Source organism: Hirundo rustica, chromosome 5 (assembly GCF_015227805.2).
Source record: "Hirundo rustica isolate bHirRus1 chromosome 5, bHirRus1.pri.v3, whole genome shotgun sequence".
NCBI lineage: Eukaryota > Metazoa > Chordata > Aves > Passeriformes > Hirundinidae > Hirundo > Hirundo rustica.
Genome location: NC_053454.1, coordinates 823,734 through 946,930, shown reverse-complemented (window position 1 = coordinate 946,930; position 123,197 = coordinate 823,734). Strand labels below are relative to the sequence as shown.

Here is a 123,197-nt window from a genome sequence, read left to right as displayed (position 1 = left end):
CCCTGTCAGGCGGGAACACAAGTTCCCCCCTCACTTGAGGTCTCTCCTCATGGAGGGAGGAGGCATCGCCCACTGCCCTGCGCACCCAAAACCGGCCCCATTTCCCCCAAAAAAGCCTTCAAAAAACACTGCTGTGGCCACTCTGCCCTTGCTACCGCCTGCTTGGGGGGTCTGCAAAGCCTTAAAGTGCACGGAAATGCGTGTTTGGCTGTATTTATTAATTCACAGCGCTGCGGCTCAGCCCCGCTCCTCGCTGGCCAGGCGGCGGGAGCGGGGCTGGGAATTCGGGACGATGCCGTACTCGGGGCTTTGGGGAGCGATTTTGGTGTCACTAGATGTCACTGTCGGCTCGTGCCGGGGACACGACACCGGGTGACGAGGATGGAGCTGCCGCCTCCATGGCCGGGGCAGCAGCTGGAGCCCGGCCTCAGGACTGGCCACTGACCCACAGGGATGGCCACTGTCCCACAGGGATGGCCACTGACCCGCAGGACTGGCCACTGTCCCACAGGGATGGCCACTGACCCGCAGGGATGGCCACTGACCCTCAGGGATGGCCACTGTCCTGCAGGGATGGCCACTGACCCTCAGTGCTGGCCAATGACCCACAGGGATGGCCACTGACCCGCAGGGATGGCCACTGACCCGCAGGACTGGCCAGTGTCCTGCAGGGATAGCCACTGACCCACAGGGCTGGCCACTGACCCGCGGGGATGGCCACTGACCCGCAGGGCTGGTCACTGACCCTCAGGGATGGCCACTGACCCACAGGGATGGCCACTGTCCTGCAGAGATGGCCACTGACCCGCGGGGATGGCCACTGCTCCGGCCACCGGCCAGGGACCAGCGGGCTGCCAGGGCCACCCTCCCAGGCCGGGCTGCGGGATGCAGCGCAGGCTGTGCCCCATCGCACGGTGCCCACGGCACGGACAGCGAGGATGAGGCACAGGTGGGACAATGCTGCCGTGACTCCTGTTGCCGTTACATCCTCAGCGATTCGTGGAATATTTATGTGGGAAAAGCCCTCTTAAGACTAAGGAGTCCAATGACCCCTGGCACTGCCAAGGCCACAGCTGAGCCACGTCCCCTGGTGCCACATCCACACGGGTTTTAAATCCCTCCAGGGATGGGGTTTCCACCACTGCCCTGTGCCAGGGCTGCACAGCCCCTCCTGTGCATGAATTTTCCCCGACGTCCAATATAAACCTCCCCTGTCACAACCTGAGGCCATTTCCTCAGGGATTTCTTCATGGAGAGAGGTGGATGGGCATTGGCAGGGGCTGCCCAGGGAGGCTGGGAGTGCCCATCCCTGGAGGTGCCCGAGGAATTCCTGGAGGTGGCACTCAGGGCTCTGGGCTGGGGATGAGGGAGGATTGAGCACAGCTGGGACTGGATGGGCTGGGAGGGATTTTCCAGCCTCAATGATTCTGTGGTTCCCTCTCCTCCTGTCCCTGTTCCCTGGGAGCAGATCCCAAATTCCCCCCGGCTGTCCCCTCCTGTCAGGGACTGGTGCAGAGCCACAAGGTCCCACTGAGCCTCCTTTTCTCCAGGCTCAGCCCCTTCCCAGCTCCCTCAGGAATTCTCCAGCCCCTTCCCAGCTCCCTCAGGAATTCTCCAGCCCCTTCCCAGCTCCCTCAGGAATTCTCCAGCCCTTTCCCAGCTCCCTCAGGAATTCTCCAGCCCTTTCCCAGCTCCCTCAGGAACTCTCCAGCCTTTCCCAGCTCCCTCAGGAACTCTCCAGCCTTTCCCAGCTCCCTCAGGAATTCTCCAGCCATTCCCAACTCCCTCAGGAATTCTCCAGCCCTTTCCCAGCTCCCTCAGGAATTCTCCAGCCCCTTCCCAGCTCCCTCAGGAAATCTCCAGCCTTTCCCCGCTCCCTCAGGAATTCTCCAGCCCTTTCCCAGCTCCCTCAGGAATTCTCCAGCCCTTTCCCAGGTCCCTTCCCTTCCTTGGACACGTTCCAGCCCCTCAGGCTGGCAGAGCAGGAGGTGCAGAGAAGTTTTGGCCACATCCACCTGCAGACACAGGTTCTTGTTCTCCAGGAGCCTGAGCACCCCACACTCACCAGGCATGACAGCTCTTACCGAAAATGTAGTTTTATCTCTGCAAGAACCAGCCCAGAGACAGTAATTCCCTTCATCTACTTTGATACGGGGTCATCAATCAATTTAAAAAAAAACTTTAGTATATATTTTGTCCAGAATAGTTTATTAAGGAAAAAAAAAAAAAAAAACCTTAAACTCTCAGGAGAAGAATGAAAATACTATTTTTTTTTTTTCTTGTTACAAATTTTGATTGAAAATTAAAGTGAGCACTTGGAAATTTTTCCGTTTTGTTTTTTTTTTTTACTCATTCCATCTCTCTTTTTAAAACTAACTCGATTTTTATCAACAGACAAAGCAAATAAATAAGTGACACGTATTAAGGCAAAAAAAAAAAAAAAAAAAACAAAAACAACCCGACTTATTTCTATAAATAACAATATAACAGTAAAGTGATATACAGTGTTCTAGGTCAGAAAGAGACTGAATAAATTATCCTGAGCTGATGGGCCGTGGTGGCTGCTGCCCTGGGGTGCCGTAGGAAGGCAAGGTGACAGCCTGAGTCCTTAGTCCTGGCCCCCCAAAGCCCTCCCTACCCCCCAAAATCCAGCTGTTAACTGCATCGGGCTGCTACAGCTGTGCTCCGAGCGCTGCAGGTGCCGCGTCCCAGGGCACGTGCAGGGATAACGAGGAGAGAAGGGAGCAGCTGCCGTCTGTGCCGCAGTGGCACATCTGGCACATCTGGCCGCGGGGCAGGGGGCCGTCTGAGGCTGCAGAGGTGTTGGGAGCTGGTTTTTGCGGCAGCCTCCAGCCCTGCGCCTCGGGCAGCACAGCTTCCCTGCAGCGGCAAGGACAGCAGCGCCAGGGGACAGAGACCCAGAGACCCAGAGACCCAGAGACCGCCGGGGGCTGGACCCAGAAACCGTGAAAAAGGCACAGATTCGCTAAGGCACTGACAGGAGGAGGCACTTCTGCTCCAGGGCAGGACAGGAGCAAAGGGCTTCCCCCGTGGGGGTATTCTGGTTGTGGTTGATCTGAACGTCAAACATGGGAGGCAAGAAGAAAAAGCCATCAGGGAGATTCTCCTCCTTGGAGCACGCAGCCACACGTAACAGAAGTGACACCCTGGTTTTAAATGCCCTGGTGCTCAGAGCCATCAGAGACAGCATCCCATTGCCTGCTCAGCATCAGACTGATTGTCACCCCAGCATCAGTCACCCTCTGATTGTCACCCCAGCAGCAGAGAAACCAGCAGATTGTCACCCCAACACCAGAATCACTCTCTGATGGTCACCCCAGCAGCAGAGCAACCAGCAGATTGTCACCCCAACATCAGAACCACTCTCTGACTGTCACCCCAGCACCAGAGAAACCAGCAGATTGGCACCCCAGCATCAGAGTAACCCTCTGATTGTCACCCCACACCAGAGAAACCAGTAGATTGTCACCCCAACATCAGAGTAACCCTCTGATTGTCACCCCACACCAGAGAAACCAGCAGATTGTCACCCCAACACCAGAATCACTCTCTGATTGTCACCCCAGCATCAGAATCACTCTCCGATTCTCACCCCAGCACCAGAGACACCCTGATTGTCACCCCAGCCTCTCTGCTGGAAACTGTTTGTGTGTCCTGGTGCTTCATGAGCAAACAGAAGATCACCTGCCATCAAGTGATGAGGCCCCAGGAATTACAGCACTTGGCTACCAAACAGCAGCCAACGAAATCCAGGGGGTTCCTTTCAGCCAGCTGCAGTTTAGTGCTGTAGCTCCAGCTCTCAGATACGTCCCCAGGCATCAAAAACCAGCCCAGTCTCCTCGGCCGTTCAAAGCTCCACGTCCACGGTGTCCTCCTGGTGGTCCTTGCTGTCCGTGGAGTCAGCGCTGGCCGGCTGGATCACCCCGAACTGCGACAGCTTTGCCGCCTTCTGCTCCATGCTCTGCTTCCTCCACTTGATCCTGCGGTTCTGGAACCAGACTTTGACCTGGATGGGAACACAACAGCTTAATCCAAGGGCCCTGGGAGCCCTTTTCCAAGGACACATGCTTCCGAGGTGGATATCCCTGAAAAACAGAGTTCCTTAAAGTGGGGACGTGCGTTATTCCCTCAGGGAGCAGTGAATGAGAACAGGGGGAGGCGAAACTCTGGAGGGCAGAGCGGTGGTGGGAAAGGATCAGGGGAGAGCGGGATGCAGCTGCACTGAGAAGGGTCTGGCCGGGGAAGTGAAGGAAGCAGCTCCCTAAGGAGCCCTTGAACCCATCCCCAGGGCTGCAGTTGCCACAGGGCATGACAAGAGCCCCGATAATTATCCCTTGTCCCCCTCAGAACTGGCCTTGTTTTGCTCTCCCTGTTTCCCAGCTGAATTATTTAGATCCCACTGCGGAGGATCACCTGGCTCTTTTTTTCTGCACTAAACAAGCAGTTTGCTGTGGCAGGAGCAGGAACTCAGGTGACAGAGCAGGGAAATAATTATATCCAGTGTCATAAAAGGACACTTGAAACAGTCTCCAGAGGATCGTAACAATGCAGACACAGCAACCAACACGGCTCGAACTCTAAAGCACAGCAGGGCTGTGCTCCTGAATGCTTTTTGTTCCACTTCACGGGTTCAGAAATCCAACCCAGAAACCACCCACGCTTCAGGCACATCTCCTCAATGTCACCTGGCAGCTGGGCATCCCACGGGTCACTTTGCGCCGTGTCCTCCTCCCACCACGCTTCCCCCAGTGGGAGCATCAGCCCCAGGATCGGCTCCGGCAGCTCAGCTCCCGCATCCCTTCCTTACCTGTGTCTCCGTGAGATGCAGGGTTGCAGCCAGGTCCACCCTCTCGGTGCCCACCATGTACTGCTGCTTGAGGAACTCCTGCTCCAGCCGCTCCAGCTGCTCTGGTTTGAAGACCGTGCGGACTCTCTTCATCTTGCAGGGCCCCCCCGACCTCCAAGGCCCGCTGGGACCCAACGAGTTGGTCCCGACACAGTGAGACAGCTCCAGACCTGCAGAAAGCAGCAAAGATTGAAGGGGTCTGCACTAAAGGAGCTGGGAGAAAGTAGCACCAAAGCCAGCAGAGATGTCCCTGCCCTGTCCCTACCCAGCTAATCTCATCTAGGCTCCTTTTCCCATGAAAAGCTGGAGCAGAAGGACTTTAGAGAGCCCGTCCTATGGTTTTCAGCTCAGGGTCCGCCTGGACATGCAGCCAGACCCAAAGCAATCAGCACTCAGTGAGGTGGGCAGGATTTGACCTTTACCTGCACAGGACCTTTGTAACAGGATAACAAATTGCATCAGGAGCTGCGGGACGCAAAAATCCCACCTCTGTCCCTAGAACCCCCGAATCAGAAACGTTCAAAGTTTGGGGGAGTTCACCCCAGACTGGCCCCTGGTTTTCCCCTTCCCTTGGCACACGGGCTCCGTGTCCAGGATCCACATCCTGCACCTCTGTTCCCCGCAGAGTTCCCGGGGGGTGCTGAGGATTTAGCAGGACTAACAAGTGTATCTGAGCTGTCTCCTCTCCAGCTGCGGCCTGAGGATAGCCGTAATTAGCATAAATTAACATACAATCCAACACCAGCGCTGCCCCTGGCACCTGACTGAGAGCAGGTCTGCCTCAATCCCTCATCCTCCCTGATCCAGCTGATGTCCCTGCTCGCTGCAGGTCCTTGAAAATCCCTTCCCAGCCCAACCATTCTGTGATTCCGTGCCCAGGTGGTTGCACTGGAGAACTCCAGAGCTCAGTGTGAAGGGTTTAGGAGCCAGGGAAGGCCGGCACTGATGGCGCCTCGGCTTCTGCGAGCACCAGATTCACTTTAAAATAACCCACTCGTTACAACCGGTGGGATTTTCCATGGGGAAAGCACCGAATGCACTGGCCATTGGTGGTCCCCATCTCCGCTGTTCCAAAATATTGTGGCAAGCCAATATTTCTCTAGCTTTTATGGAAATACTGCACATAATGATCCCCATTCACACCCGCTACTTATCTCTTCTTTAACGACTGATCTTGTCACGTTCTCCAGGCACAAACCTGCACCTTGACCTACTTATTTTCATTAATTGGGTGTAAGTTTTGCGTGTGTTTAAGGATTTGTGGGACTGAGACCTGACAGCTTAACAGCTGTAATTGCACTTAAAACTATTTTCATCATTAAAATCTTTTCACCCGTCACTTTTTGTTTCTATTTTAACACCGGCATAATAGCAAGTGCAATATTCAAAGTGAAATGCTGGGTGGAAGTCGCTGTGCAAATTATTTAACTGTGTTTTCATACCTGGATGTTTGATATAACATAGAGATTAACACAATTCTGAGGATGCTGTCTCGTGAAAGAAATAATATATATAAAATAGTTGTGCTAAGTACTTAATAAAAGATCAGAAAATACTTGTGGTGTCTGAATATTGTAGCATCGGGATCAAATCTGGAGTTCCTCATACACATGGAATATGGGCCTGGCTGCAGGTTTGGCCTGGACAAGAGCAAGGTCACAGCATTAGCTCTGAATGCTAAAACGGAATACATAATTTCAAGAAAAATACTCTGAATAGAGATATTTTCTTAAAATCACTTGGTCGTTGTCCTTATAAAGTTCCAGTGAAAACAGAGCCTGACACATCAGGCAGTATCATCCATCACCACGGTGTAAGTTTTACCCAGATCAACAAAAACATTTTTCCTTAGATGCTTCTGCACTAAAAAGATGAAGTTTTGAAGGCCAGGTGCCAGAAAACACTTGGCAGTTTCACTTCTGCGAGTGAAAAATAGCAGAGAAAGCAAAATTAGAGAGGGACGAGGGCAAAATTGGGAGAAGAGGGACCCACACTGCAGCAGAGGTGAAGAAATCAAATTTGGGAGCGAGGCTTTGGGAAATTGCAGCAAGTTTTTGATTAAAACTCTGGCAGTGAAGTGGTTTCCTGATATATGAAAGGAGAAATAAATGCCAGTGTGTGTAAAGTCACCCGTAAAATCTCATAGAATCAGACTGCTTTGGGTTGGAAAGCTCCTTAAAGATGATCCAGTCCCAAACTCTGACACCTTCCACTAGCCCTGGAATACTCTCCTTAGCTCTGTCACTTCACTGTTAAATCTATTCCAAGTTTTTGGCTCCATCTCAAATGCAAACAGCGAGTTCGGAAATCCTGCGCCAGGCTCTGATTTAAATCCCGTAGCATCTTTAGGAATCAACCACTGGCACTTTATCAAAGCGTTTGGAGACATCAGGTGTGTTATAAACCGCCTCACAATATTAAAACGAAAAAGCAAAACCCACATAAAACGTTAATTTCTAGTCTCACTATATCGATCACTTAACAGAGCGTAAGCACAGGAGAAAAAAAAAAAAAAAACAACACAAACTCAAAGGAAAGTTTTGGATCTCCCTCGTCCCTGTCCCACAGCCGCGGCCCGACGCCTCAGAGCTCGGGGCTGCAGGAACGAAACCACGCGGGCAGCGCCGAGAGTTTGGGGTGACCCCGAGGCCGGAATTCCCCGCGGGCCGGTCCCGCAGCCCGCATCCCACATCCTGCGTCCCGCAGCCCGCAGCCCGCATCCCGCATCCCGCGTCCCGCGTTCCGCATCCCGCATCCCGCGTCCCGCATCCCGCATCCCGCGTCCCGCGTCCCGCATCCCGCAGCCCGCAGCCCGCATTCCGCAGCCCGCATTCCGCAGCCCGCAGCCCGCAGCCCGCGTCCCGCATCCCGCATCCCGCGTCCCACATCCCGCATCCCGCATCCCGCGTCCCACATCCCGCATCCCGCATCCCGCTTCCCGCGTCCCGCATCCCGCGTCCCGCGTCCCGCATCCCGCCCCCGTGCGCGGCGCCCCCGCTCCCCGCGCCGCCGGACCCCGCTCACCTGCCCCGGGCCAGGGCCAGGGCCAGCCCCAGGCGCCGGGCAGCGGCCCCAGCCCCGGGCCCGGCCCCGGGGGCGCAGCCGGAGCCGGGGGTGCGGATCCCGCCGGGGACCAGCGCGGAGCCGCCGGCCCGGGGCTGGCGGAGGCGTCGGGGCCGCGGCGAGGCGGCTCCCGGGCGAGCAGCGCTTCGATGTGGAACGGGGTCTTGGGGGGCGGCGGCCCGGGCCGGGGGAGAGCCGGGCTCTGCAGCATGGCCGGGCCGGTACGGCCGCAGCCGCCCCGGCCGCTTATATGGAGGGCGGGGGGCCGGGGACAGCTTCTATGCAAAGCGGCGGCGGGGGGGCGGAGGGGGCTGCACACACCCCGCTGGCTGCCGGCAGCACCCCCACCGACACCCCTGCTTCCCTACAGACACCCCTGGTCCCCTACAGACACCCCTGCTTCTCTACAGACACCCCACCGACACCCCTGGTCCCTACAGACACCCCTGATTCCCTACAGACACCCCTGGTCCCCTACAGACACCCCTGCTTCCCTACAGACACCCCTGCTTCTCTAGAGACACCCCACTGACACCCCTGGTCCCCTACAGACACCCCTGGTTCCCTACAGAAACCCCTGCTTCTCTAGAGACACCCCACTGACACCCCTGGTACTGTACCAACACCCCTGGTTCCCTACAGACACCCCTACTTCTCTATAGACACCCCTACTTCTCTATAGACACCCCACAGACACCCCTGGTCCCCTACAGACACCCCTGGTTCCCTACAGACGCCCCACCAATGCCCCTGGTCCCCTACCAATACCCCACTGACACCCCTGGTCCCCCACCGACACCCCTGCTTCCCCATCAACATCCCTGCTTCCCTGTCAACATCCCCAGTTTCCACACAGACACCTCTCCTGCCCCACCGACACTCCCGTGGAAACCCTCCAAACTCAAGAGGCTCCGTGATCACCCCTCCTTCCACCTGAGCCCCACTGATCCCCCATTGCACACTGACAGCCCCAGTGATCCCCCATTCCAGCCCCAGTGATCCCATTGCACACTGACAGCCCCACTGATCCCCCATTCCAGCCCCACTGATCCCATTGCACACTCACAGCCCCACTGATCCCCCATTCCAGCCCCACTGATCCCCCATTGCACACTGACAGCCCCACTGATCCTCATTCCAGCCCCACTGATCCCCATTGCACACTGACAGCCCCACTGATCCCCCATTCCAGCCCCACTGATCCCCCATTGCACACTGACAGCCCCACTGATCCTCATTGCACACTGACAGCCCCACTGATCCTCATTCCAGCCCCACTGATCCCCCATTGCACACTGACAGCCCCACTGATCCTCATTCCAGCCCCACTGATCCTCATTGCACACTGACAGCCCCACTGATCCCCCATTCCAGCCCCACTGATCCCTGTTCCACACTGACAGCCCCACTGATCCCCATTCCAGCCCCACTGATCCCCACTGCACACTGCCAACCCCACTGATTCCCCTTTGCACACTGACAGCCCCACTGATCCCCATTGCACACTGACAGCCCCACTGATCCCACTGCACACTGACAGCCCCACTGATCCCCATTCCAGCCCCACTGATCCCACTGCACACTGACAGCCCCACTGATCCCCATTCCAGCCCCACTGATCCCCATTGCACACTGACAGCCCCACTGATCCCCTATTCCAGCCCCACTGATGCCCACTGCACAGTGACAGCCCCACTGATCCCTGTTCCACACTGACAGCCCCACTGATCCCCCGTTCCAGCCCCACTGATCCCATTGCACACTGACAGCCCCACGGATCTCCCGGTCCCCTCAGACAGCCCCACAGTCACCCCACATTCCATGTCAGCCCCCCACAAGCACTGTTCCCTGCACCCTGCCCCCCTGGATCCCCCCTTTCCCTGCTGTCCCCTCCAGAGTCACCTGCCCTGCATCTCCCCTGCAATGCCCCGTGCCCTTTGCCCCCGGAGCACCGCCCTGACACTCCCTGCTCCCCCAAGGCTGCCCCATGGATCACGCTTCCTTCCCTACACCAACACCCGTTCCTTCCTCAGGCATCCCAAACAACTCCTAAACTCCTTCCCCACGGACACCCCCACCAATCCCTCGGTGCCGTTCCCAAAGTGCCCCTGCCATCCCCAGGAGGATCCCAGGAGCTCCCTCCCTCTCCGGGCACGGCTGCGGACCCCAGGAGGGGCTGTGCCAGCACACTGTGCCCCTGTGCCGAGGGGAACGCCTCTGTACCTGTCCAGGTGTGCCGGAGCGTGTCGGAATATTTGGGGTACGGGACAAGCACCTCCGGAGCTTGCACAGGATCCCCGGTGACCGTGCTCTGGCATTGGAGCTGGCGCCGGCCCTGTGTGACACCCTGGGAGCTCAGCACGGCCACGTGTGCTGATGGGGGGCCGTGGATGGCACAGACACCTCTCCCGGGCGGGATTCCTGCTCAAATCCCACCAAATTCTCACTGGGAATTCACTCCGGTGTGTGCAAACACAGAGAAATGCCGGAGGCTCCAGGTTAATAAACACGGAGCAAAAATCCCCTGAGGTTTAATAACCCGGCATTAACCATCCCTGCATGCGCAGGCTCGGGGGCCGTATCCAGTAAATCCTGCCTTTAACAGGGATTCGTGCCATTTAAAGTTTCTTTTCCCTGCACCATCCATAGAAATAATTATAGAAATCTCCGTGTTTTGGGGCATTTCAAAGCTGATGGGAATGCACCGGCAGGATTATCCTGCTCACGAGGAAGCACCCTGGTGATGCTCAGGGAGGAGGATGCCCGCAGGAGACAAAAGAGTCCCTGAAGTTTGCCTTTAAGACACGTTTTTCTTTTTTTTTCCTGCCTTTTAGCATCCTGTCTTCCCCAGCAGCTTCCAAATAAGTGAATAAATACAGCTGCTGCTTTATTGCTCCTTATCCAAACAGGCAGCTCTGATCCCGCTGCCGTGGAGCCACGGCCTTAATTGGAATCACACGTTCAAAGCTGAAGCCTCTCCCCAAAAAAAGTCACCTTGGGACATAAAAGCATCCCTGGAGATTCACAGCTGCTGGCTTTGCTGGCACAGAGGGTGTGTGGCGTTGAACACGGGTGTCATCAGACGAGGTTTAGGGTTAATAAAAGGTCATTAAATCAATCCGTGGTTTGTGCTCGTTGGAACAAGTCCTGACTGGCGCTGTGATTCCCAGGGAAAGCGATGTGGGAGCGGCTGCAGTTATTAAAGGATCTGTGCCGACGCTGTTGGGATGGGAGAGCTGCAGGCAGGGCAGGGGTGCTGATGGATCCCCCCGGCAGGATGGGTGGACAGACAGATGGACAGGGAGTCATTGGGACGGACAGATGGATGGACAGGCAGCTGCAGGGATGGACAGGGAGCTGCAGGGATGGACAGACAGATGGACAGGGAGCTGCAGGGATGGACAGATGCATGGACAGGGAGCTGCTGGGATAGACAGGGAGCTGCTGGGATGGACAGGGAGTCATTGGGATGGACAGATGGATGGACAGAGAGCTGCAGGGATGGACAGGGAGCTGCTGGGATGGACAGATGGATGGACAGGGAGCTGCAGGGATGGACAGATGGATGGACAGGGGGTCATTGGGATGGACAGGGAGCTGCTGGGATGGACAGACAGATGGACAGGGAGCTGCAGGGATGGACAGGGAGCTGCTGGGATGGACAGATGGATGGACAGGGGGTCATTGGGATGGACAAGGAGCTGCAGGGATGGACAGACAGATGGACAGGGAACTGCAGGGATGCACAAGGAGCTGCAGGGATGGACAGAGAGCCACTGGGATGGACAGGGAGCTGCAGGGATGGACAGATGGATGGACAGGGAGTCATTGGGATGGACAGGGAGTCATTGGGATGGACAGGGAGCCGCTGGGATGCACAAGGAGCTGCAGGGATGGACAGGGAGCCACTGGGATGGACAGACAGATGGACAGGGAGCTGCAGGGATAGAGAGGGAGCCATTGGGATGGACAGACAGATGGACAGGGAGCTGCAGGGATGCACAGGGAGCTGCAGGGATGGACAGATGGATGGACAGGGGATCATTGGGATGGACAGGGAGCTGCAGGGATGGACAGGGAGCCGCTGGGATGCACAAGGAGCTGCAGGGATGGACAGATGGATGGACAGGGGGTCATTGGGATGCACAGGGAGCCGCTGGGATGGACAGACGGACGCACCAGCAGCCAAACCCCGCTGATTTTCCCTTCTGCAGCCGTGCCTAATGACGCGTCCTGTTTCCCATTAGCGCTGTGTGCTCAGCTAATGCATTGCGGCGGCAAAGCTGGAAATTTTCACCCGCCGGTAACGACTTGGGAAATGTAGCACCCAGCAGCCAGGCGGGGCGGGGGGCTCCGGCCGGGACCCCCCACCTCCCCTGCCCACACCAGCTCCAACCACTGCCCCCAGACCCTCCAGAGAGGGGACGTGAGAGGATGGGATCGGATCCTCCTCGGTTTTCTGCCGGCGGTCATTTTATTTATTTTACCCTCTATCTCCTGTTTGTTATATTTTATTCCTGTTTTGTTTTTTGAGAGTGTGGAAAATAAAAGGGGAAAGGGGTGGGGGGGAGATCTCAGGGGGAGTTTCTTAGGGAAGGGGTAAAAAAAAAAAATCCCAACAACAAAACAACAACCCAAAAAGCCCCCCCCAAAAGCCCCCAGCCCTTTGTAAACATCCCCCCTGAGCAAAGGGAAGGAGGTGAAAAGCATTTCCTGATAACTCCATTAAAGAATGAGGCTGCATTAACATTCCAAGTCCCTCGACAAGAGATGAAAGTGGGGAACTCGAGTTCAGCCTCTCCTGCTCCAGATGTTATTATGGGCTCCCTGAAAGGTTTTTTTATTTCTTTTTTTGCAAAGAGACAAAGATGTTGCCTACTTCAAACGGGGCTAATTGATGCTAATGACTATCAGATAGAGGGGGGGCCCTTTTCCCCCCTGCCAAGGGGAAAGAGAGAGCGCATTTTACAATCCCCCCATAGAAAACGCCCCACTCTTCAATCCAGGTTGGAGCTTTAGGGATTTTTGTTCCTCCCTGGCCGCTGCTTTCTCTCCTCCTCCTCATTCCCCCCCCCCCTTCCCCGCTTCATCTTTTCTGTCCCCCTTCTTCTGGGCACCCCGCAGCTCTCACTTGTTTGCCCATGAGAAATTTCACACCTCGCCTCTGGCTGAGGAGAGCCCGGCTCCATTTCCATCCCTCTCCCTGCCGCAAACCCGTCCCAGCGGGGAGAAAGGGGTGGCGGAAATTTCCCCGAAGCCACGGCAAGCACACGCAAAGACGTGACGGGGATTGGGTGTAATCGAGGCGTGAGTCCTGCTGCCGGTGGGGAAACGTCGCCTGGATCCTGATCCCGGCAGTGAGGGAGGGGATGGATCCCAGGCTCCCGGTGCTCCTGCTCCTTGGGATAACTGAAATCCTGAGCTCGTGTCTTTTAGTGAAAACGGCCTTAAAAACGGGATTCTGAGCACCAGGTTTTGGCTTTATGTCAGATTTGTGCAAATCCGAAGTGACAGTAAATAATAGTCCAGGAGCCTGTAATGGGCAATTCGGAATGTTCTCGACCCCCACGGCTCCTCGAGCTGGTGCTTTGCCCCTTTCCAAACTGGATCCTCCAGGAGAAGGGAGTGGGGATCCCTCTTGGCAGCGGGAAGAGGAGCACAGGTTTTCCCCGAGGAGGACAATAATGGATGTGTTCCTATTCCTCCACTGTAATTTTCTCCAAGAAAAGATAAATTCCTCTGGCTGGCACGAGCTGTGGGTGCCCTGTGCACCGGGAGCCCCTGGAAGCAGGTGCCAAGGAGCCGCCCTGCCTCAGCCAGGCCCCGGGAGCTGCAGAACGCCCTGCTCCCGGGAAATCCTGACGTAAATCCTGTCCCTCCTGACGCAGGAGGATCCGAGTCTCCTTCTGGATCCCCAGCACCTCACAACAGCCCCAGACTGGGCGAGGACAGGAGCGAGGGGAGCGCGGTGACGAGGGCGAGGCCACCCCGCGGCGCCCTGCCGGAGCGCGGTGTCGGTACGGCGTGGGGCGGGCGGGACAGGCTGGGGACACGCCACTTTCGTAGAAAAGTGTCATCCCAAGCGCTGGCCTGGAGAGGGGTCCGTGCCCTTCTCTCCATCCTTGTCACCTCATTGTGTCTCCTGCCTGTCCAACCTCCCCAGGAGCCGACTCAACGCGTCCAAGGGCGGCTCGGACGGGGTTTGGGGCACCCTCAGATAATCGGCAGCGGGTGGAACGGGGTGGTGGAAGGGGATGGTGGAAGGGGATGGTGGAAGGGGATGGTGGAAGGGGGTGGTGGAAGGGGATGGTGGAAGGGGGTGGTGGAGTGGGTGGTGGAACGGGGTGGTGGAAGGGGGTGGTGGAAGGGGATGGTGTCTCAGAAGGGGATGGTGGAACTGGATGATGGTGGAACAGGGTGATGGAAGGGGGTGGTGGAAAGGGATGGTGGAAGGGGGTGGTGGAAGGAGATGGTGGAAGGGGCTGGTGGAATGGGGTGGTGGAAGGAGATTGTGGAAGGGGGTAGTGGAAGGAGATGGTGGAAGGGGATGGTGGAATGGGGTGGTGGAACCGGGTGGTGGAAGGGGGTGGTGGAAGGGGCTGGTGGAAGGGGGTGTGGGAACGGAGTGGCATTCAGGGTCCCTTCCAGCCCAAACCGTTCCATGATTCTGTGTTCGTGCCACGGCAAATTCCCCCTGCAAACCCCGAGGCGCTGGCGTTGTGCTCCGGGGGGGAGGCAGAGGACAGCAGCCCCCCGTCCCCCGCCCAGACGGCCAATACACACCCGAGCCGCCCTTCAGACACCGCTCCCCGGCTTCATTGTCAGGTTAATTTGGGATAATGGCCTGCAAAGCACCTCGGCCCCATCCAGGCCTCATTAGCACTTGATAATATCGAGCATCCTGAGGAATTAGGGCTTTTCCCCCTCCTCCTCCCGGGGGCCGGTTCATCCCCCACGCACCCGGGCATGTCCAGGCAGGAGCCCAGGGCAGCCCCCGGAGCCCGGCCTGGAATCTGCCCGGCTTTCCCTTGGGGAGATGTCCCTGGTCCAGCGGGCTCGCTCCTGCCTGTGGCACTGCTCCGTGCCACATCTGGCCCCAGATCTCAGGCAGATGTGGAACAGGGCGCGGGACGTGCCGCGAGTGTCACTCGTGTCCGCGATGTGGCCGGGCTCGGTCACCTTCGGAAGTCTCTTCCAGGCTTAGAATTCCATGATTCCGCGGGGCTACATCCAGCAAAGCCTGGGAGAACCCCCCGAAAACCAATCCGTGCTCAGGATGCTCCGTGCTCCTCCCGTCACGCACACGGGGGTTTGCGATTCCAGGTGTCGAGAGCATCCCAAACCTGCGCGTTTAAAATTAATTGGGAATTATAAACAAACGAAGCCTTGGGGCAGCGCTGGGCCGGGCCTGAGTGCACCATCAGCCCGCTGCTCCCTTCAATTATCTTTTCTTTTTTTTTTTCCCCCGCATTGTTCTCTCCTAATGAGGAGACTAATGACCAAAGGATGGTTCATAAGTGGTTCCCAGACTCTCCTTGCCCAGGGCAAACACCGTCCACAATAGGATCACAAATTGTAGGGAGAAGCCCCGGCTGATCACATCAGAAACGGTGCGGGGATTTATCTCCCGGCCTTAACAATAACAGTATGTTCTTAATCGCCACTCCAAAGGGACAACTGGCGGGGGATCTGCCCGGCCTCATCATTAAAAGCTGGCAGCATCTTTGCTGGCGCTGCCCCTTTGTTCATCTTTCATTATCCCAATGCTCCGGCCCCGTTAATTCCCCTCCATCTTATTAAATCAATAGAGATGGAGTGGGGGAAGGACGGGGCAGAGCCCGGGCTCGGATCCGGCTCGGATCCCCGCGGGGGTGCGGGCTGGGAGCGGGGTCAGCGCTCACCCAGCTCCTGCGGGGAGGGGAAACTGAGGCACGGCAGCTTCACAGCCCGAATAAAGCCCAGGGCGAGGTTCTAGCAGAGTTGGGAAGCGCTTTATCCCCGTGCTCATCCCGCAGCATCAGGCCTCACTTATTTAAGCATTTCATCGGGTTTTACGTTAAAATCACTCCGTGCGAAGGGTGCCAAGGTCCCCCATATCCACCCCACGGCGGCAGAGATCGCTTGTTTAATGATTTAATCAGCTTTTACAGTAAAGTCACACCAGGCAGAGGCGGTCTGGGAAATCCCCAGGGAAGTCCTGGCTCGTCCATGCTGGGGCCACATGGATGTCCCTGGGTGCCACAGGGACAGGGGGGTTATTATTTTATTTTATTTTATTTTATTTTATTTTATTTTATTTTATTTTATCTTATCTTATTTTATGTTGCCACAGTCTGCAGAGAGGGAGATTGTGAAATTTTATTATTATTATTTCCCGCCCCTCTTTTTCATGACAGCTCCTTTCACCAGAAACTCGTTCGAGCCCAGGATTTTTCAACCCGAAGATTTTGGTCGCGGCAATGCTCAGCGCACAGAGGCTTTACCGCTTCCCCCGCTGCATTTCCAGGCAGGTCACTCCGTCTCATCCTTATTTTCCTGTCTGCAGGAGAGTTTAGTGTAAAAACGCCATGCCTTTGCTCCCTGTGCAGGGCAGCTTGGGGTAAATCCGTCCCAGACAGTCTGGAAAACACGGGATGTACTGGGATTTCCTCCCATTGCTCGTGGTGCCTTTTCCCAATTCCCACTGAAAGCCGGCAGAGCCGCCCGGCAGCCTCGGGAAACTCATTTGATGTTTCAATCGGGAATTAGCGGGGAGGGAGAAGCAGGGGAAATGCTCCCTGACCATTTAACGAGATTACACCAGGGGATGGAGCCCGGAACGCGCACGGCCGCCCCCGGCCCGGCTCGGGCTTTGCCTTGAACCTCCTCCCGCGGCTCCCGCTCCCTCCCGGCACCCCGGCCCCGGCTGGGGACGCGCTGATCCCATGGATCCCCGCCTCCAACCCGGGGATGGGACGAGCCGGGGCACAGGACCGGGGTGCGGGGGTCCTGCGAACAGCAAACCGCTCCCATGTGAGCAGCAGGATTCATCCCGGCGGGGAGGGGCACCCCGCGGGCCTGGGCGCTCCTCCCCACCCGGTTATCCCATCTCCCCATCCCGATCCCGTTTAGCCAGCCCAACATCGGCGCCTCCTCAGCAGCGCCCTGCACCGATCCCGGTCACGCAGCCACCCCCTGATCCGCATGCGGGGGTCCCCTCCGTGCCCAGCCCCCCGCCACCCCCGCGGTTCCCTCTTCTCTCTGGAGCCCAGCGGAGATGTGCCGGGAAGGGCTCAGCGCCGCATCCTCGGCAGAGAACCTTTATCCCCTTAATAAAGCTGCTTAATTCTCACTTCCTTTTAATTATCTGGCGCTGAAAGCCACGCCGGGTTTTGCGGCCGGGTGAAAAACCAGCGTCTTCCTGGGAGCCGTGGGTCGGGAAGGGACTGGCAGGGTCTGGGATGTGGGGGCGATTTGGGTGAGGACAGCTCTTGATCGTTCTTTATTCTTGCTCTTTGATACACAGATTTCCCGGGGGACGAGAGGACCGAGGCTCAGCCCCAAGTGGATCCATCCAGCCCAAACACTTCTCTCTCCTCTTTTCCACAGCGCCCAGATTCGATCCCAACCCACGTGCTGGGCTGCGCTGCCGACAGCGGGATTGCAGAGGAAGGAAGCTGCACTCCTGCCCAGCCTGGCAGGGGTTTAGCAGGACAGAAAAGGACCGGGATGGATCCAGCTTTTCGGCAACGCCGTCCCATAATCGGGGACCGACCTGGGGGCGTTGGCTCTTCTCATCCCCGCTTTGTCCCACAAAGTCCCTTCCCCACCCTAAAGGAGCTGCGAACGGGTCAATCGCTGCCCGGGAGGAGGACGGGGATGACATTCCGTGTGACTCAGCTGTCCCCAGGGAACGGAGCCACCCCCGCGCCCCCCGGGACAAAAACCTCCCGGACAAATCCCTCGGGGCCGGAGGAATGTGATCTAATCCGTCTCCTACACAAGTGAATTTTACAAACCCGATCGAGCCCAGCAGTTTTAATTAAATCATTCCCGGCTCGGACGTTCCCCGCCGAGGGGGGGCCGGGCCGGGCAGACCCTGCGGGAACATCCCCGGAGCGGGGTCGGGTCCCCCACGGCTCCCGGGAGGAGCCCGGTCCTGCCCGGGGCCGAGCTCCCAGGGGATTAAAGGTGTCCTGAGAACAAGGAAACTGCCGCAATCAGCTCAGCCCCCGGCCGGGCGGGATTGAAGCAGCCCCGTGAGCCCTCTTGTCTCGGGGCTGATTGTAATGAGCCACCGGCGTGCGAGATTAGCGCGTTAAACCCGCGCCCAGGCCGGGCTGCCGGCAGACATGTGAAGACATTAGCGCAGTTTGGGCTCTTTGAGGTGTGCCGGCTAATCCCGGCACCAGCCGGGACAAAGGGCATCAGCATCCCCTTCTCCTTGCACTGTCCTTTTCCCCGTGTCACCCCCTCCCCTTCTCGCTGCGCTGTCCCTTCTCGTGTTGTCCCCTTCTCCTTGCACTGTCCTTTTCCCCGTGTCACCCCCTCCCCTTCTCGCTGCGCTGTCCCTTCTCCTGCAGCATCCCCTTCTCCTTGCACTGTCCTTTTCCCCGTGTCACCCCCTCCCCTTCTCGCTGCGCTGTCCCTTCTCGTGTTGTCCCCTTCTCCTTGCCCTGTCCTTTTCCCCGTGTCACCCCCTCCCCTTCTCGCTGCGCTGTCCCTTCTCGTGTTGTCCCCTTCTCCTGCAGCATCCCCTTCTCCTGTTATTGTCCTCTGTCCTGACATCATCTCCCTCTCCTGCCATCATCCCCCTTCTCTTTGCACCCCCCCCTGAGCTGTCCCCCCTTTCCCGGGCTGTTTTCCCTGTCCTTGCCCCAGGTTTCACCTGCCCAAATAAATCCTCCAGCTGAGGCTCTCCTTCCCCCAGCTCCAAAGCCAGACAGGAACAGCGCAGCTCCCAGGAGCTGGCACTGCCCAGGTGAACACCCACTGTCCCCAGTGCTGCTCTTATCTGGGACATCCCAGGTGCTCCCTTGCTTTGCACCCCTCGGGGAGCCCTCCCCAGCTTCCCGTGGATCCCACCTTTGGATCGTCCCCTGCTCGGTGTCCACCTCAAACCTGCTGCATTTGAAAGCAAAGGAAATGAAGCCCTGGCTACTCCAGGCCCAGCTGAGTTGTCACCCCAGGAGCTCAGGACACAGCTGCCCCAGCTCTGCCTCCAGGTGCGTTTTCCCTCCCGTGTCCTGGCTCTGAAATCTCGGAGAGGAAGCCAGCACTGGGTGAGGTTTATGAGCTGAGGGCAGAGCAGGGTGTTGAGGTGAACAAATCCTCTGCAGGGTTCTGGGGTCTCTGAAGGTCCTGAGCTGGGAGATTTCCAAGCTCCCAACACCTCTGGGATGAGCTGAGGCTGCAGGTGGCGGCTCCCACTCCCCCAGGAACAAAACCCTGCAAGGAACCGGGGTTATTCCTGCAAAGATGAGCCCAAGAGTCGCATAAATAATTTATTTCACCCCCAAAGCCCAGGGGCGCCCTGTACATCCCGTATATATTAGATATTGCCAGCTATGGTACATCCTATAATACACCCAGACGGCCCCGCTGCTCTCGGTCACAGTCTGTGCGGCGCTGTCCCCGAGCCAGGGGACGAGGACGCGTCCTCCCGGCCGTCCCCTGGCTCTGCTGGGAAGTCCTCGTCCTCCTCGTGGTGGCTCTGCGAGTCCGGGCTCCTCTGCGGGGTGCCCAAACCCATTTTGGCCAGTTTGGCTTGTTGCTGCTCCAGGCTTTGCTTCCTCCACTTGATCCTCCGGTTCTGGAACCAGACCTTCACCTTGGAACCGCAGAAGCACGGGGTCGGCTTTGGAAAGGTCACGGAGCCCACCGCTACCCCGGCACCACCCCGCTCACCACGAACCCTGCCCCCGGGCGCCACCCCCGCGTGGTTTGGAGCGCTTCCAAGGGCGCTGATTCCACCAAATCCCTGGCACGCTCCCGCTTAGGAGAGGGCAAAGCTTGGCTTTCCAACCTGCCTGCTCCACGGCCCCAGGGCTCAGTGTCCAGCCCAGCCCTGACAAGACGGAAAACCGCTCCAGCAGCCGCACCTGCAGGTGGAGGAGCCTGAGGGGGGACACAAGTCCCTGGCTGTTGGAGTCCAGGGAATTCCTCTGGCTGCCCTGGAGGGTCAGGGACCTGGGCAGGGGGGTCTGGGACCCCAGCCCAGAGCTCAGAGGGACACTGGCTTTGATTTCAGTCCATGGGAAAAACTTCCTACACTGAGAGAAGGTTCACAGGCCACAAGAGTGTGAAAAATGGTAGTTTTAGGTTCCTAGCATTGAAGTGAATGGGGACAAGATGGAGGATTTGGGGCGTTGTCTCCTTCTTCTTCTCCTTCTCCTTCCCTCACTCCATTGCTGCAGTGACGTTGGCACAAAGTAGTTAGTGAGGATTGGGTCAGAGTAAAGATGACCTTTTTAGTAATAGTGATGGACATTGGTAAGAAATAGTAAACAAGAAATACGTAGTAATTAGTATAAAAGATAAGGACAGCCCAGCTCAAGGGGAGACGTGAGGAATCCATGCAGCTGCGAACATCTTGTCGGACTCCGAGAAAATTGTAAGATAAGAAACAATAAACGAAGTATGCAACATTGAAAAATCTAAACCTGAGAACTCTGTCTCTTCCTTCGGCTCGGAGCTGTGCAGGGGAGCAAGGACCCTGAAACCACCTCAATGTCGGGGAAAGCCCCCGACGCCCGGCTCTCAGACATCCACCCCGTGCCTCAGTTTCCCCAGCCGTGACCCACCACCCTTTTTTACGGAAACTCTGCCGTCGGCACCGCGGGGCCGCCGTGCCCGGCTGAGGGACAGGCGCCAGCTCCCTGGGGAAGCTCCCTGGAGCTCACCTGCTCCTCGGTGAGGCGCAGGGAGGAGGCGAGCAGGCAGCGCTCCTGCCCCACCAGGTACTGCTGCCGCGAGAACTCCTGCTCCAGCCGCGCCAGCTGCTCGCTGCTGAAGATGGTCCGGACGCGCTTGGCTTTGCCGGGCTTGGCTTTGAGGAGAGGGAAGCAGCACTTGGAGATCAGGAAGCCTGGAGGTGACACAGAGAGGGGTCAGGGTGGAGAGGAGCACCCCCCTTGGGAGTTTCTGTCCTAGGGAGGCAGAAGGAATTTCCCTGTTTGGAGGTGTTCCCTTTGAAGGGTTGTTTTTTTTTAAGAGGGCATTCCCTGAGGATTTCCTTGGAGAGGTGGACACAATTCCCTCATGGAAAAACAAAAACCTATATAGAGGTGGAAGGAGCTGTCCCACATTTGGAGATATCCCTTTTGGGGTGTCCCAAGAGAGATGGGCATGGATTCTCCTGGAAAAGATCCCTTTGGAGGGATTCCCCCTTGGGGAGGTGAAAGGAGATCCCCATTTGCTGATGTCCCCATAGGAGAGGGGGGTTCAGGCCCTCACTCGGAGACATTCCCGTGGGAGAAGCGGGCAGGAGCCTCCCTGGAGGAAACCCCCTTGAGAGGGGGAGAGGCAGTCAAGGGTCTGCCCTGGAAGAGGAGGGAGGTCCCCCATTTGGGGACATTCCCACTGGAGAGGGGGCTGTGGATCCCTCTGGAAGAGACCCCCCAGGAATGGGATCCCCAATTTGGAGAGGTGGCAAAAGGGGGAGGGGTGTCCCCATTTGGGGGTGTCTCCCTGGGAGAGATGGGCCAGTGTCCCCCTGGGGAGGATGGTCCCCATTGCAGGGTGTCCCCTGGGGCAGCAGGGTGTGGGATCCCCTGGGGGAGCAGGGTGTGGGGATCCCCTGGGGGAGCAGGGTGTGGGGATCCCCTGGGGGAACAGAAGCAGTCCCCACAGCGAGGTGTCCCCTGGGGAAGCAAGGTGTGGGTCCCTGCGGGAGCAAGGTGTGGGATCCCCTGGGGGAGCAGGAATGAGGTCCCCATTGCAGGGTGTCCCCTGGGGGAGCAGGGTGCGGGTCCCCACAGCTGTGTGTCCCCCGGGGGAGCAGGGTGCGGGTCCCTGGGGGAGCAGGGTGCAGGTCCCCACAGCTGTGTGTCCCCTGGGGGAGCAGGAATGAGGTCCCCATTGCAGGGTGTCCCCTGGGGGAGCAGGGTGCGGGTCCCTGGGGGAGCAGGGTGCAGGTCCCCACAGCTGTGTGTCCCCTGGGGGAGCAGGGTGCGGGTCCCCACAGCTGTGTGTCCCCCGGGGGAGCAGGGTGCGGGTCCGCACAGCTGTGTGTCCCCCAGGGGAGCAGGGTGCGGGTCCGCACAGCTGTGTGTCCCCCAGGGGAGCAGGGTGCGGGTCCCCACAGCTGTGTGTCCCGGAGCAGCGGAGGGTCGCGGTGCGGGTTCGGGGATGCGGTCGGTACCTGTAGCCCCGAGCCGGGCGGCCCAGGCCGGGGGGATCCCGCAGCCGGGGGCGCAGAGCGGCGGCGGCAGCGGGGCCGGGCCCGGGGCGCAGCCCCAGAGCGGGGCCGGGGCCGGCGGGGGGGGCGAGGAGCGGCCCAGCAGCGCCGCGATGGTGAAGGAGCGGCCGGGGGGCTCCGGGGCCGGGGGCGGCATCGCGGGGCCGCGGGGCGGCTCCGCCCGTGCCTTTATAGAGCCCGGGGGCACCGGGGCGGGACCGCCCTGCCCTCGCTCCGTGTCCCCTCCTTGTCCCTCTGCCCGCCCTGGCCGTGCCCCTGCTCTCCGGAGGGTGTCCTGTCCGTGTCCCCTCCCTGTCCCCCAGCCCTCAGTAGGGGTGTCACACCGCACTGTCCCCCAGCTCTTGACGGCAATGTCCTCCCCCCGTGTCCCCCTGCCCCTGGCCGGCTGTCCCCCCGTGTCGCCGTACCCTCGATGGGAAGATCCCCCCATGCCCCCATCCCCATTTGAGATGTTGTCCCGTGTCCCCCTGCCCCTGGCCGGCTGTCCCCTCGTGTCCCCCTGCCATCACCCCGTGTCCCCCTGCCCTTGGCCGGCTGTCCCCCCCGTGTCCCCTGTCCCTGGCCGGCTGTCCCCCGTGTCCCCCTGCCATCACCCCGTGTCCCCCTGCCCCTGGCCGGCTGTCCCCCCGTGTCCCCTGCCCCCGTTGGGGTGTCCCCCCCGTGTCCCCCCCGTGTCCCCCCCGTGTCCTCCCGCAGGGTGACGTTGGCCCTGAATCGCTCAGGCAGGAGGATCCGGGTGCCCAGGGGACCCCAGAATCACCCCAAGGCCACCAAATTCCCGGGGGAGGGACTTGGGGTCCCCCTCGGCACCCTGAGCTCTGTCCCCGGCCTTTTTGGGGGTTCAGCACAGCCCAGGGACAGCGAGGGGAGGGGACAGGCCCGGGGGGGGGCTCCAAGTGCACCCCCAGCTCGCCCCGCTCGCTCGGCTGATGGGATTCAGATGGTCATTAGCGTCTGAGATTCTTAAAAATCCCGCAGCTTTTCCTAACGAGCTGGGAAAAGTCACACCTCTGCCCAAGCGGCGAGGGGCGGCCGGGGCCAGAGCCTCCCCCGGGGCTCGGGGCTTTATGGGGGAGGAAATGGGGCCCGGGGGAGCCGGGCCGGGGCCGCAGCTGCGCCGCAGCAGCTCCTGCCTTGGGCTTTCCCGAGGGACAAACCCTAAACTGCAGCGCTCCGAGCCGGGAACAGCCCCGGAGCTGGGAAATTCATCAGGGGCTGTGCGCCGGGCATCCTCTGCCCGGCACCTCGGGGTGCAGGTGGGCACGGGCACCCCCAGATCCGCCCTGCTGGGGCTCCCCCCCGCCCTGGAGCCTGCAGGTGGAAACTCTCCGGGGGGCGTCTGGAAATCCAAAAATCCCTAAAATCCCGTGGTGGGCACGGTGCCACGTTCCCTGGGGCAGCACAGGGACGCCTCCCGCCGCGCCGGGGGCAAATAAAGGCCCTGGGGAGAGGGCGGAGATGAAAGGGTGGCAGATTTGGTGTTACCGAGTCGTAATTACGGCCTTGGAAAGATGAAACGGCAGCAGGCCCTCGGTGGGCTCGGCTGTGTTTGGATAGGAGGCGCTTTCCCCTTTTTTATTCCCTTTTCCCTCCCCTCTGTTTGATGGAGCTCAGCAAACAGCCCTGGAACCCTCGCACAGCCGGGTGGTCCCAGGACCCAGGGGGTGCTCAGCGCCCGTGGGATTGGGATCTGGGGGATCCGGGGCCGAAATGGGGATCCTGGGACCCCGTGGTGCTTTTGGGATTCACTGGGATTGGAGTCAGGTGATCTGGAGCCAAAATTGGGATATTGGGACCCCGTGGTGCTTTTGGGATTCACTGGGATTGGAGTCAGGTGATCTGGAACTGAAATGGGGATACTGGGACCCAGTGGTGCTTTTGGGATCTGCAGGGATTGGATTCACATGATCTGGAACTGAAATGGGGATCCCGGGACCCAGTGGTGCTTTGGGATTCACAGGGATTGGATTAATGTGATCTGGAGCTGAAATGGGGATATTGGGAGCCCGTGGTGCTTTTGGGATTCACAGGGATCGGATTCAGGTGATCTGGAGCTGAAATGGGGATATTGGGATCCGCGGGGTCGGGATCCAAACGATTTGGGGCAAAATGGAGTTTGAGGTACCCAGCGGCTGTCTGGAACTCTCCTTGTCCCGGTGGGAGAATCCTGTCCGGCGGAGATGGAAGGGAGGAGGCGGAAATTCGGGGCGGCGCTGCTGTGCGGACCAGGAGCAGGGAGAGCTGAGGGTCTCTGCCCTCAGTCCCAGTGCCTCCTTTCGGCAGGTCCGGGATGCGAATCCAGGGACGGCTCGTGCCTAATTTTGAGGATTAATTGCCGAAGGCTCGGGCTCCTGAGCTAATTAATGACAAAGCTGCTCGTTCGCCCTGGGCCAGGCTGTCTGGCGGGGTGTGGATTGCAGGGGGATGGAGCCTCCGGCACCCCTGGAGGGGCTCAGGGTGGTCCCGGACCCCAGGACCCGCCTCGGCTTTGTGTCCGTGCCCTGTCCTGCAGCGTCCCTCTGTCCGTGTGTCCATCCCAGCTCCTGGAGCCTTTCACCCACAAAATCCCTCCGCAGGGACACCCAAACAAAGCCGGGGAAGGGACATTTCCCACCAACCCGGCCGAAATTACTGGGAAAAAGGGGAAGTGTTTGGACACCCACTGCCATCAAGTGGCTGAGGAGGGTCCAGACCTGACCCTGCTCCTCGGCGGGATCGTTTTATCGGAATTCCACGTGCGCCCCCAAGAAAATCCTCTCTTCCTTCCAGTTACGAAAGGTCTCACACCCGCATTTGGGATGCAGAGCGAAGCCTCCCTTAAGCATCCTAAGATATGCGGCTCCACTGCTCCTCTCCAAAGACCTGACCCAGCTCCAGGGAGGTTTTCCCAAGCAGGGCTTGGACGTGCACAGGTCACCCCGGCTGTTTGAGGGTGAAAACGCAGGAAAAATAAAGAAAAAAGAAATATTTTTAAACCCTGGCAGATTTCCCTGACCTGAGAAACTCCTCGCACAGGAGCTTTTGAAAGCTGGGAGCTCCATCCGAGGAATTTCTGCAAATGCTGCCATCCATAGCTGAATGAAATGGGATGGAATGTGCCCCAAACCCCAAACTGGGGCTGTCCTGCAGCTGAGCTGGGAAGGGGAGCCTGGGGACTGGGATGGATCCCCCAGGAATGGGATGGATCCTTCAGGAACTGAGGCAGCAGGGGTGTGTAATGTTCAAAGCTTCTTCCATGCGCCTGAAGGGAAAATGAAGATTTTGGGGTTTTTTCTCCATAATCTTCCTTATTTCTGTTCTGGGGCTTTCGGAACCGTGGTTCTCCTGGAGTTCCTGTCCTGCCTTTCCCACTCTGCTTTGTCCTGCTCCGTACCCAAACTCCTTTGGATGCTGGCGGTGCCAAAGGAGCCACTTCCAGGAAAAACAAAATCGCTTTTTGGGGCATCTGGGTCCAGTTTCCAAAGGCACCTGAAGTGCTGAGCATCTCTGATCCACAGGGATCCAGGACACCCCAGTTAGCGGGGATCCCAGTTATAAGGGATCCCAGTTAGTGACAATCCCCCTTAGGGAACATCCCAGATGTCACAGCTGTAGCCAGCTGCCACCTCCTGTCACCAACCATCCCAATTAACAGGCTGCTAATTACTGGGGGTGCCAGCCAGGGCTGATCCTATGAGTGTATCCAGAGATCCCAGTTATTGGGACCCCAGTTGTCAGGATCCCAGTTAAGAAACATCCCAGGCAGTGGATTCCAGAGGATCCCAGCTGGGAGGTGCTGCAGAGTCCCAGTAAGGTCCCAGTGAGATCCAAGTGATGTCTCAGTATTATCCCAATATGATCCCAGTAATGTCCCAGTATTATCCCAGTAATGTCCCAGAGATATCCCAGTATGATCCTAGTAATGTCCCGGGTTTATCCCAGTAAGATCCCAATAATGCCCCAGTATTATTCCAGTAATGTCCCAGTATTATCCCTGTAATGTCCCGGTGTTATCCCAGTAAGGTCCCAGTATTACCCCTGTAATGTCCCAGGTTTATCCCAGTAAGATCCCAGTGTTATCCCAGTAAGATCCCAGTATTATCCCTGTAATGTCCCGGTGTTATCCCAGTAAGGTCCCAGTATTACCCCTGTAATGTCCCAGGTTTATCCCAGTAAGATCCCAGTGTTATCCCAGTAAGATCCCAGTATTATCCCTGTAATGTCCCAGTGTTATCCCAGTGTAATCCCAGTATTATCCCGGTGGGGTCCCCGCGGAGCAGTTCCCGCAGTGGCCGCCAGAGGGCGATGCCAGACCGCGCTGGGCCCCGGCGGCACCGGGAGGGGACAGGAAAGGGGACAGGGGAACGGGGACAGGGGAACGGGACAGGGGAACGGGACAGCGGGATGGGGACAGGAAAGGGGACAGGGGAATGGGGACAGGAAAGGGGACAGGGGAACGGGAACAGGGGAACGGGACAGGAAAGGGGACAGGGGAACGGGACAGGGGAATGGGGACAGGGGAACGGGACAGGAAAGGGGACAGGGGAACGGGACAGGGGAATGGGGACAGGAAAGGGGACAGGGGAATGGGGACAGGGGAATGGGGACAGGAAAGGGGACAGGGGAATGGGGAAAGGGGAACGGGACAGCGGGATGGGGACAGGAATGGGGACAGGAAAGGGGACAGGGGAATGGGGAAAGGGGAACGGGACAGCGGGATGGGGACAGGGGAATGGGGACAGGGGAACTGGACAATGGGATGGGGACAGGAATGGGGACAGGGGAACGGGACAGCGGGATGGGGACAGTGGGATGGGGACAGGGGAACTGGACAATGGGATGGGAACACTGGAATGAGACAGCAGGGAGGGGGCAAAGGGGTGGATAGAGGAATGGGGACACTGAAATGGGACAGCGGGATGGGACAGCGGGATGGGGACAGCGGGATGGGGACAGTTGGATGGGACAGTGGGATGGGGACAGCAGGATGGGGACAGTGGGATGGGACAGTGGGATGGGACAGCGGGATGGGGACAGTTGGATGGGACAGTGGGATGGGACAGTGGGATGGGACAGCGGGATGGGACAGCGGGATGGGACAGTGGGATGGGGACAGCGGGATGGGGACAGTGGGATGGGGACAGCGGGATGGGGAGAGCGGGATGGGGACAGTGGGATGGGGACAGCGGGATGGGGACAGCGGGATGGGGACAATGGGATGGGACAGTGGGATGGGACAGCGGCATGGGACAGCGGGATGGGACAGTGGGATGGGGACAGTTGGATGGGGACAGTGCAGGGAGCCACACCAGAATAGGACAAACCAGAGTGGGACACACTGGGCTGGCAGAGTGGGCTGGGGGCCACCAGGCTGGGACACACCGGGATGGGAGACCCGGGATGGAAACACCTGGAAGGGACAGGAGGGCTGGGACACACCGGGGTGGGACAATGGGATGGGACAATGGGATGGGACACACCAGGATGGGACAATGGGATGGGACATCAGGCTGGGACATACCGGGATGGGAGACCCAGGGTGGGACACACCGAAATGGGACAATGGGATGGGACACACCGGGATGGGACACACCATGATGGGACACACCGGGATAGGACACACCAGGATGGGACACACCAGGATAAGACACACTGGGATGGGACAATGGGATGGGACACACCAGGATGGGACACACCGGGATGGGACACACCGGGATAAGACACACCAGGATGGGACGCCCCAGTGCCAGGAGGTTTTTCCCCGGATGTTTATCCCGGAGGTTTATCCCCATGGATAAAGGGGGGTTCTGAGCTGTCCCCCTCCATGTTTTGGTGCCATCCAGCCCTGGCTGAGCCTTTGGGTGTCGATGTGGGACGTGTCCCCACCACCCCAAGGGACAGCAGCGGCGGGGACCACGGCAGGGGGGAGATTTGTCCTTCACACGCTCATTTTGGGACAGCAGGACCAAACTCCTCCGACCTTCCCCTGGATCCCGCTGCGGGGGGTTGCAGCGGCCCCGGGGCCACCAGCCCCTCGGTGGGTCCCCCCTTTCCTCGCCATCTGCCCCCCAGGCGTGGGAGGGGTCAGCGCCCCTCCATCTGCCCGGCGGGAATGTCACACGGCGTGTCACCGCCAAATCCGGAGGCGCCGGCGGAATTGATGGCGCCGGATTTCCACCCCGGTTTGTCAACAAGGCTCCTCGGCCCCACCCGGAGCCCCCTTAATCCCGCTGACGATTGCAGTTGGCCGTGCAAACAGCGCCGGGGGGGCTCCGCGCCAGCCCCGCGTCCTTCGGGGGGCCGGGAGCGAATCCCGGCATCGCTAACGCGGGATTGAGGGGCCGCGGCCGGCGCCCTGCGCTCACCCCAATCCCCCCGGGAACAGCGGGGCCGCTCCTGCCCGCTCTTCCCACCTTATTATCCATCGATTGACTCCCGGCAAGGGAAATAACACCGAGGCATTGACGCCCTGAATCCCGGCCGGAGATCAAACGGAGCGCGTTTTCCGCGCCGGATCCTCCGGATAAAGCCCGGAGCGTCGATTTTGGCCCCTGGAAGGGCGGGCGAAGGGGACGCGGGGAGCAAGGAGAAGGGAGAGGGCAGGGAGGAGCCTCCAGCCCTCCCCGCTCCGCCGAACAATCAGAATAAAAGCAAATTATTTCTCCCATTTCCCCTGCCGAGATGAGCGATAAAGTGTCCATCCCGAAAAGCGCCTGATAACGCTTTAATTTCACTGCAAGGCCTAAAAATGCCATTTCTACGCAAAGCAGGGCCCCGCTCTCCTCCGCGGCCAGCTCTTGATAAATGTTGGGTGATTTTTTTTTTCCCCTCCCCCTTTATTTTATTTTTTTTGTTGTTTTTGCCCATTCCCCGTTCGGTTAGCACAGGGGGGGGAAGGAAAATGCCCCCGGAGCTACGAGCGCCGCGCAATAAAGCAAAATCATATTTTAGTCAAAATAGGCAGACGGCGCTCGCAGCCAACTTCCAAATTAGCATTTTGAGGGCAAATATGCAGCAATTTGAGATAATGAGGCCTGATTATTCAATCCAATGAATGTTAAATAGGCAGCGAGGGCGCCCGCGCCTTATCTCCCCCGCTTTCCATTTATTTGACTTTACTTTAGTTTTAATCGTTTCCCATTTGAACTCTTTATTTGTCCTGGCTCAGGCCCCTTCCCCCACAGCCCCAGAGCCCCCTCCGCTCCCTCCTTCCATTCCCGGGCATCCCTGCGCTTCCAGCTGGGATCCGGCGCTGGGGAGCGCCGGCCGCGGCCTCCAGCCCCTTCCCAAGGGATCGGAGCGACTTCTGCTGCTCCTGTTCCGAGGAATTGGGGCTGGGGGAGCTTCGGCTGTTGCTGTCAGTCCCGGTCCGTGTGTCCAGGCCTGGGGCTGTTTTGGTGGCGCTGGGAATGTTTGCAGGGATGTGCATCCTTGGGGAAGAGATTCCAGGGAGCCGTGGAATGGTTTGGGATGGGAGGGACCTCAAAGCTCATCCAGTGCCATGGCAGGGACATTTCCACTGTCCCCGCTGTGCTCCGAACCCCAGTGTCCAACCCGGCCTTGGACACTGCCAGGGATCCAGGGACAGCCGCAGCAAATCTGGGAATTCCGTTCCAGGCAGGAATTCCTGCCCAAGATCCCAGCCCAATCTCCCCTTTCCCACTGGAAGCCATTCCCTGTGTCCTGTCCCTCCAGCCCTTGTCCCCAGCCCCTCTCCAGCTCTCCTGGAGCCCCTTCAGGGACTCTGAGGATTCCCTGGATTTTTCCCTTCTCCAGGGGAACATTCCCAGCTCTCCCAGAGCAGAGGGGCTCCAGATTCCTGGAAGCATTTCCATGACCTCCTCTGGCCTCTCTCCAGCAGCTCCACGTCCTTCTGCTGCTGGCCCCAGGGCTGGGGCAGCTCTGCAGGTGGGCTCTCACCTCAGGGGCACAGGGACACAATTCCCACCTTTCCTCTGGCACCAGCCCAGGCCTGGGGGCTCTGGGGTCATTCCCGGCCTCTCCCACCTTCGAGGTGCTGCATTCCCAGCTCTGCCTCTTCCGGCCCCCTTCCCTTCCCTTCCCTGCAGGGCTGCTCCCGCCCTGGAGCTCGGCTCCGCCACAGAACGGATCCAAAGACGCAACGAGCCCGGGGAATGGGATCCCAAGGCTGGGAATGGGATCCCAATGCTGGGAATGGGATCCCAGCCCTGGGAATGGGATCCCAACCCTGGGAATGGGATCCTAATGCTGGGAATGGGATCCCAATGCTGGGAATGGGATTCCAGCCCTGGGAATGGGATCCCAACCCTGGGAATGGGATCCCAATGCTGGGAATGGGATCCCAATGCTGGGAATGGGATCCCAACCCTGGGAATGGGATCCCAATGCTGGGAATGGGATTCCAGCCCTGGGAATGGGATCCCAAAGCTGGGAATGGGATTCCAGCCCTGGGAATGGGATCCCAACGCTGGGAATGGGATCCCAATGCTGGGAATGGGATCCCAATGCTGGGAATGGGATCCCAGCCCTGGGAATGGGATCCCAACGCTGGGAATGGGATCCCAAGGCTGGGAAAGGGATCCCAAGGCTGGGAATGGGATCCCAACGCTGGGAATGGGATCCCAAGGCTGGGAAAGGGATCCCAAGGCTGGGAATGGGATCCCAACCCTGGGAATGGGATCCCAATGCTGGGAATGGGATCCCAGCCCTGGGAATGGGATCCCAACCCTGGGAATGGGATCCCAGCCCTGGGAATGGGGTCCCAACCCTGGGAATGGGATTCCAGCCCTGGGAATGTGATCCCAGATGTATGCATGGGATCCCAACCCTGGAAATGGGATTCTAACCCTGGGAATGGGATTCCAGCCCTGTGCATGATATCCCAACCCTGGGAATGGGATCCCAACCCTGGGAATGGGGTCCCAACACTGGGAATGGGGTCCCAACACTGGGAATGGGATCCCAATGCTGGGAATGAGATTCCAGCCCTGGGAATGGGATCCCAATGCTGGGAATGGGATCCCAGCCCTGGGAATGGGATCCCAACCCTGGGAATGGGATCCCAGCCCTGGGAATGGGATCCCAACGCTGGGAATGGGATCCCAAGGCTGGGAATGGGGTCCCAACACTGGGTATGGGATCCCAATGCTGGGAATGGGATCCCAATGCTGGGAATGGGATCCCAAGGCTGGGAATGGGATTCCAGCCCTGGAAATGGGATTCCAGCCCTGGAAATGGGATCCCAACCCTGGGAATGGGGTCCCAGCCCTGGGACTGCGATCCCAGCCCTGGGAATGTGACCCCAGCCTCCCCAAGCAAAGCCTGGCTCAGCATTCCCAACCCCACATCCCATCGTGCGGCTCCCGACGTTTTCCTGCAGCGCTTTCCTTCGCTCCCATGAAATTCCCGTTTCTCTGCAGCCCCAGCAAGGAGCTTCTCCCGTCCCCAGGGAGGAAGGCTGGGAAGCTCCCGGGGTGAGCAGCTGCTGGTCCCGTTGGGATGGAGAGAGGGATTTTGGACCAAAAGTAGGGAAAAAGAGGGGAAAAAAAAAAAAAAAAAAAGTCGTTGTATTTACTTTATTTGTAAATTGCATTTACTTTACTTCATTTACTGTATTTGTGTTGTTTTCCAGCTTCTTCCCAAGGTGGGAGCTGGGTTTTTGTTGGGAGCCCACATCCAGTGTTTTAGGGGAGCAGCCAGGTGAGCTGGAGGAGGGAGATTCCATGGAGGAGGAGGAGGAAGGAAAAATGAAGTTAATCAAAAATTGAAGGAAAGGTTAAAGTTGAGGGAGAAATGAAATGAAAAAATCAAATTAAGGTTGAAGGAAAAAGATAAATTTACAGCAGAAATTAAAGCCAAAGCAAAAAATTGATGTTAAAACCAAAAATTAAAGTCGAAGGAAAATTTAAAGGGAAAAAAAATATTTAAAGTTGGAGCAAGAATTAAAGGGAAATTTCACTCAGCTCGGGCTCGCTGAGGAAGCTGCAAAGGTTCCCTGTGTTCCCTTTGATTCCAGAGTGGAATAAAAAATACAGTAATTGATTTCAGGGGTAATTAAAACCCCCCCTTATGCATCAAACGCAGAGGTGAGCGTGAAATCGAAGAGATGAATAAACACGAGATAAATAAATGGGAGCAGGGCAGGGAAGGTGAAGGGAGACGGGGAAGAAAAAAAATCCCAGTTACGGAGGTGAAAGATGGGAAGTGGCGGAGAGGAGGAGGTGTGGTGAGAGCAGAGATAATCAGGGCATAAAAAACGGGGGGAAAACAATCAAAAGAAGGGAAAATCAAAAGCAGATGCTGAGGAGGGATAAGGGGCGGCCGGTGCAGCGGGAGCAGGCCCTGGACTGGAGGGATAATTGGATTTTGGTTCATCTCGGGGGCGATAAGAGATTCCCGGCGCAGGGTTTTTATTCCCGTATGAAGCATATTTTAATGGGATATTTGAATACGGCCGGGGCAGCGCACCCCGAAGGAGGAAATGCAGGATTTTCTGCCGTGAGGCTTTTTGGGGTGAAACGTGGCTCCTCCTGCGCTCAGCAGCTCCAGCCTCGACAGCAGGGCTCGGGGCAAGCAGGAGCCCCAAAAGCAGGGAAAGGGACACGGGAATCATGGAATGATGGGGCTGGAAGTGACCTCAGAGCCCCTGGGTGTCCCCAAAAGCAGGGAAAGGGACACAGGAATTATGGAATGATGGGGCTGGAATGGGAGCCCCTGGGTGTCCCCAAAAGCAGGGAAAGGGACACGGGACCATGGAATGACGGGGCTGAAAATGGAGCCTGGCGGGTGTCCCCAAAATCAGGGAAAGGGACACGGGAACCATGGAATGCCGGTGCTGGAAATGGAGCCCCGTGGGTGTCCCCAAAAACAGGGAAAGGGACACAGGAATTATGGAATGATGGGGCTGGAATGGGAGCCCCTGGGTGTCCCCAAAAACAGGGAAAGGGACACAGGAACCATGGAATGATGGGGCTGGAATGGGAGCCCCTGAGTGTCCCTAAAATCAGGGAAAGGGACACGGGAACCATGGAATGATGGGGTTGGAATGGGAGCCCCTGAGTGTCCCTAAAATCAGGGAAAGGGACACGGGAACCATGGAATGATGGGGTTGGAATGGGAGCCTCTGAGTGTCCCCAAAAGCAGGGAAAGGGACACGGGAACCATGGAATGCCGGTGCTGGAAATGGAGCCCGGCGGGTGTCCCCAAAAGCAGGGAAAGGGACACGGGAACCATGGAATGCCGGTGCTGGAAATGGAGCCCGGCGGGTGTCCCCGCGCTGGAGCGGAACGGGCGCGCCGGGAGCGGAGCGGAGATGGCCGCGATAGCGCAGCGCTGACCCCGAGCCCGCCGCTCCTTATCGCGGCCGCATCGCCCCCGCCGCCGCCCCGCGACCTTGCCCCGGGCACGGAACGGCGGCGGAGCGCCTTTAACGCGACATTGGCGTCGGGGCCGCCCCCTCACCCGGCCCCGGGAGGGAGGGAGGGGAGCTGGGGTGGGGAAGGGTGAGCGTGGCTCGGAGCCAGCCGGGATAACACCGGGGACACCGGGAATCTGCTCCCGTGGGTGCGGGAGAACGGGAGAACGGCCCCGGGGCTCCGTGGTACACACGGGGTGCGGGTGTGGGGTGTGGGCACACCTGGGAATGGGGATACCTGGGTATGGATACACCTGGGCATGGGCGCACCTGGGAATAGATACATCTGAGAATGGGGATACCTGGGTATGGACACACCTGTGTATGATGGGCACACCTGGGCATGGATACACCTGGGTATGGACACACCTGGGAATGATGGACACACGTGGGCATGGACGCTCCTGTGTATGGACACACCTGGGTATGGATACACCTGGGAATGGGCACACCTGGGTATGATGGGCACACCTGGGCATGGGTGCACCTGGGTATGACAGACACACCTGGGTATGGGCACACCTGGTTATGTACACACCTGGGCATGGGTGCACCTGGGTATGGGCACACCTGGGCATGGGCACATCTGGATATGGGCACACCTGGTTATGTACACACCTGGGCATGGGTGCACCTGGGTATGATGGGCACACCTGGGCATGGACACACCTGGGTATGATGGGCACACACCCCTGTGCAGGGACACACCTGGGTGTGGGCACACACCCCTGTGCAGGGACACACCTGTGCACAGCGCGCCCGTGGCGGGCTCTGGGCGTGGACAGACAGGCAGAGAGAGTCACACCGGGGCTGCGGTGCCGGGGCTGCGGTGGGGGGTGTGTGTCACGAGTGGGTGTGTGTCACGAGTGGGGTGTGTGTGTGTCACGAGTGGGGTGTGTGTGTGTGTGTGTGTGTCACGAGTGGGGTGTGTGTGTGTGTGTGTGTGTGTCACGAGTGGGGTGTGTGTGTGTGTGTGTCACGAGTGGGGTGTGTGTGTGTGTGTGTGTGTGTGTGTGTGTCACGAGTGGGGTGTGTGTGTGTGTGTCTGTGTGTGTCTGTGTCTGTGTGTCACGAGTGGTGTGTGTGTGTGTGTGTGTCACGAGTGGGGGGTGTGTGTGTGTGTGTGTGTGTGTGTCTGTGTGTCACGAGTGGGGTGTGTGTCTGTGTGTGTGTCTGTGTGTGTGTGTGTCTGTGTGTGTGCCTGTGCGTGTCGCGGGTGTGACCGCAGGGGTGTGGCCGCACCGGGGCTGGGCGTCACCCGGCCCCGCCCCCTCCCCTCTGCCGGGCGGGGCCGGTCGGGAGGGGGCGGAGTCAGTGCGGGTGGGGCGGGGTGGGGCCGTTCATGGGGCGCGGCGAACAGCAGGGGCGGGGCTGGGGCCGGGCAGGGGCGGGGCCGGGCAGCGCTGTGGGCGTGGTCAGAGCGGCACCGGGGCGTGGTCAGAGTGACATGAGGCGTGTCCTAAGCGTTGTGGGCGTGGTCAGAGCTGCACTGGGGCGTGGTCAGAGTGACACGAGGCGTGTCCTGAGCCTTGTGGGCGTGGTCAGAGCCGCACCGGGGCGTGGTCAGAGTGACATGAGGCGTGTCCTGAGCGTCGTGGGCGTGGCCATAGCGACACTGGGGCGCGGTCAGAGCTGCACCGGGGCGTGTCCCGCGCGTTGTGGGCGTGTCCCGCGCGTTGTGGGCGGGGCCGGCGCGGCCGGTGTCGCTGGCGCTGCGGCAGCGGCGGCTCCGAGCGGGGCCCGGCCCGGCCCGGCCGCTTCTCCCCGGCCCCGCCCGGCCCCGCCCGGCCCGGCCATGGCGCTGCTGCGGGCGGCCGCGCTCCCCGCCGAGGGCTGCCCGGCCTGGCTGCCCACGCACGTCCAGGTGACGGTGGTGCGGGCCCGCGGGCTGCGCTGCAAGGGCGGCGGCGGCGGCAAAGGCAAAGCGGGCGGCAGCGACGCCTACACCGTGATCCAGCTGGGCCGCGAGAAGTACAGCACCTCGGTGGCCGAGAAGAGCGGCGGCAGCCCCGAGTGGAGGGAGGAATGCGCCTTCGAGCTGCCCCCCGAGCCCGGGGCCTGCGGCGGGCTGGTGCTCACCGTGATGCACCGGGCGCTGGTGGGCATGGACCGGTTCCTGGGCCAGGCCCTGGTGCCCCTGGAGCCCGCCCGGCAGCGCGGCCGCGAGCCCGACGAGCGGTGAGTGCGGGGCGCGGCGCTGGCAGCGGCTGGCCCTGGGGGGGGCACGTGGAGCACCCCCGTGTGCCCTGGGGTGGGTGACGGTGGGGTGACTGTGTGCCCCAGGGTGGGCACTGCGGGGTCCCCAGTGCTCAGGTGTGGCTGGCACTGTGTCACTGTGTGCCCCAGGGTGGGCACATGGAGTCCCCAATGCCCTGGAGTGGCTGGCACTGTGTCACCGTGTGCCCCAGGCGTGGCTGGCACTGGGTCACTGTGCCCCAGGGTGGGCACATGGAGTCCCCAATGCCCTGGAGTGGCTGGCACTGTGTCATTGTGTGCCCCAGGGTGGGCACATGGAGTCCCCCAGTGCCGTGGAGTGGCTGGCACTGTGTCACTGTGTGCCCCAGGCATGGCTGGCACTGTGTCACTGTGTACCCGGGTGGGCACTGCGGGGTCCCCCAGTGCCCTGGAGTGGCTGGCACTGTGTCACTGTGTGCCCCAGGCGTGGCTGGCACTGGGTCACTGTGTGCCCCAGGGTGGGCACATGGAGTCCCCAATGCCCTGGTGTGGCTGGCACTGTGTCACTGTGTGCCCCAGGTGTGGCTGGCACTGTGTCACTGTGTGCCCCAGGGTGGGCACTGCGGGGTTCCTGCGTACCCAGGACGATGCTGAAGGACATCACGGCCTCCACGGGCACCCTAGGGCCGTGCCAGGGGATGGGGCTGTGGCCGTGTCCCGGGAAGGCCTTTCCCCCTTTCCGGGGGCTCTCCCAGCGCCCGGCGGCCGTGCCCGCAGCAGGCAGGGTGCCAGGGGCCCGTGGGTGCCAGGGGGAGGTGTCCCGAGGGTGTCCCCGGAAGGACGCGGGGGCTCCGGGAAGGAAGGACGGACACGCCGGGCGGGTGGGACCGGGCCCCTCCATCCCCCTGCGCGGGAATCCTGCGGGACAAGGCACCGGAGCCTCGGGGGTCCCGGGGGCTCCGTGGGCCGAGGTCCCGCTGCATCTGCCCGTCCTGGGGAGCCGTGGCTCGGCTGCACCTCCCGGTTTGTCCCCTGCCGGCTGCGGTGGCTTTGGAGCCCCCCCGTTGTCGCCTGGTTTGGGAACAGGGTGTCCCCAGTTTTTTGGGGAGCTGATGCTCCTCCTTCCCCAGAAGCGTTTAAAACAGCTCGCAATGTTTTCCAGCCTCCGGCGAGCACGGGAATGCAGGAACGCGGCTGAAATCCCTCCGGCGCTGGGGGTTTTGTTCCGCTCAGACCTGGCCGGGCTGGCGGTGTCCCCCCACCCCGCTCCCCGGCCCCCCGAATCCCTGGAATTCTGCTGGCTTGCTGCCCGAAGCTGCGGGCTGGGAGAGGAACCTCCCTCGCCCTCCTCCCCAGGGCAGCGCAGGGATCGGCGTGAAAAGGGATCGGCAAAACTTTTCCCGTGGAGAAAAGGCAGCTCCCCGGGGCTGGAATGGGAGCGTGGGCAGGGAGCGAGGAGGAGCAACCCCGCAGATTCCTCCTGGGAGTTTCCCCCCCGGCGTTTATTTGGATTTTCTTAAGGAAATGCTGGCGCTTGCGGAGGAGCTGGGTCGGGATTCTTGGGGCCTGATTGAAAGCAGCGCCGGCCGCGGGGGATGTGGAACAGCTCCAGGGTTTGGGGAAGGAGCTGGGGCTCCGGGAGAGCCCTGGCCCTGGGGGAGAGGGGTTTGTGGAGCCCCGAGGGGCCCCACCAGGGCTGGGTCTCATCTCAAAGGTCTCGTCAGGGGCCGTTAATCCCACGGGAGCAACGTCCAGCCCGGCTGGACACGGTGTCACGTCTGCGGTCACCCCGTGACACCAGTCCTGCAGCCAGGGGCGAGCCGGGCTGCGAGGCTGGAGGTCCCCAGGGCTTTGGAGAAGGGTTCAGGGAGAACTTCCAGCACCTTCCAGAGCCCAAAGGGGCTCCAGGAGAGCTGGAGAGGGACTGGGGACAAGGGCTGGAGGGACAGGACACAGGGAATGGCTTCCACTGGGAAAGGGGAGATTGGGCTGGGATCTTGGGAATTGGGAATTCCTGGCTGGGAGGGTGGGGAGGGGCTGGGAATTCTGGAATTCCCAGATTTGCTGTGGCTGCCCCTGGATGCCTGGCAGTGCCCAAGGCCAGGTTGGACATTGGGGCTTGGATCCACCTGGGACAGTGGAGTTGTCCCTGCCCGTGGATGGGATGAGCTCCGAGATCCCTCCCATCCCAAACCATTCCACGATTCTCTCATTTGCTCTCTGTCTCCCTCCCTTCCTGGAGCTTTGCTTGCATAAGGAGAATTCACTTCCCCTTGTGGCCTTCAGGATCACGAGAGCTTTTAGAACTCCGCGTTTTCAGCCGTGGGCCCCCCGAGGATGGCAGCGAGCGCGGAAAACACGACGGAAGCTCTCACCCTGCGCCCCCAGCACCCGCAGCCGGCAGCGTCCCCGGGGTGGGTGGCAGCTCTGCAGCCTGGAGGGGCCACGCCGATTTTTGGAGGGCAATCCCAGGGGCTGGAGCTCGTCCAGCCAGGTGGGAGAAGGATCCTGGGGAGCTCGGGGGCGGTTCTGGCTCTTTGGGAGCTTCCAGCCGGCTCCGAGGTCTGGAAACAACTTTGCTCAGGAGGAAAACTTGGAGCCTCAGATTAAAAAGAGCAAAACAAACAGAGGCTGCCGCCCCTGGGGCCGGCCCTGCTGAGGCCACCCAGGCCTGTGGTGGGCAGATAACAGGGGCACTCCTGGGATCCCATCCTCGCCCCAGCCCCGCTGCCAGCTGGAGCGGGAGCCTGCTTCGGCCAGGGATCCACTGTCGCTGTGCTGACCTCGCTTCCCTTTTCCCTTTTCCTTTCCCAGTTTTTACTGCACAGAGGCTTCACCAGTGATAATGGTTATCCTTGTGCTGGGCTCGATGGAAAATGTTCCGTCCAACTTGGCCGGTTCTCCGGGAAGGAGCCGCCGCGGGTGTTTACGAGCTGCCTCAGTCTGGCTCATCTCAGCGCTTTGCTGGGGGAAAATCAACTCCTGGAGCTGCACAGGAGCAGCCTGAGAGCTCTCCTGGCCTCTTTGGGCATCCCGGGCTCTGTCCCAGGCTCAGGCAGCTCCAGGGATTGGGCAAAGAGAGCTCCGAGAGTCGTTCCCCCTTTGCACTCGTGCGTCCGGAGAGCCCTGGGCAGGATCTGCTGGTCCTCACCTCCCTCCCCTGACCTCATCCTGCAGTTCCCTGTGCTCTGCTCAGTCCCTGCCAATCCAAGATCCAGCCCAGGAAAAGAGGGATTTTTTGGGAAGTCACAAGGCAGCTGTTGCTTCTGCTTCCCAACATCCAGGAAATGCCCTTGGAGTGCCCGTGGGGGCTCCTCCTGTGGGGTGGCAGCGAGCCAGGGGCTGTCCCCTCAGCCCATCACAGGCACCTGGGCGAGCTGGGGGTGAGCCAGGGGCTTCCATCCAACACACCCCGGGCTGGGTTTGCATGGAATCAGAGAACCATGGCATGGCTTGGGTTGGAAGGGACTGTAAAAGTCACCCAGTCCCACCATCCATCCTGGCCTTGGACACAGCCAGGGATCCAGGAGCAGCCACAGCAAACCTGGGAATTCCAGAATTCCAGCCCCTCCCCACCCTCCCAGCCAGGAATTCCTGCCCAAGATCCCAGCCCAATCTCCCCTTTCCCAGTGGAAGCCATTCCCTGTGTCCTGTCCCTCCAGCCCCTGTCCCCAGCCCCTCTCCAGTGCACTTGGAGACCTTTCCCTTGGCCAAGGTGTAGCATCCCTTGGGTGAGCAGCATGGGAGGGGCCAGGAACCCAAAATATCCTCGATTTTGCTGTGTGGGGGTGAGGCTGATGGCAGGAGGAAGCAGCAAAGGTCCTGGGGTGGGCAAAGCATCCCTTAGCTGCCATTCCCTGGTCCCTCGCTCTCCAAAGCACCATTTCCCTTCTGTCCCAAAGATCTCCCGGCCCCTCGGAGGTGGGGAAGGTTAAAGGTGCAAACACCTTAAACCTGCCGGGGCTGCAAAGCCCTGGGATCTGTTTGAGGGACAGGGAAAGCAGCAGGAATCGGGGTTGCAGTGACTTGCAGCTGCTCTCTGGTCGCTGTCTGGGCTGGGGGGGACGGGGAACTCGTCTGGGGGAGTTGTTCCCTCTGCAGAATTAGCTCAGCTCCGACTTCCCCAAAGCGCTTCCGTGCTGCACTTCCCTCTTCTCGTTCCTGTTCTGCCCAGCTGTGTGGGGGCAGCTGCTGCTGCCAGGGCTCTGGGCTCCTGTGGGGCTGCAGAATGCTCACCCTGGCGGAGGGTGGGACTCTCCTCCCTCCCCATCGGCAGAGGAAATGCCAAACTTTGCCAGCCAAGGTCCCTGAGGCCACCAGGGCTCCCGTGGAAAAGGAATTCCGTGGGTTTGGGGGAGATGGAGCCAGAGAGAGCAGAGGAGGGGGTTGTGAGCCCCAGCACGGGCAGGGAGGCTGGGAGAGGGAAAGGGCTGATCCAGAGGCTCTCCAAAGGGACCCATCCTGCCCAGGGATGGGTGCTGCCCCTCTGCTCAGTGTGTTGGGACCTTGCAGGGGTGAGAGGCTCCCTCGGAGCCAAGGGTGGTCCCAAATCCCCAAATCCCTGCCAGGGCTCCCTCACTGAGCACTCGTCCCTTCCCCTCACCGGTGGCGCCCGTCCCGTGCCCTCCTTGCTGAGGGAAATGCTTTCCCTGGCACCATCTTCGTGTTCCCCCTGGAACAGACCCGCTCTCATCTCCTCCTCCAGCCCCTCTGGACCTCTGTCAGCCCCTCCCTCAATTAATTAGGATCAGGAGCTCGTTAGCGGTGGAATGAGGCTGTGGCATCTCCCTGGACCATGGTGCTCCCTTTCGTGTTTTCATTCCCAGCGTGGCCTTGGCTCCTGGTGCCTCTCCCAGGGGAGATTCCCACACCCAGGCTCGGAGCTCTCTCTGTTCCCACTGGGGCCTGAGCCGAGGCCAAATCCCTGCAGCTCTGTCCTTGGCACGTCTGTCCTCAGGAGAGGGAGAGACCTTGCGGTGGGGCGGGGAGGGGATGGCTGGAAGGGATAGATTTGGGATGGGGAGTTTGAATCCAAGGACAAAGAGCGCTTTTCCCATGCTGGCAGTGCCCAGCAAGGCTGCTGAGGGGCGGCCAGGAGCACCAGGGAGCTCCTTGGATCAGCTGGGAGGGTTTGGGGCTGGAAATGCAGCTCTGAGGTGGTGTTGTGTCTGAGGCAGGAAACGCCCTGGAGTGGTGAAATGCTGCAGGGGAGGAGCGGCTGGAGCTGCCAAAATCCGGGACAGGATGATCAGCTGGGGGGGCACGGAGGGCAGGCAGGGCTGGGATGGCACCAGAGGTGACCAGGGTGGGATAACAGCAGTGGTGAGCACGGTGGGATAACGTCCATGGTGAACAGGGTGGGATAATGTCCACGGTGACCAGAATGGGACGACACCCACAGTGACCAGGGTGGGATAACACCCACAGTGAGCAGGGTGGGATAACGTCCACGGTGACCAGGATGGGATAATGTCCATGGTGAGCAGGGTGGGGTAACACCCACAGTGACTAGGGTGGGATAACACCCACGGTGAGCAGGGTGGGATAATGTCCATGGTGAGCAGGGTGGGATAATGTCCACGGTGAGCAGGGTGGGATAATGTCCATGGTGACCAGGGTGGGATAACACCCATGGTGAGCAGGGTGGGATGACACCCACAGTGACCAGGGTGGGATAACACCCACGGTGACCAGGATGGGATAATGTCCATGGTGACCAGGGTGGGATGACACCCACAGTGACCAGGGTGGGATAACACCCACGGTGACCAGGATGGGATAATGTCCATGGTGACCAGGGTGGGATAACACCCACAGTGACCAGGATGGGATAATGTCCATGGTGACCAGGGTGGGATAACACCCACGGTGACCAGGATGGGATAATGTCCATGGTGACCAGGGTGGGATAACGTCCACAGTGACCAGGGTGGGATAATGTCCATGGTGACCAGGGTGGGATAACGTCCATGGTGAGCAGGATGGGATAACACCCACAGTGACCAGGGTGGGATAATTTCCATGGTGACCAGGGTGGGATGACACCCACGGTGAGCAGGGTGGGATAATGTCCATGGTGACCAGGGTGGGATAACACCCACGGTGACCAGGGTGGGATAACACCCACGGTGACCAGGGTGGGATAACACCCATGGTGAGCAGGATGGGATAACACCCACGGTGAGCAGGGTGGGATAATGTCCATGGTGAGCAGGGTGGGATAACACCCACGGTGACCAGGGTGGGATAACACCCACGGTGACCAGGATGGGATAATGTCCATGGTGAGCAGGGTGGGATAACGTCCATGGTGACCAGGGTGGGATAACGTCCACGGTGACCAGGGTGGGATAATGTCCATGGTGACCAGGGTGGGATAATGTCCATGGTGAGCAGGGTGGGATAATGTCCATGGTGAGCAGGGTGGGATAACACCTACAGTGACCAGGGTGGGATAACACCCACGGTGACCAGGGTGGGATAACGTCCATGGTGAGCAGGGTGGGATAACACCTACAGTGACCAGGATGGGATAATGTCCATGGTGAGCAGGGTGGGATAACACCCATGGTGAGCAGGATGGGATAACACCCACGGTGACCAGGGTGGGATAATGTCCACGGTGAGCAGGGTGGGATAACATCCACAGTGACCAGGACTGTGTTACCACCCGTGGTGGCCAGCTGACCCCAGGCAAGCGTTTGCCCCGAGCTGAGAGCCCAGGCCAGAGGGCCCTGGTGCTCCCCAGGGTGTAATTTTGCTCCTTCCTGCCCAGTGAGCCCCATTTTCACCCAGCTGCCATTTCTGGTTTAAGGAGTTTAAGGCCCTTGCTCTGCTCTCCTGCAGGAAAACTCTGCTTTTCTTGGTTTTGAAGATATTTGAGTGGTCTGATCCCAGTTTTGCAGATCTGGCACGTTGTGTCTGGTGTGTCCGTGGCTGAGAGCGCTGGCCCATCGCCCTCCATCATCTTACAACCCAAAAAAGCTGCAGACTCAGGCTTCTCTCTGTTTCACACCGATTTCTCAGATTGCCTGCAGCTGCAGAAAAACCTGCAGCAGCTCAGAAAACCCCTCGGTCCTGTTGGTACAGAGCTCCAGACGTGTGGGGAGCGGGTGCTGTCGCCTGTGCCGAGTTCAGCTGTGCTCAGCCCCTGCTCCAGGAGCCTCCTGGGCTCCTCCCTCCCATTCCCCTGAACTTTCCTGAGCCCTCCCTGGCAGCCTTTGGCCAGCAGGAGGGATGGGGGGCCCTGCTGCCCCTCCTCTTGGGGGATGCTCTTTGGGATTCCTGGAGGAGTCTGCTCGGGGCAGGAATGCGCCCCGCACACCCAGCAGGTGTTTCCGTAGGGGGAAAGGTTTAACACTCACCCCTCGTTGTTCTAATAAGGTAAAAGGACCCAGAAACTTCTTTGCTCTCCTGCTCAAAGCCAAGACAAAAACCCTGATGGTGTGTTTAGCTGTTCCTCAGGAACGTAGCTATTCTCTATTGGGCTGTTTGCCAAAATCCTTCCAAAAATCCTACCTGAGTCCTTCAATCCTGAAGGGAGAGCACGAGGCTTCTCAGTGCATCCTCAGGGTGTTGCAGCAGGTGTGTGGCACCTGTCCCTGCACTGTGGACAGCTTTGGTCTTTTGGTTTTGCATTCTTTTCTTCTTTTATTAAAACCTTTTTTTGCTTTTCCGAGACGCACTCGGCCACGCCGTCTCTCAAGGTTATTTGAGCCATTTTCTGTGAGGTGCTGGACACTCTCAGAGGTGCTGAACCCTCACGGAGCTGATCACACCTGGCCCTTGGAGGAATTCAGTCGAGGGGTCCAAGGAGAGCCTGGCATCCTGTGCAGTGCCAGGTGGGAATGGCCTCTGAGCCCCTGCTGTGCCCCTGTCTCTGTCAGAGCCTGTGCCTGGCTGAGCCGTGCTCAGACCTGCCATGGAATTCACCTGTTCCCTCAGAATCCTGCCTGGGGCGTGGGCTTTGGCTTCCCAGCCCAGGCTGGGGGCTTGGGAACCCTGGAGCAGCATCCTGGGGGCTCCTGGCCAGCTCTGTATTTCCAGGGGGTCTCCTCACTGACAAATCCTCCGAGGACAAAGGAGTGGAACCCGCTGCTGCCGGGCTCAGGATTCATTCCCTTTTCCCTTTTCCCCTTTTTTCCATGTTTGACTCACTCCTGAGCATGGCTTGATGTGATGGATGAGCAATCCGTGTGTGACCTGTTCCCAGCGCGGGTGGAGCCGGTGTTTTGGGCTGTGTGGAGCTGTGGGGCTTGGTGTCCCCTCCCTGGGGCTGGTGTCCCCTCCCTGGGGCTGGTGTCCCCTCCCTGGGGCTGGTGTCCCCTCCCTGGGGCTGGTGTCAATTCCTTGGGGCTGGTGTCCCCTCCCTGGGGCTGGTGTCCCCTCCTTGGGGCTGGTGTCCCTTTCCTGTTCTTGGTGTCCCTTCCCTGGGCTTGGTGTCACTTCCCTGGGGCTGGTGTCCCCTCCTTGGGGCTGGTGTCCCTTCCCTGGGCTTGGTGTCCCCTCCCTGGGGCTGGTGTCCCCTCCTTGGGGCTGGTGTCCCTTCCCTGGGCTTGGTGTCACTTCCCTGGGGCTGGTGTCCCTTCCCTGGGCTTGGTGTCCCCTCCCTGGGGCTGGTGTCCCTTCCCTGGGCTTGGTGTCACTTCCCTGGGGCTGGTGTCCCCTCCCTGGGTTTGCTGTCCCTTCCCTGGGCTTGGTGTCCCCTCCCTGGTGTTGGTGTCCCCTCCCTGGTCTCGGTGTCCTTTCCCCGGGCTCGGTGTCCCTTTGGAACAGGCGTTCCCACTCCTCTGGGTGCTGGCTCTGTGTGCATGCTGCTTCTCCCAGCTGGAAGTGGAAGGATTTGCACTGAAGGCCGTTTCTCCTGCGCTCCCTGTGCCCGTGGAGGGGCTGCCAGGAGCGGCTGCCCCGGGGCAGCCCGTGCTGCAGCTCCTGGGGCTCTGCAATCTCGCAGAGCCAGCTCAGGGCTCGCCGTGGTTTCGCTTTGGATCCCTGTGCCCGGGGCAGGGCATCGCCGGCGGTGCCAGCGTCACGCAGGGACCTCGACCCCTGTCCCGTGCTGTGTGGGCAGCTCAGGGTGAGCTTGTGGGTGACCACGAGGGTGGTCATTGGCAGCTGGGGGGACACCCGTGGGTGCTGTGGAGCGTGAGCGGGTAAATCCGGCTGAGGCGATCACGTCCCGACTCCTGCTCTTTGCTGTCCCCACTCGTAAATGTCTCCTGCCGTTTTACACCTCCTTAAATCTTCCCTGCTTCCCTCTTCCCACCCGTCCATCCTGTGCTGGACAAAAGCCTCAGGTTTTCTTAGCCCAGAGTGATCTGAGATGAAGCCGCTGCCCGTGCTCTCATCCCAGCGCCGTCCTGGTGCCTCGGGGCTTTTCTCCATCCCTGGTCCCCCTGCTGTCTCCCTGCGTCCCATCGCCCTGCTTGCCTCTGACCTTGCCAGGACGGGCCCCGTCCCATCCCCAGGGCACAGGGATGTCCCACATCCTGCTGGGACACCAGCAGGGCTGGGTTTGCCCTGCTTTCCAGGCTGTCCCTGTCACCGAGCCCCACCGGAGCGACGATCTCTCTGTTCCTGGCCTGCGCGTCCTGGGACGAACGCGTGCTGGGATTCTCTCTCCTGCCTTCCAGGCGGTGCCACTGGAGCAGCAGCACCGTGCCCAGGGCTCCCTGCCCTTCCCCACGGCTGCTGCTGCTCCTTCCCGCCCCGCAGCCCCTCTGCAGCTGCTCCCAGAACATCTGCAGAGGTGAACATCCCGCCTCAGCTGTTTCCAGCCGCTGTTTGTTTCCCGTCGGTGCTTTTTAGCAGCTGGCTGGGATCACCTGGCAGGATCAGCCATCCAAAAAACCAACACGGGAACCGGCGCTGCGGAAAAGCCAGGGCAGGGGCACAAAAAGCGCCGAACTCCCCGGGGCTGGCTTGTTTTCCACCCTGTGCTTCCCCTTCCTCCTGGCCCGGCCGCCTCAGCTCCAGGCTCAGGGAGCTGTCCTGAGCTGGGCTCTCAGGGGCTGTGCCAGCAGGAGCTGGCCTCAGTGTTCTCCCTGGATTGGCTCCTCCTCGCCCTGCCTTGCTCTGGCACTGTAGCAGCACCAGGGATCCTTGATTTAAGGCTTGGGGCTGACCTGGTTGCAGGGATGAATCAGCAGTAAATTCCAGCCTGGAGCTGTCTGGGAAGAGCCTCTGGCTCGGGATGTGTCTGTGTCTGACTGCAGCTCCGAGCTGTGCGGGGCAGGAGAGTTTCTGCTGGGTTTGAGGTGAACGTTGCCTGCCCTGACGGTGCCCAGTGCTTTTGGGAAGCACCTGGAACGGAAGCTCTCCAGAAATGCTCCAGCTGTGCCTCCTTCCCTGTGCATCCCTGAACCCCAGGAGTCACCAAGGGATTTCGCTCCCTGAGGAAACTCCCTGAACTCCCTGCTGGCAAAGCACTGGGACCAGTCTGAGAGGGAAACTGGAGGTCCTGGTGCCCGGGGGGCGGTGAGCAGGGCTGGTGGGGCACAGCTGAGCTGGAGCTTGGAGCGGAATCTTGGGGACCCCAACCAGAGCCATCCAAGGGCAAAGGTGATCCTCCATGGAATAACCCTTATCCTCCTGGGAATAACCTTTATCCTCCATGGAATACCCCATGTCCTCTCTGGAATAACCCTTATCCTCTCTGGAATAACCCTTATCCTCTATGGAATAACCCATCTCCTCCCTGAATTCCCCATGCCCTCCCTGGGATAATCCATGTCCTCCATGGGATAATCCATGTCTTCGCTGGGATAATCCATGCCCTCCCTGGGATAATCCATGTCCTCCCTGAATTCCCCATGTGCTCCCTGGGATAATCCATGTCCTCCCTGAATTCCCCATGTGCTCCCTGGGATAATCCATCTCCTCCCTGAATTCCCCGTGCCCTCCATGGGATAATCCATGTCCTCCCTGAATTCCCCACGCCCTCCCTGGGATAATCCATGTCCTCCCTGAATTCCCCATGTCCTCCCTGGAATAATCCATGTCCTCCCTGAATTCCCCATGTCCTCCCTGGCATAATCCATGTCCTCCCTGAATTCCCCGTGCCCTCCCTGGGATAATCCATGTCCTCCCTGAATTCCCTGTGCCCTCCCTGGGATAATCCATGTCCTCCCTGGGATAATCCATGTCCTCCCTGAATTCCCTGTGTCCTCCCTGGGATAATCCATGTCCTCCCTGAATTCCCCATGCCCTCCCTGGGATAATCCATGTCCTCCCTGAATTCCCTGTGCCCTCCCTGGGATAATCCATGTCCTCCCTGAATTCCCCATGCCCTCCCTGGGATAATCCATGTCCTGGCTGGAAGTGGAGCAGGGTGCTGCCCCTGGCAGCTCTGAGCCGTGCTGCCTTGCTCTCCCGATCTCACCCCAGTGTCCAGTGGAAATCCCAAACCAGTGGGATGAGCTTGGATCACCCCGGGGCTCTGGGATGCCGACCTGGGGAGCTGCTGAAGGGCTGGAGGCTTTGGCCGAAGGAAGGAGGGGACGCGGAAGGGACAAGGGGATGGAAAAGCTCGGCTCAGGGTGGTGATCTCTTCCTGCTGGGGCTGGCTCTGTGTCCTGCTCGTCCCAGCAGGATTCCTGCGCCAGCCCGGCGCTCCCGATCCCGGAGAGGTTTCTCACTGACGGGATGAGCGGTGCCCAAGCGTTCTCCCTGTGACTCTGAGAGAGCCACGGGAATGTTTCTGGGGGCAGGGGGGTCCCTGTGCCCCCCGGCCTGTCCCCAGCTGCCCAGGGGAGGACGAAGCACAGAGGAAAAGGGAAGGTGTTCGCCCTGAGCGAATCCATCAATCCTCACCCTTTGCGGGGTCTCTTTCCCTCCTTCACCACATTCCCGTGCTCCTGTTTCCACGCCAGTGTTTGTCCCCCCCCGGCCCGGGATGCTGCAGGAGGATGAGGGCAGCTGTTTTTGGGAGCCTGGAGCTCCAGCAGCTCCGTGTCTGCTCTCGGTGCCTCCCACTGATCCTGGCAACAGCAGATGTAAAAATAGAGCCCGGGCGCTGCCTCCCGGAGCTGCCTTTGGCTCTGCTCCCTTGGCCTCGCCGAGGGGAGAGGGGAGAGGGGAGGGATTCAGGGGGTGTCTGGGAGAGCTGGGCTGTGCTCATTAACCGCCCTGACCTAAATGAGTGTGCACAGCCCCACACTGGGGGCCACCCGTGGCTGCTCCCGATGCGTGTGACAGGGAACGGGAGCCGCACAGCCCGGAGCTCCGGGGCCCCAGCAGCTTCCCCTTTCCGGGGACTTCTCCAGATGAGGTTTCCTCTCTGCCCAGCTGGGGCGGGTGGCTGCTTCCTTCCCCCTCAGCCAGGGCGGGCTGCTCTCCTGAGCCTTCCCTGAGCATGGATAACAGATCTGGGATCCCTCATTTGGGATGCACACCCAGAGAACAGATCTGGGATCCCTCATTTGGGGATGCACACCCAGATAACAGATCTGGGACCCCTCATTTGAGATCCAACCAGAGAACAGATCTGGGATCCCTGATTTGGGATCCGACCAGATAACAGATCTGGGATCCCTCCTTTGGGATCCGACCAGAGAACAGATCTGGGATCCCTCATTTGGGATCTGACCAGAGAACAGATCTGGGATCCCTCATTTGGGATCTGACCAGAGAACAGATCTGGGATCCCTGATTTGGGATCTGACCAGATAACAGATCTGGGACCCCTCATTTGGGATCCGACCAGATAACAGATCTGGGACCCCTCATTTGGGGATGCACACCCAGATAACAGATCTGGGATCCCTCATTTGGGATCTGACCACATAACAGATCTGGGACCCCTCATTTGGGATCCGACCAGATAACAGATCTGGGACCCCTCATTTGGGGATGCACACCCAGATAACAGATCTGGGATCCCTCATTTGGGATCTGACCACATAACAGATCTGGGACCCCTCATTTGGGATCTGACCAGAGAACAGATCTGGGATCCCTGATTTGGGATGCACACCCAGATAACAGATCTGGGATCCCTCCTTTGGGATCCGACCAGATAACAGATCTGGGATCCCTGATTTGGGATCCAACCAGAGAACAGATCTGGGATCCCTCATTTGGGGATACACACCCAGATAACAGATCTGGGAGCCCTCCTTTGGGATCCGACCAGAGAACAGATCTGGGATCCCTGATTTGGGATCCAACCAGAGAACAGATCTGGGATCCCTCATTTGGGGATACACACCCAGATAACAGATCTGGGAGCCCTCCTTTGGGATGCACACCCAGATAACGGATCTGGGATCCCTCATTTGGGATCTGACCAGATAACAGATCTGGGACCCCTCATTTGGGATCCGACCAGATAACAGATCTGGGATCCCTGATTTGGGATGCACACCCAGATAACAGATCTGGGATCCCTCATTTGTGATCCGACCAGATAACAGATCTGGGACCCCTCATTTGGGATCCGACCAGATAACAGATCTGGGATCCCTCATTTGGGATGCACACCCAGAGAACAGATCTGGGATCCCTCATTTGGAATGCACACCCAGAGAACAGATCTGGGATCCCTCATTTGGGATGCACACCCAGATAACGGATCTGGGATCCCTCATTTGGGATCCAACCAGAGAACAGATCTGGGATCCCTCATTTGGGATGCACACCCAGCACTGCTCGATCCATGGAGTGGCACAGGGAAGAATGAACATTTTTTAGCAAAAGTGAACTTCCCCAGCCTGAGGCTTGTGCTTGTCTGGCTGGAGCTGCATTCCCTGGGTGTGTCATCCTGTGCTCTCCATTCCTTTGAGGTGTCCCATGGATGTGTCACCCTGGAGGTGTCCCTGTGCTCTCCATTCCCTGGAGGTGTCACCCTGGATGTGTCCCATGGATGTATCACCCTGGAGGTGTCCCTGTGCTCTCCATTCCTTTGAGGTGTCCCATAGATGTGTCACCCTGGAGGTGTCCCTGTGCTCCCCATTCTCTGGATGTGTCACCCTGGAGGTGTCCTTGTGCTCTCCATTCCCATGGATGTGTCACCCTGGAGGTGTCCCATGGATGTGTCACCCTGGAGGTGTCCCTGTGCTCCCCATTCCCTGGATGTGTCACCCTGGAAGTGTCCCCATGCTCTCTGTGTGTAGCAGGACGTCCCCTGGCAGGGCAGGGGGCAGGAGCAGCTCCCCACGGAGCAGAGGATGCCCATCCCGCAGGTTCCATCCTCTGGGAAGCACATTCCAGCTGCAGAGAGTGAGGGCAGGAGCACAGAGCGCGGCACATCTCCTCAGCAGGGAGCAGTCCCGCTCCTGATCCCCACAGCTCTGGCTCTGGCGCAGTTGAACTTCATTTTAATTTCAGTTTTGTAACCAGCCGAGGCCGAGTGGGGCTGGGACCCCTCCGAACCTCGGCAGGATCCCTCAGAGCAGGTGGCTGGAGTTGAGTGGCTTCTTCTGGCTGTCCTGTGCAGCGAGGAGCTGCACCCCAGCCTGTGGCCTCCAAAACACCGGCGGGAAGCAGATCCTCGTGGATCCCTGGGGCTGGATGTGCTTGGCACAGCTCCCTCCATCGCCCTACGCTCCAGAGTCTGACTGACGTAACCCACTTCTGCTCCTCCAGGCCCGCAAAAGGGATTTCATGTTTGTTTTCCAGGTGTCTTGTCTATTCCCATAAAAAAACATCGTGTCCCTCTCCAAGATGTGACCTTGGGTGGCCCCAGTCCAGAAAATCCCCCCCCAGGATCCCCCCGAGGGCAGCTCCTGGAAGAAATTTGGGAAACCGAGGGCTGTGGGATGGGGTTCATGGGGAAAAGCTGCTGTGAGAGTTTGTGTGTTGCTGTTTGGGACTTGATCCCTCCCCGATCCCGCTCTCCTGCTGCATCCCAGGAGTTTGCACCTCCTGTTTCCACTGATTCATAAAAAATCCCGACACGGAACAGCTGAATCCTCCCAAAGCCTCGTCCTGTGCCATAAACTGAGAGCTCAGCCTAAAAATAGCCCCGCTGCCTGCTGGAGGTGTAGCCCCGACTGTTGATGAGGTCTTGGGAGCCAGAAATAGCTCCTGAATCCCGGCAGAGCAGAGGTTTTGCCTTGAGCAGCTGCATTTTGGAGCAGCTCAGGCTCAGCACCCGAATTGCCTTTGGTGCTCACAGGGCTGGAAGTGATTGGAGACGTTTGGGGGCACGTCCAGGCTGTTCCACCTCCTCCCGAGGAGCTCCTGCCTTGCCTTGTGTTAATCCACCCAGATTCTCCCTGGTTTTTTCCATGGGATGATGTAAGGTACAAAAACTCCTTTCAAGAGTTCTTTGTTTTTCCCGTGCAGTGACTCAGCCTCCCCCCAGCCTCTCCTTCCCTCCTGAGCTGCTTCCAGCTCCTGCATTCAAGTGAACGATGCCCTGTGGGATGTTCCAGACAGCCTTTTCCCGTGCATTCCTTCGGGAAATGTCCTCCTGGTGCACCTGCTCCTGCTCCCTGGCAGCGGCTCTCCCTCTTCTGGGCTGTTTTTGTTGCTGGTGCCTTGCTCTAAAGGGTTAATGCTGCCTTTTTCCAGGGATTTTAGGGATTTTTTTTTTTTTTTTCCCTGCCTGGCAACCTGAGCGCTGAAAATTTTGCAGTGGGCATCGGATGGGGTGGGATGAGTGGTGGGAACAGGGGCGGATTCACCGGGATTTAATGCCATGCCTGCGCCCAGCAAAGTCCCAGGCGCCGCCCCTCCTGCACTCCGTGTGCTGAAGGACCTGGGTGCTTCCATAAAAATTATCCTCTGATAATATTTCTCAGGGAATGAGGGGATTTCGTGCCCCCTTCATAGGATCCCGGACTGGTTTGGGCTGGAAGGGACCTTGAAACCCCTCCAGTCCCAGGGGCAGGGACACTTCCCACCATCCCAGTTCCTCCAAGCCCTGTCCAGCCTGCCTTTGGACACTCCTGGCTGTGGCATTCCCAGGCTTCCCAGCTCGTCCCTTCATCCAGGCTGTGATAACTTCCCTGGCAGCAATTCAGGAACTCCTGGAGGACGCAGTTCCAGTTTTTTCCCTCACCCTGGTGATTCCAGCGTGGTCACACCCTCCTCCATCCCATCCCTTTTTCCTTCCCTATTTTGTTTTTCTTCTCGGTGACTTCACTCTCTGAGTAGATGTAAGACACCACCGGGATTTTTATTTTCTGGGAAATTGTCAATGCCTCTCAGAAGTGTCTTCACCTCCCGCTGCTCCCAGGAAGCACAACGTGGAGAAATAGGATCTGTCCGGAGCCTGCAGATTTCCCTGTGCCTTGTTAAGGGGAATTTTAATCAGAAATTCGTTGAATACTTGGATCTGGGTGGGATCCGGGCTGTGCTGGGTTCCTGCTCATCCTGCTGCCGCTGCCCCGGGACATGGTGCCTGGACTGGCAGGGAGCTGGGGCATCCTGTGGGGAGAAGGGAGGGATTTTTGGGAAGGAACCCTTCCCTCGTGGCCTGTGTTTGGTGCTGCCCCATTGGAATGTGGAAATGGAGAACCAGAGGGTGGCTCTGGGCTCTGCTTTGGTGTCCCCAGTCCCACCATTCCTCCCTGCTGGCAGGAATCCAGACCCCCATCCCATCCCACCCCATCCCATCCCATCCCATCCCACCCCATCCCATCCCATCCCATTATCCCATCCCATCCCATCCCATTATCCCATCCCATCCCATCCCATCCCATCCCATCCCATCCCATCCCATCCCATCCCATCCCACCCCATCCCATCCCATCCCATCCCATCCCATCCCATGGATCCCACCCCATCCCATCCCATCCCATCCCATCCCATCCCATCCCATCCCATCCCATCCCATCCCATCCCATCCCATCCCATCCCATCCCATCCCATCCCATTATCCCACCCCATCCCACCCCATCCCAGAGGCTGCTCCATGCCCTGCCAGCCCCCAGGCCATTCCCTGCAGAAGCACCAGGACCTGAAGGGAGCCTGGGGGTATTTTTGCCTTGTGCAGTGAACGGTTTGGAGGCTTTTCCACTGCTCTTCCACTTCGGTGGGCAGCTTTGGAGCAAAGTCTGTGACGGGTTCTGTGTGGGGTGGGACAGCAGGAGGCATTCCCAGTAATCCTCTGGAATCAGTGGGAGCTTTGTGCCGGATATGGCCAATGGCTCCTCCTGGGGCTGTCACCGTGAGCCTGCGGTGGGAATGTGGGAATTGTCCCCGGATCAGCAGCCTGGGGAGGGTGGGGTTGTGTTGGGTGGGGTTGGAGCTGCACAGCAGCTGCTGCTTCTCCCAGAGAAGCCCTGGGATGCACCATCCTTTAAAGTACCTGATGCAAGGACGCTTCCAGGCAAACCTGAGCGTCTTTACCGGAGTGAGGCACAGCAGGTCTGGCAGAACGCTGATTTCATGGACGCTGCTGAGTTCCTTTGCCATTCCGGGCCAGCCTCTGCTGAGAGCATCCCTTGAGTCCCCGGCTCTGGGATATTTAAATCCCGAGCACAGAACGCCGGAGGGCTTTGTGTCCTTCTAAACACAGCTGCCAGCTTTCCCTGGAGAATCACAGTGGTGTCTGACAGGGTCAGTGAGGTGGGGTTTGTCAGGTTACTCAGCGGAACCCCAGAGTTTGGGGGTGAGGACAGGGATGGAGATGGAGCTGCAGGTGCATCAGGGAGGGGTCAGGTCCCGTGTGCCGCCTCCGGGTGTGGTGTTTGTGTCTCTGATTTGGGGTTCAGGTGATACCTGGGACGCTCGGGTGAGAATCCCAGCCTCGCTGAGGTTGGAAAAGCCTTCCTGGATCACTGAGTCCAACCTGTGCCACCATGTGCCCAGCCCAGAGCACTGAGTGCCACATTCCTTGGGCACCTCTAGGGATGGAGACTCCAAACCTCCCTGGGCAATTCCAGCATTTTCCAACCCTTTCCCTGGAGAAACTCGTGCTGGACCGCTCTGGTGCTTCCTCCCAGCCAGCAGCATCTTCTCCAAAGCTCTCGTGGCTCTGGGGGATGACAGAGCCCCTTCCCTTTCCTCTCCCCTCTGGCTGCAGGTGGCACAAGCTGCACTCCAAGGCTGGGAAGAAGGAGAAGGAGCGCGGTGAGATCCTGGTGAGCATCCAGTTCACGCGGAACAGCCTCACCGCCAGCATGTTCGACCTGTCCATGAAGGACAAGCCGCGCTCGCCCTTCGGGAAGCTCAAGGACAAGGTGACAGGCAAGAAGAAGTACGACCTGGAGTCGGCCTCTGCCATCATCCCCAGCAGCCTGGGGGCCCTGGACGTGGAGGATGACTTCGAGCTCGGGGGCAAGAAGTCCAAAGTCAAGGGCTTCTTCCTGAAGAACAAGCTGCGCAAATCGTCGCTGACGCAGTCCAACACCTCCCTGGGCTCCGACAGCACCGTCTCCTCTGCCAGCCTGAGCCTGGCAGCCAATGCCCCCGAGGGGACCAAATCCCCCAGCAGACACGGCAGTCTGACCACCGAGCGCTCTGGTAAGAGGATCAGGGATAATCCTCCCTCCGTTTTCCCCCTTCCTTTCTTTGCGAGGCGCTGGTGAGACTTCCTTGTAACTCTGTTAACTGATTGCTAACCCGGCCACGGAATCTGGGAATCGTGGAGTTGGTGGGGTTGGAAAAGTGCTCCGGGATCGTGGAGTTCAGCTGTTCCCCCGGCACTGCCACCGCTGACCGTGTCCCCAAGTGCCACATGCACAGGGCTCTGAAATCCCTGCAGGGAGGGGGACTCCAGCCCTGCCCTTTCCAGGAAGGGAATTCCCAAAATCCACCCTGAGCCTCCCCTGGCCCAGCCTGAGGCCGTTCCCTGTGTCCTGTCCCTGTTCCCTGGGGGCACAGCCCGACCCCCCCCGGCTGTCCCCTCCTGTCAGGGACTGGTGCAGAGCCACAAGGTCCCACTGAGCCTCCTTTTGCTCCAGGATGTCACCAAGAGGTGACATCCAGCACAAACCCTCCGAGACCTTCTGCGTGCTGGCACTGTTTACCAGAACGGGAGGAATCCCAGATTTTGCTTTTCCCTGCCTGCACCATGAGCTCCCAGGATCCGAGGGTTCTTCAGGGCTGTTCCTTCTCAGTCCCTGTGATCTGTCCCTGCCAGGACAAGCCCGGCTGGGCTGGGCTGGCAGCTGCTGGCCCTGTCCTGGGTCACTGCTGTCTCTAATGAGCCGCCTCCGGCTTGCGGGCAAAGCCCAAACGGGCCCAGCTCCGGTGATTAAAACCATCTGAGCTCTTGGCACTCCCAGGGCAGCGATTTACAAACAAAAAAGGCCCTTGTAGGGAATTAATTCTCCCTTGGAAACAAATCTATAATTAAATGGTTGAATTGGCCGCAGACAGCACGTTGCCAGGTTGGGTGGGAGTCCCCGGGGAGGCCGTGTGGCTTCTGCTGGGTGACATTCCTGTGCTGGGGCCATCATCCTTGGGATGAGCCTTCCAGCTACTGGGAGCTTCCCTTCCCATGGCAGGGGGGTGGAACTGGGGGATCTTTAAGGTCGCTTCCAGTCTGAAGCACTCTGTGAAGGAAGCAGCCTCTCCGGCTGGGAGGGGCGAGCAGCTGTGTCAGTTGTTTTCCTCGGGTTCTCCACGAATTTTACTCCCAAAAACTGGCAGTAGGCACAAGGTCATAGAACCGCGGAATCGTTAAGGTTGGAAAAGTTTTTTAAGATGATCGAGTCCGAGCCTGGAGGCAGTGGGAGGGGGATGCGGGCACTGGAGCCTCCTGGCTGGTCACACCAAGGAGTGGCCTGGAGCTCACGGCCTCATCATCTCCTGCGCAGTGCAAACTCCTGAGTCACATGGAAGCTTTAAAACCCTTTGAGGAGCTTCTGGGGAGTTCCTTGCGTTTACTGCCAACCTCAGATCCTGTGAGATGCTCTCGGACCATGGGTTTGTCACCTTACAGAGCCTCCTCTCAGGGTCCTCCCCTGCTGTGCTCGGGGACAGGTCTGTGTCTCCTGTGAGCTCACACCTGTGAGCTGTGCTTTGCATCGCCAAGAATTCCGTCAGAATCCCGTGGAGCCCGGCAGGGACAAGGCCGGGGTGATCTCCAGATCTCTTTGGTGTTTATAGGTGGAAGATAACAATGATGTACCCATGGCCTCCCTCACTTGTTGTGTGTTTGTTTCCCTCCGTGAGAGATCTGCTGCCCTCCCCGAAGCTGACCTCTCACCTGTTGTGTGTTTATCTCCCTTAGTGAGAGATCTACTGCCCTCCCAAAAGCTGATCCCCCTCACTTGCTGTGTGTTTGTTTCCCTCAGTGAGAGATCTACTGACCTCTCAAAAGCTGATCCCCCTCACTTGCTGTGTGTTTGTTTCCCTCAGTGAGAGACCTGCTGCCCTCCGCAAAGCTGACCCCTCACCTCTTGTATTTCTTTCCCTCAATGACAGATCTGCTGCCCTCCTCACTTGCTGTGTGTTTATTTCCCTCAGTGAGAAATCTGCTGTCTTCCCAAAGCTGACTCCTCACCTGTTGTGTTTTCCCCCCTCAGTGAGAGACCTGCTGCCCTCTCCAAAGCTCACCCCTCACTTGCTGTGTATTTATTTCCCTCAGTGAGAGACCTGCTGCCGTCTCCAAAGCTCACCCCTCACTTTCTGTCTATTTTCCCCCCTCAGTGAGAGATCTGCTGCCCGCCTCACTTTCTGTCTATTTTCCCCCCTCAGTGAGAGACCTGCTGCCCTCTCTGAAGCTGACTCCTCACTTGCTGTGTATTTATTTCCCTCAGTGAGAGACCTGCTGCCCTCTCCGAAGCTGACCCCTCACTTGTTGTCTATTTTCCCCCCTCAGTGAGAGATCTGCTGCCCTCCTCACTTTCTGTCTATTTTCCCCCCTCAGTGAGAGACCTGCTGCCCTCTCTGAAGCTGACTCCTCACTTGCTGTGTATTTATTTCCCTCAGTGAGAGACCTGCTGCCCTCTCTGAAGCTGACTCCTCACTTGCTGTCTATTTTCTCCCCTCAGTGAGAGACCTGCTGCCCTCCCCGAAGCTGACCCACAAGCGAGCCTTCAGCGACGACGTGTCCCAGGCCAGCCCGGTGCCGGAGGCCAAGGCCGCGCCGAGCCCCGGCCCGAAGCAGGAGCCCGCGTCCCGCTCCTCGCTGTGCATCAACGGCAGCCACGTGTACGGGGAGGAGCCGGCCCTCAGGAACCCCGCCGGCTCGGCCCCCGTGCCCGTGCCCGTGCCCGCCCTGCCCCGCAGGCACGACGAGGCGTTCGGCTTCGCCCCCCTGCACCCCGACCCTCAGGACGCGCCCCGGGGGCTGGGCGGCCTGGAGAGGGCCCAGCAGAGGGACGAGCCCCGCTTCATCCCGTCCCCTCCCAGCCTGGCCCTGCAGGAGGAGCTCAAGGTGTCCACCAAGGCCGTGACCCTCAGCAACCACCTGGGCCGGGCCAGGATGGAGGAGAGCAATCGCCTGGAGAGCAAAGCCGGCCAGGCCGCGCCTCCGCCGGGCTTCCCCGCGGAGCCCAAGGACGGAGCGCCCCAGGACAGCGCCAAGGAGGACAAGAGAGCCAAGGGAGGCTTCTTCCACCACGGGGGCACCAGGAGTGACGCGGGGGACAGAGGGACCCCCGTCCACGCCTCGGCTGCGGGGGATGAGAGGAGTAAGAGCAGCGGCTGGTTTGGGTCCAAGGAGGCCAGAGAGTCCCCTCAGAAACCCAGGTCAGTTTCAGCGAGGGGGTGTGGAGCTCCAGCCTGGTGGTTCCTGCCCCAAATCCCCGTCTCCAGAGCTCCTGGATGCTCCCCGGGAGTGCTCGGGCAAGGTCAGAGCAGGGAAAATGCTTCCTTGCTCTTAGGTGTCTCAAAGGGAAGGGGATTTTCCTGGATCCACTCCTGGCTTCTGCCACAAACCACCTCTGCTGGATGTGGGGTGTGTTTTCCTCTCAGGGGAGGGAGGGATCCCCTCCACGGAGAGGTTTCCCTCAGCAGAGGTGAGGCTCCGTGTGGTCACACCAAGTGGTTCTGTGGCCTCAAAATATGGATTCATTACCCTTTAACGAGCTAAAAAAAGCTTCCCTGGCAGTCAGGGCTGGGATGTGGGATACTGGGATTTGTAATCACATTCTGGTTATGAACCCCACATCTCCTGTAGGGTCTGGTCAGGGTGCAGCACTTTGGTTACATGAGGCATCATTAATATTCCCAAAGTAACTGGTCCCAACCCTGCTGTTTCCTTTTCCCATCCCACCCAGCCTTCCCTTCTCCCAGTTATGAATCTCTAACTGTTCTCGCTGTGTGTGATGATTTCATCCCTCCAGATCCTTGGGGTTTGTGGTGTTTGTGCTGTTCCTGTGAGGAATTTATCATCCGTGTCCGCTCCTGGAGCTGAGCTGGCAGTCCAGAGGTCGAGGGTGTTGTCAGAGAGAGGCAGGAAATGGGGTTAAAATCAGCCAGAAAAAAAACACCCAGCCCTGGGAGCCGGTTCAGTCTGCAGGCTCGGTTTATTAGAGGGATTTTCTAATCTGGGCTGACTTTAACCTAATTTATTAAGCAGAAGGATTTGAGTTCAGTCTGAGCCTCCTTTAACGAGGAGAGCACTCCTGGTTTATCCCGCATAACCTGGCTCCCACATGGCTTAAACTTGGGAAGGGATGAGCGCATCCCTGAGACTGGCTCCAGAACCAGCCCCAAAATTCCTCCTTCCCACAGGTTGGGGACCCTGGGCCAGGCAGGAGCTGCTCCCCTGGGCCGGGAATATCGGGAATATCCCACCCCACAGCTGTGGCCCACAAAGCCCATCCTCGGGAAGGACCAGGCAGGGTGTGGGAGCTCTGTGCGATTCCAGCAGCAGGAGAGACGAGCGTGAGGGGTGGGGGCTGCTGTGGTGCATCCCTGTGGATGGATCTGGCATTCCCTGTCCCTGGAAGTGCCCAAGGCCGGGCTGGATGGCGCTTGGAGCACCCTGGGGTGGTGGAAGATCCCTGCCCATGGCAGGAGTGGAATGGGACGGGCTGTAAGGTCCCTTCCAACCCAAACCATGCTGCGATTCTGCGATTCCCAGGAGACTCAAAGCCCTGGCTGTGCTTTGGTGTCACATCCCAGGGCAGGATTTGTGATGAGCCTGAAGGATTCCGGTCTCTGCACCCTGTCCTTGAGGAAGGACAGAGTATTCCCACTCAAGATCATTCTTTTGATTTTTTTCTTTCTAATTTTGGGATAAGGAACCTGCTGGTTAAGGCCTAGAATAAAAAATCAAGGCTTAAAAATCCTGCAGTATCCAGGCAGTGACTCCAAAAGTGCCTGAGTCAGCCAGGGAAGATGGGACGGGATGGGACGGGATGGGACGGGATGGGACGGGATGGGATGGGATGGGATGGAGCTGCCCTCAGTATCTCTCTCTGGGGCCTTTTCCTTGGGAAATGGGTAAGAAACCAGCAGGTTTTCCCCTTTTGGAGTCCTGGGAAGGAGGCAGGCAGGGCCATGCCTGCCCAGATCCTCTGATTTCGAGGCAGGGCTGTCTGATCCAGCTGGATTCAGTTCCTTGCCCATCCAACCCAGTGGATAATCACCTAAATACTGCTGGTTTCTGACAGCTCCCTGCCTTCCTGGACTCATTCCCAGCATTGCTCCTTTCCCAGAGGGTTTCCACTCCGTGCGTTTTTTTAAATCCACTTCAGCGCTCACAGTTTAATCTCAAGCTCAGCCAGAGCCGAGCTTTGCTTGGAGCCGAGCTTTGCCGAGGAATTTGTGTGTCCTGTGAGGAGAGACTTGGATGAGCTGAGTGGCAGCAGCTCCTCTGGCTGGGATTTTCTCTCCCAAAAATAAGAGTGGATTCCAAGCAGCACGAGCTGGAGGGAGAGAATTCACAGAACCCCTTTGGGGAACATCTGAGTGGGCTTTAAGTGCAGTTTGCAATTGAGAATGGGAAACAACGAGCTTAAACTGGAGCAGGGGGCATTGAGAGTAGGAGCTGGGAGAAGTGGCTCCTGGAGGATGGGGAAATGATGGAGCTGCCTGGCTGGGAAGGGATTTCTCTCTCCCAGTGTCCAGGGATTTGGGATGATTGAGAACCTTTGGGGAGCATTGCAGGAATCAGTTGGTGACTGAGGGATTTGCTGCAGAAAGGCTCTGTCCATCGTCACAAGGACAGGGTTTGTCCCTGCCCTGGTTTGCCCAGTGCTTCAGCTTTTCTGGCCATTCATTAGGACATCGTTACTCATTTTAATTATACACAACCGACTTCTCTGATTTTATTTTGCTTCCTTACACTGAACGACATCGTGGGCCAAGCTGGTGATTCAGGTCAAAGCTGTGGAAGAGCTTTTAGGTCTTGGTGGCTTCAAAGTGCCAGAGAGCAGGGATGGATGGGATCTTGGGCAGGAATTCCTGGCTGGGAGGGTGGGGAGGGGCTGGGAATTCTGGAATTCCCAGGTTTGCTGTGGCTGCCCCTGGATCCCTGGCAGTGTCCAAGGCCAGGCTGGACACTGGATCCACCTGGGATAGTGGGAAGTGTCCCTGCCATGGCAGGGGTGGCACTGGAGGGGATTTAAGGTCCCTTCCATCCCCAACCATTGCAGATTCTCTGATCTCTGGGGGTTCTCTGGTGCCCATCTGCGGCACTTCAGTACCAGTGTCACTTCTAGAGCTGGATTAACCCTTGCTCTGGAGAGAAGCAGCCTCTGAACTGAGCAGTTTTTAGTCTTGGCTTATTTGCAGGAAGGAGTTTTTCCCTCCTGCCCCCCTGACTCTGGAAAGTTCAGCTTTGTGGCTGCTGCCAGCAGCCCCTTCTCACCTGTTTGCCCACCTTGGATAGGCCAAGTTTAACCCAGAGCTGAACGTGGCGAGAAAGCATCAAAATCAGTGACTTGGCGAGCCCAGAAGCCTCAGCCTGTAATTAGTTAAAAGGTCTGTAATTAGAAGGGTGGTTTGAGTTTGCCTGCAGCGAAGCCCAGCCTGGCACAGCTCATCTTTCCCCACTCGCTCTGCCAAGCACACCCTTCCCAGAATCGGGGGCTGCTGCCTTTGGTCTGGGTTTAACTGCACCTTTATAAGAAGGGATTTGTTGAGTGCTGGGTGGGTTTTGCTGAGCCACAGTGTGGGAGCTGCCTCTGCAAACCTGTCCGTGCTCTCACTGGGGACAGAACTGGGCATTCAGCCCTTATTTACACCCCGTTTTCCCTGATTCTTCCCAGGGAAGCAGGTCCCAAAGGCTCTGCTCGTCATCCCTGGCTTTGCTAATCCCTGGCAGCTCCGGGCTTTGATTCTGGAGGGGATGGCAGCGGTGGGAAGATGCTGTTTGCTCTTTGGAGGCTGAATCAAAGCCTGGTTGGGGGTTGTTGCTTTGAAGGTCAGTGGTTGAGGGTTGTATGTAAGGAAGAAGCTCAGCAGGTTTATTTGAGGCAAAGCCTGGGGCTGAAACAATCCTTTAAATGTTTCCAGGGTTTCCTCCAATGTTATCAGAGCTCTGCAGCTCCTGCTTCCTGTGGAGAATCCTGATGATAAAATGGGGCTGCACCTTAGGCCTGGCAACAGGAGAAAAGGGAAACTGTGCTCTGTCCTATAAAAACAAGGGCATCAGTTCCATTTTCAGGTTCAAGCCCCTTCCCTGAGCCCATACCCTTGGATCCAGCAGTGAGGCCAAATATTGACTCAGTTCCTCCTCAAAAAGTTTCTTTCCTGAGTGCTGGGAATGGGAGGAGGGTTTGGAATGCTTGGAGCAGAGTCCCTGGCCGGGCTGGCAGTGGTGGGATGGAGCATGGATGTTGTGGCAGGTCTCCAAAGCCAGCAGGACTAGAGCGGAGCCTGGGAAGCTGCAGAGTTTGAGGAAGAGGGAGATGAAGGCCCAGATTTCTCCTATTTTTTAAAATTCCCATGTTCTTCCCACTCCTCAAAGTGGGAATTGGGGGTTGAAGTTTGCATCTCGCTGGGTTCCTACTGCCCAGATTTCTCCCATGTTTTAAAATTCCCATGTTTTTCCCACTCCTCAAAGTGGGAATTGGGGGTTGAAGTTTGCATCTCGCTGGGTTCCTACTGCCCAGATTTCTCCCATGTTTTAAAATTCCCATGTTTTTCCCACTGCTAAAAGTGGGAATTGGGGGTTGAAGTTTGCATCTCGCTGGGTTCCTACTGCCCAGATTTCTCCTGTTTTCTAAAATTCCCATGTTTTTCCAACTCCTCAAAGTGGGAATTGGGGGTTGAAGTTTGTATCTCCCGGGGTTCCTACTGCCCAGATTTCTCCTGTTTTTTTTAAATTCCCATGTTTTTGAGGGCAGATGTCTGTAAAGGAAGATTTGTCCATTTGATTGGGGATGATGGACAGGTGAGGCCCAAGGGAAGTGCAAAATGGTTATTGCACAGAAAATTATTATAGATAATTTATAGTTTTTGCTAGGTGATTTATTAGAGAGAAATCCAGTCCTTCCACCTCTGGAATTCCTCTTTAAAATATATTCCCTGCCTCCCTCCCTCTGGTGCTCCCACCCTGTACAAAAATGTCCTGGGCTGCTGTTCCCATCTCTTCCCAACCCCTTCCTGCACAATTCCTGCTGTGCCAGCCCTGCTCATGCCGGAAATTCCTGATCCCTGCCAGGTCTGAGGCTGCTGCAGGATGCTCCAGCACCTGGATCCTGCTGGTTTTCCCTGGTTTTCCACCCAAGGGAGCCCTGACTGTGAGAAAAGGGGCCAAAAGCAGGTTGGGAGCGGCAGCGCACGGCACATCCCCGGATCCAGCCCTCCTAGGAGGGATTTTCCACTTGAGCTTCAGCACAGCTCTTCCCCTCAGCACATCAGGCCTGGATTCATCCCTGCCCTTCCCAAACTCCTGCTTTTCCAGCGCGTGTGCTGTTTTCTCCACCCTCCTGCAGCCGGGCTGGGCTCTGCAGAGCTTTGCCCTCAGCCTGAAATCCAGCCTGGGATCCCTCGGGAGAAATCTCCCCGCCTTGAACAAGCTGTTTCCAACAGACTTTTTCCATCAAGGGGGAGGTTGCTCAGCAATATTTTATTTCCTTTTTTTTTTTTTTTTTTTTTTAATTATTATTTTCTTTATTGCTGCGAGGCTCAAAGGCGCCTGTGAAGTGCTGCCAAACAAATAAATGAGGGCAGGAAGGTACCCGGGATTTATTTTGGCTGGCGGAGCCGTGTGCTGGGAATGGGAGGAGAAGGAGGAGGGTGAGGAGAGTGAGTCAGCGTTTCGCTGCTGCAAAGAGCTGCTTCCATCGGCCTGCTGCAAGTGTAGGTTTCCCTCTAGAGGAATCCACCGTGCTCAGCTCCCGCTTTCACCCAGCACCTGCAGCATCCTCCCTCAGGGAGAGCTTCCTCCCCCAGGGAGGGTGGGAAAGGGGTTTTTTTGGGGGCAGAGCGAGGCTCCAGGCTGGTGCCCAAAGCAGGGATTTCGTCCCAAGGAATGGGGTTTGAAATCCCAGTGGAAAGTCACAAGATCCTCAAACAGCCTCAGGCTGTGCCAGGGGAGGCTCAGGTTGGGAAATATTGGGAAAAATTGCTGCCTGTAAAGGTTTGTCCAGCCCTGGCACAGGGCAGGGGTGGAGTTCTCATCCCTGGAGGGTTTTAAAAGCCCTGTGGATGTGACACTTGGGGACGTGGGTTAGTGGTGGCCTTGGCAGTGCTGGGAATGGTTGGACCACGGTCTAAGAGGGCTTTTCCAACCTAAACATTCCATGATTCTTCTGTCTGGAATTTGCAGCCAAGAGCCCCTGAACAAACTCCAGTGGGTCCCAGGAATGGGTCTGAGAAGCAGAAAGGAAATTTCCACAGTGGAGCTGAAGGAAGAAAATGGGAATCCAATCCAAAATGAGAAAGATGGATTCAATTTCTGTCTTTATGTATTTAGCCAATACCAGCAGGTCCAGCACCCTGTGAGCCCCAAAAGGACTTTACAAGGCCTGGAGGGACAGGACACAGGGAATGGCTTCCACTGGGAAAGGGGAGATTGGGCTGGGAGCTTGGGCAGGAATTCCTGGCTGGGAGGGTGGGGAGGGGCTGGGAATTCTGGAATTCCCAGATTTGCTGTGGCTGCCCCTGGATCCCTGGCAGTGCCCAAGGCCGGATTGGATCCACCTGGGCTGATGGGAAGTGTCCCTGCCATGGCAGGGGCGGGATGGGATGATCCTTAAGCCCCCTTCCAACCCAAACTATTCCATGATGATTTGGGGAATGAAGCCAGGATCATCTCAGGGGGTTGAGGAGGCCTTGAAGCTGTTCCTGCACCTGTGCAGGTGGGGATTGGTGCAATTCCAGGTTCCTGGGCAGGGGGCTGCTCCTGCATCAGCCACCCCTGAGGAGAGAACTTCACCCACTCAGCTTCTGGCAGCTGGGATGGTCATTAGCAGCCAGCGCTCGTTAGGAGCCCGCAGCTGATTAATGCTCTGCAGCCTTTTAGAGCTGGAGCCCAGCAGAGCTGGATCAGGCCCTGGCTGCTCTTACTCAGCACAAAGGATGTTCAGGCAGAGCACAAAGGACACACCTCGGTCTGGAGCAAAACGTGGGAGCAGTGCCAGCAGGACGGGCAGAGGTGGGGCAGGGCCGTGTGCCCCTTGCAGCCACCCTGAGATCCTGCTGGTTGGACCTTGTCACCTTCCCTCGTCACCTTCCCTCGTCACCTTCCCTGCCCAGCTGGGAAGGAAAATTTGCCGCGGTTTGCCCTGTTAAAATCTAATTGTGGACGTTGTGCACTCATCCAGCTGAGTGGGCACATACTGAGCAGCTCTTCTCCTCTCCTGGGAGCTTAAATTCAGGGGGATTAGGGAAAAAGCTCCAACCCTCTGCTGATCTCTGGGCTGGGAATGCCAGGAGAGGTTTCCCTCCACGCTGAGAGCTGCTGCCAGTCTGGAGTGGTTTGTGCCTCAGGGTCCATCAGCTTCTCCCAAAACTTGTGGAGACTTTGTGTGCTCACCCAGAGCCCCAAACCCCTGGGAGGAGCTGTGGGGAGCGTTCCTGGCTGTTCCCTCCTGCAGAAGCAGAAGAGGACACAGAGCAGGGCGGGGACCGGGCTGGGCAAGGCCACCACCGCTGCTTTGTGACAGCAGGAGAGGGCACCCACGAGCCGTGTGTGCCCCGAAGGCAGCTGCAGCTCTGCGGGACGATGAAAGGCTCGAGGCTTTTCTCTGTCCCTGCGTTGCCGGGTCCCTTCGGTGGTGTCTGGGTGGGGTCCCGTGGGTGCTGGAGCGGAGCCGGCTGCGCTCAGCCGCTCGCCGGGAGTGTTCCCTGCCCTCAAACTGGGCTGGGGGACTTTGGTGGCATGGGTGAGATGGCTTCAGTGGGCACCTCTCCAGGGAGGTGTGGGGAGCGGCTGTGGAGCTGCCAGGAGTGGGAGCAGGGCATCCCCATGGTGGGGACATCACCTGGGCCCGGGTGGTGCCAGTCCCTGCTTTGGGACCGACCAGCTGCACCATCCCCAGCGTCAGCTTTGGCCTCAAGATGGCATTTCGTGCTTTAAAATGTGACTGAGGCGCTTGGTGGATGCACAAGGACGTGGAAATAGTTGTCCAAGCAACTTTGTGACCTTGCAGTGCCACCTGCGATCCCTCCCAGCAGCTGGAGAGGGAAATCCCGGGGTGTAGATCCAGGGCTGGATCTACCCTGGGCACCCTGGCAAAGCAATTTATTCCTTCCTCTGCATCCTTGGTGTTCCCAGAGCTGGCTGATCCATGCCCATGTTTCTCCCCAGGAAAGAGGGGAACTCTCTGGAGCTCGGCTGGTGCAGGAGGCACCAAATCCCATGGGATCTGTGATGGGGCAGGGCCGGGTGCCCCTGTCCTGGGGATGGGCCCAGGAGGAGGGAGCGTGGCAGTCGGAGCACCAGCTGGACGTGGGGTGCCCACACCACCCCCCCTTTGTGATGTGAAAACCTCTGAGCCTGGTGAGCCTCCTCGGGGCGCTGACTCCACATTGCCGGAGTTGTTCCCAAAGGAAGACCAAGGAAATCCCAAAGAGAGGTCCCTCAGTCCTGCCCGAACAGGCAGCAGGGTGCTGTCAGCCTCACTTGGGGTGAGGTTCTGAATTCCCAAAGTGCTGAATCCCTTCCATCTTGGGATCCCCCGTGGGGTTTCGGGAATCTCGGGCAGAAGTGATGTGACAAGGGGATTGTGAGGAGAGGTGGGGCAGAGTCCAGAGCGGGGACAGGGCCCTGTCCTGGCCACGTGCTCCTTCCTGCTGGGCTCTCGTTCCTCGGCCTCCCAGGCCTGTCCCTCCCTCCCGTGCAAGCGCCCCGTGTGCTCCCGTGCTGGTCGTGCTGGCAAAGCAGTGAGGAGGCGCTGGGGTGAGCTGGGAAAGGCTCCTCCGTGTGTCCGGAGCGGTTCAGTGACCCTGACACGAGAGAGAGCCCGGGCGGCTCCTCGCGCTCCGCCTGCCCTGGGTGCCACCAGCACCGAGCGAGTCCTCGGGCTGCGGGAGGTGGGGAAACCTCTCTGGCTCCTGGGCTTCCTGAGGCAGACGGGGGAGCATGGAGGGGTGTCCTGGGAGCAGGGCTGCCCCTTCCCGTGTGTCGTGCATGCCCTTCCCCTGACCCCATAATCATTGCTCTGCCTAACAAGAGCCAGGCATGGGTTTGGTCATTGCGCTGCTCGGAGCGGAGCGTTTGTGGTGTGAGTGGTGTGTGCTTGCAGCTCTGTCACAGCATTAACCAGGAGGACTGTTCTGTCTTCCCTCCACAGCCTGGAAGTGTCTCCTCAGGTAGAAACCAGCTCAGACGCTCCTTGTCATTCTGCTCCCCGCTCCCCTGCCCCGCGCCCTGCCGCCCTCCTCGCTAGCATGCCGAGCTCTAACCTCCCTGCCGCTCCTGGAGACAGCCAGGCCGGATGCTTGTCCCCCACCAACCCATTCCTCAACTCCCTGCAGAGCAATCCCTTCTTTGAGGAGCTCCTCGCTGACCAGGTACTAAATTCTCCTTCACCTACTCACTTTCTCTCTAGTTTCCCGCCTGGGCCGCGTGCTGCACCAGAGGTCGCTGGGAGCTTTTATTCCTCTGAGGATTGCAGTCCCTCTGCCTCCCCAAGGCAGGCAGACCCCGAGAGGGAGCCTCCAGCCCAAAGCGTTGGCGTCCCCGTGCCAGAAACCACTCCCCCAGCACCGGGAGAGCTCCCTCCTGCCGCCAGCGACCCCGCCGTCCCCCCGCTGCCCTCGGAGTGGGACGAGACCTTCGATGCCTTTGCCACCAGCAGGCTCAAACCCGAGCGGAAGAAGGAGGACTTCTTTGCCTCGGTGGCAGCGGAGGGCATGGCTTTCATTGATGACCCCGACAGAGCCAGCCCGACCGAGCGCTCTGCCCAGCCGCCCTGCCGGAAGGGCTCCAAAGCGTTCGAAGAGGCCGAGTCGCCCATGGGCGCTGAAATCCCCGCAGCTCTCCGCTCTTGGACAAATTTCTCCAGTCTAGACGTGGGGGCCAACCTGGTGAGCACCACCCAGGAGGCCACGGTGATCGAGGATGTGCTGAGCCCCGTGTCCGCCGGCTCCGTGGCCGGGAGGAGGAAAAGCAGCACGCCCACGGTCTGGACAGCCGCGTTTGCCTCGGGCAACCCCGGGGACAAAGAGGCGCCACCAGCTCTGAGCGCTGAAAATCGCGCCAGGGAGGAAGGGGACAGCGGTGAGGAGGAGTCCTGCAGCGCAGGGACCAACGGCTGGATGACCATAGCCACGGAAACCGCCGCTGACCCCTCTGAGAGCGCCCCGAGCGCGGCCGAGGAGCGCGAGGGCGCCTTCGGCCCGCGCCCGCCCTTCCTGGCCGAGGGCGCCTTCGAAGCCCCTTCATCCTGTGCTGCCACCCGCGTGTTTCCCAGGAGCTCGCTGCCCCCCCGAGGCCCCGGCCGGCAGCACCGCGGCGGCCGTGTCCCCGCGGGCGCTCGGGGACGTGGCAGCGCGGAGCTTCCCCGAGGCGGGCGCGGAGCCCGGCGGCGGCCGGGAGGACGCCTCGGACATCCGCAGCTCGGTGTTCCGGCTGCAGGCCAGCATGAGGCTGCGGGCCAGCGACGGCCTCCTGCAGCTCGGCTCCGACATCGCTGAGCGGCGCGCGGTGCCGTCCCCGTCCCCGTCCCCGTGGGAGGCACACCGGGGCCGCCAGGAGCCGGCCGCGCCGCCCCCCAAACCCCCCAGGTGGTTCGCGGCCGCCCTGGGGGATGGCGAGGAGGGAGAGCCCGGTGGCACCCAGCGAGGCACGCAGGGGCGGTGGGAGGACTCAGAGGGCCCTGGAGCGGAGATGGGATCGCCAAAGCGCCGTGGGAGCAGCGAGCCCTCGGTGCCGGCGCCTCCCAGCCTGCCCGCACCGCGAGCGGACGCCGCTGAAGCCGAGAGTGAGTTCCCAGTGCCCGAGGGGGCCGGGGCTGCCGGTGTGGACTCGGCAGCTGCCTTGGAGACAGGAGCCAGCGAGCTGGGGACAGGGGACGCCTCTGTGGGGGAGCACCCGTCAGAGGTGAACGAGATGGACGTGGCCGAGCAGTTTGAGAGCTGCACATCCAAGTTCTCCCTGGATGGACTGGAGCAGTCGGGTGCTGAGGAGAGCTGGAGCCAGCCCCGTTTATCCCCTCGGATGCAGGGGGCCGCAGACAGTGCCAGGTGGGAAACAGCCTGCAAACAGGAGCTGTTCCCTGAGGAGCTCAGTATTTCGGGACTTGACCCACCTTCCAAGCTAGCCCCGGGCCAGCCGGCCAGCTGGACGGCTCTGGAAGAGCAGGAGGCAGCCGGGCGTCCACACCCACGGCCCCAAAGGTCAGAACATGGGGAGAGCCCATCCCAGCTGGAGCTGGCATGCCAGGATGGCGAGGGGCCAGCAGGAGAGCAGCCCGAGGCCTGCGCCCCTCCCGAGGAGGCAGAGCAGGGCAGTGCCCCCGCCAGCGAGGAGCCCCAGGGGCACTCGGCAGAGAGCAGGATAGACTTCAAGAAAGCCGATTTCTGGAAACCAGATAGGGCAGAGGAGAGGCACGCACAGGGAGCCCTGAGGAATCCCTTCACCCTGGCGCTGAGCCCCAATTCCCCGAGCAATCCCTTCGTGGAGAAGCCCCCAGCCCCTCTCCCCATCCGAGCTGTGCTGCCCGAAAAGCTTGAGCAGGGCGACTTCAGCTTCCTCAGCCTGCAGGAGGAAGCCCCCGGGCACGGCTTGCAGCCCACTAACGCTACCCCCCTGCATGCCAGCCCGCCCCTGGCCTTCTCCACCCCTTTCCTCGTGGCTGCCACTAACCCTGAGCCCTGTGGCCGCCCCCGGAGCCCCGCGGGGGTCCCCGCCAGCCCCGCCGCCGCCCGGCCGCGCCCGCAGCGCGGGGACGCACAAGCTTCAGCGCTCCTGGTTCTGCCCAGGGAGACACGGCCGGCTGAGAAGCCCCTGTGCCAGCAGACGTCCAGGTGAGCACTGCGGGGAAGGCGAAGGGCGTGTGTGGTGTGGGAGAGGTGAGCCCCGGCCCCGCTCTGCTCTCAGCGGGGCTCCACCCAGCGGGGCTGGCTCCCAGGAGGCTGCAGCTCCTCTTTCCCTCCCCTTCCCCTGGTCGCAGAGAGCCCAGGCTCCCAGCAGCTCGGGCCGGGCTCTCTGGGATCCTGGGGAATGGCCACTGGTGTGCGGTGTGTCCCCTGCGCGCCCGCGGCCCGCCCCAGCTGGGAATGCAGAACTGCACCCGCATTTCCCTCGGTGCTGGTTTTGGCTCCATCACCTTCCCCGTGCTTGCAGGAGAAATGCCTTCCCCATGCCTGCCGGGAGAGCTTGTGGCTGTTCCTGCTCTCCTGAGCTCCCTCCTGGCATGTGCACAGCTGCTGCCCCTGCCCTTGCCATCCATTCAGCTTTGGTTGCTTTCCTTTCAAGTGCCCGTTGGGTACTGAAAACCTTCTTCTCTCCATAGCCAAAAAAAAGAGTTTTTTCACCAGGGCAAAACGCCCCTCTCCCCTCCCTCCTGCCGAGATGCCCACTGGTGATGAAGCAATCAGATTTAGCCTCGAGGCTGATGGGAATGGGAAGGGTGGAAAGAAGGGGCTGTTCCTCCTCCCAGGTCGATCGTGGGTCTGTACAAATGCCGTGAAGCAAAGCTGGTGAGTTCAGGGCGTGGAGTCTTGCTCTGTGTCCTTCGGTTCTTCTCATTTTCCTGCTGCTCCTTCCCCTGGTCTGCCTGGGCTCTGCCTGAGGACCGAGCTCTCCCAGTGATTTGCCAAGCTCCAGCAGGGATTTATGGAGCTTCCCGGGGGCACTGAAGTGGTAAAATCCCACCTGCCCCCAAGGGCAGGAGCGGTTGTGGCCCTGGGGAGAGGAGGGGAGGGAGGATGGGGCCAGCAGAACTCACTGGGCTCCAGTCCTTCCACTGAGGAGCCCTCCTTGGGCTGGGCATGAGGTGCAGAGTGATCTCAGGAGCAAAGCCCAACATCTGGCTGGGTCTGTCAGATGATATTTTTTTCTTATTATTTAGGCCAGGTCCTCCAATCATTTTTAATTGGATTATTCATCCTCCGGCACCAGCAGGTATCCTCCTTCAAAATTTGCAGAGATGCTGTGCAGAAACATGAATCTTGTTATGTTTCATGGAAAGAGAAGTGTCCTGCGATCCCAAAGGGATAACTGAGGCAGTGAGGGGATCGGGAATCTCTGTGCCGGTAGTGCCTGCTCATGGTCATTCCTGTGCATCCATCCAGGCTCCCGGGATGGAATGGGATCCAGGAGCTGGATATCCTGGATATCAGTGCTGCCTTCTGTCGTGGCCAGGAGGTCCTGGAACTTCCCTGCTCGGGTTCCTCCAGCACATTTTGGACACTTGCTGTGACTGAAGAACCTCTGAAGAGCTCCCGAGGCCTCTCAGGAAGGCTCTGATGTGCTTTGTAGGACTGGGCAGATGTGATAACTGTCCCAGGGTGAGGGAGGAAGGCTGGAAGGGATCTTTTCCCAATCCCCATGGCCATGCTTCCCTTCCCAGGATCGTCTCCTGTTGGAATGGCCAGAGGAACATTGATGAGGGAAAGACGGTAGAGAAAAGGTGGAAGGAGAAAGGAAAGATCCAGACTTGGAATGGGCATTGAGTCCTGGCTGGGACAAAAGTGCAGGTGAAGGGGAGCGGAAGGGATGGTGAGAGTTTGGGGTGAGGGGGCTCAGTGCCTGCTCAGGGAGCTGGAAACTGGGACTGGGGTCCCGTGGCCCCTTCCCAAGTGGCCAGAGGCTCTTTGGTCATCTCGTGTGGCTGCTGGGGCAAGGGAGCATCAGCTGTGTGTGGAGGGGCCTGCGCTGCTCTCGGGGACACGGCAGGATGGTGCCCTCACTGCTGGGAAGGTGACACATCCCCGGGACAGGAGGGACCCCAGGGACAGCCTGGGACCGTGCCTTGGGAGCACCACTGGCAGCTGGGCAGCTCCTGCCCATCCCATGGAATCCAGCAGCTGCACAGCGCCTGCACTGGAATCCAGCAGCTGGGCAGCTCCTGTCCATCCCATGGAATCCAGCAGCTGTGCAGCTCCTGTCCATCCCATGGAATCCAGCAGCTGTGCAGCTCCTGTCCATCCCATGGAATCCAGCAGCTGTGCAGCTCCTGTCCATCCCATGGAATCCAGCAGCTGTGCAGCTCCTGTCCATCCCATGGAATCCAGCAGCTGGGCAGCTCCTGCTCATCCCATGGAATCCAGCAGCTGGGCAGCGCCTGCACTGGAATCCAGCAGCTGGGCAGCTCCTGCCCATCCCATGGAATCCAGCAGCTGGGCAGCTCCTGTCCATCCCTTGAGGTTGGCCCAGCCTCTTGTGGCACTTGCAGGTGACAGGACTGGGGTGTCACAGGTGACAGGATTGGGGTGTCACAGGTGACAGGACTGGGGTGTCACAGGTGACAGGACTGGGGTGTCACAGGTGACAGGATTGGGGTGTCACCGGTGACAGGACTGGGGGTGTCACAGGTGACAGGATTGGGGGTGTCACAGGTGACAGGATTGGGATGTTGCAGGTGACCGGACTGGGGGTGTCACAGGTGACAGGACTGGGGGTGTCACCGGTGACAGGATTGGGATGTTGCAGGTGACCGGACTGGGGGTGTCACAGGTGGCAGGACTGGGGTGTCACAGGTGACAGGACTGGGGGTGTCACAGGTGACAGGACTGGGGATGTCACAGGTGACAGGACTGGGGATGTCACAGGTGGCAGGATTGGGGATGTTGGAGGTGACAGGATTGGGATGTTGCAGGTGGCAGGACTGGGGGTGTCACAGGTGACAGGATTGGGGTGTCACAGGTGACAGGATTGGGGGTGTCACAGGTGACAGGATTGGGGGTGTCACAGGTGACAGGATTGGGGTGTCACAGGTGGCAGGACTGGGGTGTCACAGGTGACAGGACTGGGGGTGTCACAGGTGGCAGGATTGGGGGTGTCACAGGTGACAGGACTGGGGATGTAGCAGGTGACAGGACTGGGGGTGTCACAGGTGACAGGACTGGGGGTGTCACCGGTGACAGGACTGGGGGTGTCACCGGTGACAGGATTGGGATGTTGCAGGTGACAGGATTAGGATGTCGCAGGTGGCAGGACTGGGGGTGTCACAGGTGACAGGCCTGGGGTGTCACAGATGACAGGACTGGGGGTGTCACAGGTACCAAGGTGTGGCACAGGCTGTGCCCCCTCATGTCAGGAGTGCAGGGAATCGCTGCATCCTGAAAACGAGGTGTCAGGTTAGGTCACCTCACCCTGGTGATCCTGGTGGAGCCCCTGGAACTCGGAGCGAGGCTCGGCACACCCAGGGCCAGGCCTGGGAGAGCTGATCCCAGGCCCAGCCATTCCCGTCCCTCCTCTGGAGCCTTTCTCCATGGAGAGCTGGCCCGTGGCTGCTGTGTGTGCTCTGTGGGCGTGCAATTCCCTTGGATTTGTCTCTGCTGTCTGGTTCTCTGTGAGGAGCATTTCACGAGCACTTCCAGGCTTCCTCTGGGAGTTGCTGAGGTTTTTCCCGGTGCTCTGCAGTGCCCTTGGGAGCGCTGGTGAAAGCTGGGACAGGGCTGGGCCCGTGTCACCCTGAGATGTTCCACCTGGGCCTTAAGAGCCATCATAACTCAGATCCACTGGGGATGCAGCTCTGGAGCCCGAGCAGCTGACTGGCATCTGTTTGGATGTTCCCATCCCAAGGATGGATGTTTAGATGTTCCCATCCCAATGGATGGATGTTTGGATGTTCCCATCCCAGTGGATGGATGTTTGGATGTTCCCATGCCGAGGATGGAAGTTTGGATGTTCCCATCCCGAGGATGGAAGTTTGGATGTTCCCATCCCAAGGATGGATGTTTGGATGTTCCCATCCCAAGGATGGATGTTTGGATGTTCCCATCCCGATGATGGAAGTTTGGATGTTCCCATCCCAATGGATGGATGTTTGGATGTTCCCATCCCAAGGATGGATGTTTGGGTGTTCCCATCCCAATGGATGGATGTTTGGATGTTCCCATCCCAGTGACTGGATCAATGTTTGGATGTTCCCATCCCAATGGATGCATGTTTGGATGTTCCCATCCCAATGGATGGATGTTTGGATGTTCCCATCCCAAGGATGGATGTTTGGATGTTCCCATCCCGATGATGGAAGTTTGGATGTTCCCATCCCAAGGATGGATGTTTGGATGTTCCCATCCCAATGGATGGATGTTTGGATGTTCCCGTCCCAGTGAGTGGATGGATGTTTGGATGTTCCTATCCCAATGGATGGAAGTTTGGATGTTCCCATCCCAGTGAGTGGATGGATGTTTGGATGTTCTGATCCCGAGGATGGAAGTTTGGATGTTCCCATCCCATGGATGTTTGGATGTTCCCATCCCAATGGATGGATGTTTGGATGTTCCTATCCCAAGGATGGAAGTTTGGATGTTCTGATCCCGAGGATGGATGTTTGGATGTTCTCATCCCATGGATGTTTGGATGTTCCCATCCCAATGGATGGATGTTTGGATGTTCTGATCCCGAGGATGGAAGTTTGGATGTTCCCATCCCAGTGAGTGGATGGATGTTTGGATGTTCCTATCCCAAGGATGGAAGTTTGGATGTTCTGATCCTGAGGATGGATGTTTGGATGTTCCCATCGCGAGGATGGATCTTTGGATGTTCTGATCCCGAGGATGGATGTTTGGATGTTCCCATCCCAGTAGGTGGATGGATGTTTGGATGTTCCCATCCAATGGATGGATGTTTGGATGTTCCCATCCCAAGGATGGATGTTTGGATGTTCCCATCCCAAGAATGGAAGTTTGGATGTTCCCATCCCAGTGAGTGGATGGATGTTTGGATGTTCCCATCCCAGTAGGTGGATGGATGTTTGGATGTTCCCATCCCGAGGATGGATGTTTGGATGTTCCCATCCCAAGGATGGATCTTTGGATGTTCCCATCCCAGTGAGTGGATGGATGTTTGGATGTTCCCATCCCGAGGATGGATCTTTGGATGTTCTGATCCCGAGGATGGAAGTTTGGATGTTCCCATCCCAGTGAGTGGATGGATGTTTGGATGTTCCCATCCAATGGATGTTTGGATGTTCCCATCCCGAGGATGGTGCACAGCTGTGCCTGCTCCTTGCAGGGCGGGACCATCAGGTCACTTCTCTTTCCATCATGCTGGGAAGGAGCTGGACTTTGTTCAAGCCCAGAAAGAACCTTTTGGGTCAAATTGAGGCAAAAAGAAAGGAAAAACGAATTCCCCTTAACTGGCTCCTTGCCCTCCTTTTGGCCTCGCGGAGGGGACAAATCCTGTGGTGGCTTTCAGGCAGGTGACACTCGCCTCTTGTGCTGGAGCACCGGTGGTGAGCCCAGACTGACCCGGGGGTCCCTGGGCAGCAGAGAGCTGCTCCGGGCAGTGGATGCAGCAGCCTCTGCTCACACTGGGGCTGGGTTTGAACCCCCTGGAGCCGGGAGTCGTGACCCACAGCGTTCCCAGCGAGGATGGGCGGTGCGGGATCTCAGCCAGGCACGTCCTTATCTCCTGGCTCCACAGCTCTGCCCTGCCCTGCTGGCCCTCCTCAGAGCAGGAGAGCTTTGGGCAGCACCGCTGGGACACTCTGCTCTGGGGCTGTCACCCGTGGCAGGCTTTGCAGAGCTCCCAGCTGGATCCCAGTGGATGAAAGTTTGGATGTTCCCATCCCCGAACATCAGGGTTCATTCTCCTGGGCGGTGCCATCCCTGTGGGTGCTGATTGTCCCCCCGTTTTTCCCCGCAGCCCCCACCCCGTGAAGCCCCTGAGTGCTGTGCAGGAGGGCTCCAGCGAGAGGAAGCAGCAGCACAGGGCCAGCCTGAGCTCGGCGCTGAGCAATGGCCTGGAGAGGCTGAAGATGGTGACCACGAGCAACGTCCAGCCCGTGGCCCCGGCCTCCCACCCGGACAAATCCGACCCCAAGTTAAAGGTAGGAGCCTGGCCCGAGGGGAGGCCGTGCCAGAGCTGCTCCAGGTGTGCTGGGGACAGGGAGCTGCTGTGGGGGGAGGCAGAGCAGGGCCCTGCCGTGGGTGCATGCGCATCCAGGCCTCCGGTTGTGCTTCTCCCGTGAACCCACAGGCTCTGCTCCTCCTCACCCCATCGTTCCCCCATTGTCTGCTTTGGGGTCTGAGTGATTCCCTGTTTTTAGGAATGGGTTGGGGTGGAAGGACCTCAGAGCCCTCCCCTGCCATGGCAGGGACTCCTCCCACTGTCCCAGGCTGCTCCAAGCCCCAGTGTCCAACCCGGACTCCACGAGATATGGAAGGTGGGAGGTGTGGTAGCCCCTGGCCGATGCTCTGAAGGATTCCTAATCCTGGCAGGGGGAAGGTCCTTGCTGCAGCTTTGCTGAGCTGGCTCTACTCCAGACTGGTGTGTTGGGGCCAGCAGAGCACCTGTGACCCCTCTGAGGACACAGAGGTGTTCTGAGGGTGACTCCTCCGTCCCTTTGTCCGCTCCCACTCTCTCTGCCTCCCCAGTGTCGCATGGAAAACGCTGCTGGGGTTCACCCGAGTGAAGGAGCCCTGAGGGTGCTGCAGGGAGTTCAGCTGGTTCACGATGAGCACCCTGCGCTGCTCCTGCCTCTCCAGTTTGGAAGGACAGGCACGGAAAGCACGAGCACTCTGGCTGTTGCTGCACCCTGCGAACGTTACCGGAAGCAGAGGTGTTAATTCCAGTCCTGAATGTCCCCCTTGGTTCCCAGCAGGACCCCGCCCAGCCCGACCAGTCGGCCAAGTATTACCACCTGACCCACCACGAGCTGATCCAGCTGCTGCTGCAGAAGGAGGCCGAGCTGAGCAAGAAGGAGGAGCACATCCGGGAGCTGGAGAACTACATCGACCAGCTGCTGGTGCGCATCATGGAGCAGTCCCCCACGCTGCTGCAGATCCCCCTGGGCGGGGGCCAGGCCCCCTGAGCCTGCCGGGGCCGCAGAGCCGCGCCCCGCTCGCCGCGCTGCCGCCGTCCCGCGCTCCCTCCCCTCACCCGGGCCCTCCCGTGGCTTCTGTCCCCCGAGAACAGAGGGTTCTCTGCTCCTTCCCGGCCTGAGCGTGCCCCAGCTCGGCTCCAGGGAGCCGTAGGGTGCTGGGCTGGCAGCGCCCTATGGGGAGGAGCGGAGCCCTCCGCACGGGGCAGGCGCCTCAGCGAGTGCCACCTCCTGCCAGAGCTTTAAGTGACCCGTGGACATCTGAGAGCTGGAAACCATCTCCCCGTCACTTCCTCCTGCTGCTGCTCCTCTGCCCACACTCCTCCTCCTCCTGTCTGCCCCGGGGTGGTGTCCCCCGGCTGCTGGGTGCTGTTGGACTGGTGGGTGACGCTGGGGACACCCAGACCCAGTGAGGCTCCCCCAGCACGTCCCTGGGACACTCCTGCCCCGGTTACCCCCAGGGAAGGGGGAAGAGCCGCCTGCAGTTTGTGCCACTCCCCGAGCACAGGGAGATGCTCCACGAAGGGACAGCACCTCGCTCTGAGGGCCTGGCGTGGTGTCAGAGCCTGGCTGGGCCACGCTGGCCCTGTCACTGTCACGGTGACACTGCCTGGGTCCCTCAGGCGGGACTGGGAATATGGGAACGGGAACGTGGGATCGTGCCCCAGGAGATCCTGTGCATCCCCCACCCAGCAACGGGGCTGCTGTGTCCTGGAGGGACTGAGGAATCCAGGCTGAATTTCCACTCGGCATTCCCAGGAAGGGCTGCTCCGCCCTGCCTCTGCCTGGTCTGTCCCAGCACAGCAGGAAAACGCCCCCGGAGCGAGGCCTGGTGGGGTCAGGCGCCCCAAAGCCTCCTGGCACAGCCCAGAGTTCCCAAATCCTGGCAGGGCCCCCCGGGCAGGGCAGTGAGCACATGCACACGCTGGGATCAGGGCTGCGGGGCAGCTCTGCCCGCCGCTGAGCCCTCAGTGACCCCCAAGGGCTCTGATTTACCGTTGATTTGGGGGTGCTGCCAAAGGGGACAGGAAAGGTGTTGTTCCCTCCCTCATCCTGCCAGGATTTTGGCTGGAGAAGGTTCCCGTGCAGGCAGAGGGGCAGTTGGAGCGGGATTCCGACATGAAAGGCTGCTTCTCTCTCTTCTCTGTCTCCCAAAGTTTCTGGGCTCCTCTAAAACCTCCCTGCTCTTCACTTGCCTCAATCCAGACCATGACTTTGAAGAATGGTGCCTTTTGCCATAGGCCAGTAGCAGTTTCCTGCCCCAGAAAGGCTCTGAAATCCCCTTCTCAGTCCCACACCACCCGCCTGGGGCAGGTTCCTCCTCTGCTTTCCTTCTCAGCCGAGAAAAGGGAGTTAGTTGTTACCCACGGAGGGCAGAGCCTCCCCTGCAGGAGCCCTGGGTCCTGCCATGAGTTGTGCACAGCAGCTCGGGAGAGGTGGAGGCAGAGATCAGGGCAGGCTGAGTATTCCAAGATAAAACCCAGCTGGAGACGGAGCATTGGGTCAGGAGAAAGGGAGCTCTGCACGAGGAGGAGGAGGATTTGTTCCCTGGGGGAACACCAGCCACGAACCTCCCACTCCTTACTGCCTCTCCCCTCCTGGGAAGCACCTGAGGGTTTGCAGTGCTCCTCTGCGCTTCTGCTCCTCCTCCCTCCGTGTTTCTGGGTGGGATGGGAGTGTCCAGGGCAAGGTGTTTGTCCCGTTTCAGAAAGTGCCAGGAGCCTGCGGGGTCAGGTCCCCCTGTGTCCCTGTGAGCTGCAGGCAGTCCGGGGGGAGCTGTGGGAATGCAGCGCCGGGAGAGCAGCAGGGCACGAATGAATTCCCAGGAATGAGTGCTGGGAAAAGGGAGAGGAATTCCTCAGGAGGGCAGTAATGGGGGAGATGCAGAGCCAACATCTCCCACAGGGCCGGGGCCCCTCTGTGGCTGCCAGTGACACAAACATCCCGTCCTTGGCCCCGTGCCCCTGCAGGGAAGGGCGCTGCTGCTCCCCACACAAGTGCCGATGTTTATACGGATCCCACGGCACCTCCTTCCCTCCTCTCCCTCCTCTCCCGTCGTGTCTCACCGCCTCCCTCAGCCCCCTCTGCCTTAGTCAGCTCTGCCTTGTTTTGCTCCAGAAGCCTGAAGGATTTGCATTTGAATATGAAATGTTACTCTCAGAGCTCAGCAGGTTGTGCCGGGTGTGCGGCCCTGCCAGCAACAGGTGCTTCCACATCTCCTGTTTTAGCAATACCTGTTCTATCCCCTCATCTCCTGCCTTTCCAGCAGCAGGTGCTTCCACATCTCCTGTTTTAGCAATACCTGTTCTATCCCCTCATCTCCTGCCTTTCCAGCAACAGGTGCTTCCACATCTCCTGCCTTTCCAGCAACAGGTGCTTCCACATCTCCTGTTTCCAGCAGTAGGTGCTTCCACATCTCCTGTTTTTAGCAATACCTGTTCTATCCCCTTATCTCCTGCCTTTCCAGCCATAGGTGCTTCCACATCTCCTGTTTCCAGCAGTAGGTGCTTCCACATCTCCTGCCTTTCCAGCAGTAGGTGCTTCCACATCTCCTGCCTTTCCAGCAGTAGGTGCTTCCACATCTCCTGCCTTTCCAGCAGTAGGTGCTTCCACATCTCCTGCCTTTCCAGCAGTAGGTGCTTCCACATCTCCTGTTTTAGCAATACCTGTTCTATCCCCTCATCTCCTGTTTCCAGCAGTAGGTGCTTCCACATCTCCTGTTTTTAGCAATAGATGCTCCCACATCTCCTGTTTTTAGCAATACCTGTTCTATTCCTTCTTCTGTTTCCAGCAGTACCTCTTCCCTCCTTTCCTGCCTTTCCAGCAATAGGTGTTTCCGTATCACCCATTTCCTGCAATACCTGCTCTTTCCATCTCCTGCCTTTCAAAAAAATACCTGTTCCCTCTTCTGCCTTTCCAAGAATACCTGTTCCCTCATCTCCTGCCTTTCCAGCAGTAAGTGCTTCCACATCTCCTGTTTTGGCAATACCTGTTCGATTTCCTCATCTCCTGCCTTTCCAAGAATACCTGTTTACTCATCTCCTGCCTTTCCAGCAATAGGTGTTTCTGTATCTCCTGCCTTTCCAGCAATTCCTGTTCTATTCCCACATCTCCTGTTTCCAGCAGTAGGTGCTTCCATATCTCCTGTTTCCAGCCATACCTGTTCCCTCCTTTCCTGCCTTTGCAGCAGTAGGTGCTTCCACATCTCCTGCCTTTCCAGCAATTCCTGATCCATTCCCTGATCCTCATCTCCTGCCTTTCCAGCAATGGGTGTTTCCATATCTCCCATTTCCAGCAGTATCTGCTCCTTCTATCTCCTGCCTTTCCAGCAATTCCTGATCCATTCCCTGATCCTCATCTCCTGCCTTTCCAGCAATGGGTGTTTCCATATCCCCTGCCTTTCCAGCTATTCCTGTTCCATTCCCTCATCCTCTCCTTTTCCAGCAGTTCCCGTTCTCTTCCCTCATCTCCTCCCTTTCCAGCAGTTCCTGTTCTGTTCCCTCATCTCCTCCCTTTCCAGCAGTTCCTGTTCTGTTCCCTCATCTCCTCCTTTTCCAGCAGTTCCTGTTCCGTTCCCTCATCCCCCGTTTGCAGTGATCCCTGCCCATCATCTCCAGGATCCCTGCCCATCTCCAGGATCCCTGCCCATCTCCAGGATCCCTGTCCATCCCCAGGATCCCTGCCCATCCCCAGGATCCCCGTCCATCCCCAGGATCCCTGCCCATCCCCAGGATCCCCGTCCATCCCCAGGATCCCTGCCCATCCCCAGGATCCCTGCCCATCCCCAGGATCCCTGCCCATCCCCAGGATCTCTGCCCATCCCCAGGATCCCCGTCCATCCCCAGGATCCCTGCCCATCCCCAGGATCCCTGCCCATCATCTCCAGGATCCCTGCCCATCCCCAGGATCCCTGCCCATCATCTCCAGGATCCCTGCCCATCCCCAGGATCCCTGCCCATCCCCAGGATCCCTCCGCATCCCCAGGATCCCTGCCCATCCCCAGGATCCCTGCCCATCTCCAGGATCCCTGCCCATCTCCATGATCCCTGCCCATCCCCAGGATCCCTGCCCATCCCCAGGATCCCTGTCCATCCCTAGGATCCCTGTCCATCCCTAGGATCCCTGTCCATCCCCAGGATCCCTGCCCATCCCCAGGATCCCTGTCCATCTCCAGGATCCCTGCCCATCATCTCCAGGATCCCTGTGCATCCCCAGGATCCCTGTCCATCCCCAGGATCCCTGCCCATCCCCAGGATCCCTGCCCATCTCCAGGATCCCTGCCCATCCCCAGGATCCCTGCCCATCCCCAGGATCCCTGCCCATCCCCAGGATCCCTGCCCATCCCCACGATCCCTGCCCATCATCCCCAGGATCCCTGTCCATCCCCAGGATCCCTGTCCATCTCCAGGATCCCTGCCCATCTCCAGGATCCCTGCCCATCCCCAGGATCCCTGCCCATCTCCAGGATCCCTGCCCATCATCCCCAGGATCCCTGCCCATCCCCAGGATCCCTGCCCATCCCCAGGATCCAAGGTGTGCCCAGGTCCCTTGGCGCTGAGCCGAGCAGTGAGAGCTGTTCCGTGCCTGTCCTCCAGCGTCCAGAGGTTCCTCCCCGTGTTTGGGGAAGGTGTTTCACAGATGTTCTCCTCTCTGGTCTCTGTCTCCCCGCCCCGCTGTGCTGAACGTGTTGGGTTTCCTCCCCTCACCACGCAGTTTTTGTTCCGTGCACGAGAGCAGCGCTGGAGTGGAGTCCGTGGTGTTGGTGTTAAACCTCCGCCGTCCCAAGGGAAGGGTTTGAGGACATGAAAGCTTCCTCAGAGAGGGGATGAGGAGGAGGATGTGGGGAAATGTTCTCAAGTTGCCCATCTGGGATTTATCTCTGTGTTTAGTGACTGAATTTCCCTATTTAGTGATTTATTTGGGATTTTTTGGGGATCTTGGGGCAGGAGCATTGTTCCTGCTCCATGTTCCTGGCTGTGCTCTGAGCCACGGGATTAATCTCCGTGTTTAGTGACAGACTCTCCTTATTTACTGATTTTTTTGGGATCCTGGGGCAGGAGCAGCGTTCCTGCTCCATGTTCCTGGCCGTGCTCTGAGCCACGGGATTAATCTCCGTGTTTAGTGACAGAATCTCCTTATTTACTGATTTTTTTGGGATCCTGGGGCAGGAGCAGCGTTCCTGCTCCGTGTTCCTGGCCGTGCTCTGAGCCACGGGATTAATCTCCGTGTTTAGTGACAGACTCTCCTTATTTACTGATTTTTTTGGGATCCTGGGGCAGGAGCAGCGTTCCTGCTCCGTGTTCCTGGCCGTGCTCTGAGCTCTGTCTCTCTCTGCTGAGCCCAGCACACCCCAAAGGTTTTCTGGGCCAGCGGCAGCTTCTCCCTGTCGTGTTTTAAGCACAGCCATAACAATTCCCCGTGGTTTTGCCTTTCTCCTGGAGCTTGTTTCTCCACGCTCGAGCTGTTCCTCGAGGCTGCGGCACGGTGCCGTGCTCTGCCTTTGCTGCCAGCCTGCAGTTGGGTTTTTGCTTCTTGAGAACTTTGGCCAATGATTTCTTTTTCCCCTTGCCCGGTCCCCCTGGCCAGAAGAACCACCAAGGTTTATCCTCAAACTGGAACAAACCTGGGGGATTGTGGATTCTCCAGCGTGAGCCAGGCTGGGCCTCGTCTGGGGAATGGATCCGCCGTGTTTGGGGTTAAAAACCTGGAAAAACATCCCCAGGCGGGAGAAGTGTCGGGGCTTTTGTTTGGAGTTGTTGGTTTCCCTGTTCTTCACGTCCGCAGGAAGTTGGTTCTGTGTGTCTCATGTTTTAAGAGTTGCAACTAATGTTTATAAAGAGCTTGTTATTTACGTTTTAAGCACTTTAAAAAAAAAAAAAAAGAAAAAAAAAAGAGAAATAAAAGTTGTTCAAGCTGTTCCTAGACACTTCTGATTCATTGACAACAGCGTCTGTGCTGACGGCGCCTGGACACTGAGTGACATTTCTGTTTATTTGCTGCAGGAGGACGAGGAGGAGGAGGAGGAGGAGGGTGTCCAACTCCTCCAGCAGCTTTTCCACCTGCCCTGACAGTCCCTGAGTGCTGTGGGAATGCTGCAGGAACCTCGAGTTCCTCCCCGAAGGAGGAATTCCTCCTGGAATTCCACCTGGCTCAGGTGTGGGGCACGGGAGGGGCTCAGGATTCTTTCAGGTTTGTTGTGTGGAGCGCCCATGGAGCGTGGCTGGGATTGGAGCGAGCTGGAGCCAGGGCTCAGGGTGGGTATTGGGGAATTCCTTCCTGGAATGTGCTGTCAGCCCTGTCCCCGCTGCCAGGGCGGGGCTGGAGTCCCCATCCCTGGGGGATTCCAGAGCCCTGTGGATGTGGCACCTGGGGACACGGGGCGGTGCTGGGGGTGGTTGGAATGATGAGCTCAGAGGGATTTTCCAGAGCAATTCCACGATTCTCTCGCTGCTCACTCTGCACAGCGGGAGGGTCGGGGTTGGTGCTGCATTCCTGAGGATTTGGGGAAAATCAGCAGCTGAGCAGGGGAGAGACCTCAAAACAACAGGGGGAAGGGAAGGGAAGGGAAGGGAAGGGAAGGGAAGGGAAGGGAAGGGAAGGGAAGGGAAGGGAAGGGAAGGGAAGGGAAGGAAGGGAAGGGAAGGGAAGGGAAGGGAAGGGAAGGGAAGGGAAGGGAAGGACCTGGCTCCATCAGTGCCTGGGAACTCTGACATTCCCCCCTGCCCCTTGCCCTGATCCCCGCTCCTCCTGCAGCTCCTCTTCCCCATCCCTCCCACCTTTCAGCACTCAGCCCTTTTCCTTCCCAGCTCCCTCTTCTCTCTCCATCCAATCCTTTTCCTTCAAGAAAATTAACTCCCCTTAAGCCGCTGTAAATGACTCTGCTGCTCCCTCAGAAGAGTTTCCTTAGCTCTAATCCCGGTTTATTTTTCCTCTGGCTGGATGGAGGCCCTGTGGAGCTCGGCTCCTGTCTGGAGGATCCCATTAACCCTGGATGGCTCAGGAGGGGGATGTTTGCTGTCCCCTGGGAAAGGGGATCCATCCCGGGACAGGCAGCCCGGACCAGCTGGGGAGAACTGGGCTGGAAATTGCCAAAACAGAGGATTTAAAGCCCTTATTCCCGCTGAGCCCCCGTGCCTGACTCCGTCGGGTCTGGGCCTGCCTCAGCTGGGGACTGAGGGCAGTAATTCCCGTCCCTGCAGGCTGGGATTGTTCTGAGCTCGAGTTTCGCTGCCCAGCACAAGTTTTCCCCAAATCTGGCTTTACAGATGGGAGCTGACAAAGGAACGTTCCTGTGCCCGTGTCCCGGAGCCAGCCCGGCCCCGCACCCAGCTGTCCCCTGTGGGGAGGGGTCCTGGGACCCCCAAACCCCCCCATGGCCTGGGGGGACCCTGCACGGGCCCCAGAGCTGCTCCCGCTGCTCTCCTCAGGAAGAATTTTGAGGAAATCCGTTTATTCCTAATCAGATCGGAGTAGGGCAATGAGAAATAAACCCAAACTCTTAAATCACTTTCCCCCCACCCCTCCTGTCTCCCCGGGCTCAGTTTCCCTCAGGATTCTCCATCTCCTGCTTCCCAGTGGTGCAGGGAGCAGGGAATGGGGCTGTGCTCCGTCCATCGCACATTTTCTGTGCCTGGCTGCGCCCCCCACGCTCCCCCCTGCTCTGGGGTCCCTCCCCCGGGAGGAAAATCCCCCGGGAGGAAAATCCCCCAGGAGCTTCTCCCGCTGGATTCCTTCCCTCGGGCTGCGGCTCCTCGGAGCTGCTCCAGTGTGGGCTCCTCGTGGGGTCCCCAGTCCTGCCTGGACCCTGCTCCAGTGGGGGATTCCGTGGGGCCAGACCTCCTTTGGGGGGTTCCTGTGGGGCCAGACCTCCTTTGGGGGGGGTTCCGTGGGGCCAGACCTCCTTTGGGGGGATTCCGTGGGGCCAGACCTCCTTTGGGGGGTTCCTGTGAGGTCAAACTTCCTTCAGGGGCTTTCCATGGGGTCTGATCTCCTTCAGGGGCTTTCCTTGGCTTCAGTCTCCTTCAGGGGCTTCCTGTGGGGCCAGACCTCCTTCGGGGGCTTTCATTGGGGTCTGATGCCCTTCAGGGGCTTTCCTTGGAATTCAATCTCCTTTGGGGGCTTCCTATGGGGCCAGACCTCCTTCGGGGGCTTTCATTGGGGTCTGATGCCCTTCTGGGGCTTTCCTTGGAATTCAATCTCCTTTGGGGGCTTCCTATGGGGCCAAACTTCCCTCAGGGGATTCCCATGGGGTCTGACCTCCTTCAGGGGATTCCCATGGGGTCTGACCTCCTTCAGGGGATTCCCTTGGGGTTCAATCTCCTTCAAGGGATTCCTGTGGGGTCACACCTCCTTCAGGGGCTTCCTTTGGGAAGCTCCATCAGGAGCTTCCATTGGGTCTGATCTCCTTCAGGGGCTTCCTTTGGGGTCTGACCTCCATCAGGGGCTTCCTTTGGGGTCTGACCTCCATCAGGGGCTTTCCTTGGCTTCAGTCTCCTTCAGGGGATTCCCTTGGGGTCACAGCCTCCAGGATCTCCTCACAGGAGCCACCCCTGGAGTCCCCCCCACCCAACCCCACTTTCTGGATGAGCTCACACCATGGCTGGGGTTTTTTTTTCCCCCACCCAAATTAAAAAAAAAAAAAAAACACAAAAAATTGGAAAAAACCCATCATTTTTGACTGTGGAAACAACCCCCCCCCCCACCCCTCCTTCCCCAAAGCAGGGAAGCACAAGTTGTCAGTCGGGGATGGATCTGGTGGGATTGCTATCAGCCAAAGCATTGATATTCTTCCTGGGATTCAACCAAAAAAGTGATAGTCTTATGTCACTCCAAATGTGGTTTGAGATAAACAGATTCTCTCCCCTCTGTTGTTACCAAACACTCCGCGTGTCAACACCGGGGGCTGCGGCAGTGATCTGGCTCGGGATGCCGGCAGGGAGGGAGGGGGCTCCCCCCGAGGCGGGGACTTGGGGCAGCGCCCAGAGCCGGGGCAGATCCCCGGGATGGAGCCTCTGGGGAAGGAGGAGCGGCCGCCCGGAGCTTTTGGCAGCGCCGGGTTTGTGTTTAGGGGCTCGGTTCTCCTTTGAAGACGGAGCTGGGGAGAAAGAAACCGCTCGGAGTGAAGGCGGAGTTTGGGATCAGGGACAGCTCCAGGGATGTTCCTGCAGAGCTGTGGGGTCGGGACAGGCTGGAGCCACCTCGAGTGACAGCCCGGGACCCCAGGAGTGGTGGGAGCCAGGAGGGAGCAGGGTGTGCTCCTGCAAGGATCCTGGCTCCTCATCCCCCTGCCCTGTGTCCCTGTCCCTGTCCCTGTCCCTGTGTCCCTGTCCCTGTCCCTGTCCCTGTCCCTGTGTCCCTGTCCCTGTCCCTGTGTCTCTGTGTCCCTGTCCCTGTCCCTGTCCCTGTCCCTGTGTCCCTGTGTCCCTGTCCCTGTCCCTGTGTCCCTGTGTCCCTGTGTCCCTGTGTCCCTGTCCCTGTGTCCCTGTCCCTGTGTCCCTGTGTCCCTGTCCCTGTCCCTGTGTCCCTGTGTCCCTGTCCCTGTCCCTGTGTCCCTGTCCCTGTGTCCCTGTGTCCCTGTCCCTGTCCCTGTGTCCCTGTGTCCCTGTCCCTGTGTCCCTGTCCCTGTGTCCCTGTGTCCCTGTCCCTGTCCCTGTGTCCCTGTCCCTGTCCCTGTGTCCCTGTGTCCCTGTCCCTGTCCCTGTGTCCCTGTGTCCCTGTGTCCCTGTCCCTGTGTCCCTGTCCCTGTGTCCCTGTGTCCCTGTCCCTGTCCCTGTGTCCCTGTGTCCCTGTCCCTGTCCCTGTGTCCCTGTCCCTGTGTCTCTGTGTCCCTGTCCCTGTGTCCCTGTGTCCCTGTGTCCCTGTGTCCCTGTGTCCCTGTCCCTGTGTCCCTGTGTCCCTGTGTCCCTGTGTCCCTGTCCCTGTCCCTGTGTCCCTGTGTCCCTGTGTCCGTGTCCCTGTCCCTGTCCCTGTGTCCCTGTCCCTGTCCCTGTGTCCCTGTGTCCCTGTCCCTGTCCCTGTGTCCCTGTCCCTGTGTCCCTGTGTCCCTATGTCCCTGTGTCCCTGTGTCCCTGTGTCCCTGTGTCCCTATGTCCCTGTGTCCCTGTCCCTGTGTCCCTGTCCCTGTCCCTGTGTCCCTGTGTCCCTGTCCCTGTCCCTGTGTCCCTGTCCCTGTGTCCCTGTGTCCCTATGTCCCTGTGTCCCTGTGTCCCTGTGTCCCTGTCTCTGTCCCTGTGTCCCTGTCCCTGTGTCCCTGTCCCTGTCCCTGTCCCTGTCCCTGTCCCCGTCCCCGCTGGGAATCCCAGCACAGCAGGGAGTTGCTGCTGGGGCTGTCACTTGAGGCAGCACCAACAGCTGGATTTTAGCAAAATCTCTGAGGGAAAACGAACAGAAATGATAAAATACCATTTCCCCGCTCTCTTCTGTCCCACTTTTCAGCCTTCAGACACGGCTCCTTTTCCATCCCTTTCCCACCCGGAGCTGCAGGAGGTTTGGGATTCACCGGAGGGGATCAGTGCCGAATTAACCCAAAATCAGAAACGGCTTTTGCAGAGAATGATCAGCTCTGTGCCCACCAGGCAGAGCAGCAGCGTTTCCACAGCGAAGTGGGACATTCACAGCTTTCCCTGGGGAGCAGAAAGAAGGCACTTTTCTTTTCCAGGTGTATTTTTTAATTCCCGCTTAGATGGAGGGATTAAATGGAAATCCTGACCTGCTCTGTCTCCCGCTGCCTTTGCTTCTCCTCCACCAGCCCTTCCCTGCTCAGCCGCCTCTCCCTCTGTTCGCTGTCGCTGTGCTCTTCCTCCGGGAATTGATCCTAATCCTCCAAACAATTTCACCGGCATTTCAAGGTCCAGACACTTCTTATCCCGCTAATCTGGGGAAGAGAATTCCGCAGGCGGCTCCGCGTGCCCCCGGTGCCCCCAGCCCCGCACGACCTTGGCTTTATCCCCACAAATCGTTATCACCGCCGGGTCCCTGCTCTGGATTCGGCTGCTCCAAAGGTCGGGGGGACCGCGGGGCTCTCAGCAAAGCAGGAATCTGCAATTCCACAAGGAAACAGAGTCCTGGAATGGGTGGGGTTGGGAAAGAGCTCGGAGACCATCGAGTCCAACCACCCCCAGCACCGCCAGGGCCACAACTGACCCCTGTCCCCAAGTGCCACACGCACAGGGCTCTGAAATCCCCCCAGGGATGGAGACTCCAAACCTCCCTGGGCAGTGAAGGAAATTCCCAAAATCCACCCTGAGCCTCCCCTGGCCCAGGCTGAGGCCGTTCCCTCTCCTCCTGTCCCTGTTCCCTGGGATAAGATCCCAAATTCCCCCCGGCTGTCCCCTCCTGTCAGGGACTGGTGCAGAGCCACAAGGTCCCACTGAGCCTCCTTTTCTCCAGGCTCAGCCCCTTCCCAGCTCCCTCAGGAATTCTCCAGCCCCTTCCCAGCTCCCTCAGGAATTCTCCAGCCCTTTCCCAGCTCCCTCAGGAATTCTCCAGCCCTTTCCCAGCTCCCTCAGGAATTCTCCAGCCCCTTCCCAGCTCCCTCAGGAATTCTCCAGCCCCTTCCCAGCTCCCTCAGGAATTCTCCAGCCCTTTCCCAACTCCCTCAGGAATTCTCCAGCCCTTTCCCAGCTCCCTCAGGAATTCTCCAGCCCCTTCCCAGCTCCCTCAGGAATTCTCCAGCCCCTTCCCAGTTCCCTCAGGAATTCTCCAGCCCTTTCCCAGCTCCCTCAGGAATTCTCCAGCCCTTCCCAGCTCCCTTCCCTTCCCTGGACACGCTCCAGCCCCTCCATGTCCCTCTTGTCACAGATGTCGTAGGGATGACAATTTAATAACATTTGGGGTTGTTTCTCAGAAGTGTTTCGGCATTTACCTTTCCGTGTTTTATCATTTGCTCAGTTTATTACGCAATTAAGGCAAAACTCTTCTTTCCATGTCCCCTTCACCAGGAGCCCCCTCACTCCACATTCCCCCCATTCCCCGCTAGCTCCCGCGGCTCCCCGACGGGACTACATTTCCCATGGTGCCCCGCGGGCAGAGCGCTTCCCATTGGCTGGCGGAGCCGGCGCGGCCCCGCCCCAGGCAGAGGCCGGGGGACTCCATGTCCCGGCGTGCCCCGCGGCAGCTGCGGTTGGCCGCAGCCAATCAGCGCGGGCCCGGCCGAGGGGCGGGGCCCGGCGGCGGGGGAGGCTGTTTAAAGTGGCGCTTGCGGGATGGCGGAGCCGGCGGACTATCCTCCGTTCCAGCTGGGAAAGCCCCGCTTCGAGCAGGTACTGCCGGCGGCGGGAGGCGGTGGAGGGCACACCGAGAGCGGCGGCGGGAGCCGCCCCCGCCCCGCGCCCGGCATCGCTCCCCCCCACCCCGGGAACGGAGCCCCCCGCTCCCGGCTCCCCTTCGCCCCGCCCCCTGCGCAGCGCCGCGTGCTGATTGGCCCATGCACGCCGCGCCATTGGCCGGATGAGCTGTCACTCAGAGCCGCCGCCCCCTGCCCGCGGCGGGTCCCTGCGCGCCCCTGTGGCGCGGGGCGCAGCGCCGCGGGCGGGGGGCCCCAGGGTCACGGGTTCGAGCCCCGCGGGAGCTCCCGGGGCGGCGGGGTCCCGCTGTCGCTCCCGGTGTCGCGTGGCGCGGGCTCGTCCATCCCTCGAAGGGCCGGTGCGAGAGAACGGGCTGTGCCCAAGGTGGTTGGCAAGGGAATTCTGCGATGGAGGTGCGGGGTGGGCGGCAGGGATGCTCCAGGTGGGCGCTTTGCCAACCTCACCAAGCAAGGTCCAGCTGTGGTGCCAATGGATTGAGGGTTGGGTTGTGATCACCCAGGATGATGTACAGGGCTGGAGACAGTGAGATATCAGAGGAGTTGTCTCCTCCACACCTGATATTTAGGGATGGGAAGAGCAGCCCGTGGTCAGGCCGCACACCTGTACCTGCAGGAGCAGGGGGACGGGGCTCCTCCCTGCTGCCACCACCCAGGGGGCATCACCAGAGACCGCTGCTTGTGCTTGTGGAACCATTTAGGCTGATGAAAACGCTCCTTCAGCCCCTCCTGAGCTGGGCAGGCCCTGACCTCCTGGAGGAGCTGCTCCTTAACTGGGGTGTGTGAGTGTGTCCCAGCATTGGGACAATCCCCAAGGAGACCATTCCCACTACCCACAACAATCCAGAACCCCTCTTTAGCCCCCTCTGACTCGATCCCAACCACCCTTGGGATGAGCTGTGGATTTCCCACAGGAGCCATTCCATGGGGGAATCTCCTCCCTTGACCCAGCCACCCTTGGGAAGAGCTGTGGATTTCCCAGAGGAGCCATTCCATGGAGGATCTCCCTTGACCCAACCACCCTTGGGATGAGCTGTGGATTTCCCACAGGAGCCATTCCATGGAGGATCTCCTGCCTTGACCCAGCCACCCTTGGGATGAGCTGTGGATTTCCCACAGGAGCCATTCCATGGAGGATCTCCTGCCTTGACCCAGCCACCCTTGGGATGAGCTGTGGATTTCCCACAGGAGCCATTCCATGGGGGAATCTCCTGTCTCCTCCCTTGACCCAACAGTCCTTAGGATGAGCTGTGGATTTCCCACAGGAGCCATTCCATGGAGGATCTCCTCCCTTGACCCAACAGTCCTTAGGATGAGCTGTGGATTTCCCACAGGAGCCATTCCATGGGGGAATCTCCTGTCTCCTCCCTTGACCCAACAGTCCTTAGGACGAGCTGTGGATTTCCCACAGGAGTCATTCCATGGAGGATCTCTCTCCTGCCTCCTCCCACAGCCCATATCCCTGCGGGCTTTGGAGCAGCCTGGGACACTGGAGGTGTCCCTGCCCTTGGGAATGGGAAGGGATTTGAGGTCCCCTCCAACCCCCCAGTGCAGGGGGACACGGGACATGTCCACAGGGAGGGGGTGACTCCCCTGGGAACGGGAGGGATGCTCCAGCTGGGCAGAGAGGGAGCTTTTAATGAGGAGGAGGAGGAGGAGAAGACGCTTCTCTCTCGCTCCTGGGCACCACAGCCGATTGCAGGCACGCTTGGCAGCGCCTCAGGCACGGGATCGGAGCGTTCTGTTCATTAAGGAGCGACTGGCACTCGTGGCGGCGTGGAGGAGATGTTCCAGGGGCTGTGGCAGGAGGCTCCGGGCCATGGGAGGCTGCTGGGCCCGGAGTGAGGGGAGGGAGAGCCCTTGGGAGGAATGGATTCTTTGGGAATGCTTTGCCAAGGGGCCACTCCGGGCACGGTAGATCATCCCCCTCTCTGCTTTAGGGGTTTTATCCCTTTCCTGGGAGCTGCGGGAGGGGCTGTGGTGCTGCTGTCCCGTTGGCTTCATCCCACATTCCCTGGTTTCTCATCCCAGCTCAGACTGATCCATGGAGATCCCAGCTTCTCCATCCCAGCTCAGACTGATCCATGGAGATCCCAGCTTCTCCATCCCAGCTCAGACTGATCCATGGAGATCCCAGCCCTCCATCCCAGCTCAGTCTGATCCATGGAGATCCCGGCTCCTCCATCCCAGCTCAGACTGATCCATGGAGATCCCAGCCCTCCATCCCAGCTCAGACTGATCCATGGAGATCCCGGCTCCTCCATCCCAGCTCAGACTGATCCATGAGATCCCAGCCCCTCCATCCCAGCTCAGACTGATCCATGGAGATCCCAGCTCAGTCTGATCCATGGAGATCCCAGCTCAGACTGATCCATGGAGATCCCAATCCCTCCATCCCAGCTCACACTGATCCATGAGATCCCAGCCCCTCCATCCCAGCTCAGTCTGATCCATGGAGATCCTGGCTCCTTCATCCCAGCTCAGACTGATCCATGGAGATCCCAGCTCAGACTGATCCATGGAGATCCCAGCTCAGACTGATCCATGAGATCCCAGCCCCTCCATCCCAGCCCAGAATCTTCCAGTTCTTTATTTCCCCCTTCTTGACCTTGGTTTTTCCTTCCGCACTCCAGTGCTGGAGATGAACCCAGCGCATTCCCAAGGGATCAGCGATTCCCCAAACCTTCCCTGCCAGGTGCTTTCCCCTCCTGCCTTTGCCTGTTCTTTCCGTGTCCTTCCCAGGTTTTGTAATCTCTTTGTGAGATCTCAGCCATAGCTGTCTGCTTGTTTTGGGCAGGATCAGCGAGCTGGGCTGGTTAAAATTCCGGCTGGATCCCCGTGGGATGCCAGCACTCCCGGGAAGTTCTCCAGGGCTGTGCCCAGGCACACCGGCCTGGAACTGGGGCTGGCACAGACCCAGGGCAGCCTTATCCCTGCGAGGAGAACAAGGAGAAGTTCTGTGCCCGGAACAAAAGCCTCGGGAGCAGAGCCAGCCCCCAGGGGTTTGGATGAGAGCGGAATTCCCTTCCCTGGCAGGATTTGGGGCGGCAGGAGGGGCAGCCGCAGCCCTGGGCCCCTCTGGGGTTCCGAACCGCCCTTTCCCTGCCTGCCTGTGCAGCTGCCCTGCTCTCCCTCCTCTCCTCTTATGCCGAGTCACCTTTTCCCAGCTCCCTGCCGGAAAGGCTCCGTCTCCCGCTGGAAACGGGGCTATTTTTAGGTGAAAGAAGAAATGAGGACGTTGGGTTTGGAATGTGTGATGAGGACTTAATTTTCTGACAAGTTGAGCTAAATTGTTAGAAATACTCTTTTTTTTTTTTTTTTCCCCTGTTTCCTGCTTTCCTGCTTTTATTCCTTGTCCTTTGAGGCTTTTGCTGCGTGCTCCCTCTCCCAAAGCCTGCTGTGTGTTCCCAGTGCTCCGGGGTGGGTGCCGGCAGCCCAGACATTTATCCTGGGCAAAATCCAGTGGGGAGGTGTCCCTGCCCATGGCAGGGGTGGCACTGGATGAGCTTTCAGGTCCCTTCCCACCCAAACCATTCCGGATTCCATGTCCAGGATCACCTGGCAGGGAGATAACGACGCAGGAGATGCCTCGGCTGCTGCTCGGTGTGAGGTTATTGTTCAAGAAATGGGGTCAAACTCCTCTCTCCTGCAGGGATGTCACTGTGGAGAAGGGACTGGCTTGAAAGGGGGGAGAAGGATCATGGAATCCCAGCCGGGGTTGGGTTGGGAAGGATCTTAAATCCCATCCAGAGTCACCCCATCCATGGGCAGGGACACCTCCACTGTCCCAGGTGGATCCAACCTGGCCTGGGACACTGCCAGGGATCCACAGCAAAGCCGGGAATTCCAGAATTCCCAGCCCCTCCCCACCCTCCCAGACAGGAATTCCCAATGCCCAAGATCCCAGCCCAATCTCCCCTTTCCCAGTGGAAGCCATTCCCTGTGTCCTGTCCCTCCAGCCCTTGTCCCCAGTCCCTCTCCAGCTCTCCTGGAGCTCCTTTAGGGACTCTGAGGATTCCCCTGGATTTTTTCCCTTCTCCAGGGGAACATTCCCAGTTCTCCCAGCCTGGCTCCAGCCCTGGAGCTTCCTCTGGATGTATTCCAGCAGCTCCATGTCCTTCTGCTGTTGCCTTGGCTTTTTTATGTCCCCATCACTTAAGGCTGGGTTTAAAGGGGAATTTGTTCGTTTGTGTCTCATGTTTGGAGTTTTCCTGCTCCCGAGAGGTTCCTGAGCCCTGTCCTGGCCGTGTCCCTGCTGGTGGCCCTGAGCTGCAGCAGCTTCTCCCATTGCAATCCTGGCTCGTTACCTTTGGAAAACCAAATTAAAGCCATCCCAAAGGCTCCAGGTTTTAGCCCAAACTTGCCCCCAGATGACACAGAGCTGGCTGTGCCCTGTCACAGCCCCCTCGCTCAATGCCTTCAATTGTCTAAACTTTGTTTGCTTTAGCTCAAGTCTCGCCTAATTAATTTAAAGCTGACATGAGCCTGGTTTTGAGCTCAGCCCCACCCCAAGCCTGCGCGCTCTTTGCTCTGGTTTAGTTAAATCCTGTTGAAAACCGGGCTGTAATTAAAGTGGTGAGGTTTTCCGTGCCTCCCGCTCTTCCCAGAGCTGCTCCTTGGAATTCTTTTCCTCCTGGAGGTGATTAACACCTCGCTAATGACCTCTCCCCTTCTCTAGGATCCCTGGAGCCCACCAGGAGTTGTTTCCTTGCGGTTCTTGGGATCAGCTGGACCTTCAGGGCCCGGATCCCGAGCTGCAGTGCCCTGGAAGGGAATTAAATATTCCCAACCCCTTCGTCTTGCTGGCAGGCTGCTGAGGAGCGGTCCCAAAATAGCCCCGATTAATCACGGGAAATTTGTGATTTTCGGTTCTCTCCCGGTTTGCTCCGGCAGCTGCTCCGGGGATGAAAGGGGGAAGGAGCCTGGGGTGGATTTTTGGGAGCGGAAGGTCAAACCCGTGGGCATCTCCCGAGCTCCGTGCCTGGCACGGGGATGAGAGCAGGGCTGGAAAGGAGCCTAGGAGAGGGGAAACATCTCCAGCTCTCAGGGAAATCCGGGCTGGGGGACAGCGGGGGCACCGAGCTGTTCCTGGGTGCAGGGGACACATTCTCCCATCCCGTTTCCATCTCCTGACACCTCTGGGTTTGCTGGAGCCCGGAACCCTGGACTGGGATGGGATGGGATGGACTGGGATGGGATGGACCCCAAATCCCACCCAGAGCCACCAGCCATGGCAGGGACACCTCCACTGTCCCAGATGCTCCGACCCCAATGTCCAACCCGGCCTGGGGCACTGCCAGGGATCCAGGGACAGCCACAGCAAAATCTGGGAATTCTGGCCCAGCCCCTCCCCACCCTCCCAGGGAAGAACTTCCCCCGAATTTCTGAATTATTGGGAATTGCCGGGACTTTTGTTTTTGGTTTTTTTGGGCTTGTTGTTGTGTTTTGTTGTTGATGGCTGTTGTTTTTGTTTTTTGCCTTGTGTTTTGTAAGAAAACCACCAAAAAAAGTTGAATTGGAAAAAGTTTTTTTTTCAATTTTTTTGAATTGAAAAAAAAAAAAAAAATCCATTTTTTTGCATTGAAAAAATTCGTTTGGCTTCCACTCAGGAGATTAAACTGGGCAGCAGGGGATGCCCTGGATGATGGGAAGCCCAGCAGGGAGGCCGAGCTTCCACATCAGCTGAATGGGAAAACACGGAGAGACACGGCTGGAGTGCGGGGAACAACGGATGTGTGTTCTGCCGGAGCTGGGCTGGCTCCATGAGCCTGGTTCTGCTGAGCCCGGCTCTGTTTGAGCTCGGTTCTGCTGAGCCCGGCTCTGTTTGAGCGCGGTTCTGCCGAGCCCAGCTCTGTTTGAGCTCGGTTCTGCCTGAGCCTGGCTCTGAGCTTGGTTCTCCTGAGCCTGGCTCTGAGCTCAGTTCTGCTAAGCCCGTCTTTGTTTGAGCTCGGTTCTGCTGAGCCCGGCTTTGTTTGAGCTCAGTTCTCCTGAGCCTGGCTCTGAGCTCAGTTCTCCTGAGCCTGGCTCTGTTTGAGCTTGGTTCTCCTGAGCCCAACTCTGTTTGAGCTCGGTTCTGCTGAGCCTGGCTCTGAGCTCAGTTCTGCCTGAAGCCTGGCTCTGTTTGAGCTCGATTCTCCTGAGCCTGGCTCTGAGCTCAGTTCCCCTGAGCCCGGCTCTGTTTGAGCTCAGTTCTCCTAAGCCCAGCTCTGTCTGAGCTCGGTTCTGCTGAGCCTGGCTCTGTTTGAGGTGTTTCTCCTAAGCCCAGCTCTGTCTGAGCTCGGTTCTGCTGAGCCCGACTGTTTGAGCTCGGTTCTGCTGAGCCTGGCTCTGTTTGAGGTGTTTCTCCTAAGCCCAGCTCTGTCTGAGCTCGGTTCTGCTGAGCCTGGCTCTGTTTGAGCTCGGTTCTGCTGAGCCTGGCTCTGTTTGAGCTCGGTTCTGCTGAGTCCAGCTCTGTTTGAGGTGTTTCTCCTAAGCCCAGCTCTGTTTGAGCTCGGTTCTCCTAAGCCTGGCTCTGTCTGAGGTGGTTCTCACAGGGCACTCTTGCTGTGGGGAATGAGGTCCTGACTCAGATCTGAGTTAAACCAAACCAGGTCCAACCTGCTCAGGCTCAGACTCCCTGCTGGTTTCGGTGTTCTCTGACCACAGGATGGACGAGTTCAGGCGAAACAAATCCCTCATTTCTTCCTGCCCTGGCACAGAATTCCCAGATTTGCTGTTCCTGTCCCCTGGCAGTGCCCCAGGCCAGGCTGGACTCTGGGCTTGGAGCACAGAGGGCACAGCGGAGGCGTCCCTGCCATGCAGGCGTGGCACTGGGTGGGATTTAGGATCCCTCCATCCCAAACATTCCCAGATTTCAGGATTTGAGCTCTCCCATCTCCACAGCTGTGAGTCAGCACCCGCAATGGGCAGGAGGGGAGCAGGGAATGTGAGTCTGGGATAACATCGGGATGCGGCTGAGCTGCTCAAACCTGTCCCTAAGCTGGGCCTTGCTGAGCTGGGCCAGGCAGGAGCAGGGCAGGAGCTCAGTGCCAGCCAAACCCAGCCCTGGGATGTGGGACCAGCTTCCCGAGAGCCTGGGCAGCTGGGAAATGGGAGCTGGGAATTCTGCATGACAATTCTACCCTGCCCCTCCCTGGTCATTGTTGACTCCTTGCTCAAGTGGTGTAAAACACTGATCCTCCTTTTAATTCTGTTTAATTCTATTTAATTCTGTTTAATTCTGTTTAATGCTGCATTTCTCAGCGTGTCACGGTGCTGAAGGCAGTGGGGAAGTCAAGGCTGCTCAGATTTCAGATCCCCCCCGTCCTGCTGTTGTTTGAGGCTGTGATTCCGGCTGTTGTGTGCAGTGATTCCGACTGTTCTGCCGTGATTCTGGCTGTTGCATGCAGCGGTTCCAGCTGTTCCATGCAGCTATTCAGACTGTTGTGCGCAGTGATTCCGACTGTTGAGTAGTGATTCCGGCTGTTGTGCGCTGTCATTCTGACTGTTCTGCCATGATTCCGGCTGTTGTGCGCAGTGATCCCGACCATTGTGTGCAGTGATTCCGACTGTTGTGCGCAGTGATTCTGACTGTTCTGCCATGATTCCGGCTGTTGCCTGCAGTGGTTCTGATCCTGACCATTGTGTGCAGTGATTCCGGCTGTTGTGTGCAGTGATTCTGGCTGTTCTGCCATGATTCTGGCTGTTGCCTGCAGTGATTCCGACTGTTGTGTGCAGTGATTCTGACTGTTCTGCCATGATTCCGGCTGTTGCTTGCAGTGGTTCCAACTGTTGCTTGCAGTGGTTCCGACTGTTCTGCAGTGATTCCGACTGTTGCCTGCAGTGATTCTGGCTGTTGTGTGCTGTGGTTCCGACTGTTGCTTGCAGTGGTTCCGACTGTTGTGTGCAGTGATCCCGACTGTTGCTTGCAGTGGTTCCGACTGTTGCCTGCAGTGATTCTGGCTGTTGTGTGCTGTGGTTCTGACTGTTGCGTGCAGCGATTCCGACTGTTATGTGCCGTGATGCCGGCTGTTGTGTGCGGTGATTCTGACTGTTGAGCAGTGATTCTGGCTGTTGTGTGCTGTGATTCCAGCTGTTGTTTGAGGCCGTGATCCCGGCTGTTGCGTGCCGTGATCCCGGCTGTTGTGTTCAGTGATTCCAACTGTTGAGCAGTGATTCCAACTGTTGCGTGCTGTGATTCTGACTGTTGAGCAGTGATTCCGACTGTTCCTCTGTGATTCAAACTGTTGTGTGCAGCAATTCTGACTGTTATGTGCGGTGATTCCAACTGCTGAGCAGCAGCTCCCCTCGCTCTGGGGGCTCTGGGTGCGCCGGGTGCTCCGGGGGCTGTGGGATGAGCAGTGGGCTGGCTCAGGGGTGGCCGGGCTGAGTCAGGAATCGCTCACGTCCCCCCGCGCCCCTGGCAGCGGTGTTGGGGAGGGCGCTGGCGTCTGCCGGGATCCTCACGCCCAAAACGAGAGGGGAGGCGGGAAAATGTCAAGCTCGAAACATCTCGAAAGTAGCAGAGTTGGTGTTAATTGGAGCCATGCTCGTTAAAAACCGCTGTGCTTTTTTTTCCCCTGGAGTTGCGTGGGGCTGTTCCGTTCCATTTTGGAGGGGGTTCTTTTTATTTTTAGGGCGGGACGTGGAGGAATAACGGAGTTTAGCAGGGACAGGTTGCAGTGGGTGGCGGGCGGTGTCCCTTGGAGAGGGATTTCTGCTGGAATCAGGATCCCTGCACGAGCAGGGAAGCAGCAGCAGCAGCAGTTCTGGGAAGCGGTGCCAGCAGTGATGAAACGCTGCTCCATCCTTTATTTATAGCCCGTTCCTGCAGAACAAACCCAGCAGGAGATGGGCCACGTGCGGACGGAGGATTCCCCGCATCCCAGGGCTCCTTGGTGTCCCTGGCCACGGTCCCTGCTGCGCTCTGGGTTACGTGCAGAACCCACCCGGCCCAGAGGGCTGCACTGGGCTGCCCTGTGTCCTCTGGGCCTCTGGGGGTCTGGAATTCCATGCCCCTGGATCATGGAATCCAGCTGATGCTGGGCTGATGGTGCTCACATATCCCAAGGGCTCCCAATCCTTCGGTGTTTCATGGTGCTTGGAGTTGGTAGAAATCCCACTGATATTTTTATTTTCGCTGTCTAAATACTGTGTCTCCTTTTCTCTGGAGCTGCCCATGACCTTCCCCTCCTGTGTCACAGATCCTTTCCCCTTCTTCCAGACTTTTCCTGGCTCTGGAAGTGCCCAGGGCCATCTTGGGTGGAGCAGCCCAAGGTCTGGTTGGGCTCGTTCTTGGTGGCACATTGGGAAAAACTCAGGCTGGGCGTGTTTTTGCAGAGATGACTCAATGGAAAAGCTGCTGAAGAGGGTTTTGGTGGGAGCAGGAGGAGAGATCCTGGAGTGGTTTGGGTTTCCTATCCCAAATTACCAGTAAAGACCTCCTGCATTATTTATTTTCACTCGCTGCTTCATTCTGCAAAGGAAATAAACCCTGAAAGGTGATTTCTCACTGAACGTGGTTTTTATTTTATTTTAGTTTAATTTTTTTTTTTTTTGTCTCCTGTTTTCCAGACTTCATTTTATGGCAGATTCAGGCACTTCTTGGACATCATCGACCCCCGCACTCTCTTTGTGACTGAGGTAACGTGTGCACACCTGTGTTTTGGAAAGGACTGGTTATTAGGCAGCTGGAGATTAGAAACAATCTCTCCTGTGGGCAGCACAAGTAATGAAGCCGTGTTTCCAGTGGCTTTGTGTCTCACAGGTGATTGATCGAGTGCTGTTAAATCTGGAACAGAAACTTGCCGTGCTCCCGGCACCAGTGAATGCACAGCTCCCTCTGCCAGCTGGGGAGGCCCTGAACTGCATTTTGGCAAAACTGCCACGGGTTTTGTCCTCTCAGGAGGAAAATTCCTACGGGTGTGCTTGGCAAAAATGCGGATGAGGGGATGGGAGAGCAAATTTCAGCTCCGTGGAGGAGTGAACGGGGTGGGCTGTGGTGCAGGTCTGCAGGGACTGCGCTCCAGAAGATCTTTGCTGTAATTTTTCCTCAGTTGTTGCCTTGTTTGTAGCAGGATTTGGGGATCCTGCCCTTTATTTCCATTTGGTGTTGTCCAGCTCTACCGCAGCTCTTTGCTTCCGTCACGTAATGACCGAGGCTGATGGGGAACCCTCGGGGAGGAACAGTTCTGCTCCTGGTCTGGAATTCTGCTATTTGGCCAGAAAACATTGGATTTGCAGGGAAAGGCAGCTACTTTTTCTGGGTTTTTAATTTTTTTTTCCCCAAAATCCATGCTGAGCCTACCCTGTCCCAGGCTGAGGCCGTTCCCTCTGCTCCTGTCCCTGTTCCCTGGGATAAGATCCCAAATTCCCCCCGGCTGTCCCCTCCTGTCAGGGACTGGTGCAGAGCCACAAGGTCCCACTGAGCCTCCTTTTCTCCAGGCTCAGCCCTTTCCCAGCTCCCTCAGGAATTCTCCAGCCCCTTCCCAGCTCCCTCAGGAATTCTCCAGCCCTTTCCCAGCTCCCTCAGGAATTCTCCAGCCTCTTCCCAACTCCCTCAGCCCCTCCTGGAGCTCCAGACCCTTCCCAGCACATTTTAATTCCCTGGAGGGAATTTTCCTGCTCGTGGCTCTCCATGGATTGCACAGGGATGTTGGGTGAGCTCTGAGCTCAGTTCCTGCTCTGAACCCCATGGCTCCACCACACACTTCTCCACCTTCCCGTGGTCACCTTTTCAAACCTTCCTGGGATTTTTGGGAGGTTGGAAAGGGCGTGGATTCAGAGGGATCAGCTGCTGTAACTTCATTTTTCCAGACAGCTTTCGATGAGGTTCTTTCAAGAAGGTGAAACCCAGGGGAACGAAAAGAACGAAGTCTGAGTTGGCCCAGTTTTATCCTGGGTCAAAATTGAGCAGTTTTGGGTTCCTGAGTGAAGCTCAGCCGAGCAGGGGGAGGTTTGGTGTCCATCTCTGGGGCTGGGAAGGACAGGGCTGAACTAGAGGGGCTTTCCAGGGAGGGAAATGCTCTCTGGAATTCCCTCTGGGAGCTGGCAGGGACATCTCAGGAGACCTGCAGCATCTCTGATGATGTCCCCATGAGTTCTCTTTCCCTGCAGAATTCTGTTGGCAAAATAATCACCGGGGTCACTTCTTGGGACACAAAATCTGCTCCTTGCTTGTCTGTGTTTACAGTAATTGGGGCGTGCAGGCGCAGAACTCCAAGGTTTTTTTGGTTTTTTGCTTTCCTTTGATGACTGAGGGCAGAAATGAGAAGCTAGGAAGGGTTTGCCGAGCTCCCTCAGGGAGCTCCTTCCCACTGACAGATGGCTGCATCTCCCAGGCCCGGGGCTCCCAGGGAACAAACAAATCCCTGTTTGGCTTGGAGGAGCTCGTTGGCAAACGGAGGGCGGGAAAAAAGAGTAGACAAACGAGTGTCTGATGGGAGTGGAGGTGAATCCCGCGGAAAGGTGCTGGGAAACGTGGAAATACTGGATGTTCCTCCGTCCTTTTTGGGATGGCTGTGTGCTCCACCGTGCCGTCCCGCTGGTGGCCGTGTTTTGAGGAGGGATGGAGGGATCTCTCCCAGTGGGGAACTGAGGATGCTGAGGATACTCAGCGACACTCGTCCCTCCCTCGTTTATTGTTCAACAAAGCAGATTCTTAGCCCAGTTAGAAACTTCCTTGTGCTTTAGAGGAAGGAATCCTCGGGGCTGGGCTCTGCTGTAGCTGTGCTTTTACCTTCTGGGGGGACAATTGCCCCCCTCACATTGGGCGCCTGAGGGCAGAGGGGCTCAAACGCGGCCCTGGGGCCGAAGCCACCTCTGAAGAGGAGCTTTGGCGGCTGCTAATTCCTCTCATTGCTGCTCCTCTAATGAAATCATCTCTTGGCAGCTGGGAATTTTGCAAACTTCTCGGGGGAAGTGGGAAATGTGTCATTGCAGGGGTCACCCAGCGCCGTCCCCGACCCGCGCCGTCCCCGACCCGCGCCGTCCCCTCAGGGAGGGCAGGCCCTGCCCTGCAGGCCGGGAGGGTGAAACGATCCCAGTAAAAAGCTTTTAATTGCCCCGTAATTAAGGTCCATCGGGGGCAGCAGATATTTTGATGAGGTGAACTCGCTGGTAACGCTCTGCGGGAAGCTTTTCCTGCGGGAAGAGCTGGTGAGGATTCCAAGTGAAATCAGAACTCGGGAGAGCTCCGACGGGGCCGCCTTTGCTTTTTTACCCCATTGTTCAGAGCCCGGATCCGCGGAGCATCTTGCATTCCCATATTTGGGTTTAAAATGGAAGCGGGATTAGAATGTATGTTATTTATACGAACCATACCTTCTTCCTCGGCAGATTGACTGTCTGTGTTTATTCGGTGTCACATCTGCCGGCTCCGCTCGAACAAAAAAAAAAAAAAAAAAAAAAGTTTCTGGCTCCCGTTGTCTGTCGCTGTGGAGCCGATACAATGGGGCCAGCTGGAGTCGAGTCTGCCGTGTGTGTCGTCCCGGGGAGCGGGGACACCGAACCCCAGCCTGGGCTGCGGCTGCTGGCAGGGCACAGCTGGATCTCCGCGCCCACGGCTGCCGCTGGTGGCCGCGGGACCCTGGCGTGAAGGTGGAACCCACGGAGCTCAGGGCACACGGAGAGCGTCCCCAAAATCCCGGAGTGAGCCCCGGGCTGTCCCCAGAGCCCCGTCCCGTCCCGGATCTCCTCGCTGAGCCCGTGTGGGTTTTGTGGCAGGAGTGTTTGCGGCGCTGCTGGCACCGGCGTTTCCCCGGCTCCGAGTGGCACGCGTGGGGCTCTGCAGGCTGCTCCCAGCCGTGTGCGGCTCCCGGTGGGATCCGAGAGGAGGCGAGGCGGGGATCTGCCAGGCAGACACAGCCCTGCAGCCACGGGGACGAGGTGGAAGCTCAGGGAAGGAGCTCGGGGCTCTGGCGCGGGCTGCAGGTGTCTATGGGACCCGGCTCTGAGGATGGGCTCATCTCCTGCTGGGGCTGTTCTTTCTCCTGCTGAGCACCAGCCTGGAGAAAAGGGGGATCAGTGGGACCTTGTGGCTCTGCACAAGTCCCTGACAGGAGGGGACAGCCGGAGGGGTTGGGTTCTGCTCCCAGGGAACAGGGACAGGAGGAGAGGGAACGGCTCGGGGTGGACAGCAGCAGGAATTTCCTCATGGGAAGGATGTTCAGTGCCCAGGGAGGTTTGGAGTGCCCATCCCTGGGAGGATTTCAGAGCCCTGTGCATGTGGCACTTGGGGACACGGGGCAGTGGTGGCCCTGGCGGTGCTGGGATGGTTGGAATGGTCTCAGAGGGATTTTCCAGCCTGAGCAGTTCTGGGGCTCTGTTGTTCTGTCGCTCACACCCATCAGGGCCAGGGGTGGGTGCAGCAGCTGCGGGGTTTGTTCCGTGCTCTCCCTCTCCAGAAGGTTCCTTCAGGTGCTCTCCTGGCCCCTGGTGACTCCAGTGACCTCAGGAGCCCCTTGGCAGAGGGCTGGAGGGTTGGGATCCAAACCATGCCGGAGATCCCAGGGATGGAGGCTCGTCCCAGCTGTGCCTCGCTCGAGCGTCTCCAGAGGAGGGAGCGAGGCTGGTGAGGGGAACACAAACCCTGTGAGGAACGGCTGAGGGAGCTGGGGGTGTTCAGCCTGGAGAAAAGGAGGCTCAGAGGTGACCTGATCACCCTCTACAGCTCCTGAAGGGTGGCTGTGCTCGGCTGGGGTTGGGCTCTTTCTCCAGGCAGCACTGACAGAACGAGAGGACACAGCCTCAGGCTGTGCCAAGGGAAATACAGGTTGGATATCAGGAAAACATTTTTTTATGGAAAGAGTGATAAGTAATGGAATGTCCTGCCCAGGGAGATGGTGCAGTCACCATCCCTGGATGTGTTTAAAGCCTGGATGTGGCACTGGTGCCGTGGTTTGGTTGAGCTGTTGGGGCTGGGTTGGACTCGATGATCTCAGAGGTCTCCTCCAGGATGGTGATGGTGTGATGGCACATCCCAACCCCACAACCAGGCTGAGGGACCAGCCCTGGCTGCTCCCTGCTCCATCCCTCGCTGCAATCCCAGCTCTGGCTGTTCCCTGCTCCATCCTGATCTGCAATCCCAGCCCTGGCTGCTCCCTGCTCCATCCTGAGCTGCAATCCCAGCCCTGGCTGTTCCCTGCTCCATCCCTCACTGCAATCCCAGCCCTGGCTGTTCCCTGCTCCATCCCTTGCTGCAATCCCAGCCCTGGCTGTTCCCTGCTCCATCCCTCACTGCAATCCCAGCCCTGGCTGTTCCCTGCTCCTTCCCTCACTGCAGTCCCAGCTCTGGCTGCTCCCTGCTCCATCCCTCACTGCAATCCCAGCCCTGGCTGTTCCCTGCTCCATCCTGATCTGCAATCCCAGCCCTGGCTGTTCCCTGCTCCATCCTGAGCTGCAATCCCAGCCCTGGCTGTTCCCTGCTCCTTCCTGAGCTGCAATCCCAGCCCTGGCTGTTCCCCGCTCCATCCTGAGCTGCAATCCCAGCCCTGGCTGTTCCCTGCTCCTTCGCTCACTGCAATCCCAGCCCTGGCTGCTCCCTGCTCCATCCCTCGCTGCAATCCCAGCCCTGGCTGTTCCCTGCTCCATCCTGAGCTGCAATCCCAGCCCTGGCTGTTCCCTGCTCCATCCTGAGCTGCAATCCCAGCCCTGGCTGTTCCCTGCTCCTTCCCTCACTGCAATCCCAGCCCTGGCTGTTCCCTGCTCCATCCCTTGCTGCAATCCCAGCTCTGGCTGTTCCCTGCTCCATCCTGAGCTGCAATCCCAGCCCTGGCTGTTCCCTGCTCCTTCCCTTGCTGCAATCCCAGCCCTGGCTGTTCCCTGCTCCTTCGCTCACTGCAATCCCAGCCCTGGCTGTTCCCTGCTCCTTCGCTCACTGCAATCCCAGCCCTGGCTGTTCCCAGCTGCGCTGGGGCCGGGGCAGCCCCCATCCTGCCGGGCTGTGCTGGGTGCTGTGCCCGGGTGGAGCGGCTGGGGCTGGGGCTGGGGCTGGGGCTGGGGCTGGGGCTGGGGCTGGGGCTGGGGCTGGGTGGGTGCTGGCAGGGCTGAGCTCTCGCAGAACATCCCCGGCTGCAGATGGTCTGTCTGGCACCCTATTGTGAGAGCTGAGACCCCAGCAGCCACCACTAGAAGTGCTCGAGGTTTTTTTTTTTTTCCTGAGGAAAGGGGGTATGGAAGGAATGAGGCACTCCGGGGGAAAAAAACCCAAACGTGGTTGTGGTGGTGGTGGTTTTTTTGGTTTTTTTTTTTTTTTTTTTTAATCAGGGATGCTGTAAAAATCTCGAGTGACACTTCATCCCACAGACAGCAGCAGAGAAACCAAGCAACAATAAATATTGAAACAGTAGCACAACCTTGCAGACAGACCTCGTTCTTGCTGTTAAAAAGGAGCTGAAGTGTAATGTGAGACATTAGCAGCTATCGAGTGGAGCTGCCTCGTGCTGAAAGGAGCTGCTTGGCATTTGGAGCTGTTGCCTGTGGTGAAGTTTGCTCCTATTTTTTCTTCTTTTTTTGGTTTTTTTTTTTTTTTTTTTGGAGGTTCTGCTTAAAAGAACGTGCTTGGCTTTTCCAGAAGGAATAGAAGGCACCCGAGTCTTTTCCCTAAATTTTGGAGGCTTGGTGGGTTTGATGGAAGTACCTGAGCGGCTCAGAGCCGCGTGAAAGGATCTGCTGAGCTCACTTTGACACTTTTGTTCGCTTTCTGTGCCGCTTTTTGTCCCCCTCAGGCCCCACTGGCTGGTGCAGGACTCCTTTTCTCTGCAAAAGTTCCCTTTGGAGCTGCGAGAGGGAATTTGTGCAGGCTGCGATTTCAAAAGCGATCCGGAGCTTTTTTTGTTGTTGTTGTTTGCTGTTTGTTACCGTTCCAAACAAGATGGGATCTGGCCAGGGTTGTTATAGTAACTACTAAGATTTCCTCAAGAGAAAGGAGGAGGGGAAAAAAAAATAGCAGCGGGCCCCATTCATGCCTTGCTGCAGCTCTCCATTCAGAGCTGTTCCTTTGCGAGACTGGAGGTGATTTTTCAGGCATTTCAGGCATTTCAGGCATTTCAGTGATGTCAGTGACAGAACCAGTCCATAATGAGCACAAATGGCTCTCCAGGATGTGCTGCTGGCACTGCCCGCTCCTTCCCCGGCTCTGGAGTTTGCTCTTCCCTGGATCCCGCAGCTTTTCACCTTGGGACGTTCTGATCCCGTGCAGCTGCCGGTTCTTGGTGTCCTGTTTGGAAAAGCTTTTCTTGAGAGGGATTTTTGAGCGAGCCTGAAGCACAAAGCTCTGAGGGACAGCTCCAAGAGGCGCAGGTCCTGTTGTCATCTCGTGGGATTGCTTCTCCTTGCAGGCTGGATGTGCCTGAAACGCCCCAAAAACCCCATTTCTTTCTCTCAGCCCCGCAGCTCTTCGTGTATTCCCAGTGATCTGCCACACCCTGAAGTGGCTTTTCCTGGAGTTTGATGCCTCCAGTTTTATCTTCCACATGTTCCATGTTCTGCGCTGCCCAGGCGCAGCTCTGAGCTCACACTCAGCGTCACTCAGCTCTCTGCACACGGCAGCGACACAAAACAAATCCTGCTCCTGCTGCACTCCAAGGACAACTTCCAGCCCCAGAGCACAAACGAGGGTGGCTGAGGGAGGAACGAGAAGGGTGGGAGCTGACAGCCTGGAGCTGGGATGGGGCAATTAAACACCAATGTGCAAACGGACCACAACTTAGAAAAGGGGGAGACCTCGTTTGCCCATTTTGTGCCCATTTTGTGCACATTTTGTGCCCATTTCGGGTCCATTTGTTGTCCATTTTGTGTCCATTTTGTGCCCATTTTTTGCCCACTTTGTGCCAATTTTGGGTCCATTTTGTGCCCATTTTGGGTCCATTTTGTGTCTATTCTTTGCCCATTTTGGGCCCATTTTGGGTCCATTTTGTGACCATTTAATGCCCATTTTTTGCCAGTTTGGGGTCCATTTTGTGGCCGTTTGGGGTCCATTTTGTGCCCGTTTTGGGTCCATTTTGTGCCCATTTTGGGTCCATTTTGTGTCTATTCTTTGCCCATTTTGTGCCCATCTTGTGCCCATTTTGGGTCCATTTTTTGCCCATTTTGTGCCCATTTTGGTTCCACCTTGTGCCCAGCCCTGCCCAGGCTCTTGTCCTGCCCAAGGTTTCCCCTAAAGCCCTTTCAATAAATCTCTGCTTTATTCTCCAGCTCTGCCCAGTCTCTGTCCCAGCTCAGCCTCCCCAAGGCATCAAGTTGGTGATTCCAGCTGCAGCCCCCGAGGGTCTTGCAGGGATTCCCAGGATCCTGGCCGGGTGTCCCTGGTGTGGGATTTCATTCCCTGTGTCCTTTCTCAAGGTCAGCTTTTCTCCTGTGGGTTTCCTAAACCCTTCTGGAGGAACAGCTGATGTTTCTGCGTCTCCAGAAAATGCCGCCCCAACTCAAAACTCTCCTTTTTTCTCCAGTGTCAAGGGGACTTGGCTTAATTAGCGACTCGTTTTTTTAATCAGGAATGTTGGATGGACGTGGAAAAGGATTCCCAGAGCCTGCCCTTACCCATGGAAGCATCCAGGACACATTTATGCTCTTTAAAAAAGCAACCTCTTTCCAGGAATTATTCACTCTACCACTTCCATGGTATTTTTTCTTAAGCTAAGCTTAATTTTCAAGGCAGATTCAGCAAGTGTGGATGGGTTTTTTGGGTTTTTTTTTTTGAGCCAGTCGTGAAGGCTTTTATACATGAAATAATTTGCTGATTTTTGGAGCGAGGCAGTGTTTTAGGTGGAATGGGATTGCCTGGTCCGTGGGGATTTCTGGACACCATCAGTCCATGTTTGACGCTCTAACATCTAGAGAAGATGTTGGCTCTCGGGTTTGTGAATTTCCCAGCGCTCCAAGAAAATGGGAACAGGAGAACAAAAGGAATTGCTCAGGCAAATTGAACAAAAATATTCTCTGATGCTGACCTTTTGTGCTGTTCTTGGAGCTCCTTCCCCAGCCTGGCCCCTTTTGGGGTGGGAGTGAAGGTGCCAGCAGGGGAGGGAGGGGGATCCTGAATCCATGAGGAGACCGAAGCTCCAGCTGCTGGGAGAAATCCAGGGCAGCTCTGGGAATCCAGCAGCTGGGGTCGGGATACGCTGGGATTTTCACGGAAAAGTGGGAGAAGGGTGGTGGGCGGCTCTTGCTGGGACACTGATCCAAGAGGGAGCCAATTCCAGGCCAACATTCCCTGACATGGGAAATTTGCCACCTCTGACCTCACTGTGCCTGCTCACCCTGACCGTGAGCACCACGAATCCCTGAGCCCACGTTTGGCCCGGAATAGGGAGGGGTTTGCGCGGAATAGGGAGCAAAACCCCCCATTTTTGGGTATTTTGCCATATAGAGGGTTTTGCCTGGAATATGGATGTTTTTGCCCAGGATATGGAGGTTTTTGCCTGGGATATGGAGGTTTTTGCCTGGAATATGGAGATTTTTGCCTGGAATGTGGAGGGTCTTGCCCAGGATATGGAGGGTTTTGCCTGGAATATAGAGGGTTTTGTGCAGGATAAGGAGCTTTTTACTCAGGATATGGAGCTTATGGAGCATTTTGCCCGGAATATCGAGGGTTTTGCCCAGAATATGGAGATTTTTGCCTAGATATGGAGGGTTTTGCCCAGAATATGGAGCTTTTTACTTGGGATATGGAGGTTTTTGCCTGGATTATGGGAAGTTTTGCCTGGAATATGGAGTTTTTTACCCAGGATATGGAGATTTTTGCCTGGAATATGGAGTTTTTTACCCAGGATATGGATATTTTTGCCCAGGATATGGAGGCTTTTGCCCGGAATAGGGAGGTTTTTGCTGAGGTTGCCCCCTGCCAAACCTCGAGTTTGCACAGACTCTGCTCTGCTGGGCAGCTGCTGATCCCTGCCAGGAGCTGGAAAACAGAATCCACCGGCGCTGGGAATGAGGTGGCACTGAGAGAGTGAGCTCAGCCACCGGCAAAGGGCCGTGGGTCCAATCCCAAGCACAGGAATGGCGGTCCTGCTGTCCCACGGGTCTGGAATGTAGGACAGTTATCAGTCAGGACAATAATCAGTCACTAATCAGTCAATAATCAGTGACTAATCAGTCACTGCTTCCAAGGAAACAGCAAAGTCCCCTTTGATGTGGGTGGGAAAGGGAGGGAAGGAGCTTCCCTGGATCCATGGATCCATGGACGTGAGCTCCCCATGAGCCTGGGGAGGCTCCCAGGAGCTCTCAGAGAAGCCTCCCCCACCCCTGGGGACAGCATTCCGTGCTTTTGGGGTGTCCTCCAGCACCGGTGTTGGAAAAGCTGCCCGAACCAGGAGCTGGGGCTGGAATGTGGATCCGAGGTCGCTGTCCCTCAGCTGGAGGAGGGACAACCTGCAGCAGGCTTTGGGAAGCGGCGTTCGGCTTCGGACATTTGGGAGCCGTCGCTGCTTCCACAGGCCTGGGTGAGATTTCACCCCCTGGAAGCTGCTCCTGGTGTCCTGATTTCTTCCTCCGCGGCTTGGGCAAACCCAAGGGGTCTTTCTGACTGACTGGTGGGGTTTTGTACTTCAATTAAATGCATGGGTTCTGTGGAAATCGACATTCTTTCAGGGGCAAAAAATTTATATATTGGTGCGCGTATATATATATATATATATATATATATATATATATATATATATATATATATATATATGGTTTTATATATTCTCTATATAATATTGGGTGTATATAGTATAGATATAGTTATATAGAATATATATAGATATAGTATCTATTATATCTTCTATAGATACTAAATATAATAGACAATAGAATAGAATACTAGACATATAATAGTTAATATAGCATATAATATTGTATAATGCAATATAAATAATAGATCATGTAATGTAATGTGATATAATATAATGCAAGATATATACTGGTTAATATAACACAATATAAAGAATAGTTAATATAATATAACGCAATATAAAGAATAGTTAATATAATATAATATAATATAATATAATATAATATAATATAATATAATATAATATAATGCAAGATATATACTAGATAATATAACATAATATAACACAATATAAAAGTTAATATAATGCAATACATAATAGGTAATGTAACGTAATGTAACGTCATGTAATGTAATGTAACATTACATTATATTAATTATATTTATGATATATTTACATTATAAGATAATATAATAAATATTAATAAATATAATTATGAAATAATATAATGAATATTGTATTTACATGGAATGTAATATAATGTAATGTAATATAATGTAATGTAATATAATGTAATGTAGTGTCATGTAATATAATATGATATAATTAATATAGTATAATATAATATAATTAATAAATGTAATATAATGAGGCTCCTGGGACAGTGGGTGGTGTCCCTGCCCATGCAGGTGGTTGAACTTGGCTGACCCTTGGGTCCTTTCCGTGCCCTGATCCCATGGTGTGATTTTCCTGTCACTCCTTGTTTTTAATCCCCCGCCGCCGTTTCTCTTGCAGAGCCGCCTGAAGGAAGCGGTGCAGCTGCTGGAGGATTACAAACACGGGACTCTTCCCCCGGGAGTCACCAACAAAGAGGTCAGAGGGCAAAACTGTTAAATTTCTACTTCTGATTTCTGATTTCTGCCGTTACATTTCTGCTTCTTCCCGCAGTTCAGAGGGGAGGTTCAGGTGGGCTCTGCTGAAGGACGTTTTTGGTGTTTCCGTGGTAAAATACGAACTTCTTGTACAGCTAAAAGCAAAAAAAAAAAAAAAATTTTTAGCTGGATGGAAGCTTTTTGTCCGTCCTGTGGCCTCTTGCTGCGGCAGCTGTGAGGGCTCAGCCCCTGCCCTGTTCCTGCCACAATAATTTCCATTTCTGCCCAGGTCTAAACCTTGTTTGGGCTGTGCCCTGCTGTGCCAGCGGCAGTGGGGACGTTCCTGCCCTTGGGATGGGAGCAGGAGGTGGTGGAACCCCAGCAGGGTTTGGGGGTTCCTGAGAAAAGGGGGTTCCTGAGAAAAGGCTCGGTTTTGGGGGGATTCCTGAGAAATGGTTCGGTTTTGGGGAATCCTGAGAAATGGCTCTGTTTTGGGGGTTCCTGAGAAATGGCTCGGTTTTGGGGATCCCTGAGAAAAGGCTCGGTTTTGGGGATTCCTGAGAAATGGCTCAGTTTTGGGGGGTTCCTGAGAAAAGGCTCGGTTTTGGGGGTTCCTGAGAAATGGCTCGGTTTTGGGGGGATTCCTGAGAAATGGCTCAGTTTTGGGGGGGTTCCTGAGAAATGGGGGTTCCTGAGAAAAGGCTGGGTTTTGGGGATTCCTGAGAAATGGTTTGGTTTTTGGGGAATCCTGCGAAATGGCTCGGTTTTGGGGGGTTCCTGCGAAATGGCTCGGTTTTGGGGATCCCTGAGAAAAGGCTCGGTTTTGGGGGGTTCCTGAGAAATGGCTCAGTTTTGGGGGGTTTCCTGAGAAATGGCTCGGTTTTTGGGGGGTTCCTGAGAAATGGGGGTTCCTGAGAAAAGGCTGCGTTTTGGGGATCCCTGAGAAATGGCTCAGTTTTGGGGATTCCTGAGAAAAGGCTCCGTTTTGGGGATTCCTGAGAAATGGCTCCGTTTTGGGGATTCCTGAGAAATGGCTCGGTTTTGGGGATCCCTGAGAAATGGCTCCGTTTTGGGGGATTCCTGAGAAATGGTTCGGTTTTGGGGGATTCCTGAGAAAAGGCTCAGTTTTGGGGGGTTCCTGAGAAATGGCTCAGTTTTGGGGGGATTCCTGAGAAAAGGCTCAGTTTTGGGGATCCCTGAGAAATGGCTCAGTTTTGGGGGGTTCCTGAGAAATGGCTCAGTTTTGGGGGGATTCCTGAGAAAAGGCTCCGTTTTGGGGATTCCTGAGAAATGGCTCAGTTTTGGGGATCCCTGAGAAATGGCTCAGTTTTGGGGGAATCCTGAGAAATGGTTCGGTTTTGGGGATCCCTGAGAAAAGGCTCGGTTTTGGGGATTCCTGAGAAAAGGCTCATTTTTGGGACGGAGGGATGGGCTGGGTGAGCTCTCCAAGGCCACCTCAGTCCCGTTTTCTGGACTTTTCCCCGATATTCCTCTGCACAAGGAACCTGTGGGAGCAGAGATGAGGGTTCAGAGGAGTCAAACCGCTTTTGGAGTGTTGTACCTCCAAGTCAGTGCCATGAAACAGAAAACATCAGAGGTTTTTTTGTGGGTGTTACCTCGAACTCCTGTCCATGTGGAGACTCCTGACCGTGACAACGACCCAGGGGCTTTTTTGTGGCTCTGTTTGTGCATCCAGCACAGAATAAATCGGTTCTGTGTGATTTAATGCCATATAAAGGTGAATTGATATCAGGGGGACATCAGAGGAGCAGCAATTCCAGAGGCCCAGTGGTCATCATCCCAAATAAACCGGGATCGAAGTGCTGGGGAGCTTTTCCCCCACACCCTGTGGGTCAAAAAACCTTTTTTTTTTTTTTTTCCCTGCCCACAAACGATAATGTCTTCTTGTCAAAGGCAGATATGGGAGGTGAAAAAAGGAAATTCAAACTTCTGTTGGCTGTGGGAAGGGGCAGCTGGTGTGGAGGGGAAGAGGCACAGCTCCACGAAAAATAAACGGGGAATCGTCACAAGGCATTGGCCCGCTGCTCCCCCGAGGTCACTGCGTCCTTCCAGCCAGCAGCTGATGGGAAGGAGAAAGGGCTGCGATGGAGAAAGGGTTGGGATGGAGAAAGGGTTGGGAAGGGGAAAGGGTTGGGATGGAGAAAGGGTTGGGAAGGGGAAAGGGTTGGGAAGGGGAAAGGGTTGGGATGGAGAAAGGGTTGGGAAGGGGAAAGGGTTGGGAAGGGGAAAGGGTTGGGATGGAGAAAGGGTTCGGAAGGGGAAAGGCTTGGCAAGGAGAAAGGCTTGGGAAAGAGAAAGAGTTGGGAAGGAGAAAGAGTTGGGAAGGAGAAAGGGCTGGGAAGGAGAAAGGGTTGGGGTGGAGAAAGGGCTGGGATGGAGAAAAGGCTGGGAAGGAGAAAGGGTTGGGATGGAGAAAGGGTTGGGAAGGAGAAAGGGTTGGGATGGAGAAAGGGTTGGGATGGAGAAAGGGTTGGGGTGGAGAAAGGGTTGGGATGGAGAAAGGGTTGGGAAAGAGAAAGGACTGGGAAGGAGAAAATGTTGAGAAGGAAAAAGGGCTGGAAAGGAGAAAGGGCTGGGATGGAGAAAATGTTGGGAAGGAGAAAGAAGGGTTGGGAAGGAGAGAGAGAAAGGCTTGGGAAGGAGAAGGTAAGGCTTGGGAAGGAGAGATAGAAAGGATTGGGAAGGAGAAAAGGGTTGAGAAGAGGAGAAAGGGTTGGGAAAGAGAAGGAGAGAGGATTGGGAAGGAGAAGGAGAGAGGATTGGGAAGGAGAAGGAGAGAGGGTTGGGAAGGAGAAGGAGAGAGGGTTGGGAAGGAGAAGGAGAGAGGGTTGGGAAGGAGAAGGAGAGAGGGTTGGGAAGGAGAAGGAGAGAGGGTTGGGAAGGAGAAGGAGAGAGGGTTGGGAAGGGGAAGGAGAGAGGGTTGGGAAGGAGAAGAAAAGGCTTGGGAAGGAGAGAGAGAAAGGGTTGGGAAGGCTTGAGAAAGGGTTGAGAAGAGGAGGAAGGGTTGGGAAGGAGAAAGAAAGGATTGGGAAGGAGAAGGAGAGAGGGTTGGGAAGGTGAGAGAGAAAGGCTTGGGAAGGAGAGAGGGAAGGGCTTGGGAAGGAGAGAGGGAAAGGCTTGGGAAGGGGAAATGTGCCGGGCTGGGGAGGGAGGGAGGGAGGCAGGAGTGAGGCAGCAGCAGTGACTCAGATCCATCTGCCCGAGGCAGATGACACACCAGCCGCGCTGGGTGACAAACCACGCAGACTTGTGACCTACATCCTGCAGAGTGACAGAGCCGGGCTCTTCCCAGGGTTCATTCAGAATTCCAGTGCGGGAGAGGCAGAGGAGGGGCTGAAGCTGAGCAGGCTGGGAGGTTCTGAGTGGAAATCCAGGTGAGGCAGTGTTGAATTATCTCTTTTTTTATTATTTATTTAGAGACGGGGCTCCTGAGAGGCGTGTGAAAGACTTTTATTCCATTTTTCAGTCTCTTGAGAAGGGTGAGATGGTGCAGATGTTACAATTCACCCCATCACAATCAGAAGCCAAACTATTTCCTATTTACAACACGTTATAACTGGGTTTTGGCCCATCAGCTTTTGCCACACAATGCTGCCAATGCTTCTAAGCCAATCATCTAAAATTATCCCAAATGGGTCTTACAATAAATCTTTCATAGTTCTGTTCCTCCAAAATATCTAGTGTATTTACAAAGTCATCATTTAAAACTTGTTTCCTGTTCAGTTTCTCTCTCAACCATGTCTGTCCTAATCCACGGAATTTCTGAGTCAGAATATTTTCTCTCAAAGTTACAGGTGCCCAAGACTGTTCTGTCAGGCTTTGAGAATCCTCCACAAATCCACTTCCCACAAGGGAGGGGAGAGGAAATGATGGGCAAAGACCTTTGCTGGGAAATGTTCTCGCATCAGCGTGAGGACAATGTGTTAGTGGTGAAATTGTGATGGAATTGTGCCACAGCTCCTTTGTGATGGCAGTGATGCCTTGGGGAGGCTGAGCTGGAGCAGAGACTGGGCAGAGCTGGAGAATAAAGCAGGGATTTATTGAAAGGGCTTTAGGAGAAACCTTGGGCAGGGGAAGAGCCTGGGCAGGGCTGGGCACAAGGTGGAACCAAAATGGGCACAGAATGGGCACAGAATGGGCACAAAATGGGCACAAAATGGGCACAAAATGGGCATAAAATGGACGCAAAATGGGCATAAAATGGTCACAAAATGGACAAAGAATAGACACAAAATGGACTCAAAAATGGGCACAAAGTGGGCACAAAGTGGGCACAAAATGGGCACAAAATAGGCACAAAATGGACACAAAATGGGCACAGAATGGACAACGATTGGGCACAAAATGGGCACAAAATGGATCCAAAATGGGCACAAAATAGGCACAAAATGGACACAAAATGGGCACAGAATGGACAACGATTGGGCACAAAATGGGCACAAAATGGATCCAAAATGGGCACAGAATGGTCACAAAATGTGCACAAAATGGTCACAAAATGGGCACAAAATGGGCACAAAATGTGCACAAAATGGGCACAAAATGGGCAAACGAGGTCTCACCCTTTTCTAAGTTGTGGTCCGTTTGCACATTGGTGTTTAATTGCCCCATCCCAGCTCCAGGCTGTCAGCTCCCATCCTTCTCGTCCCTCCCTCAGCCACCCTCGTTTGTGCTTTGGGGCTGGAAGTTGTCCTTGGAGTGCAGCAGGAGCAGGATTTGTTTTGTGTCGCTGCCGTGTGCAGAGAGCTGAGTGACGCTGAGTGTGAGCTCAGAGCTGCGCCTGGGCAGAGCAGAACATGGAACATGTGGAAGATAAAACTGGAGGAATCATCAGAGGGGCTTGGGTGGTTCTGCTCCTGCAGGAGCCCTGGTGGAATTGTGTTAATTAAACCAAACCACAGCGCCTCCACCCCTGGCAGTGCCTAAAGCCAGGTTGGATGCTGGGGTTTGGAGCACCCTGGGGCAGTGGAAGGTTTCCCTGCCATGGGCAGTGAAGGAATTTCCTCCGTTTCCACCCTGAGCCTCCCCTGGCCCAGCCTGAGGCCGTTCCCTCTCCTCCTGTCCCTGTTCCCTGGGAGCAGAGCCCCAAACCTCTCACTCCCGTCATTACCACCCCAAACTTGATCCAAATTTGGATCACTCCCATCGTTACCACCCCAAATTTGACCTGGAAAATGCATTTTCGCTTTCCTGCAGCCCAGACCGACAGTTTCCCTGGCTTCTCCGTGCACCGCTCTCTGCAGGATGGGCTCTGGCTGAGAGGCAGTAGCAATTTGCAGTTTTCTGGTGCTAATTTGGGAACGGGGAGCTCTGGTGCTCTGGAGAGGAGCCTGCTTTGTGGAACACCTGCAGGAACTGGTGCTGGAACGAGGAGCTGAGGCACATCCTGTGGGATAACCGAGTGTGACACTCCTCTGCTGCAGTGCACAGGTTGCCACACGGGGCAGGACACCAGCAGATGGAGGGAGTTTGATTTTTTTTTGACTCATTTTGGGGGGTTTTACCCCTCTCTGATGGGATCTGAGCTGATCCCTTTGTTTCCCCATGAGCAAGGAGTGGATGGTGGAGCCGTGACCTGGGAACGGAATCTGAGAGAGGATAAATTGTAATTATTGCTCGTCAGAAAGGCTGGGTGGCACTTCAGTGATCTCGAGGGAGAATTGACTTTATCTCCTTCAAGAACTGAGTCCTGTTTGGTGGCTTGAACCCCTCAGAGCCACTGCCCTTGGGGCTGGATGTGGCACACCAAGTGATGCCTTCGGTTTTATCTTCCACATGTTCCATGTTCTGCTCTGCCCAGGCGCAGCTCTGAGCTCACACTCAGCGTCACTCAGCTCTCTGCACACGGCAGCGACACAAAACAAATCCTGCTCCTGCTGCACTCCAAGGACAACTTCCAGCCCCAAAGCACAAACGAGGGTGGCTGAGGGAGGGACGAGAAGGATGGGAGCTGACAGCCTGGAGCTGGGATGGGGCAATGAAACACCAATGTGCAAACGGACCACAGCTTAGAAAAGGGTGAGACCTCGTGATGGGGGGTCCATTTTGTGACCATTTTGTGCCCATTTTTTGCCCACTTTGTGCCAATTTTGGGTCCATTTTGTGCCCATTTTGGGTCCATTTGGGGGCATTTTGTGCCATTTTGTGCCTATTTTGTGTCCATTTTGCGCCCATTTTGCGTCCATTTTATGCCCATTTTTTGCTCATTTTTTGCCCATTTTGTGCCAATTTCGGGTCCATTTTGTGCCCATTTTGGGTCCATTTTGTGCCCATTTGGGGGCATTTTGTGCCATTTTGTGCCATTTGTGCCCATTTTGTGCCCATTTTGGGGCACTTTGTGCCCATTTTGTGCCCATTTTGTGCCCATTTTGTGCCCACTTTGTGCCCATTTTTGTGCCCATTTTGGTCCCACCTTGTGCCCAGCCCTGCCCAGGCTCTTCCCCTGCCCAAGGTTTCCCCTAAAGCCCTTTCAATAAATCTCTGCTTTATTCTCTGCCTCTGCCCAGTCTCTGCTCCAGCTCAGCCTCCCCAAGGCATCAAAAGCAATCTCCGAGCGGGCTGAGCTTCGCGATGCGAGTGCGAATCGCGATCGCCTCCCGAGGCTTTCAAAACAACGCTCTGGGCAGAGTTTCGCCGCTCCAGCTCTCTGAGAAGCCGGCGCTCCCCGCCTCAGGAAGCGGCTCTGAGATCAGGCCAGACGAGTTGTTTTGACAGAGCTCTTCACCAAGCTGGGGGCTGAGGCTCCCGGAGCTCGAATCCCCGCGTTCCTCGTCGAGAACCCGGCGGCTCCCGGCGAGGATGGCAGCAGCCGCAGCCTCCCGGCGGCTCGGCGCAGTCCCTGGCGCCTGCCGAGGCGGTTTCACCGCGCGCGGGGCGCGAAGCGCGGAGCCTAAAGCTATGTCACAGCACGCGGCTCCTCGACGGGGTTCTGCTGGAACCAGCCCGGCTCCGCCGCGCTCCCCAAGGCGGGTTTTGTTCCCAAATGAGCTGGAATGGAACGGTTAGGGGCTATCTAAAGATTTAAAAAAAATAAATTCTCTGAAGAGCCGTAATTGTGCTTTCAGCGCTTCCCCGGGACGGTCTCCGAGCCCGTCTCCAGAGTGAATGCCGCAGCAGTGCCAGCTCCTGCAGCTCTGCCCCTTCCAAGCCTCTCCTGCCCGTCCAAGGGCTCCTGTTCTTCCTCTTGGACGGGATTTCACTGCTCGGGAGAGTGGCCATTAACTCAAGGTGGGAAAAAACCCATTTCTGGGGCCTCATTAGCGAAGATGGAGAATTGATCTCTCACCCGTCGATAGCTGCTGCACTGCTGAGAGCTCCTTACTGAGGGGGACTGGGGGCTTTATTCCTACATTAGAAGGATGTTTTAAAAACAGGTTTTGTGGCCTGGCTCCATCAATTATGTGGTCAGCAAAGCAGAGGAGGAAGAGCTGCTCGATCAGGATTTATTCAGTGGAGCAAGAAAACACACTCCATTTCTGCAGCTGAGCTTATTTCCTCGAGTTTTTGTGGAAATACATGAAAGCCAGGCTTTTTTTTTTGGTTTTTTTTTTTTTTTAATTAAACATGCAGCTGAATGTTTGTTAAAATGCCCCCAAATATTCTTTGCAGTGGGAATACTCCACACTGTCATCAATCCCCCTCTCCAGCGGGAGATCCAGGATTTCCGAAGTTTTTCTTGTTATCTTTGGTAATGCCCCTCTTTGGGGTGGCTTTGTGCTCTCGTGGTTGTCTGGGTTAAATATTTGAGGAGGATCAGGGAAGATGTCTGGAGGAGAAAGCCCCTGATGGCCTTGGGGTGGTTTGTTCTCCTGGGGGGGTGGAATTTGGGTGGTGGAATCCGCGGATCCAGGAATGTTTGATGGAAGCAACAGCTGCTTTCTTAGCAGGCTTGGGAAGCTTTAGAAATTTGGGCGGTTCTTTTTGCTGTGAAAAGCCCCAGAGAATTGTTGGGTTTGGTGAAATTCCCCTTCGCTGCTCCTGCCTGGGCTCCTGCAGAGGGTGGGCTGGAGGCGCTGCTGTGGCAGCTGCTGCTCCCTGCGTTCGTCCCCAGGGCAGACAGCACCCTGAGGAGGGACCTGGAGGGGGAAAGGAGACGTGGAGGGTTTGTGCTGGTGGGAGAAACTGCTCCGGCTGTCATTTGTGTTCCACCTTTCCCAGCTCTGCAGGTGCTGCGTTCATGGAATGATGGGATCATGGAAGGGTTTGGGTGGGAAGGGACCTTAAATCCCACCCAGGGCCCCCCCTGCCATGGCAGGGACACCTCCCACTGCCCCAGGTGGATCCAACCTGGCCTTGGGCACTGCCAGGGATCCAGGGGCAGCCACAGCAAATCTGGGAATTCCAGAATTCCCAGCCCCTCCCCACCCTCCCAGACAGGAATTCCCAATGCCCAAGATCCCAGCCCAATCTCCCCTTTCCCACTGGAAGCCATTCCCTGTGTCCTGTCCCTCCAGCCCTTGTCCCCAGTCCCTCTCCAGCTCTCCTGGAGCCCCTTCAGGGACTCTGAGTATTCCCTGGAATTTTCCCTTCTCCAGGGGAACATTCCCAGCTCTCCCAGCCTGGCTCCAGCCCTGCAGCAGCTCCTGGCCCTGTTATTGCCCTTCTGCAAAGTTTCCTTCCCTCTTTGCTCCTCATTGAACCGTGGGATCCCAGGATCCCAGACTGCTTTGGGCTGGAAGGGACCCGAGGGATCATCCAGTGTCACCGCTGCCGTGGCAGGGCCACTCCCCACTGCCCCAGGGAGCTTCTGACTGATCCCACGGTGCCGGAGCTGCTGTGGCAGCCACAATTCCTCAGGGATGGGGAGTGGGGTATGCTGAGGGTCCCTCCCTGTGCTGGCTGTCCCTGCCCTGGATGTCCCTGTGCTGGGTGTCCCCATGCCAGGTCCCTGTGCTGGGTGTCCCTGTACTGGATGTCCCTGTACTGGGTGTCCCTGCCCTGAATGTCCCTGCCCTGACTGTCCCCGTCCTGGCTGTCCCCATGACAGGTCCCCATGCCAGATCCTTGTCCTGGCTGTCCCTGTCCTGGCTGTCCCTGTGCCAGGTCCCCATGCCAGGTCCCTGTCCTGGATGTCCCTGTCCTAGCTGTCACTGTGCTCACTGTCCCTGTCCTGGCTGTCCCTGTGCCAGGTCCCTGTGCTCACTGTCCCTACTCTGGATGTTCCTGTGCTCACTGTCCCTGTCCTGGCTGTCCCCGTGCCAGGTCCCTGCCCTGGCTGTCCCTGTCCTGGCTGTCCCTGTGCCAGGTCCCCATGCCAGGTCCCTGTGCTCACTGTCCCTGTGCTCACTGTCCCTGTGCTCACTGTCCCTGTCCTGGCTGTCCCCGTGCCAGGTCCCTGTGCTGGATGTCCCTGTGCTCACTGTCCCTGCTCTGGATGTCCCCATGCCAGGTCCCTGTGCTCCGTGTCACTGTGCTCACTGTCCCTGTCCTGTCTGTCCCCGTGCCAGGTCCCTGTGCTCACTGTCCCTACTCTGGATGTCCTTGTGCTCACTGTCCCTGTCCTGGCTGTCCCCGTGCCAGGTCCCTGTGCTCACTGTCCCTGTGCTCAGTGTCCCTGCTCTGGATGTCCCTGTGCCAGGTCCCTGTCCTGGCTGTCCCTGTCCTGGATGTCCTTGTGCTCACTGTCCCTGTCCTGGCTGTCCCCATGCCAGGTCCCTGTCCTCCTGGATGTCCCTGTCCTGGCTGTCCCTGTCCTGGCTGTCCCCATGCCAGGCCCCTGTCCTGGATGTCCCTGTCCTGGCTGTCCCCATGCCAGGTCCCTGTCCTGGCTGTCCCTGTCCTGGCTCTGTCCCCGTGCCAGGTCCCCGTGCCAGGTCCGCGTGCCAGGTCCCCATGCCAGGCCCCTGTCCTGGATGTCCCTGTCCTGGCTCTGTCCCCGTGCCAGGTCCCTGTGCCAGGTCCCTGTCCTGGTTGTCCCTGTCCTGGCTGTCCCTGTGCCAGGTCCCTGTGCTGGGTGTCCCTGTACTGGGTGTCCCTGCCCTGGCTGTCCCTGCCCTGGCTGTCCCTGTCCTGGCTGTCCCCGTGCCAGGTCCCCGTGCCAGGTCCCCGTGCCAGGTCCCCGTGCCAGGCCCGTTTCCGACGCCAGCTCCGCTGCTGCTCCCGGGGCTGGCAGGATCTGTCCCCACCGAGCCCCAGTGGCTGCTGCGAGTGGGAAGGTGCAAATGACACACGCGGGGGCTCCGGGAGCCAATTTGCAGCAGAAGGTAGAGACTGTAACGTATCCAATTGCAATTGCAGGCAGGGCAGGCAATTCCCCAAACCGCCTCCCGGAGGGAATCTCCGCTGGAGGGAAAAGGTTTCATTTCAGGGCATGGTTGGAGCCCCAAGGCGAGGGCTGGGAAATATCAGCCTGGTGAACGAGGACGAGGAGCTGGCTGGCTCAAACACGGCTCTTTTGGGAGCGCTGGTGCTGAGGTTTGGCCTCCAGGGAGCAGGGATTGGGTTTGGTCCTTTACCCTCAGCTGCTCCCACTCGTGTGCGGGGTCGTGTTCGTGTCCTGTGTGTGTGGGTCCCTCCCCAGCACGGAGCAGCGCTGGTGGAGGCTGAGGGAAGCGGCACTCGGTGCTACCGGCTCCAGAGGGACTGAGATCCTGAAATCCCCAAATCCTGAAATCCTGAAATCCCGAAATCCTGAAATCCTGAGACCTAAAATCCCAAAATCCTGAAATTCTGAAATCTCCAAATCCTGAAATCCCCAAATCCTGAAATCCCCAAATCCTGAAATTCTGAAATCCCCAAATCCTGAAATCCTGAAATTCTGAAATCCCCAAATCCTGAAATTCAGAATTCCTGAAATCCCAAAATCCCGAAATCCCGAAATCCCGAAATCCTGAAATCCTGAGACCTGAAATCCCGAAATCCTGAAATCCCAAAATCCTGAGACCTAAAATCTTGAAATCCTGAAATCCCCAAATTCCAAAATCCTTAAATCCCCAAATCCCAAAATTCTGAATTCCTGCAATCCCCAAATTCTGAATTCCTGAAATCCCCAAATCCTGCAATCCCCAAATCCTGAAATCCCAAGATCCCTCCTCTTCATGGCACAGCTGCTTCTCCTGGGGGATTTTTGTGCTCCAGAAAAACCCTTTCCAAGGCTGAGGAACCTTGGATGTGCTCAGGGTCTGGGCGGGTGGGCGTCAGCACGGGGGGATTTCGTGACGAACTTCGGCTTTGTTCATCGCTTCTTCCCCCAAAATTGAATTTTCTTAGCTGGAATTCCCTGCCTCATTCTGTGTTCCAGCTGCATTTCCTCCCCTTGCAGGTTGAATTTTTGGCCTTAGGAACTGGGGCAGGGAGAGCTGCCGAGCTCCTGCTTTGGTATCAGCGCCCCAAATATTGACCAGCAACAGCTCAGGAATCTGGGATCAAAGCCCTGATTTCCTTAATTTGCAGATTCCTACCACTCCATCCTAAAAATGTGACACCTAAAGGAGCAGTGCAGGAAAGGTGACGGTTCCTCACCGCCCTGTGTCCCTGTCCCTGTCCCCGTCCCTGTCCCCATCCCAGGCTGGCACCTCCGGGTGCTGCTGCCAGCAGAGAGAGGCAAAGAGCCACACTGCTCATGGGGCTCCGCAGGGGAGCGGCGCCTTTCCCCTGCCACCTTTGGGGCTTTCGGTGCCCACAAGAGGCTGAAAAGCGCGGCTGGCTGGTGAAATGGGGCAGGTGGGCTGGAGGAGATCCCTGTGTCCCCATCCAGCAGGATGAGGGTGCTGCCTGTTCCATTCCCAGAGTTCAGATGTGAGCTGGAGGAGATGTCTCTGTCCCCCCCCAGCAGGATGAGGGTGCTGCCTGTTCCACTCTCATTCCCAAGGTTCAGATGTGAGCTGGAGATGTCTCTGTCCCCATCCAGCAGGATGAGGGTGCTGCCTGTTCTATTCCCAGGGTTCAGATGTGAGCTGGAGGAGATCCCTGTGTCCCCATCCAGCAGGATGAGGGTGCTGCCTGTTCCACTCCCAGGGTTCAGATGTGAGCTGGAGATGTCTCTGTCCCCATCCAGCAGGATGAGGGTGCTGCCTGTTCCACTCCCAGGGTTCAGATGTGAGCTGGAGATGTCTCTGTCCCCATCCAGCAGGAGGAGGGTGCTGCCTGCTCCATTCCCCATTCCCAGGGTTCAGATGTGATCTGGCACGGCTCCCCTCTGTGCCCAGACTATTGGAAGGGGAGGTGTGAAGCCATGGCAGCAGTGCCACGGCTCTGCCTCTCCCTCTCCCGGCCATGTGTTCCCACCTCCCGAGCCTTGCACTGGCACAGCTGGCTGCTCCGGGGAGCTGAGCTTAATAAAAACTCCGGCTCCCTTCCCCCTCTCCCAAAATCCTCCGGTTTTCATCTTTGCTTCCCTGGATTTCGTCTTTGCTTCCCTGGATTTCGTCTTTGCTTCCTCGGTTTTTGTCTTTGCTTCCCTGTTTTTTGTCTTTGCTCCCTGTGCCCGGTGGGATGTGGGATCAGGGATGAGCTGCCCTAGCAGGAACCAGCTCCAGGTGCCGAAGGGGAGATAAACCTGAACTGGAGGCTGGAAATTAATCCCGGGATCGTAAAACTGGTAATAAAACACCCTGAGCTGTGGGTCTGGGCTGACTAAAATCCTTGTAGCTGCCAGACACCGGGCTTTAGGATTCTTTGATCCACGTCTCCCTCTTTGCTGTAGGATCATGGAGTGGATCTGGGGAGGTTCCCTAGTCCAGCACAGCTCCCCGGAATTCTGCCTGTTCATTCCAGTGGGTGCTCACCTGCACCTCCTGCCAAAATGCAAAAATTTACCTGCACCACTTCCAGATCGCAGGAATTTACCTGCACCTCCTCTCAAAATGCAAGAATTTACCTGCACCTCCTGCCAAAATGCAAAAATTTACCTGCACCTCTTCTCAAAATGCAAGAATTTACCTGCACCTCCTGTCAAAATGCAAGAATTTACCTGCACCTCCTCTCAAATTGCAGGAATTTACCTGCACCACCTCCAAAATACAAGAATTTACCTGCACCTCCTCTCAAAATGCAAGAATTTACCTGCACCTCCTGTCAAATTGCAGGAATTTACCTGCACCACCTCCAAAATACAAGATTTTACCTGCACCTCCTCTCAAAATGCAAGAATTTACCTGCACCTCCTGTCAAAATGCAAGAATTTACCTGCACCTCCTGTCAAATTGCAGGAATTTACCTGCACCACCTCCAAAATACAAGAATTTACCTGTACCATCTCCAAAATCCAAGAATTTATCTGCACCACTTCCAAATTGCAAGAATTTATCTGCATCTCCTCTCAAAATCCAAGAATTTTCCTGCACCACCTCTCAAAATGCCTGAACCCCAATTTGTGAGCGAAGCGCCCCGGCTCAGTCGCTGACTTTGAACCCTCAGCATCAAGGGGGGGGCGCCAAAAAAAAGGGGGAAAAAATTAAAAATGCGCTCAAGGTGAGTGATGGGAGGCAGGCAGCTTTCTTTGGGGAAGACCCTCGCTGTCCCCGTGCCAGCCCCTCCCGTGCCTGTGTCACTTGTGACTTCTCCCTCCTCATCCTCTCCAGCTGCGGGTATTTTTCTTTTAATCTTCATTTTGTGTGTGTTTGTTTGTTTTCTTTTTCTTTTTCTTTTTCTTTTTTTTTTTTTTTTCTTTTTGGGTGGGTGGTTGGGGTTTTTTTGTGGGTTTGTTTTTGTTCTTGTTTTGGGGATTTTTGTGGGGTTTTTTTTGTTTTGTTTTGGTTTTGGGTTTTGTTTTGCTTTTTAAATTTTTTTTTTAAAAAAATTATTTTTTATTTTTTTTTTAGTAACTCGCCGTTCGGAAGCGGTCTCGCTTCTCCCGCTCCGTTTAGGGTCGGCGAAGTGCAAAGAGGCTCAGCGCCGTCCGCCGGGCGCCCGTTCATTGCCGAGCGCTTGCCTCAATCACGATAGCAGCGGGGAGAGCCGCTCACGCTGCCCCGGACACAATGAAGCCATCGGGGACTAAAGAGCCTCCCTTTTCGGGAATAATGGCTTTTCCCGGCCGTGTTGATGAAGAGCGAAGAGGTCCATTTGCGTTAAACTGTAATTTTTTTCCCCCTCTGGTCTCCTGCGGGATGCGATGGACGCGGGATGTGTCCTTGTCCCGCTGCTCCTTTTCTTTTTTATTATTATTTTTTAATTTTTTTTCTTGGCACAAAATGCGCCTTTGGCCGGGCCGAGGGGTTTTCCACCCTCTGCCATCCCGCTGTTGTGGGTGTCGCTGAGGTGAGCGGGGTTTTGGCGTCGTTTCGCAGGACAAAAGGCACCGAGGGGGCTG

General features: G+C 57.5%; 4 protein-coding genes across 4 annotated transcripts; 2 read left to right on the top strand and 2 right to left on the bottom strand.

Moving 5' to 3' along the window:
* Nucleotides 1-3,868: 3,868 nt before the first annotated feature.
* Nucleotides 3,869-4,975, bottom strand: LOC120753369 (homeobox protein not2-like). Its single transcript, XM_040065492.1, has 2 exons — nt 4,829-4,975; nt 3,869-4,027 (listed from the first exon to the last, which is right to left on the bottom strand). Exons 1-2 carry the CDS (start codon nt 4,958-4,960, stop codon nt 3,869-3,871), a joined length of 291 nt encoding a protein of 96 aa, XP_039921426.1. The 5' UTR covers nt 4,961-4,975.
* Nucleotides 4,976-19,505: 14,530 nt separating this feature from the next.
* On the bottom strand, nt 19,506-22,464 carry LOC120752677 (homeobox protein Hox-A7-like). Its single transcript, XM_040064121.2, has 3 exons — nt 22,272-22,464; nt 20,812-20,996; nt 19,506-19,739 (listed from the first exon to the last, which is right to left on the bottom strand). Exons 1-3 carry the CDS (start codon nt 22,462-22,464, stop codon nt 19,521-19,523), a joined length of 597 nt encoding a protein of 198 aa, XP_039920055.2. The 3' UTR covers nt 19,506-19,520.
* A 13,033-nt stretch (nt 22,465-35,497) lies between these two features.
* RAB11FIP5 (RAB11 family interacting protein 5) lies at nt 35,498-81,968 on the top strand. The gene is given in 7 exon segments (XM_040064454.2): nt 35,498-35,880; nt 53,849-54,288; nt 56,766-57,465; nt 66,669-67,526; nt 67,528-69,087; nt 74,882-75,065; nt 75,840-81,968. Coding segments are annotated over 7 exon segments (4,335 nt in total). The 3' UTR covers nt 76,050-81,968.
* A 6,234-nt stretch (nt 81,969-88,202) lies between these two features.
* SFXN5 (sideroflexin 5) lies at nt 88,203-116,223 on the top strand. The gene is made up of 4 exons (XM_040064120.1): nt 88,203-88,318; nt 97,912-97,980; nt 108,849-108,926; nt 116,011-116,223. Exons 1-4 carry the CDS (start codon nt 88,262-88,264, stop codon nt 116,221-116,223), a joined length of 417 nt encoding a protein of 138 aa, XP_039920054.1. The 5' UTR covers nt 88,203-88,261.
* The last annotated feature ends 6,974 nt before the right edge of the window (nt 116,224-123,197 follow it).

Excerpts from the sequence above, each read along its gene's own strand:
- LOC120752677 (XM_040064121.2), bottom strand. The coding sequence starts at position 22,464 with ATGCCGCCCCCGGCCCCGGAGCCCCCCGGCCGCTCCTTCACCATCGCG. Across the intron at positions 20,997-22,271 it reads CGCCCGGCTCGGGGCTACAG|GCTTCCTGATCTCCAAGTGC; the intron begins GTACCGACCGCA and ends TGTCACCTCCAG. Across the intron at positions 19,740-20,811 it reads TGCGCCTCACCGAGGAGCAG|GTGAAGGTCTGGTTCCAGAA; the intron begins GTGAGCTCCAGG and ends TGCGGTTCCAAG.
- LOC120753369 (XM_040065492.1), bottom strand. The coding sequence starts at position 4,960 with ATGAAGAGAGTCCGCACGGTCTTCAAACCAGAGCAGCTGGAGCGGCTG. Across the intron at positions 4,028-4,828 it reads TGCATCTCACGGAGACACAG|GTCAAAGTCTGGTTCCAGAA; the intron begins GTAAGGAAGGGA and ends GTTCCCATCCAG.
- SFXN5 (XM_040064120.1), top strand. The coding sequence starts at position 88,262 with ATGGCGGAGCCGGCGGACTATCCTCCGTTCCAGCTGGGAAAGCCCCGC. Across the intron at positions 88,319-97,911 it reads GAAAGCCCCGCTTCGAGCAG|ACTTCATTTTATGGCAGATT; the intron begins GTACTGCCGGCG and ends CCTGTTTTCCAG. Across the intron at positions 97,981-108,848 it reads GCACTCTCTTTGTGACTGAG|AGCCGCCTGAAGGAAGCGGT; the intron begins GTAACGTGTGCA and ends TTTCTCTTGCAG.